This window comes from Caloenas nicobarica, chromosome 1 (assembly GCF_036013445.1).
Source record: "Caloenas nicobarica isolate bCalNic1 chromosome 1, bCalNic1.hap1, whole genome shotgun sequence".
Classification (NCBI taxonomy): domain Eukaryota; kingdom Metazoa; phylum Chordata; class Aves; order Columbiformes; family Columbidae; genus Caloenas; species Caloenas nicobarica.
Window position 1 is genome coordinate 197252398 of NC_088245.1, and position 144179 is coordinate 197396576.

At 44.7% G+C, this 144179-nt stretch overlaps 1 protein-coding gene across 1 annotated transcript; it reads right to left on the reverse strand.

Moving 5' to 3' along the window:
• Window positions 1–20356: 20356 nt before the first annotated feature.
• On the reverse strand, window positions 20357–80406 carry LOC135994485 (E3 ubiquitin-protein ligase rnf213-alpha-like). Its single transcript, XM_065645078.1, has 64 exons — window positions 80286–80406; window positions 78685–78724; window positions 78292–78360; window positions 78012–78209; window positions 77177–77391; window positions 74926–75197; window positions 70256–70461; window positions 69209–69382; window positions 68386–68584; window positions 67439–67503; window positions 66881–67076; window positions 66398–66517; window positions 66208–66306; window positions 65882–66010; window positions 65485–65683; window positions 64536–64715; window positions 62826–62957; window positions 61386–61963; window positions 60219–60384; window positions 59812–60029; window positions 59092–59229; window positions 58373–58552; window positions 55968–57438; window positions 54975–55168; window positions 54150–54305; window positions 49636–53205; window positions 48528–48661; window positions 48296–48391; window positions 46828–46943; window positions 45152–45280; window positions 44393–44457; window positions 43811–43955; window positions 42450–42591; window positions 42055–42228; window positions 41278–41411; window positions 40909–41066; window positions 40426–40629; window positions 39036–39226; window positions 38428–38548; window positions 37909–38009; window positions 37186–37359; window positions 36484–36659; window positions 36309–36405; window positions 36107–36221; window positions 35296–35479; window positions 33824–34035; window positions 33133–33234; window positions 32721–32936; window positions 31833–31914; window positions 31392–31426; window positions 31201–31295; window positions 30686–30836; window positions 30369–30534; window positions 30111–30202; window positions 28505–28759; window positions 28158–28293; window positions 27103–27186; window positions 26679–26847; window positions 26350–26545; window positions 23535–23612; window positions 22793–22993; window positions 22502–22591; window positions 21939–22099; window positions 20357–20543 (listed from the first exon to the last, which is right to left on the reverse strand). Exons 1-64 carry the CDS (start codon window positions 80404–80406, stop codon window positions 20357–20359), a joined length of 14649 nt encoding a protein of 4882 aa, XP_065501150.1.
• Between the last annotated feature and the right edge of the window lie 63773 nt (window positions 80407–144179).

Genomic DNA, 144179 nt, shown 5'->3' on the forward strand with positions numbered 1-144179 from the left:
TTGCTGTGAATCACAGCACCAGAGGATACCTCAGGCTGGAAGGGACCCTCAGGAGGCCTCTGGTCCAAGCTCCTCCTCGCAGCATGGTCAGTCATGAGGTCAGGCCAGGCTGCTCAGAACTTCATCCAGTTGCAGTTTGAATACCTCTGAGGATGAAGTATTGGTTCCTGCCCCAAAATACTGGTGACTTTCCATGAACAGGAGAGACAAAAAAGCAGAAGAGGAGCCAAGTCATAGGAGGGTATTAGGGCCATGCAGAGAGCTGATTTTATGTAGTTTCCAGTTTCTCCAGAAGCAACACAGCTATGCAGCCCTTCACTGTAGGCAGACCTCTCTCTGTCACCGGGGCACGTGGTCATGCGACAGTCAAGACCATCTCATAGCTTTGGTGCCAAGACATTTAGCTTGTGCTGGTGTTGGGGGAAGCTGAATTCATTACAGCAGATGTGGTTGTGAATTAATCTTCCTACCTGGATGTGCTGGATGGAGTGGCTTATGGCTGTTAGCGCATGATGGTGGAGCGATGCCCCAGGAGAGGAAAGATAAGAGGTGCTGCTGCTTGATGATAATACCATTCAGCAACGAACTGCAAGTGGTTTGAGGTGAGTATGTGAATTATTTAAAATAAAGAGACATGCAGAATTGGCCTTGTTCTCAGTACATCTGTGCTATAATCATGCTGTGCTGATGACATTCGGCTTAAGCTAACACGTTAGCTGCGCTCAGAGCCCACTCATGGCAGCTTAGAGCTAATGCGTGTCTCGTCCTGCAGTCTCACTTACTAATGAGACCATTTGTTTCTTGGCTGGAGAAGATTAAAGCATACACAGTGATTTAGAGACTAGCATAATGTTGTAGGGACAGCTTAACTTTGTCTAAACCTAGTTTAGCTTAAATCAAATGGGTAGTTGTTTGAATTCATACACACAATGCTTTTATTGTTTTCATTAGGTCTGTTTGGCAATCACTCTAAGCTAAATCAGGGCATCCCCTGGAGTGATATAATGAGGTGTCTCCTCAGATGAGTTACACTGATATAAAAAAGCTATACAGGAATGGTCAATGGAGCATAAAGCTGTCTGTAAACAAGCCTTAAGGCACAGTAGATTAAGATGGCCTGCTCGGGGATTTGCGCTAGTTTAATTAATTTGGTTTGTTAACTGAATTCCATTAAATTACAGAAAGTTTTGATTTTAGACAAAGCCTCAGGCCCTGATCTTCCATTCGGACCTGTCAGTAGTGCTGGCTGAACTGCTTTTGGTGAATGCTTCATTTCCAACAGCACAGTGCTGGTCATCGCCAGACTATTAGTGAGTATGACCAGATTTGCCAAATGCTTTCCCTGAAAAGCAATTTTGAGGGCTGATGGTGAGGTGGTGTCCTATTTACGATCTCTGAGCTCACTAGCTATGGCACAACTCAGGGTCTGTAAGACCCAGGTTCACTTTGAATCCTCTGTCTGAAGGGATGTGAACCGATAGCACCTTGTCTGAGCAAAAAGGTTTTCTTCCTCCTCCACCGCGAGAGCCGTGTGCTGTGTCTCACTGCCCTAATGCCACTTCTTGTAGGTTTGGTTCACGCAGCAGCTTGGAGTATCTTTGTTGTGGCTGCTCTGAGATGGAGGAAAATTAGAGGGAAAGAGTGGGAAACAAGAGGAACATATCGGCTGAAGTCAGGAAACACAGCTCTGTCGGTGTCCTTTCTGGAGACTGTGTTATGTGGGTGGCTGTTCCTTGCCTGAGCAAAAGCTGTGGGCTGTGCTGGCTCCTCCTTAAACATGGGGTGAGGCAGTAATGTGAACTGGAAGATTCATAAAGTGGGGGGGTTTCTCTAGAAACTAGTGTGATGGTCTGGTATGGAGAAAAACACTCACGTTCTAACTCATTGGACCACTGTGTTTCCACCACTGTTTGCTTGTGCCATGTTAAAATACAAACAAGCAAACAAACAAAAACATAGGAGTTTTGAACAACAGGATAAGTCACTGAAACTGAGATCAATGTGTGGTACACACAGCAGTTATTTATAAAAATGCAAGAAAGGACCTTTACATAAAAGCATATAAATTTAATGTAACTTGGTTAAGCTTTGTATGAGTGGTATGTATTTTCTTAGAGTGCCAAATACGAGCAAAACCAAATAACCCAATGAGTAAACGGCAGTATTTCCAAGGAAATTTCCAAGGAAATTTTTCCAAGGAAAATTTCTAAGGACATGCTGCTCTGTGCTAGCTCCCCAATTCCTGCTCTGAGAGGTTTCTCTGGCAGTGAAGACAGCACATCTTCTGAGGGTTGAGAAGTACAGCTGAACAATCATAGATTTGCTTTGTTTTGTTTTGTTATTTCATCCCTCCCTCCCCACCCTGAACATTTCTGTTCCAAAATATTTCCTGAGGCACGTCAACCTGTGCCTCATGGGAGCAGCAATTTGGGTGACTAACCCTTCCATTTTCCTTCTCAGATGGTGCTCTCTGGCTAAGTGGTGCTTTCCCAGGGCAGCACATCTCCTGGGACACCTGGCGGTGGTGGCGTGGCTGCTTGCCATCGAGAAAGAGGTGTGATACATCCTGGGAAACACAGCTCCTCCGAACAGCCCAGCTCAGGGAGAAAGGGGCAGAGGGCCTTCGTCTGGGGCAAGGTTGTGTTACATCTTGGCATGTGTGTTTGGTGCAAAGCGGGGAATATCTGGTGTGGAGCAGCTGATAAGGATGTTTCATGTACTTGCAGCTCTGAGATGCTGCCAGGAGGAGGTGAGACCCTTTCCCTGCACTGGAGTCAAACCCTTCGTGAGGAGGAAGGACCCTTCATTTCCCCGGTTGAAGGAGAGATGGGATAAGATACCAGGAGGTGTGTAGCGGATGGGACAGTTTGGTTGTCTCCTCACACTTCTGGTTCTGGCTGGCTTCCCCTGTGTCAAGGGCTGGGCTGCACACAGGGCTGAGCTCTGCACCCTCCAAGAGGTTTGTGCTCTGCTGGCTTTGGCATGGGATGTGCTTGCAGCCGCAGTATGCAGGTGCAGCCAGGTGAGAAAGCACATCGGCACTGCTTTCGAAATCTTGCAGTTTACTCATCAGGTTATTGTTTTTTGGCTTGTCGTTGGCACTCTGTAAAAAAGCACGGAGCCAGCTGCACCCAGATGCTGTTCCACAGGACCAGCATTGCTGCTGGGGCACCTTGGGACCCCTGGGCCTGCGGTGGTGGGAGCAGGGGCATTTCTGCAGCACGGCAGGTCTCACAGGTGGATGCTTGGGTGGCATCTCTGGGGATCTGTGGCCAAAGGGGTGTCAAGGTGGGTCCTCCTCCAGCCCCGGGCGTTGCTCCCGCTCCTCAGCAGCAGATCTCCTGTGCACATGCAGGGCATCTCACAGAAAAATCAGATTTGACGTTTAGCAGTTTTGTTTTGTGGGGTTTTTGTTTGTTTGTTTGTTGTTTTTTGTTGGTTTTTTTAATTATTATTTGGGGGGTGGTGGTGGTTTTTTTTTTTTTTGGTTTTGGTTTTTTTTAGCTTTTAGGACGGCACCGTCTAGCGGGCAGTGTTAGTATTACTGACTGCCGTAGGAGCTCCCGTCCCAGAGCATCCTAGCTCACAGCCGGTGGTGGGGGACAGGCAGCGCCGCAGTGTCGCCAGCACCCGCCGCCGGCCTCGGGATGCTGCGGTCCAGCCCCAGGATCCTGTGGTCCGGTCCCAGGGATGCTGCAGTCTGGTCCCAGGGGCTTCATGGCCTCGAACCCAGCTAGTGGCCTCAGCAGAAGAGCTACTCCTCAGCCTACTGCAGGGCTTGCTGCTCCCTGTATCCCATATCCTCAGGGAAAGGATTTTAATCCATCATTTTTTAATTCATCATTCCAACTGGCATGAGGCAATATTAATAATTCTCCCCAGTCTTTTTTTTTTTGTGTGTGTGTGTGTGTCCTGGTGAGAAGGAGAGGGAAAAGGAGAGGGAAACAGAGAGGAGAAGCTGAAATATTTGGGATGTGCCAATGCAGATGCTGCCGATGATGGGAGAGTGTTGAAGTCCAGAGGCCTGTGCAGTGCTCCTGTGCCTGCAGAGGTGTTAGGTGAGATGTGGAATAGTAATTTCAGGGTCAGAGAACTGAAGAGACAAAAATTACTCACTGAAAAAAGCAAACTCTGAAAGCCCTGAGCTGCCTAATGTCTTTTTGGAGTTGTTTCTGCTTTGAGTGCACACTGGACTGTGTGATCAGTTGCAGTATAAATTATTCTGTGATTCTATGGTTTTGCTCTATGTCTGCATTTCAAAACAAAAAAATTATTTGGTGATGTGTGGTCTTTGGGGAGTCATACTGCTGGCATTAGCCTCATAAAACTGACCAGTTACTTGTTTAAAGTACTGACACGTGTCTGCAACATGGGCACATTGCAAATGTTACTGGGGTCATCTTCCTTCTTTGGAATTACAGGATGTTTTCTGACAGCTTTGGAAAAGAAAGACTGCACTGCAGGGCCTGGCTGTGAAATTAGGGCTTTGTGCATTGACTTCATTCTTGAAATTATGTTTTAAGAAGTAGAGAAACCTATTTGCTGATCACAAAAGTGACCACATGCAGGGCAGAAAGGAAACATTTTAGATTTGAGGGAGAAGGACACAGTGCATGTTTCCTGGCTCAGCAGAGTTCATAGCTGCAGCAGTGTTATTCCACACAAGCAGGAAGATCTGCAGATTTCCAGAAGAAGCGCAAGTACATGTTCCAGGAACAATTACATTGAGTAACAGTTGAATTTCTGAAGAAAAACTGAAGGTTAGTTTGTGCCTTCTGTTAGCACGAGTAGCATGTAGAGGAAAGTCTTAGTTAGCTTCTGAAATCAGTTGGAGTTAAGAGCACAAACTGGGGGTGACACTGTTTGTTTCCCCTCCCTATTGGAGAAGTGATCCTACTGGTGATTTTGTCCCCTGGCAGGGGTTTAGGGTTACACGTGCTTTTTTTGAAGGTGCAGTGACCGCACAGCTGTCAGTGCAAACAGATGAGATCAGATGGCAACAGAGCTGGGCCGTGTTGCACAGGTCAGGATGCCCTGCTCATTCCCACTCTCCTCCTCCGTGCCTGCAGCAGGTATGGGGATTACTGCTTAGCCCCCATTTCACAGGTATGATTAGCAGTAGCTGCGTATGCTTGGCTTTATAGATACATCGGGAAAAGGCATTGTTCTGCTTATTCTGCATAAGTGAGATAAACAGGGAGCGGAGAAGGTAAAGAAATCCCTAGAGAAAGACCACATCTGTAGCTGCCTGCAGCATTACACAGCCGTGGCACTTCCTGCTTACTCCAAGCACATTTGCCCTTCGGTAGTTTCTGCATTATAAATGGAAGGAAGGAAAGGATGAGCTTTGCAGAGATACATGTGATTTGGGGCACAGCAGGTGCCCAGAGGTGAGACCACACTAAGTATCAAGGCAGGACCACACTGGACCCCTCAGACCCGCTGGGTCTGTCCCATCTCCAGCAGCCAGCTTTTCCTTGGGGTGACATGCCCCCCCCAGCATTCCCCTGTGTGCCCCCCAGGGCAGAGCAGCCCCCTGAGAAGAGAGTTGGGGAAGGGGCTGGAGTGAGAAGGCGGCTGGTACCTGGTTCCCAGCACCAGCGGTGCTGCTGGACCCACTGCCGCACTCGCCATGGTCCCACATTCTCTGCGCCACTGAACTGAAAGCTTGAGAAGAAACAAGATTACTGAATTTAAAAAAATAAGTCCTCTCCGAAAAAAGATAAAGAGCGGCACTTCCCCGTGCCTTCTGATATAACCATGAAGAGGAGCAATTTCACATATTTATACTCTTATTCTCCAGGCACCTGCTGACTGTTTATTACTGTAATGTCTCTTGTGCCTTTCTGTCTGTTCATAAACAGCTCAATACCAGTGATTTGAGCATTCATTCCTTTAAACTGAAGCCAATGGTTACTGAAAGTGCTTATTCCACACAAGTTTCCTGCATTTTTCACAGAAAAGGTGATTAAGGGACAGCTGTAACTCAGGGGCTCTAGAATATGATAATGATGCCCTGCCTTTGGGAATGAGCCACAATTAATTACCTGCCTTGGAGTGATTTGATTGTTTCAGACAAGCCAGCTCCGAGGTACAAACCTCCTTTTCATTGTAAGAGGGGAAGCATTTGTGTAGTCAAACACAGCATTTCACAGCAGGGGGTCCTGGAGCTCTGCTGGTCTGTAAAGCATCAGCAAGTGCTCTGCAAGTTAAGAAGAAGGACTTTACATGTTTGTATATAGGCAAGGAAAGAAAGTGAGAACTACACAAAATTGTCAATTTATTTTTTTCCCCCAAAAAAATCTCAGTTAACCTTAACGGAAAAATAACTTTAGGATCACTCCTTTGCTTGGGCTTCACAGTTTTGTGAACGTACATCATTAGATCCTTCTTGGTCAGATCCGTGGGATGGGGGATGCTGATGAAGACATCCAGACTGTGGAGTTTGTACTTGGAGCTGAAACTGAGCTGGTTACCTGCCTTAGGTTCCCACTGATTCCTGGGGAGGCAGCACCTGAATTGTGGAGCTGAGCTGGACATGGAAGCACCTCCTGATCTGGTTTCTGCCAGCACAGCTCCCATGTGTTGCTCATCCTGATCACTCCTTCAGAGCTATGACCTGCATTAAATTGGGGTCTGTAGTCAGAAAAGTTCTTCTCCATCCACCCTGGCAGACTTTCTGTCTTCTCAGAATGCATTGGGTTTTTCTTTTGGGGTTGTTTGACTGGGTTTGCTTTTGTTTTATTTTCACATGGGATGGTGGGAAAATTGGTGTTGGAGACAAGTCCAGTGGATTTGCACTGGGACTATGAATCACTGTTTCTTGGCTTAATTTCCTCAGGAAGTGAGGCTTATTGGATCGTGCCATTGCTCTTTCCCTCTGTTCTTCTCCCCCCAGTAACTTTTGGATCCAGTTGGAACCAAGATGGACAGAAGAGTAGATGTATCAAATAATATGAAATGTTAGTATGTGTTGGGTGAAAATAACTGGAGAAGTTTGGTTGCTTATGCAGGAAAAAACAAAGGTGTCCTGCCTCATCAGACACCCAGAGAACATATCACAGTGGCTGGGATTGAGAGGGAGATGCTGGATACTGGGACACACTGGTTCTGCTGCTCACACAGGCATTGAGCCCGGTCAGCAGTGGGGAGAACCAGCCCAGACCACCTCCAGTTGTCCCTTGCCAGCAGGCCACTGAGACCTGGTCTCTGCTGCGGCTCGTGAATGGGTACTTTGGGCAGCAGGGATTTAGAGGAAGGTCTAGTCCCACTGCTTGAACAGGGATGGCTGATGCCTAGGCCAGGAGTGCCTCCAGCACCTTGTGGGAGAGACTGCTGGACCCTCACAAGGTGGCTGGATGATGCCCTGTCACCCCACCGCAGATGTGGTCTGTGGTGGTGACATGGTGCATAGGTGGGTTGTACCCATTTTTATCAGAAAGGGGTTGAAGGAAAGTGGTGGGAGAGTGTCTTTCTGTGCTCCAGAGGGGATTGTCCTGTGGGATGCAGTGTGTGCTACAGCAGTAACAGAAATAGTGCATCAAGCTCTTACTACTACCACCGTGTTCAGAAAAACAGGATGAGGTTTAAATATGGTGTTCATCTTCTTTTTCATCAAGCTGGGTGCGGTACTGAGCCAGATGGGCGCAGCCTGTATTGACAAGGGCACTCGCTTTCTAAGAAGGAGTTTTATTCATCTATCCATCTGCTTCATATCCATGCAACAGTGAAATGGAGCAGCTTTTGAATATTTATACCCTTGTTCAGCCTGCAGCACTTTCAGAACCAAATGACACGATCACAGGGAAGTTTGCCCACTTAGAAACACTCTAGCAACCATAGCAGAATAAATATGAAATGAATGTTATCATTTAATTATTTTTAATCAATAGTAGACCTTGGCAAATTTTGCAAAGAAGTATTCATCAGTGTTAGCTCAAACAAAAACTGTGCTTTTGCTTTGGGATTCACTCTCCTTTTTAATGGTGTTCTGAGAATGTGCATATAAATGACTTGTGCTTAGCTGAATGCAAGCGCGGTGCAGAAAGGCCATTCTTCAGAAGGGAGGGTGATCTTGTAATTAAAGTATCATGTCTCTGGAGCTTGTGGACAGATACTTAATGCTGTTGCAAACTTTCTTTATGATCTCAAGCAAGTCACTGGGGGGAAGCATTTCAGAGCATGTACTGGATCAGGCACTTGTCCATCAGTTAGAATTTGGGTGCTGGATCCTACCTTGTCCCTTTGATAAATTTTGCCTTGTATGTATCTAAATAGCTTCAATGCCCCTTGTGCAAAATCATATTTCCTTCTTGTCATCTGCAATTTGTCTTGTCTACTTACACCATAAACTGCTGCAGGCAGGGGCTATCTCTATTTGTGCACTTCTGGGGCTCACAGAACAACTCTGTGACCTCTGGAGCCACCGTTGCTGAAATCAATTCACACAGGGTGAAGAACTTTACCAAAGTTCCTGAAATAGCCATCTTCAAACTGCTTTGGTTTCTTTCTAGCTGTATGTCATTCTGGGCAGGGAGCAGAGAGCACAGGAACGTGCTCTGCCAGGTCCACGTCAGCTTCTCCTGGGCTGCAAGGTCTCAGGCACCATCTCCAGGAGATCCAGGCAGACAGGACAGCCTTTGGCGGGGTGAGAGTGGCTGTGAACGGCTCACCGACAGCGCAGGAATGCCAGGGAAAGTCTTGGGGATTTTGAACCGTTCCCATTAAGTGACAGATTAAAATTACTCCTGTGAATAGTTCCCCAACACAGGAAGGGGCTGTCATGACCTGCTAAAATACTGGTTACTGGCCACTATGGTGTAAATGAACACCATGGCTAATGGATAGTGTCTTTTCTTCATGCTGCAGTGGGATACATGTAACACACCTTCATATATGCTCAAGATATATGCCCATATACATGTTCAAAAGAAGTTGTGTTGGACAGAGGTAAAGTGAACACGGTGTGTAGAGGCAAAAATGTCACATTTTTTTTAAACGTCTATATTCTCAAAAAGAATTCCAGAATTATCTCCCAATTCAAACATAATCTGTAACCTCTCCTTTTCTCTGCAGGTTCCAAGGCCAGTGCAAGTCAAGGCTGAATTGAGGTGTAAGGGCTTCCCCTAGGAACACACTCTCAAGACCAGATCTACTGTGCTGTGAAGGACAGGGGACCTGAGCTTCAATGACAGCGACTTCAGCCCAGCTGCCACTGCTGCTGGTGGCTGTCACTATCCCTCCAGCTCACCCTGTTCGGGCAGCGTTTGGCACACGGTTAGAGCGGCTACGAGCAGCACATACGCAGCTCCGTACCCTTCTGTACTGGGGGTTTCCCCCTAACTTTTGAGCTGGTAGCGATGCCATCTCAACCACTCTATCTCCGCCTATGGTGCCACCTTGGTGTCTGTCGTGGTTTGATTGCGGGGTGACAACAAAACCGTGGCAGATGTATCGTTAACCTCCCTCCCCCAGCTTCCCCCTTCAGCCCCTCCCTCTCCCCGCTTCCCACTAAGGACAGGTGATTGGGAGGGAAAGAAGGACAGAGAGAAGGGAGTTGGAAAAATTAAAAATGTTTTACTAATGCTACCAATAAAAATAGAGAGAATAATACAAAATATACAAAACCAATCTTGGAAGTCCCGGCAGCTGCTCCCGCAGATGTGGGGCCGGCACCCGAAGTCCTGGACTGGACTCTGCAGCCAACCGGAGCTGGATTCAGCCTGTCACGAGGCCTCAGTTCGCAGGGACAACTTGCAAGGTTGTCTCCCAATGTCGGCCATAAGGAAAAGGGACGAGATCCTCGTGATCCCCCACTTTTATATGAAGTATGACGTGAACGGGATGGAATACTTTAGTTGGTCAGTTTTTTGGTCACCTGTTTCAGTTCACTGCTCTGGCAGGATGCGCATCCATCCTTATCAATGACCTCGCATTCCATTGCTATGTCTACCAAAACATGTATCTAGCTTTCAGGAAAACTGCAGTTATTTAGAAGGCTTTAGCTGACAGGGAAATTCTCTAAAAGAGAAACTTGTTGTTAACCAAACCAGGACAGTGTCCCTGCCAGGCTCTGCACCGTGGGTGTCTCACGGTTTCTCCTGATGACTGTGCCACAGCTGCGGCAGCCTGAGCTGCGGCTGCGCAACCACAAGGGCTGTGCCAGAGCTGGGCTGTGGCGGCTCAGGTGCCAGCGGCTGGCCCTGGCCAGGGATGGGGAGGTGACAGCCGGAGTTGCAGACAAAGGTTGCAGGTCCCATCATCGATGGCCTGATAGCATTTGGTCCCAGATGCCATCACCAGCTGATAGCGTTTGATCATGGATACCATCTCCACATGCAGCGTTAGGCTTGGTACCAGGCTAATTCTCCACTTGCACGTCTGCCTAACAGGCCGCAGCCCCTGGCCGGGTGAGGGTCTCTGCAGGAGCTTGCTGTGCCCTGCTCGCTCCTCCCCGTGGGCGATGCTGCTCTGCTCCAGGCCCAAGCTGTGCTGTGATGTCTTGCTCTCCAGCCTGCGGCACGAGTGGCTGCTGTGGCGTTCGGGGAACTGTGGCATGGTGGATGATGGTGCTGAAAGCTGCGTTAGCTGTTCGGGGGGTGTTTACAAAACCTGACAGTGTTTCTTTACCTGTCAGTGCAGCCTCAGTGCTAACAATGTGAAGGCATCAGCTGTGAATCTTTCTCTCCAGCTTGAACACAGACAAATCAAAGTATGCATATTCCAAAGCATTATACAGCATAACAATTTCAGACACATAAAAGTGGGTTTCACTGACATTTAATACTTGCTCTTCAGTGACGGCAATGTTCACATTTGTGTATTTTCTAGTTGATAAATAAAATATATTATCTCACCTTGTTATAATCTAGGCAAATGTCAGTATCTATATAAACTCCAGTAGCTTGTAATGGCAGGGGATGGCACCAGAACTGATCATCCATAGAGTGAATATTCTATTTTAAGTTAATTCATGCAGCAAAGCAAATATATTTTTCTAGTTTATTAGCTAATACTCCAGCCAACAGGGCATTGTTTATCTATGATCTTACAACTGCTTTTTTCTTTATTTGCTTGATATCCATTAGTTCCATCTTTTTCCACTAGTAAACAAATTTTCTTTATATTGGGCATAAATAAGCAAGCAGTAACACCATGGTGACATTTCAGTGCAGCAGAATGACAGATACTGAAATTCTTGTGTTTTCTGGGCATAGTCAGTCTTACTGCAGAGATCTTTTAACATTTCTGCTTTATGCTTTCTTGCAGCTTGGATGGAAAATGAGACATTTAATTGCTAGAGTGTTCAATACTATTAAAAATTGGTGCCTTTACCTTTCTTTCTTCCCTCTGATTAAATTTATCGGTTACCAATTCAGTTTTTCACTTAATCGTCTGCATTTGAACCATTATGTAAATTGCCTTGGTTAAGCCCCAGTTACCAGACAGGTATAAATTTCCTCTAATAGCTATCTGTACCATCTGAGATTGTTACTTCTGTCCCAATTCAATAATAGTATTTTATTATTTATTACTCACCTGTCCTAGATTCTGTCTATACTTAAACACTTGTTTGACAGGACTTACTGCAGTCAAGAGTAATGTCCATAAGTTGAGCTGCTTCCCTTTAAGTTCTCGTGCCGTGGCTGACCACCCTGTAACACAACCCAACAAAACCCATCACCATGGTTATTATATTTTTGAGTGTATTTTCCCAAAGCTTGAACTAAGATGGATGAAATCTCATTTTCCAAGATGGGTTTGCTCATTTTTTTTTTGTATTTCTGTGTGCTACTCTGTAGGGCTGACAATTTTCACAGGTACAACTGGATTTTGCCCTTTTCTGGAAAGCCCCTGTGGGGTTTCACAGAAGCACTGGCACACAGCCTGCCCTTCTGTATTGCACTCTTTGTAGTTTTGGGGCTTTCCAAGTCCCGTGCCTTTTTTTTTTCCCAGGTTGCAGTCTATCTGGATAGCTATTTTTTTTCTTTTTATAATTTGTCTTATTTGAATATGTAGGTATTAAATACTTAATATTTTTAGCTGATATTCATCTGGTACTCCATTGTCAAGTCACTATTACTGAGGTGTCTTATTTCCCAGACGGTCATTGCCATGTGAGAGGAGAATCCATGTATGACAGGGACAGATCATAAACCATTACAGTGACTGGAAGTTTTTCATCCCAGTCTTTTCCTGTGCTGCTAGCCTTTCCCAAGGCTTCTTCTAATGTTCAGGTCACACTGCCCACTGAGTTGGAGCTTTGGGTATGTCCTTTTATGTGAAATTATTGCTCGACTCCTAAAACATCATTCCCTTTTGGAGCAGATGCTCTATCTCTGTGTCTCTGCATACTCCACGCCTCTTAGGGCTGCAACTTTTGCTAGTATATCCACTTTGTTACCTCAGTCCTCTCTTTTCATCTGATTTTTGGCAGGCTTTCATGTGAATTACTTGTTTATCTTTATTTCTTATGGTTTGGGCCACATGTTCCCAGGGAGCAACACATAGTATTAGTTTGCCATCTCCTGAACATGACCCTTTGTTTTTCCATGTTGGCAGCCAGACAGCGATAGCTTGGAAAATCTATGAAAATAAAAAGTAGATTTTCCCAGTCCTCATTTTACAGTATTTCTTTAGCAGCCCAAGTTTCAGCTGCTTGAGCTGAAAGGAGGAGTACTTTCATTTTTGTGTATGTTTTTGTGCTTATGCAGACAATTGCAAATCCTCTTTCATGTTCCCCATATTTACAGTAACTAGGATTCATCAGTAAACAGTATTGGCCATTTTTCTTTCTTACTTTCTTTTTTTTTTTTTTTTAAAAAGGCTGAGTCTGGATTCAATAGCAAAACTTGCTCCCTGATATTTTCATGTTCAGATCCCCATATCTGGTAGAGGTGCAAAATCCTTTCCTCTTCCCAGTGTTTTTCCCTGACTCATTTGGGCAGGCTTCTGCAGCACTGGCTGTGGTTTCCTACCCACCGTTTTGAGCTTTCCCAGTGCTGTGCATTTGCTTGGTCTGTGCTGGTGGTGACTTCCCTGTGTCCCCTGGCCCATGTCCCAGTGCTTGCTCCTCTGTGTGGTGCAAGAGCTGACTGCAGGGCTCTCAGGGATTTTGCCCCACACGTGTTTTTTCTTTTTGCGTCAAGACCACCTCCACTTTGTCGGTGATGGGTCACTGAATACGCAACACATCCTCTGTGCTGGGGCATGCCAGTGCAGGAGTCTGAGCAAAATCTTCCTTCAGCCATCTTGGTGCCCCTACATAGTCCCCATGGCCACCATCTCTTCTCCTTGAGTGATATGGTCTGTGTCTGGCTTTTGCCTGTTAACATGGGAATAAAACCTCTGCAAAGTTAAATATTCCTTGCAAGGCCCATAATCCTGATATGATTTGGCATGTGTGTTCGTGTGTTTCAATGAGCTGTACCTGTTGTTTATCAGCAGCTTGTCCTTTTGACCTAAAATCATGCTCAACTCTTTAAGTTACCGTTGTACTAGTTGGGACCTGGGTCACCCAAACCGAAACTCAGTTTCCTCTGTTAATTGCAGCACTATCTATTTGCTCTCATGGCCACCCAAGAGAGTCCATGGGTCAAAAGACAATCTACAGAAGGTGTAACTGAAGCTTTTCTGTTTTCCAATAAATATTCCGCATTTTCATAACATGCACAGGGCAGGTTGCTGCAGCATTGGGATCCGGAAGGCACTGGCTGCCCCATCTGAATATGAAACAGTCCTAAAGTCTGTGTTTCTTTTTTGTGTCCTGTATAGGTCACAGCTGCCTTGCTTGGTGGCTGTCTGGGCTCCCCAGGCTCCCCAAGGGGCTCTTGCCTTGATCCAGCTGAGGCTCCTGCACCTGTTAGCATTTTGGGGTTCACTTTGTTGTGATCAGTGCTCTAGTTGCTGCTTACCCTATGAAGTCTGGATGGGTCTGGGCAGGAGCAGATGCGGGTTTTGAGGAGGTGGGCATCCCTACTGTGCAGAATCAGATCTGTCTGGGTCAAGTGTTACTGCTTGTTCCTTGTCCAGCTCTTGTGATTTGTTTAATTAGAGCTGTTGTTCCAAAAAGTCACTAAAGGATTTTCTCCTTCAGTCCTCAGCTCTGTGACCTGCTGAAATGCCCTCTGCATCTCCAGTACTCCAGCAAAATCACAGGCCTTTGCCTCAACTTTGAAATACTGGCTTTTCTCTGTTAACCTGGTTTTCCATCGAGCAAACAATCAGTGGCAAATGTTACTATTTGGACTGTTTCACAGACCCTCTTCTTTCTCTTTACATTTTCTGCCTGAGCCCTGTCAAATTGTTCTGCTCGAATGACTTTCCCCTTAAACTAGAGCTGAGTCAAATGCTGTTGATTTACAGTTTCAGTAATTGCCCTAGCAGCTGGTACCATCATTGCAGGCTTAATTTTGAACCTCAGCATTAGGTTGCTGTCTTGGTCCCTCCTGCATGAAATCTGATCCCATATTCTGCACCTGCTTTCTTGAATAAAAAACCCCCTCTGGGGCTTTCTCTTCTTCTGAACTGAGCAACCACGTCATGGTTAGGGAGAGCAGCAGAACCTCTGCAGTCCTCTGCAGTGGGCCCTGATGTTCCCCCCAGCTTCTTCCCCTGGTGCTGCTGACACTGGAACAAAGTTGGACAGCACTTTGGTGGGGTTATGATCACTCAGAGCTGTTCCTGGAGCTCCTGCGAGTCCCACCACCCCGGTACAGCAGTACCCACGCAGGGTCCTAGCAGCTGTCATACAGCTCCGGCTTGTTCCAGGCTCTCACTCAGGTCTGGCTCAAACCTGCTGCTGCGTCCTTTCACCGGCAGCTGTGAGCCAGCGGTGACCAGGGACACGAGGAGAGTCGGGGGTCCAGCACTTTGCGGAGGAGTGGTCAGAGAGAGGGGCAGGTGTTGACTGAGTAACCTGGTGACTCCCTGTGAGCCAGCCCAGGGTCAGACTAACCAGCACCCCCCCAGCCCAGTGTCAGTATCTCCTCCCAAGAACCCCTCCTGGAGGGCTGCAGCCAGAGCCTGCTGCTGCATGGCTCTTCCAAAGACTCAGTCCTCCTCTGGCAAACCTAAGCAGCACATCCATGACCCTGAGTCTCTTTTGCCACTGTCTTCACAGATACTCATTGTCAATCTGGATCCTGATCTCCAGTTTATGATACATTATCTCTTGTAAGCCGTCCATCGCATCCTGCCTGGGCTCGCTCTGCCACTGGTGTGCATGGCAAGCTCTCTGCTGCAGAGGCACATGCGTTTCTGCCTCAGCGCCTACATCAATTCAGTCTCTTGTTTTAAATCCACCCTTCCTTTTTCTAGACATGAAATTTTCTCTCCAAGCCTTCCTTTTATCAATTTAGTAGACTAGTCAACATAGCTGTAACTTTCCACAAAGTCCATAGACAGCAACCTTAATAAGCCTCAACTTTAGTGCTCTGCTGGCAGACTGTAAATGCTTTCCTTGCCTTCTCAGTGCACTTTCCCCCCTGCATTTCACCAGCTGCCATGGCTGGGCCCATATCACACAACCCAGATCCTAAACTGTGCTGTGCATGGGACAGTCCATCTTTCCCCCTGCGAGCAGTCTTGTTTGTCTCAAGGTTGTGGTGGTCAGTACAGGAGCCCCAGGGAGACCTGAGCCTCCCCCTGGGGTTGCTGTGTTTGGGCACCCTTCAGCACATGTCAGGAGGTGCTGCAAGCAGGACACACACTGCTCCACAGAATAGAGCAATATTTGCTGGTTAACACACCCGGGATCGCTGGGGCTTAACAAGCTACCCAGCTGAGCACAGGGCGCTCACCACCAAGGTGACTCTCAGTGCCTTTGCTGTCTGCACAGGCACCACCTCAAAGAGGAAGAGCTGGTCTCTGCAGCCCCAGGTCCTATCCTCGATGGTGCTGAGTCTCCCTGTTTCACCTCCCCGGTTTCCTTCTTTAGGGTTTTATACCTTCCCGTGATGGGGTTTTTCTCATGAATTCTTGAGCTGGTAGTGATGTCATCTCAACCACCCTACATCTGCCTATGGTGTCACCTTGTGCCCTTTCCTGGCTCTGCTCTACAGATGTCTCATGGCTCCTCCTGACAATGATGCAACTCCTGCAGGAGCCTAAGCCATGGCCAGGCAGCCGTGAGGGTTGTATCAGAGCTGGACTTTGGGGGCTCAGGTGCAGACCATTGGCCCCTGCGGGTTAAAGAGGTGATGACTGGGATTGCAGAGATTTGCATCCGCAGCTGCTGCTGGAGACAGTGCAGCAGCTGCAGGTCAGGGAACTGTGGTGATTCTCTGCTCAGCTCAGGCAAACAAATGGGTGCTGTTGGTACCAGGTCTCCAGGACCGACACGTCTCCTTCCAGCAACATCATTTTTAGGATGGGTGCTGTGGTCCACCAGGCAAGCTGTAACACACCAGGCAGAGACCTATACTGGTGAACACTAGGAATGTCATTAAGATTTTTCACTCCTGCACAGAACAAGAAGGTGTCTTCAGAGCAAAAGAACAAGCAGTAACTGGGTGTATCTGCTGGATTACGGGAGGGGGGTAAATAACAGGGCTGAGTTGCACTACTGTTGAGAGAACTCTAAATTCTATGCTGTGTGTGTGTGTACACAGGCTGGCACATGGCTTTTGTAGCCACAAATCAAGCCTATCTCTATGATTTACTTACTCCTCCTTTATTAAGTTAAATCAATCATCCCAGTTCTCTGTGATATATGGCTTTATGTTTTGCTGGGAATGTGTCACAAAATGAAAAACTGAAGTTTTGATGTATTAGTAAAACGAAAGTTGTCTATCTAGGGTGAGACTGGAAGAATTTAGTTTCCTCTTGGGTGAATTCCGACAGATTATATAAATTTCCATCCTTCCTTCTTCTTCCTCCTCTTCCTCAACCCACACGAGGCTGCAAAGAAAGGCCTTGAAATAGACGGTGGCCAAGGCTGAGCCATCTCCCAACCTGTTGGCCTGTCCTGGCACACCTTGGTCTGCACCCTGCAACACCTGTGGCACTTTAGGGCTCTGTGGCAGCTCTGCATGAAGACATGGATGGATGGATGGATGGATGGATGGATGGATGGATGGATGAAGCTGAAGAACTCAGCCCCATCCTAGGATGCCTGGATAGCCTCCAATAGCTGAGTGTGGCTGGCATCAGCCACGGCCAAGTGAGGGTTCATGACTCCAAGACTGGAGGTGCCATCAGCTAGCTGTCTGGGCAACATTACATGACATGGTCAGTCCTTGTCTTCACCAACGTTCAGCCATGGAGAATCTGACCAATGTGAGAGACCTTGTTCTGGGAGGGGATGGAAAAGGAGTTTCTTATCCAAGTGAAGGGAGAAATGGCTGATCAAATACCAAGGCCACGGTCTGGGGGACGCTGCAGTCCGAACATGCTGGCTTACCACCCCATGAGCTCTCCACTCCAAACATGGACACAGAGTTTCATTCTGTGTTAGAGTAAAAGGCAGAGAGGCAGGTATGGCCCTACCACAGAAACAGAGACATTGTCTCTGCCCATCACATTCATTTAACTGTGCTGAGCAGCTCCTATCACCACTGCTCTTTCTGCCGTGCCACGGGGTATGTATGGCCACAGGCCCTTAGAAGCCCTGTGTGAAGGGTTTACACCTCCCTAGATTTATTAAAAACCACTTTTCCCTGAGAGAAGTTCTGCTTTGTATCTAAATTGCTTCTCTTTGTCTCGTGTTCTTCCCAAGGGTGGAAAGCAGCTACTACGCAAGTCCAACTATTCTCCTTTTGACTGGAGGCTTGAGAAGCAGCAGACTGAGAAGGCAATGATGTTTATCAATTAAGAAAAACACACCTCTAAAAAGCTTGTAACACCTTAACTGCCTTATAAAAACACCACTTTTTAGTAGCATAATTCATAATTATGTCACTGCAAGTAACATGGAGTGACGATTCTATTGCTTATTACTAGTACTAGTACTGATATATAATGGTATAATATTACTACAAAGAAATCTTAAAAATCAAGCACTTATTAAGCTGCAATTCTATTGCCTTTCTTCCTGCACCTAGGATTATGGTACCAAGTCTATCCTTCCTTATCAGTTTATGCATCTTTACTGCACCCTCCCACACCAAGTCTTGTGGACAAGCCTGGTGGAGAGACAAACGTGTTCTCCAAGGGAGGTTCCCTCCTGCATCCCCAGTGGTGTTTGGTCCACAGCTCAGCTTTGGCATCTGCGCTCCTTCTGTCAGAAGCTTCTCACCCTTCTTTGTCCTCCACCTGATCTCATACCTCATTTCCCATTTTTTCCTTTTTCTGAATTCACATTTTTGTCTCCCTTGCAACTCTTTTTTGCCCTTCAGACTCCTCCCAAGTAAACAATCATTACTCATTGGTCTCAACTCTGTTACATTTCATACCCAAAATCAGTGTTTCTGACACTGTTACTTGGGCATTTTAGGCCTATTATGGTATTAAAGATATAATTCTTTAGATGAAGGATGTCTTACATTGTAAGATGCCCTCCTGACTGTATGGTCCACACTGATAGAGTCTGATTTACTTTTTATGCTTTTTGGGGAAGAATTATCTTACTTTAGCCTTACTCCCCTACCCAATTTCAATTAAGGAAAAGCGGTTTCTTATCTCAGGCGCAGAGCTTGCATACCACAGCAACAATTTTTGTGCATGTTGTGCTCACATCCTGTCTCCATACTGGACCAGTTTTCAGCACGGTCCCCATTCCCGTCAGAGGCCTGTGTCAGTTTTGGAGCCTGGTGTCCCAGCCCATCCCCTGGCTCTCAACCTCCAGCCCTGTGGCAGACCCCACATCCAAACATCCACAGAGCTGCTCCAAGAAGACATCACTGTGGGTGAGCTGAGCTTGTTTATTCCTGCAGAGACCTGGCTCACCTCCCTGTGTTGTCCTCCACTGGCTCTTTGGAAGGACATGAGCCAGCTGTTCTACTTCCTGCTGCTCAACTGCAAGTTATGGTGGGGAGATGGAGGAGCCCAGGTTTCACTTTGCACCAGGGCCAGGAGGATCCATGTCTTCCTTCTTTTGTCCGTGAGCTTAATAGCACCTAAACTTGTCTGAGCTTTGGTGCTATCCAACTGTGTGTTCTACCATTACAATAGTTTGTGTGTGTGCAGGTGTGTATGTATATTATATAGGTGCATGTATGTGTATATATTAAAAAAAAAATATATAATATATGTATGCATATATACATAAGCCTGTATATAATTATATACACATACACGCATACATATAGTGACCAACACTAGTAACAGGTAGTTACTATATGCAGAATAAAGTATGCATGACCCTAGAATAAAAATGTGAAGAGGAGTTTAGGCATGGGGCGAGAGAAAAGGCCTTCAAAATAGAAGTGTAACATGATATTGGAAGCTCCAGGGCTGTACCACTCACCAATCATCAATCACTCGTCACCAGAGGAATTCAATCTTTGGAACAGGGATCAATTTTGGGGATACCAAAGAAAACAAAGTTGAGACCAATAAGGGAGCACAGCATGTACTCCTAGGTCAGGATGACCAAAACCGAAGGCCTGATCTGGTCCAGCTGAAGTGGTGACTTATCATCTCTCTCAAGGTGCAAAGTCCCCAAGTATGGCTATAAAATGGGTCTTCACTGCAGTTGTGAAGCAAATCTTTATTGTGGAAGTGCCACTGCTGATCCAAGGTGCAGTGTTGCAGCTGCTGTAAGTTTCTTGCTTATGCTTTTATTTCTAGGTGCATTTTTGCTTACATTGCTTTTGCTGCCTTGATATCCTAGCACAGCTATTAGGAAAAAGCACAAAACCAGTACTAAGCATTAAAACGAGTTTCCCTTTCTCCTCCCCTTTCTAGTTGATTATTTTTGGTAACCTGCTCTGAAACTTAGATGCAATAAATTGGCAACAAACTGAATGGTTGGTGGGGAAATTTTTGTCAGGGAGCAGCAGGCGTGTGGCTGTTCTACACAGGAAAATGAGCTCCAAGCAGAAGGTCACTCCAGCAGAGGCAAGACAGTGTCCCCACTGACCGGGGACAGTCCCACAGCACCTGGGCAGAGCCAGATTCTATTGACTGCCTGGTGATCATCAATCAAGGTGAGGTGATGAGGCAGGTCCAAGGCCAATGCTGGAAGACTAGTGAGTAAATGGGGATTTTCAGGGCACAGGGCTGGGCACCAATACAACTGCAGCATAGCTCAAGCAGGGACAGAAGGCCCAGGGCTGAGCTTAAGTGGAGCTCCTGGACCAGTGGACAATTAGTGCATGGGGGGAAATACTGGGTGAGGTTGGTCAGGAGCATTAAGGCACTCAGGGCACTGACAACTGGGTTGGAGAAGCTGCAGGTGGATTAATTTCTGGGGGACTTAGCTAAAGTTACATTGTCTCTCATGTATATAAGTAGGGCTATGAAGTTTGCTAGCCCTCACAGCTGTCTTCCAGATGGAAACAACATTCTTCAGTAGTAGGTCTGGACTCAAAGAGCCTGTCAGGTTTGCAATGGAGGCATGATCTTGCCTGTCTTCCAGGAAGGATCTGAAAGTCTCTTGCAGCCTGTGGGTGAGACAGATCACAATTTTAAATGTCTGGATAACTGCTGGGTTTCCAAATGCCCTGACTTCTGGCAGGCAATGCTGACAGTCAGTGACACTCCGCTCTGGCACCCCTGAGATGACCTTGCAGCTGGAAGCCAGGCAGCATTCTCTGAGGTGTCTCTGGTGGTAGCAGACAACAATGTGGATAACTATTGGTCAACATTGTCAACAGCACCCAAGCAGAGGTTGTGGCCTCCTCAAAGCTGAGCTCTCTCAGCTTCACTGACTGCCTCTCCCTTCTCAGGTATAACACAACATGCTGACCTATCTCTACTGAACTCAACTCAATATACCCCATGCTCCCTTCTTCATGGGGTCTGTCATGCTGTCACTATGGCATTAGGAGACTTTTCTGGTGCATGGAACAGGGAAAGGGAGGTGGTGTCGCCAAATTCTCACATTGGGGATTCTTATTGGTCCTATATAGGGGGCACCTTTTTTGTTCCCTTACATGATTCCCTCCCTTTTTTTCTTTCCCCAAGACCAGATGCGTACTGAACTGTTTCAACAAGATTGTAGCCATCTGGTTCTGGAAAGTGATTTTTCTCCTCTGTTGGCGCTTATGATATCGCACCTGGAGGATTGTGGCTGATTTTGTGCTTCCAGTACAAGAAAAACATTGACCTTTTGGAGTGAGTTCAGAGGAGTGCAACAAGTATGATTAGAGATCTGGACACAGGACATATGAAGAGAAGGTAGAGAACTGGGTTATTCAGCCTTCAGCAGAGAAGTTGAAGGGGAATTCTAAGTGCATCTTTAACTACATAGTAGAAGGTGTCAAGAAGATGAAACTAGCCTCTTCTTGGAGTGCCCAGTGAAAACACAAGAATTAACAAGAACAAGATGCAGCAGTGGAAATCCTGACTGAACACAAAGAAATAAATCTTCTCCACATGTGTGGTTCAGCCCTGGGGCAATGTAGAGTGGTGGTGGCATTATCCTTGGAGGCAATCGGAACACAACTGGACAAGACCTTGAACAGTCTGCTGTAGCTTTGAAGTGAGACCTGCCTGAACCAAGGGGTGGACTAGAGACCTCCAGAGGACTCTCCCAGCCTAAGTTTCCATGATGGTATGATTTTTAGTCGTTTTCTTGCTTCCCTGTGACATGCCAGGTGAACTGAAGGCGCCGCGGTTTCTGCTGTATTTTACTCCCACTTCTCTTTGCCTGGGCATCACAAAAAGACTCAATGATGTTCATCACAGCTGCAGTAACTCCCACTTTTGGAAGGCATGGCCATTCTCTCCAGCAAGCTTGAAAAGCCCACCTTAAAAGGGACTTCAAGACCCCTTCCTGCCGGGTCTAAAGAGTTGGTACCTACCACTGGAACAAACCTGGAAAAATCTGCTCTTACCGCCACTGTGGATCAAAGCTATCCAGAGGCACAATGATCATCTCATGGAGCTCAATGAGGAACAAGTCCAGGTTAACTGTGGAGAGTGCAGTAGTCAGAGTCTCCTCCTCCTCTGCATTCAATTCCTCGTGGTACTGCTCAGAAACCAGGCAGAAGGGATTCTGTAATGACAAACATCAGCAAGAGGACAGCCTGGGACTCCCTGAAAAGACCCTTTGGGGGCTACATTGGATGGAAGAGGTAGGACTGGGATCCTCTTTGTTCCTGTCTCTTCTGCCAGGGCCACCAGAGACCACAGCACCAGCTGCTGACGTGACCCATGCCAGAAAGCACCACTGCCTCTAGTACAAAATCTTGTGGATCATCCTTTTCCAAGGGTCTTACATGACTAGAGTAGACGAATATTACTTGGTTCTTGCTGAATTGTAAGATATTAAAATCACAAATTTTTCCTATTTTTTTCCTAAAAATTTCTGAAGTCTTCCACAGAAAATCAACTTTGTCAAAAAGTTTCTCTCCCCACATTTTGTAGACAGTTTTCTGAACTGGGCTGTCTCCCTCACCTGATTCATCTGCACCAGCAGCACAGATCTCTTTGCTGACAGTGTCTGCCACAGAGACAGGATGTGCTTCAGCCTAGTGCTTGGTACCACCTGGAGGAGGAGAAAACAGACAGGCAATCAGTCAGCCAGTTCCTGCTCTTCAGAAGGGCCACGGCTGGGTTAACCATGCTCTGGGTTAGCTCACAAAATTGTGTGGCTTAAAACGTCATGTCTTAATCCTTAGGGAAGGGTATGAGGGATGGAAATGTTCAGCAAATTTCTCATTCAGCACAAGCAAAGTGCCTTGCTTACCGGCATGTCTCTGAACTGTTCTGCACTTGCATCCATCTTCAGGTCATTTTTTACATACTCAGACAACTGGCGCTCTGGGTCCCCACCAGTCACGGCCAGGAACTCAGAAGCCACTTTCAAGGTGGCAAGTGTTTGGGAAATGGCATTCACTGATCGCGCTTCTTCCATGATCTGTTTCAGCTGTTTCACACTTAGGGATTCCTATCAATAGGAGAAATATAGCCAGAATGTGACTCTGACATGAGGTCTGCATCCTGCAAGTGTGTCTGTACAGCAAAGTGACTGTATGACCTTTGGCATTAGTTCTGCCCTCTTAACAGAGGAAGAGTTAGAGATAACTAGGTGATGTCCAGGGTTTACATGGGAAAGATGCAGACTCTACAAGGATGGGTTCCCCAGTCTAGTTGCAAGCAGGAACAATAACCCTGCAGTTGCCACCTGTGCTGATCCACCATGCCAGTGTCTGGCATGCTGTGGTCACCATATCCCCTTGGTTTAGACACTTGTACAGATGAGCCCATCTGAGGTGCTTAGATTCCCTTTAGAGCCAGCAAAGGAAGTTGGCTCCTTGTGAGGCTCCAGCCATCTACATGATTTGGACTTGGACCTTTTTACACATCCTGCAGATGCTGTATTCTCTGTTGAGCTCTCTGTCCTCTGGAGTGGCTTACCAATAAGCACTACTAAGCAGAAGAAAACCTGGATGGAAAAAAAAATTAAAGATGGTAAACTCTTTTCATACCTGTTGCAGCTGTTCTCTCACTTTTGTTTTTGTGTAGTACAGGGTCTTCATGCTGTTTGGTGCAAAGGATGGAGCTGTCTGGAAAGCAAACGAGTGGCTATGAAGACACAAAGTATGACCTGGCACAGGACAAATGGGAAACCCATGGCCATGCAGTAGGACACAGCTACCCATCTTGGCTGCAGGGCTGGTGGCAAGGATGGCCTAGTGTAGGAGGTATAAGGTTGGCAGAAACAGGGAGGGGCCACCCAAGTGGAATACAGAGACATTGCTTGGGCATGCAAGGATGGAGTTAGGAAGGATAAAACTCATCTGGAGCTGAAACTTCTGAGAGATGTGAAGGCCAGCAAGAAGGTCTCCTCCATCAGTACCTCAGCAGCAAAAGGAAGACCAGATGAAAACTAGGCGCACTGCTCAAAAGGGAAGGGGACCTACTGACAAAGGACATGGAAAAGCTACTCATCAAGATGCTCACTGCTTTCTTTGCTTCACTTTTTATTATAAAGATCTGCTTTCAGTCCTCGGTGTTTACTGGCAAAGTTTAAAGACATATCACAAAACAAGGACAAAATTAGGGACTGAGATAAGTTGCTGTTGTGGCAGCTAAGCATCACAGCACTGCTCATTCACTTCCTTCCACTCCTTTCCCCCCAGTGGGATGGCAAAAGAGGAAAAGAAGAATTAAAGTGAGGAAAAACCCCAAGTGATACGAAGGTAACCACTCACTACCTCTCATGGGTAGACCAATTCCCAGCCACTTCATGAGCAAAAGATGACTAACATCCCTAAAAACCCCCTCTTGCCCATTTTATTGCTGAGCATGACGTTATATGGCATGGAATACCTCTTTGGTTTGTTTGGATCACCTACCTGGCTGTGTCCCCTCCCAAACTCTTGCACATCCCCGATCTATTCACTGGGGAGGAGCAGAATGAGAAATGGAGAAGGCCTTTGATGCTGTGCAAACACTGACAACAGCTGAAACATTAGTTTGTTACATGCACTGTTTTGGTCACAAATCTAAATCACAGCACCATACAAGCTGCTGTGATGAAAATTAACCCCATCGCAGCCAGACCCAGTACAGCTGGATATGCACAGGTCCATGAGACCAGATGGAATGCATCCGATGGTGCTGAGGCAGCTGGCTGATGTTGGTAAGATACTTCAGCAACAACTGACATAGCATCTTAGCAAGTTTGTGTATGATATTGAATTGGGGGAAAGAGCTGATTTGCTGAAGGGCATGGCTGACATTCAGAGGGGTCTCAACAGGCTGGAGAAACAAGCCAACAGGAACCTCATGAAGTTCAGCAAAGAGAAATGCAAAATTCTGCATCTGGGATGGAACAATCATATCCAACAGCAAAGGCTGAGAGCAGACCAGCTCTGGAGCACCTTTGTAAAAAAAGACCTGTGTGTCCTGATGGACAGGTTGAACAGGAGTCAGAGGTGTGCTCATATGGTGAAAAAGGTCGTTTGCACACCAGGATATATAAGCAGGAGTGCAGGCAGCAGGATGAGGGAAGTGATTCTTTCCATCTATTCTGTGTTTATGAGATGACATTTGAGTACTGTGTCCAATTTGGGGTTCCTCAGTACAAGAGACATTGATAAATTGAAGTCAGTCCAGCAGAGGCCAACAAGATGATTGAGGGGCTGCAGGGGATTGTTCACCCTGTAAAAGAGAGCTCTGTGGGGAGAATCTAATTGCTCTTCTACTACTAAATGGGGGATCACAGTGAAGGCAGTAAGGACAAGGAGGAACCAGGGATCTTAAGTAAAGCATGCAGAAAACATTTTCATAGTGAGAATGCTAAAACATCAAAACAGGGGCAGGGTGGTAGTGAATCTCTGTCCTTGGAGATTTCCAAAATTCAACTATACGACACCTCAAGCTGTCTGCTCTTGCTTTGAAATTAGCCTTACTTGGAGAAACCAGTTGGACCAGAAACATCCAGAGGTCCTTCCAGCCAAACTCGTTCAGTTTCTCTGTGACTGTGTGTCAGTTTCTCTGCTTATTCTGCACTACTACTGGACCCGCTTGTGGACACGAATGACTATGTGACAGCCATGTTATAATGCCCTTGAACCCCTTTTCCCCCACTCTCACATGGCCAGATTTTCACATTTCACAAATCCAAACACCCAGTAGGCCCCTCCTCTGGCGTAGGAAATATCTGGGACAACAACCAGGCAGAGTTTACATAACCACCTGAGGGTTATGGGAAGTTGTAAAGGGGCTGAAGGGACTTAGGTACCGAAATTCATTGTTGTCCCAGAAGGCTTAATTTTTGAGGTATGTACCTCTGGCCTGCCTTTCTGGATGGGAATAACCATTTGCAAATCTGATCCCCTGAGAGCTGCTGGAGGAAAGTCAAAGGCTAATATGGGTAAGTGAAGATGAATATCACAGCAGAAGATCAGCTTCTCCAACATGGTTCAGAGACCCACATTAGACTCCAACCCCATACTATGACCAGGAATTCAACCCTCTTGAGTCTTTTTAGATGGTGTCTGACTCCTGCATTATAAGAAAACCCAGGCCAACCTCCTCTTCAGGTTTTGAATAGAAAGGCTCACATTGCCTTTCACAACACGAAGGTTTGCTGAGCACAGTGTGGTTTTTGACCACACAATGGTTGCAATCCAAAGAATGCAGATAGATGCAGTGGCGGGCGGTCAAACCTACAAGTGTATTTGCTCCAGCTCTAGAGAGGTGAGTACAAGGTGCTGGAACTAACGTCCTACACCCTCTGTTGGCCTGAAGCACTGCAACTTGGCTTGTGCTGAAAGTGTGTCGTGCTAAGCTCACCTGAGCTTTGATGATAGGTTTCCCACTGATAAAACGTTGAATCACTTGCCGCTGCAGTGTCTGGAAGTCAAAGTCTGTTGTCTTGGTGTCGTCTTCCTCTATCACATACTGGGAGTTGGCCAGTGTCGCAGTGATCAGATCATTCTCAGTTATTGTCAGCACCGAAGATGGTTTCACCTCTTCTGCAGAGATGATCCTGGGAGAGAAGAAGTTACCCTTTGCTGTTAAAGATAGCAGCTTACTTCTTACCTCATTGCACTTTGCAATCAATGACATGTGCAGCTCTCGACACCTGCTGATTTTCTCTAGAGGTATGGTTCGAAATGTACCATTGCTTTTCCTTTGTGATCTGTGTAGCTGTCTCCACACAACTGTTCTGGAGCCGTATGAGAAGACTCGTCACAAGGTAACTGATAGAAGTTGGAGTTGGAAGGAGTTTCAGGACAGCAGTGTTGGCATTGATGTCCTTTGGCAGCAGGTCTTGGGGGACACTGACATCTGTAACAAAATGGAGAGTTTCTCTTCTGCCTCATGCGATGTTAGGAAGAATCCTCCCAAGGGCGAAACTCAGGCTAGCTTTTGTTAAAATATTTTTGGAGGGTTTTTTATATAAGGTTTTCTGGTTTTGGAAGGGTTTTTATTTTGTTTTCAGCTAGAGGGTCAAACCAAAGCAAGATCGGCAACTGGCATGTGTTCTAGCCTTCATCAATGGCTTAGGAAAAGGAAGTCAAACTACCTGGGAAGTCAAAATACCTGAGCACAGTGGCTTCATTCTGATATTGCTCCAGACTTTCTGGATGATCCTTATAGCTCGGCAGAAAGCTGAACGCTGGTCCTCTTCAGGAGCAAAGAGGGGAGAAAAACAGCAATGTCAATGCATGCTCTGAAGAGAAAGCAATTGAAAAATATTTATTTTTGTCTCCTTGAAAGATAAAGCTTATGGTGTGCAACTGATGAATAAACTGTGTTAGGCTGGGCCTTGGTTGCCTTCCACAGCTGTGGCTCCAAGCTTAGCCAGAACTAATTTTTTTCTAGTCCATATTATAACATATTTGGCATTAAGGCGTGCTGAATCCCAGCTCACGTGCACCATGCTAATGCACCTGCTTAGAGTCTTAAAAACCTGTCTCGTATATGTTGCCCATCCATGGGTGAAACAGCAGGAAAAGTCTGTACAAGTTTCTCAAGTCCTGCTGGCTATACCTACTGTGAGGGTGGGAGACAATCTGCCCAAGACCCATTCCAGTGTTTCAGAGATCATTCCAATGTCTCAGGGATCTCTACCCTCTTCTCCAGACCCCAAAGATGACCATGAAGATGGAAATGAGTGCGAGTCACCACTGTGAGCTTGTGTCAGGGCCCTGAGGGCACCAACAGGCCTGATCAGCCTGACCTGGGGACTCCACTTCACCCCTTCCCCATGAGCCCACGAAACACATGTAAGCTCAGGCCAGTGCTTGAGGTGTAAGCAGACCTGTCTCCTGCTCTCGTAATTTATTGACTGGGCTTCCTAGACTTATTGCCTCGCCTTGTGTTATGATCACTAAGCTGTTGACAGAACCTGGCTCTGTCACTACCCTGGCCTTGTCTCGATAATGTGGGACTGCATCCTGGTTGCTGCCTTGTCTGCTCTGTGGTCACCCTTATCTCCCGGCTCATCTTCCCTCATGGAGCAGCCTTGTGTTTGCTGTTCCCTCACAGCTTGCAACAGAAGTCACAAGTCTTGCTATAACATCAGGGTGGAGCATGTAGGTATTGACGAGTAGTAGAGGCCAGTTTTCTGGGATCGGAATAGGCCCACGTCATACCTGAAAGTTCACGTTGGTCTAAGAACTGTTGTACTGAGTATAATTCCCCTTTATGGTTGTTCTGGAAGAAGTGGATCAGGGCTTTCTGCAGACTGAAAATGTCAGGCAGGTATTGGACATGCTGGATGTTTTGGATCTGGAAGGCAAAATTCAGCATGACTTTGCTATCCACATGCTTATCTGAGAAACCAGGATTGTATCTGGCATTATGTGGTATTCCAGAGAAGGGCACTTTACTGGGAAACACAGGAAATGTGCCAATTTGGTGCCCCACTGACACCAACAATGGTGAATCCACATGCTGCCTGTCTCTGCTTTGAAGGAGGAGGAATGTTTCTATAGCAAACCTTAGACATGATCTCCAGAAGAACAGGGTAACGGTTTCCTTCGCCTTCTCTGTGTTCTTGCTGAAGGAGATGGATCAGGGTCTGGATGGACATTTTCTGTTCAAATTGCCACATGTCGGACAGGCCAATCAGTCCCAGGTTTGGCTCATCTTCAAAAGGAGTTGTCTCACCATAAGCTATTTGTAGGAGCAGGTTGGAGCCCTGAAGATCTCTCATCCTCTGCTGCTTGACGGAAGAAAGGTTCTTCTCCAAGGCCTGTGGAATTTGAAGGGTTGTTAGGATGTGCTTTTTGTTACAAAAGGCTTTGGGAGGACTTACAAGTCTTCTCATGAGGGAAGACAGTGACGGCTCTGAAGAAAGGGAAGAGACAATAAAACCTCCTGTTTAAGAACAAAGCTGGGACGAGAATAAAATTGTCCATGAAGAAACCAACAGGGAATTTTCTTGCCATCCAAGGCATAGAGCCATCTTTTTCTAAAGTGGTTTTGAATCAGCATATAAAAAGCATCTTAAAAAAGAGGTGATAAACCTGTTTATCACATGCGAGAATGTCCCAGCTTATTGGATGTGTCTGGGTATTCACAGAATCATAGAACTCTTTTGGTTGGAAAAGACTCTCAAGATTATCGAGTCCAACCATTAACCTAACATCCTCACTAAATCATGTCCCTTAGAACCTCATCTATGTGTCTTTCAAACACCTCTAGGGATGGTGACTCAACCACTTCTTTGGTCAGCCTGTTCCAATGCACAAAACCCTTTCAGTGAAGAGATTTTTCCTAGTATCCAATCTAAACCTTCCCTGGTGCAATTTGAGGCCATTTCCTCTTGTCCTATCTCTCACTACCTGGAAAGAAAGACAGACACCCACCTTACTACAACCTCCTTTCAGGTAGCTGTAGGGAGCGAGAAGGTTTCCCCTCAGCCTCCTTTTCTCCAGGCTAAACAGCTCCAGATCCCTCAGTTGCTTCTCATCAGACTTGTGCTCCAGACCCCTCACCAGCTTCGTTGCCCTATTCTGAACTCTCTCCAGCACCTCAATGTCTTTCTTGTAGTGAGGGCCCAAAACTGAACACAGGATTCGAGGTGTGGCCTCACCAGTGCTGAGTACAGGGGGACAATCACTACCCTGGCCCTGCTGGCCACACTATTCCTGTTGCAAGCCAGGATGCTGTTGACCTTTTTGGCCTTCTTGGGCACACTGCTGAATCATATTCAGCTAGCTGTCGACCAACAGCCCCAGGTCCTTTTCCACCAGGCAGCTTTTCAGCCACTCTTCCCTGAGCCTGTAGCACTACCTGGGGTTGTTGTGACCCAAGTGCAGGACCTGGCTCTTGGCCTTGTTGAACCTCATACAATTGGCCTCAGCCTGTTGATCCAGCTGGCCCAGATCCCTCTGTATGGCCCTCCTACCCTCCAGCAGATCAACACTCCCACCCAAGTCGATGTTGTCTGCAAACTCACTGAGGGTGCCCTGGATCCTCTTGCCCAGATCATTGCTAAAGATATTAAAGAGAAGCCCATATGTGCTCTGAACTCAATCCCTAGCAAAGTGATAGTCTGTATATGGGACACCCAGAACACCAGTGACCAGTCCCTTGCATACCTGGAAGAATGGCTGAGTCAGGGTTTTAAAGGAGGATTCCCACTGCCTTCGATCTTCTTGCCTAGGCAAAGTGTCGAAGTTCATGTTTTTTCCTGTAGGAAACGCAAAGCAAGGTTAGGATCCTCTCCCAGTAGACACTGGCATCAGTACAGTACAGCTGCAGCCATGGGATGAGAGCCACCTGTTCCACTGGCTGTGTGAAAACCAACCTGATGCAAACCTGCTCGTACCCTTCCTATGTGTGGAATGTACTTTTACCTGCTGTAGCATTGCTCAAGTGCTGGAGAAACAGATGGACAGTCACTGTGGCATCCTCTTTGTTTCTGCTAAGTGCCTCTGCCAGTAATTCAATATCTTTTTCAAGGTGATCCCAGAAGAATTCTGCCACATCCTTTGGCTTCTCTGTCATCAGACTCAGAATTGCCTGGAAGACATGGTATTTTCTTAATCTAGCTCTCAAGAAAGCTTCCTCCCAGAGTAGGGCAGTAGCTATTCATCATGTGGAAGCTGCAGTTTAAGTGAGGTGGACAGACAGACAGGAGGTAGGGAGAGGAAAGAAGCAGGGGTTGTCTCACCTCTTTATCTGTATAGGTCCCCAGCAGCATGGATGAATGCAGCAGAGCTCTTGCAAGACAGACAGAGGCAGGTGACAGGTCCCTCTCTAACTCAATTACCCGTATTGAAGGGCTCCCAAGGATATATCCTTTTTCTGTTTTATCCTCTGTGCTGTGATAAGGAAATATAATTCAGTTTACACTTTCAATGACTGGGCTCATCTCATGTAAGCTGACACGGACAGAGGCTTGGTCATCACTGGGTCATAAAATGTATGAACTCGGAGTGAGATGAGAGACCTGGAAGTGAATAAATGCCCTTTCTAGCTGTTTCATGCCATTCATGCTTTCTCTCCTCTCTGTTCCCTCCAGTAGGTATTTCCAATATTTCCTCCTGTGATTGGACCCTGGGGTAACCAAGACCTTGCTTTGCACAGGTGCAGTGTTTCCCCTGTGCCCAGAGAATGGAAAGAGGGTCAAGTGGCCACACCCCTGTTAATTTCTCTTGACCTGTAGGGCAGGGAGCATCAACTTACATTTTCTTCCTCTCAAAATCTCTCAAAGGCTCGTGCCTAGTTCCTCCAACTTTAGCACCACATAGGCATTGTTTGACTTCCCAGGGACGCCCGCACTGTAGGTAAAGAAATGACAGCAGTGTAAGACATAGGGCAGAAAACCTAACAGCAGACAGAAGACACTCAGCATCACAAAAAACCAAGACACTTACATCTGTGATGATCCAGTATAATCCACACCGACAAGCTGTGTATGAAAGGGAATTAGATTAATCAGTCAGTTGTCTCCCAGTTACAAAATCCTCCATGATGTAAATGCAGCAAGAAATTGACTGGGGGAGGCAACAGCCTAGGCCCTTCCCAAGTAAGACCTTCTTCCCATCTACCGGGATCTGGTCTCGCAAGATGGTTCTCCCAGAATTTGCCTTAAATGGACCTGGAGTTGCTGCAGCCAAAAGGAGATTGGTAAAGTTCCCAACAGAAGCACAGAGGTATCTTTAAAGAAAGCCATCCTTCCCTCCATCCACTGGTTCCTCTTTTCCATCCATCCCCTGGCCAGACTACCTCAGGGCACGTTTCTGGCAAGATTCCTATGTCTGCCATCCATATAGGAGCAGCTGGGCTGGGATGAAGTAAAATTTCCTTGTACTTACTCCAGACAGTATCATTTTCACCAGTTTTCCAGTTCTTCTGATCAAAAAGCAGGTCTTCAGGCATGGTGGGAAGGTAGGACCACTTAGAAAGAAAATACAGGTATAAAGAAGGATTGGAGGAATCATGTAACCATTTTACTAGTTTGCTTCTCATCTACTGGAGAAATAACAGTTCTGAAGATAAACACATGTTCAAATGGGTACGTGAGAAAGCTTGACTAAGTCCAAGGGATGTGGCATTGTATCATCTGGGCATGCATTTGGGATGGCTGGGCTTAACAAGAACAGTGAGGCCCAAGTTTGCATCTTGATCACTTCTTTGGTGTCTGCCTACCAAATTGAGGACTTGGAGGGAAGGAGCAGGATCTGGACACTGTTATTGTCTTCACAGCCAAGACATGGGCAATGCACATCTCCTTTTCTTTCTGCACTCCTCAAATAACAGGAATAATTTATGCATCTTTAGATGCACAGGGGTGCCTGGTCTAGTAGAAAGCTTATCCCTGCCTGACAACTGGCTTATTTGGGGTCAAAATGAAGAAATCTGGGCTACGATTTGGTCACATAAGCTCAGTCAACAACTAATATTTGGCAGCCCCCCAGGCTCCCTTAGACTCACTGGAGAAAGATCGGCATCTCCAGCAGGCTGTGTCCCCCACTTTCAATACAGATAGTCATTGACAGTGTCAGTTTGTTCTCAGTGGACTGTCCAGAAGAGAGAGGAAGGACTAGAAAGCTCCATATGGTGTTTACAACAACCCAGAAATCAGCAAACTGACCCAAACCAAATCTGTCTGTAAGCTGACAGAGCTTGTTGTGCAAAAGCAGATCCCACCCCGACAGCATTATCATGAAGGGAAGTTTCTCTATTCATACATCTTGACTTACCTTTACCACATCAGGCTTAAAGCAGATATTTCTGAGAAGTTGAGTGAGGGGACTTGGGGACAGAGCCAGAGTAAATGCAGTGTGAAATACCACCTCCATCATGACATTGTTTTTGTGTGTGCACAAAGCATCCACAATCTTCTTCATTTTGTTTTCCAGAGGCTCTTCTGGGAGCAACGGTGTTTGGAGGATATTTTCCATTTGTTCTATGACAGGCTAGAAAAGAAATTGAACAAACCAGATAGAATCTAAAGAAACCCATAAGGCACCTAAGGTGTCTACTGGTAGTCTTCAAAAGTGGTGTTTTACATGAATGTGATGATCCTTTTGTCTCCAACTCAGGAGGAAATTCCTATAGCTTTCTACAACCATCCCAATGAAATCTTCTGTGGGGGACACAATGGATACTCACCACCAATCTCCGGACTTCCCGGGGATCTTTGGCTTTTATTTGATTTTCTGCTCTGTCCATCACCGAAAACATCAGTGTTATATTTGACCAGGCATCCATAGGCTGTGAAACACAGATGTAAGTTACGTTATCATAATGAAGATACCACCAGCATGTAGAAGGCTATGTCAAGCCCACTGAAGCATTCAGATAGATCCCTTGCAAATTATCATGTCATTTTTGTGTTGTTAATATTACAAGCCGTTTTTACATCTCTTAAAATTTGTGTTTGTATCATGGGGGCAAGCTTGGGGTTCTGTAGAGATATGGGGTCTGAAATATCTTCTGCTTGAATTTTACTGTACAATTGTTTCACTTCTGCAGTCTTCCAAATACATGAATAGGTCCCTCCAGGGGAACAGTCATGTGCCAAGCAGGTATGAAGGAGGGATGAATTGTTCTCTAGAGGAGCTTATATCTCTCCCCAGACCAGAAGAAAGCCCCCAAGAAGCAATTTTTCATTACTTAAGTTGGGTGATTCCTGTCCCACTGGCTATACAGGCTACAATATAAGATGTATTTCACCAGGCAGGGCTCAAGTTAGCCACCCGTACACCCTCAGAGCTGGCTGCAAAGAAAAGCTTGTGTGCATCTGTATGCTTGGGTGGCACAACTTCAGTGACCTGCAGATAGGCTTTTGGAAGATATTCACCTGTGAAACTTCAACTCCTCTGGGTAAAATCCATTCTTCTGCTTGAAGGATCTTCTGCAGTGCTATGAACCCATAGTTGTTATAGAGATTTCTGATGAGGAATGTTTGAGGCCATGGTGTCTGTGCATTTGCCACCAGCTTCTTCATTGCATTCACCAAGTCTTGCTCTTCTTGCTTGTTCCCACCAGGAGATGGTATGTTTGGATCGGCAGCTACCAGTGAGATTTCTCATTAGGCTCACTCCCATGCAGTCAGATATCATAGATCCTTTTTGCAAGCACAACACCTTCTTAGCTTACAACAACAGTTTTTTCCCCAAGGATAGAAATATGGCTTACAACAATACTACCTTGGGCTTCTTAATACCTACGGCATGCAGGGATGTCGAATGCAAGGCAGTGAATATGGGGACTAAGTGGTGCAATGTTTTCCCATTTTTGGCCCTTATATGATCTTGCTTGGTTAATCTTCGCTAGAATCTATATTAGGTCAGAGAGAAGGGCTCTCAAAGGCTGTCCAGAAGACAGAGAGCAATCTCATGGCTCCATTCTAGGTAGCTGAGAGAAAAGGGAATCCTCTGGCCTATTTAACATCTTGGCCTTATAAAGGGTCTCCTGTATCTCCATTGACTAGAAGAGGTGAGGTAAGATTGTGTTGGTCTCTTTACTCAGACTTTACTTGGGCACGCTTCAAAGCTGACAAAGATATAAGAAAGTGAGTGAACAGAGTTTAAGGTGCAATACATCCTCTTCTAAACCAAGAGACTTGCATGTGTTTAGCGTGAACTCCATTGACTCTGCCTGTCATTCTTAACAGACTAACAGAAGAACAGAGTCTCAGCACATGCACCTACCTGTAGACACCTAAATGATTATTGTGATACACGGCTGCACACCACTCCTTAAGTCTGGAGAACTATTTATTCAGGGGAAACGTCATTATTCAAATAAGTTGGTTTTGACTTTGAACAAAAATTAGATGCTTCATACTGATAAAATAATCCAGAAAAATGAAAATGTTTTCACAGCAAGTTCTAGGTAATGTAGACATTTTGGTTGCAACATACACATCTTTGGATGCAACCTGTTTATATACAAAATTTAGCAACTTCAACTCCATTCAATTTCAATGTTGCCAAAAAATAGTTTTATAGTATCAGAACAAGAGGGTTAAAAAATTATCTAAATTTAAAAGAAATAAATTAGGCCTTCTGATCCTGCATCACCTCTTGAAAATTTGTCCATTAAACCCATTAAATTTAGAGAAAACTTTGTCTTTTTTTAACTTTCTTTTGTTTTTGTTGTTGTTGGGTTTTTTTGTTGTTTTTGTTTTTGTTGGTTTTTTTGGTTGGTTGGTTGGTTTTTTTTACCCTCATAAGAAACCTCTTATACTGGCAAATATTTGGCTTGTTTTAAACCTGCTTATGAGAAAACACAAATCCCATGCTCTCTGCTGCTAGCAGAAGGACTCACCACAGAGCACCTGCCTGCCAAGCACAGCGGCCACATGGCTGATGGAGAACCGGAGACGGGCTATGAACTGGAGGGTGTCAATTTTTGAGGCCTTGCATGAGCAGAAAGCAGAAAGGTCTGCAGCAGAGAGGCAGCTTTCAGCAAGCTGGTTGACATCATCTTGGGAAGAAGGATACATGAAATCCTGTTCAACAGAAAGACAGAGAGAGGGAAAGTTAAAGAGTTCAAAGCTGCCGTAGGTTCTGGGTAGTACCTAAGCCTTTTCATGAGGTGCAGAGCTTCTTTTGCTGTCATGTTGCATCCTGGGAATCTCAAGTTCCCAGCAATGATCTGCTTTGCAGATGGACTATTTTTGTCATCTTTGAGGGTAGCCCCAACCTGACAGGAGAGGATGGCCTCCCTTCTTGATTCACTTGGTGGAGAATCACATTTTGAACAGATGTGCTTGTGCATTTCTGTAGTGTACCAGTTCAGAGTGGAGCAGAGATCAGGAACAGTTCTGCTTTGGGTAACAGCTGTGCTCAAGGGAAGCTCTCATGGTTTACAAATCAGGCCAGTGGCACTCTTGAACTTCAGGAGCCCCAGGTCTGAAATTCAGACTACACATTGTACCTTATTAACTCAGGCCTGGTTTCTTTCAGACAATGCTTAGGTACATTACTAAGAGAGATCAGCAGGCTGTTCCAGACAGCCTCAGGAGCCAGTGGGGGGAAAGAGAGAGGAAGAGTGTGATCTGCAAAGGGCAGGACAGGAAATGATAGTTAGTTTGAGTATGGATTCCAGAAACATCTTCAAAGATGTTTGATCTTACCTCCAGACAACGCACCACCATGAAGTAGAAATGGTTCCAGTTCCTTTTGTTGAAGGTTATCTTTTCCTCCATCTCAGAAAGGTATTTTTCCAGGTGAACCTTTATGTTGTTGAACCTATGACAAAAAAAAAAGATATAGGATGTGAACATCCATGTAGCCCATGTGGCCCAGTGATCAGGCTGGGAGCTAGCTCATGCTAACCCATGTCGCAGGAGCAGTTTCAAGAGAGAGGACTTGATTGTTGTACTGGTGTCCATGCACTCTTCAAAGGGTGACAGCTCACTTTTTGACTTGCACACTAAAAACGAAGGATGACATTCATTATTTTTCTTCGGTACAAGATCAGGTCAGGGTCCCAGTGAAGTCAGGCCCTTACCCCTTTTAACTGCCTGGTGGTCAGGGTGGGATGGCTTGCAGGCCACAAACTGGATCAGTTGAGTGATGACTTCTGGGGATGGTGTGCTTCTGTCTCCCAAGACAGTGGTGGTGACAAACTCCACAAAGAAGGCGTTACATTTCCTCCTGAATTTGTTGTGACATGCAACAGCTTCCCTGTAGGGAGGAAAGAAATAAAAATCTGCTATCAAAATGCAACAAAACAAAGAAAAAACTATTTTTCTGCTTCTCTGAATGCGACCAGGAGACCGGGTACACGTAGACTGTGGAGAAGAAATACACTTTTAAAACAGACAGGGTAATTAACTGCCAGAAAACCCACTACAGCATTTTTTCTTGAATACTGAGGACGAACTTTCTTCTTCCCTTGTACTCTCCTTCTCTGTTGTCTCCACTGAAGATAGCTAGAGAACGAAGGAAAATGGATTCTCATATAGTATATATGCCTGGATAGACTGCCTTTAGAGAAGGAGATAAAGGGGCTGGAACTGACCCCAGATCACTTCGTGTGAATTCTTTCACCAACGATGGTTTGCTACATGTGGTAAATATGGACATTTCCATGAAGATCATGTGTTAATGACATTTGTGTAGCCTCTGCTCTGATAACTATTCCAGCATTTTATGCAAAGTGATAGAGACTGAAACAACAAAACTAATTGTTTTACTAGTTACAAGATACCTTGTGACCGCTCTAGCTGTGGGTGTGTAATCCTCTGGGAAGGTTTCCTTGCAGATCTTACACTGTTTGCTTCTCCACTCACGGATGCACTGTGAGCAGAAAATGTGGCCACAGGGCAGCTCTGCTGGGTCAGTGATCTCCAGTAGACAGTTCTTGCAGTCCTTCACACCTTTTCTGAAAGATGTCACCAAAGGAAGACACAACTCAGGGCTGATTTTACACTGGTGCAAAGGATTCTCAGGCCCAGCATTTGCCATGGGTGTTGACACTGGATGGTCATTTTCAACTAGCCTTACTGGTGCACAGAGAGTAAGGGCAACGTCTGCTAGTCTAATGAGGGGGTGGCTCCACTGGAGATCATGCCACCTAAGGGATGTGGCCTGTCATGCTAGGAGTGGCTGGGTGAGGGGGATGGGCTGTATTCGCAGTCTCACTAGGCCTGTGGGTTCCTACATCAATTACACCACATTCAGTTCCAGGGTTGTCTCTGTCACCAGCCAAGCACAATGCTGCCTGGGAAAGGCTTTGCTCCAAGGCCTTCTGAGGTTGAGGATTACATGCCCTGGCATGTCTCCAGGAGGAATCACTTGGCCTGAGGAGATTCATCCGCATTGATTAGTGTCGATCTTACCCCACCCTCCCTTACAAAAAATCTTGATGTAAAATGTCCCCAGAACAGCTTTTTTTTTGCTTTTTTTTTCCTTTTTCTTGGTCTGGACTTACACAAGGTACACGGTGTCAGCATTTTGGTTGCATTTCTTGAGCACTCTTGTCACCAACGTAAAAGTTTCTGCTGGCTCAACATTTTGTGTTTCACTCAGGCGCTGTAGGAAAGAAAGGATGGTGAAAGCTCAATGGAAATATCTTCTTGGCATATGAATGAAGAACAATGTGGGATATCAGCACCACAAAATTATGTAATAAAACAGCAAAATCAAACAGACCCACCAAGTGTCTTTCCTCATGTAATGCCAGGGATAATTGGCCTGAAATAGTTCTTAAGCTTTCCAGGAAACCTTCCTTTAAATAAAATTCTGATTTTGGAGGGCTTTCATGATGATTCTAAAATCTCAGTGTTTTTTGCACTGGATGGTGTTTCCATCCTCTTCTCACCCTCTTCCCATTTCTGTGCCCCCCCTCAAACTGGGATCAGAGGAACCCCTGGAAGGCAAGGTTCCTTCCAAACTTTGCTGGTCTCCAAGGCTATAAATTGTCCAGGCAAGCACTGCAGTGAGCACATACTTTCCAGATATAAATGAACTGCCTCACAAGAAGTCTCAGAAGCTTCTCATCTATTTGTGTCTCATTATGCAGCAGATGATCAAAGAACATGTAGACAATGTTGGTGCAGGTCCACTGGTGTCTGGAAAACACACACACATGCATGTTGAACAAAGCTTCAAGACTGGCCAGAGACAGCCACAGGTGACCTACTCTACGTTGACAATGGTGCAATTTTAAGCTGGAGGCTGGCCTACAGACCTCTGAGGTCCCTTCCAACCAAGTTTTCTATAACAGGTCTCAGGCATTGTGAGATGATTTCAGGACGTGAGACCTCCTGGGCTAGCTTTGGATGACTAGACTAAACAAGGAGAGGAAAATAGGGCATGTTCCTGTCTACCTCACTTGTTGGAGTATCCCCAGACCAAACTGTGTTATTGAATCATTACTGGGTTTTGTCTATGGAGATACCTACTCTATTAAAGCAAGTATCCTGGGCATGATCAAGCATGCAGTCAGGTGTTCAGGAAAACAGGTCTTATTGTCAAGGAATGAAGGGTGGGTGACAGTGATCAAAATGTGTAGTTCTTAACACAGCTTTTTGGAGTGATTTTGCCAATTGGACTTACAACACAGTCTTCAGGAGTTCCCTTTTCTTCTGGTAAAGATGTATCTGGTAATTGTCCATACTGATCCTCTCCATCCAGGGCTTAATGGACTTGACCCTTCTAAGCCATTCTGTACAGGCCTCGAATGACAGAAGATTGTCTGTGGGCTGCACCTTCTTCAGGAGAACGTTCAAGGTGTCAAGAGTGACAAACTGAAGTTATAGTTAAAAAGAGAAAAGAAAAAAAAATAGCTTTTATAGCTGACCCAGACCCGTTGCACCTTGGTGGAAAAACAAGCTTTGGAGGTTGTGATGGGAAATTATCTTAAAACCTTAGCTTGATGCACACAGCAACAAATACCATAGTAGGAATTTATTAGGTAGGGAAGTGAGAACAATACAGAAACCATAATTGTACCACAGTGTAACTCTGTGTTGTGTCTTGAATACTATTTGAATACTTGAACCAGAGCACTGGTTTCCCTCTACAGGGAAACTTTCACCTCTAAGCTTCTAAGCTTGTTGCCTTCAGTGCCCTTGATGTTCAGGAGAGAGAACTGGGTATCTCTAAAGAACAGTTGTTCCGTTTCACAGAGAGATGTTTAAGATTGTTGAATGAATTGTTCTTTGGAAAGACTTAGATGTTTAGGTGGGATCCAGTTGCCCTATTGCAGATCTGTGCTGTCAGCTGAAATGCCTCTGGATGTCTGAGATATCTATATGGAGCTGACAGGTAGGGCATAGGACCTACAGGAGACTCATGCCCTACCGCAGCAGTAGCTGGAGGCCAAAACAGCATCTGAAATGTCAGTAAATGCCTACTTCTGGGCAACCGACCTGTACTTCTCCCTTCAGTCATGAGTCACTCTTCGCTATTTCTGTTGCCCATGTTTTCACTAGCAGTCACAGGAGATCAGACAGCCATTGCAAATGTAGACACAATCCTGTAGACAAGTAAGCTACAGTGTCTGAATCCAGACTTGGACCCCACCCCAGAAGTTAAATACTATGACCATCACCTGTAAAGTCTGGGTATCTAAGAAGGCATGAATGTCATAGCGAGAATAACACGTGCAAAAGGATGTGTAATATTTTTCTACACAGTACAGATTAAATTATAGAAGTTTTGAAGACCAAAAGTATAAATGGACCAAAAAGACCAAAAAGTATAAATGGAATTAAAAAGTGGTTAGAGGAAGATGAAGGACAGGTTCTTTGGTGGAGAATGAGCTGGATATGACCAGAAACTCCCTAAGACTTACTGGAAGCTGGAAAATACTTCCAAGGAAAGATCTCCTGAAATCTTGACTCTTTTCTTACACACTTTCACTGACTATTTGCTAGTAACCATGTTAGAAACTGGCTGTGCCACTTTGCTCTGCGAAACACCAGCTGTTCACCATTTCACTCACCATTTCTGGCGGGTCCTCCTCGTACATTTTTTGCAGCTCGCTTGTTACAGTCTCATTGCTTTTTACCAAGTCGACAAAGAATTGATACTCCTCTCGTAGGTAGAAGTATTCCATATGAAGCCAAATGGGCGAAAAGCTTATCTCCTCCTGACCCACAGAGGACCAGAGCTGTTTTGTGTTGACTAGGAGGGCTTTTGACAGAATCTGCAGGTAAAATAAAAAGTGTTATTTCTGTTAAAAAAAACAGCAGGGGACTGAGGATGATATTCAGCATTTCTGAAGCAGTCCAGCCAAACTCTCCACTAAAAAAACCCCAACTTTTCTTAAGGTGGAATTAAGACTGATCACCAATAGTTGTTGGGAAGTGTGCAGAACATTATAAGCTACTTTTTTTTTCCTCAGTTCTTGGAGCCACAGATATCTGTAGGCCTGTGACTCAAGCCAGTGCCATTTAAATCTTGTATTCCACCAAACCCCATTTACCTCATAGACAGAAAGATCTTGCCCAGGAAAAGTCATCCTTAGAAAATCATTGGTGTAACACTGCATCACCTCTGGATTACTGCCATCTGGCATCAACACATTCTTGATCAGCTCTTGGAACAATTTGGCTGTTTCCTTCATAGGCACTTTTGGACAACCTAGAGGAAAGTACAGAGATGTCAAGTAACCAGAAAACAGAAGCTGTCAGGAAAACAGAAGTGCACAACAGATGTTCTAGGTCATTTTGGTTGTATGGGGAACAGAACTGATCTGGTTGCTCCTACCACGACCTTTGGCTATTGTGGTTCACTTTGGAGATCAGCTTCCCTGGGTTAAAGAACAATACCTGCTTGCAAAATCTGATGTTACCTTTCATATTATGGACTCTCTCCCAAAGTTCCTCCAGGTAGGCCTTCAAAACCCAGCTGAATGGGAACTGGCAAAATACAGATGTGTTGGGGTCTTCTGTCATTGACAACACGGAAATCTTAGCATCTTGTTTCCTGAAACAGCACAGAATGAAACAATCGCATCATATGCTCTATATGTACTGAACTGAAGCATCACAGAGAAATTTCTGACTGCCACTGGTATATGTTCTGCTTAAAAGGTTAAAAAGCACAGAAGGATATTTTGTAAAAAACTCAGCAACTCAGCAACAGTGAAAAAGTTCCTGCCACTGGGAGATGAAGGCTAAAAAGGATTGCAGCAGGGGAAAGACAACTGAGTCAGACATCACCTGTCTTGTCTCTGACCACACCTGCTGTTCAGAGTAAGATGACTGATCAATTAAAATGTGATAGCTAGACACTAAATGCATTTTGTTGTAAGGAGGAGATTTGTCTGCTCTGACCTCAGGGAACTCATATTCACGTTTCTAAATTCTGGACTTATTGTTAATCACTATTCCAAAGAAGTGGAGTTCTTTGCTAATGTTCCTGAGTTGATGAAGGTTTAAGAGAACAGGAAGGTTCTGATTCCAATATCATGACAAAAAGGACTTATCGTGGGTAATTACGAGCTGTGTCAGCTTATCTTAACTTCAGACTTGTTGTTTTACCATTTTTTTTCTGCAGAGGGTTGCATTATGAAAGCAGTTTTTTATTCTCCTAAGGTAAATACTGTATTTTCCACTATGTCTCTTACTTGCTGGTATATTTAATTCTCAAGAATGATTCTTCTTTGAACATCTGAAGCCACAGTTCTGAGAGTGGAGATGGAGGAGAGAGATGATCCAGGTTGTTGTTCGCATCCACCACTGCGAGAATTTGAGCAAACACATTGGCCACGATGTCTTCTAAATGCATCCAAAGTGCATGCCTAGAAGGAATAACATGGCCTGTCAAGTGTCTTCCTTGTACCTGACCAATCTGCTGTTCATCAGAAACCCACATGTACTTCTGTATACCAGATAGCAATACCCCTCCTGGTTGTCATATCTGAGCCTCATTAAACATTGTGCTTCACGCACCACAGCTCTTTTAACACTCTGAGAAAGACACCTATTAGAAATTTGGAAAGGGCTGCACAGATGAATGTACCTGAATGAAGTGTCTTCAAGGATGAACTCACTGGAGACAGCTCTACGGAAAACCCACTCCCTTGGCTCAAGGCTTATTTTCTCACGTTCTTGTAGGAGGTGGCAAATTCTCCTTTTCAGCACATTCATAAAACGACTAGAAACTGATTATAAAACAATGTTTATTAACACAGTTGAATGGAGTTTCCATGCAAACTTTTCATTCAAAGTAAAGACAGTCATAGAAAGTCACCTCTATGTCTTGGTTTTCTTCCACAATAAAATCCAGAGGCTTTATGTTCTACCCTAGTCTCTTCACTTTCCTCTTTACTTCTAGTGACTTGATTTTGGGGGCAGCATTTAGTAAAGACATGCCATTTTTGATGGAGGAATGAAAAAACACTTCTCTTTGTCTCAGTCTTTTAAAAACAATTATGTTCTTTGGTACCTAAATACCCTGATATTCATATTTATACGGAAAAAAGTTGAGTAGTATATGTCACAAGAATAGTCACAGTGTTGCAGAAGGATTGAGATCCTATTCTTATCTATATGACACTGATGTCAACATAAAATAAAATCAATCAGATTGTTTTCATTTCAGTACTGATATAACCGCAAGCAAAATTCATCCTGCAGTGTGCTGAGGACTGAAGGTGTCACTATTCAATCACAAGAAAACCTCTTTTCCTGAGGGACTTTTTCTTATAGTCAAAATTTAGCACAGAATAAATTCTGTTTTTGCCATATGACCACAAGGGCTTACCCACCACATCTTTGAAGTGGCCTCTTTTCTTTATCAGTCATTAACAAACATCCTTGGCACCTGACAGGAACCTACTGCTCAAAGAAGAGCAAGTCATGCACCACAGTGACTAAGTTTTTCCATATGCAGGAAAGAATATTTTCCAAATGCACCTACAAAGATTTTGACGTTTGGTTTCTGATGAAATCAGACCCTTTCCATTTTGGTGAAGCCAGTTTTCTATCAAGATACCACATCACCTGCATGAACAAATTGTATCAATTCTATGTAGAAATCTGCTGGGTGGCTTTGGACTCCAAAATAATCACGAGGGTATAAAGTGACCTCTGCCTCAGATTTTTGTACCAAGGTCTCTACCCAAGGTCATGCAAAAAGCTGGATGTTTCAGTACAGACTCTGAGAACACACAACATGGGGTGCATGGAGAGCAGAAGAGGCTCTGAGCAAACCTAGTCCTCTCTCCTTTGGAACCTCCCCTCAAACTGGCCTAGACAGGAACCAGGACAGATCATTAAACCACTCATTCCATTCCCCAGTTCTATGGTTTGCAATATGCAAGGTGCAGCCATGCATAAATAAAAACCCCCAACCCGCTCTGGGCCTTCGTTTGTACTCACATGTGGTTCTACTATGATCCTGGAAAAGCAAGCTGTAAATGATCATAATTCTCTCGGTGGCACGCTGACTGTTGTCTGTCTTGTCTTCCAGCTGGATCACAGCTTTCTGGATGCTCTGTTTGATCATAGAGTCCATGCTGAAGACCTGTGAATAGAAAAGGTCAGTATATTGCCTAACACTCCATTGCATTTGCTATGCCAATTCCTGCTTAACTCCTGGGCTCCCAGATATCTACTTCACCATTCCATCCCTAGTAAATCAATCCCAACATTGCAGAGAAGAGCTAAAAGCCCTGGTGCGGGATGGAGAAATGGAGAAAGAAATGTCGTGCTTCATCAAAGTTCACAAAGGGGTTAAATGTGCCTATTCTGGCCTTGTGCTTGTCTGTTATAGGGTGGGGATCACTTCGCCCTCACTCTATGACTCACAAGGACCTGCAGCTACTTCTGGTGGCAGATGTACTATTCGAACCAGGAACCAGTATAACTGGATTCTTAAATGCCTGTAAAATATACTGTTTCCTAAACCAGTTCCTGTGTAATGTCAGGCAGCTGAAATAAGAAAAAAGAAATAAATCATACATTTCTTTCTGGAAAAAGACTGGACTTGTCTGGATCTTCAAGAGCAGCAGTTTCCTCTGGAGAACCTGAAATCACAATCAGTCATAAGACTCCTTTGTAGAAACCGTAGAAACTTGAAAAATAGATACCTCTATCTAAAGGAAGCATCTGGGGTCTCTCAACAATCAATGAAGGGCTGCAAAGCTGTCAGTCTAAGAAATTTCAGCCTGGGCTTTGTTCCCTTTGGGGGGAGTTGTCCAGTAACCAGGTCTTAGTTCTAGTTGGCACCCCATAGGAAATGCAGGTGTCAGGACAGGAAGTGGAGAACATCCCCAACTGCTCCTGCCTCCCTTTGTCCATACATCCTGAAAACAAAGGCAGGATGTATTGGGTTGGCTTTGAACTCGTCAGATCAGGAATATTTAGTGGTTTTATTTGGGCAAGGTGGGCAGAAAGACTTGCTGGGAATCAGTGTGAATAACTGTGTGTCTACTGTGTGCTGGATGCCACAGCAGTACAGCCAATTTGCTATTGTAACTGAAGAACGAGCTTAGGTACTCTGCTACCCTACGGTCACAGCTTACAGAGCAGGAGGAAAAAAATGCAGTGCTGTGAAGACTTCAGAAGCAGCAAGTACAGTGAGTCCTGCTGAGACCCAGAGCCAGTGTCTCCACGGACTGCTTGATCTAGCTGTACTTAAACCTGTGGATGGAGCAAATGAGACACAGAGGAAGGGGCAGAGCTGTGCAGGTACTAGGTGAAAAGCAAGTGGCTGCCTACCTGTTGGGACATGCTCCTGGAAGGTGGTCATGAAAATCTCAGCAATAGTCATTTTGGTGAGCTGGCCTAGATTGGCTGTAAAGTTGTTTGGAGGCATCAGATCATCCAAGTGGATCGACATCCATTCACCTGGGGAGGCAGTAAGCATGATAGAAATAGTGGCACCAGACATAACTGCTGTGAACAGTTGACTTGCTCTCCTTGGTGCACCACACCCACCCAGAAAAATTAATAAACTTTGGCTGCCCTGACCTGCCAGCAGCTTGGATAATAAGATATTGAGAGATGGAAGATTTACAACTTCCTGTTTCTTTTTGCTCTGAGGGATGATGCACTTCTCTTATACCATTCTGTTTCCCCCTCTTCATCTTCCCAGTACTGATGGGCACAAACACCCTGTCATTCTTATCCATTAATGGGAAAGAAAATGATGCTATAACCCAAAACGTGTTTGACCACCTTCAACATACAGAAGGTTTTTCTTATATTTGAATGAAATTTCTTTTATTTCAGTTTGTGCCTATTGCCTTCTTGTCCTGTCATGGGACACCACTTAAGCATCTGGCTCCATCTTCTTTATGCCCTCTCATCATGTATATATACAAGATGATAAGATCCTATGAGCCTTCTCTTCTCCAGGCTGAACTGACTCAGCCTTTCCTCATATGACAGGTGCTCCAGTCCATTAATCATCCTTGTTACCCTTCACTGGGCTTGCTCATGTATATTCATGTCTCTTGTATACTGGGAAGCACAGAAATGGACACAATATTCCAGGTGTGGCCTCAGAAGTGCTGAGTAGAGAAGCACCACCTTCTTCAACCTGCTGGCAGCGCTCTGCCTAATGAAGGCTGTGTTGGCCTTCTTTGCCACAAGGACACATTGGTAGCTCATGTTAAACTTGATGTCCACCAGGACCACTAGGTCACTCTCTACAAAGCTGTTTTCCAGCTGGTCAGCACCCAACCTATACTGGTGCCTGGGGTTATTCCTCAATGAATGGAGGACTTTGCACTTCCCTTTGTTGAACTTCATAAGGTTCGTGTAGGCCCATTTGTCCAGCATGTCCAGGTCCCTTTGGATGGCAGGATGACCCTCTCCTGTATCAGCCAGTCTTCCCAGTTTTGTATCATCAGTAAACTTACCGAGGGTACACTCTGTCTCATCATCTGGGTCACCAATGAAAATGTTAAACAGTACTGACCCCAGTATTGATCCTTGAGGTAACACCACTAGCGACTGGCCTCTAGCTAGACTTCATTCTGTTAAACAAAGCTTCCTAAGTGCAGCAGTTCAGCTACTTGTCAGTCCAACTCACTGTCCATTATTCTAGTCCATACTTCATTACTTTGTTATGAGAGACATTGTCAAAAGCCTCACTAAAGTCAAGATAAAAACCATCCACCGTTCTCTCCTCATCTACCAAGCCAGTCATCTCATGATAGAAAGCTATCAGGTTGGTCAAACTTGATTTCTCATTCATAAATCCATTTTGAATTACTGCTTTTCATGTTTTTTGGAAAAGGTTTCCAGAATTATTTGCTGCATCATCTTTCCAGGGATCAATGTGAGGCTATCTGGTCTGTAGTTCCCTGGATCCTTCCCCTTGCTCTTGCACAACCTTTCATTTCCCCCCTACTCTCTCCTTGATCCAAAAAAACCAGTTTCAACCTTACCACTGTCAAATGCCAGGTAGCTGCAGCCTCCCAGAACTCGCGGGACTTGAGTGGCCAGCACAACATGTGATGGGCCTGTGCCTGTTGATTTCCTTCTCTCATCTATGATACAGTACCTGGAATCAAGACAGAGAGGCTAAAAAGTCCATTCTCCCTGTCATCTAGAGATGACAGAGTCATCTGTCTCCCAAAGTCATCCCAGAGAGCCTCCCGAAGTCATGCCCTGCCTTTCCAGAGCTCAGGCAGAGTCTTGGGAAAGACCAACAGCTCAAGACATGGCCGCGCTGCAGTGGTGAAAAGGGAACAGAGAAGCTCAGCTCAGCTCAGCCCAGCCCTGGTCTGGCAAGGCTAACAGCCAAGCTGGTGTTGGTGCTTCAGGACTCAGGCCAAATATATCTCCCCTACACTCTCCCCAAGCAATGACTCAGTCACGTGTCTCAGCAAGCTCTTTCCTGACAAATTTGCCTCCCTGCTGAACACTGAATCTTCATTTTAATTGGAATTTGTATTGTTTTATGTAAGAATCTCTGCCCAGTCATATTATGGCAATGATAGCATTATCATTATTAATATCTGCCACAAACATACAGACAAATTAGACAACAAAAGCCACAACATGAACCAATCCAGAACTTGTGGGGAAACAGGCCAAAGCCCCTCACAGCTTTCCTAGAAATAGTACCAGAAAAGTTCAAATCCCTCTCTGGAAAAGCAGAAATCCACCCAGAACAAAGCATTTCAGGAGACAACATGCACATTAGCTGATATGATGAAAAAAGGATATGAACAGGAAATGTAGAAGAGTGAGAAAGGGGGTAAGACAGATCATATTGAGAGAGGATGTGTCTGGCTGGGGGAGGATGTCACTAATGTACTTTGAGGGATTGAGATCAACCTCATATAATGCTACTGTTAATAACTTAAGCCCTCACTGGTGCCCAGAAGGGCTTAAGTCTCCTGAATGCCCTGTGTCCTATCAGCCAGCCCTGAGAGGTGTCTTGGATCTCTGGGATGTCTCAAATGGCACCAGGTGTCAATTTAAGTCCTTTGGTTTGATGACTACAGGGAAAAAAAATCATCTGGTGTTTGGCCCTGTTTGAAGTAGTTTGTATTGTGTGAGTCAACCATGCAGGGGAAAGGTGGTTTTAATGTGGGAAGGATGTATAAAGCATACTCCCACAATGAAGAAGATGATCTTTTAGACAAATAAAAGCTGAGTTGTTTGGGATGTTTTCTCTTAATATCTTAACAAACACAGGCTTGGAAATCTAAGCTACAGAACAGAGGCATGAGCACGCGCACACAGATATACAGATAAAGATATATGAGAAATCTGCAATGACTCCACTGAACAAGTCACCAAAACCAACACTATATCCCATGGCTATTTGGCCACTGCATCTTCCCTTACCTTTGCGCCTGACTAAATACATACAGAAGGAAAGAAGAAAGAAGGAAGGATATTTACTTGGTACAAGCTAGAAGCCTTTTGCTGCTCTGTGGTTCATCAAAGTGAAACTGGATGAGGAGCAATTTCTCTCCCGATGATTGTGCAAAAAAGTTCCTGCAGAGAATGAAATAGTCTGTTATTGCTCTATTCATAAAACCACCTCTGTTCTCCACTCTCCCTGCTCCTCCTCGCCCCCTTTCCCCAAAATCCCAATAAAGTTAACAAAGGTGAGAAGGAAATCTCCCCTCACCTGAGTTCCTGGCGGAAAGCATATTCAGTGTCAAACTGGCTTAGGAAGAGGCAGTGGATTTTATTTTGAAGGTTAAGTGTCTTCCTTATCTCTTCTAAATCTCTCTCATTTAAAAGTCTTGCATGTGTAGAAACCTGCAGTGAAAGGGAAATAAATTCTAGGAAAATATTATGTAGTTCTTGTGTTACTATCCCTAATGGGTGGGGAAATAGAAGTGATCCCATTATGGACCTTTTCAAGTTCTTCCAAAAGGCAAGACTCATAAATGTGCCCTGCTCACAGGGAAAAAGGGTGGGAGCATTGTTAACAACCAGAAAAACCCCAGTTCCTCATACTACAAGAGACTTAGATGGGAGCTGCATCCTTAGGAATGACTCAGATACTGTGAGGCAGTGACACCAAAGGAATCCTTCTGGGAGGTGTACTTTGAACCTTGCAGGCTGGAAGAGCCTTTCCACACAATGTTACGGGCCTAGCATGATGGTCACATGTGACTCTTGCTGAGTTGACTCTCTCCCAAGGCCATGGGCTCCTAGTACTGTGGGATCTGCTTCGGGATCCAGCTGCTACACTTTTAGGTGTCTCTATGCAACAGAGAGTCCTGAGCTCCTGTGACAGTCACTGGAGAGCTGATCAGGATGCTTTCTTTGGCATGGATAGCAAATCCTGAAAACAGATGTCAGAGGGAAGTGGGCATGATCTGGGACCTGCATAATTGCCAGAACCACCTGAAGTCCTGCTGGAGACTTGGTGAGACCCCCACAGCTTGTCACTTGTCTGCAGGCAATGAACGATGCTCTGGGTACCTCAACCTTGAACCTCCAGAGCCTTCAGAGTTAGGAGCTGGCACCCACTGCCTGTCTGTTAGCAGATCCACCATATCTGGGTGAAGAGTAGAAGCAGAGCCCACCCTGACTGCAGAGGACCACGAGGCAGGGCCAGATATATATGAGATACAACTGATAGGGCAGGAGTCAAAGAGGACAGGTAGCAGCCCATCACTGTTCAACAGTGGAACTTACCAGGGGTTTAATGGAGGTTGTGTGGCAACCTCCCTTATCAGGAAAAAAAAGACCACTCTCACGGCTTGACAGTGAAGCACACGCACCTGCAGGCAGATCCCAGTGGTCCTCTCCTTCCTTGTTTGCCGGTTAACTGTCTCTCCCAAAACACTAACAAGGCTGTTGTGCTTCTGCTTGTGGAAGTACAAGTCTTGGATCTGTTCTGCATCATCCAGAAAGGAGTATTTAAGGCGCAGGATGGAGTCAGGGGTTGCACACTGAACAAGTTTCCTTTTGGCAAGAGAGAGGACTGTCTCTTCATAGGGCTCAAGGTCTCCCACGGATCTGCTCTGTGTGCTCTCCAAAGCAACAGCTGCACATGTGTCATTGCTGAAACCGATGAAGACATCCTGTTCCTTGGGGCTGAGCTTGGTGGACCAAACATTGGAGAAATTGCTGCTGTCAATGGAGACAAACCGCCTGGCCCAGGTCTGCAGGTCCTTCTTCAGCTGTTGCTGCTGCCAGTTCAGAACTGTGTTCATGTCCAAGCAGTGCTTCTCCAACCGGTTCAGCAATGGGGTGGGGAACTGGCTGTAGACTATGTTCTTCTCCTCTATCACAATGAGTCTGAACTCGTCCTTTACACGGCTTTTCACTCTGTGAGTGCCAAGACCCAGGTCCACATAGTAATTTCCCCCCAACCTAACGAAGCACTGGTTGAGTGCATCGTAAAGGCTCTCATAAAGGTTGTGTATATTTAAAAGAACAACTGGTCTGCCTGTCTCCATGCAGATCTTCACTCTGCTGACAGACCGACATACCTGGGAATAATCTTGGTCTTGTGGAAAACCAGAGCCAAATATGATTTCAGAGTTCTCAGCATCTATAAGCTGTGCCATCTGGATGATGTGGAAAGCTGCATGGTTGGTTGTCAGTAGCAGGAGGTATCGAGACATGAGTTCTGCCTGCTGTTTGCCCATATTTTCCTTCAGCAAAGAAAGTGTGTGGCTGATTTCCAAGTCAGGGGGAAGAGGCCTCTCTTTGATGCAGTTTTGGAAGAGCTGTACAGGATTGATGTCACTGGAGCCTCCAAAGTTTCTCTGAATGGCCTTTATAATGATCTCCTCGTGAGAGATGCACTTCTTGTCCCGGGTATAAGACAGCATCATTTTGATTGAGCTATAGAAATCACGGAGCCCAAAGAACTCATTTTTTTGCGTTTTTAGCACCTCACAGTAGAATTTTGCTAGCAAAGAGAACAAACCCTCAATACTTTCAAGGTGAGGCTGTGCAGCAGCGATGCCCTTTGCAGTCTTAACTAGCTCTTCTTCGCTAGGGTCAGTCCGAAATACAAGAAGACCCCTGTTCATTTTGGCAGGGTCTAGGGCCCAGTTTGAAATGCCCACAAAGCCAACTTTTTGGTAAGATTCTGGGTTTTCATCATCAACACATCCATCTTCAAGAAGAGGGTGCAGTGTCTTCAGTGGCATCTCTGCTGAGTCTTCTGCAAGGCCGATCTCATCCAGGAGGACCACGGATGCAAACTCATCCAGATTCTTCTCCTTCTGGAACTGTGCACATTGTCGGAAAGTGGAGATGATCCCTTCTGGCTTTGAATGGGGACTGCACTGAAAAGACACCAGCTGGATCTCCTTGCATCTTCTGAACAACTGGTTTTTGGACCACCTGCCCTCCATGGCATCCACAGCAATAGTTTTAGACAGGGATTTTGAGCTTCCTGGTTTCCCAACCAGAAAGAGTGGAACTCGTAGGTCCATGCATACAATCATCATGAAGATGTTTTCCCTCAGAGCATCATTTCGGGCAATTGCATCAGGAACAGAGAGGTTATCAAGGAATACCTCTTGGCAAAGCTGAATTTCTTCCTGCAGTACAGATGCAGGGACGGGAAAACATTTTGCGACCTCCTCCAGGTAATCTTGGCGGCTCTCCAGAGATACATAATAGCAAGCTCCCACTGAAAGGATCAAGGCCCTTTGCGCATCATTTAAGATTGACTCCTGTTCCTTTTTATCTTTCTTCTCATCAATCTGAGGAAACAGCAGATCTCTTAATTTATAAAACCAGAGTGCAATATTCATGCAGCGCTCTATGTCTCGAAGACTGGCAACTCTGCATTCATCTTTCTTCTTGCTGAGAAACTTCTGGGAGGCTGAAATGACACTGGTAAAGATGTTCAAATTTCCAATGTCGATCTTGTTCTTCATGGTGGACTTTACAATCTCTCTGATGTAGAGGGTCTGTGTCTTTTCATTCAGCTCTCCAAAATCCCAGACAAGAGGCAATAAGCTAGGCGGAAGGGGCTTGACCCGATACACCAGCTGCCGCAAAGGAATGTAGCCCAGTTTTTCCAGTGTGTCTTCACTCCGGACCCGGTACCCCAAGCCAGCTTTTTCAAGTTTCTCTATGGTTTCCTTGGTGTGCCTTTTGTAAGGGTTGCAAGCAGTTACAACTTTTAAACGGTCAGTGGGAATCTTCTCTCCATTTACACTGCGGTCACACAGCACCTCTTTGATTGCAAAGATAGCTTCTGATGTGTTTCCTTCATCAAAAAAGAGTACAGTGTCCACTTTATGCCTTTCTTCATTGATGTGTGCCAGCTCAATTGCCTGCCTAACTTTCTTGTGGATGATCTTGGAGGTAGTGCCACCATGGACACGTACCACCACCATGTTCTGAATGTCCCTGCCTGCCCTTTGCAGGCTGCACATGAATTGCACAAGCTTTGTCTTCCCACAACCTGTTTCACCCATGATGATTACAGGGATCCCACACTGGAACCGCAGGTGAATGGCAAGCATCTTCATGGTGTTGTCCAGAGTAAGCTGATATGATTCATCTGGATCTTGGGCGTAGCTCACACCAAAAACTCTGCAAAGGGCCTCCAGCTGCAATCTTCTGGGCAAGTCTTCAAACTTCTTATTGAAAGGAACATGCTGGGCTTTCAACGTGCGGTATAATTTATCTGTGATAACATGCCTTTCCAAAACAGCTTGAGAATGGGCATCAATAGCATCCAAGTTATTGTTGATGTGGAAACCTAAGAACTCCATGGAGTGATTGTCTGCATGGAAGACGATATAGGGGTGGGACTCTTGTTCCCATTTTCGTCTTAGCTGGTACTGTCTCATAATGCTGTTTTTCTCATAATCATCTTCTTCACTTGGCACACTTTCATCAGATATGTCAAGAGAGGGCACAGCAAAGTCCTTGGACATGGTGACCATGAACTTTACCACAAATGTTTTAAACCCCTGGAAATCCCTTCCAACTACTTGGCTACAAAAAATCGATTTCTCACACTTACTTAGCTGGAAGTTTAGAAAATGAGTGAAGTTGCTAAGCTCAGTCCAGGAAGGGTTATGTCTCCCACAGAACTCCAGTAAGAGCTTCAGGCACTCTTTCTCTGTCCCTTCAATTGTCTCAGGGTTGAAAAGGAAACGGTCAAGGTCTTCTCCCCTCTTATATTTCCTGAGGTACTGGTAAGACCTCTGGAAAGCTTCACTCTTCAATTTGTTTCGATCAAACTGCTCCTCTTTCATTTCAGAAAGGCAACCAGAGCTGGGGTGTTCCAGCAGCTCAAGTACTCGCTTTGGTGACACACATTTCACTGCAGGAAAAAGATCCAGGAACTTTTCTTCTGTTTCACTGGACATCTAAAAGAAAGTTAATAAGGAGTGCACAGATTACCATAAGAACTGCTGCTCAACCTTCTGCATTTGCCTACAGTTCAAGAGCTTTATTTTCTGCACAGAAATGGATCAGGAAGCTGGGAAAATCATATGTAGATCAAATTTGTCCAAGCCTGCACACATGCTCCTAGATGGATACGTGCTGACATGTCATAACCTGTAAGGTCCTGGTGCTGAGTGGATGTCTATTGAAAAACTAGAATAGAGAAAACATTATTATTTCCACCCACTAAATGATCTGCCAAAGAGACAGGTTTCAGCACAGAGTACTCTCCGTCTTCATCTGCTTTCTCTAGTTAGTAAGCCACAATGGCTTTCCCCTCTAAATACTTGGTCAGACTTACCTTGCACCTGTGTCAACCTGTTAAAGGAGGCACACACAGCCCCCTTTGGCAAGGACCCTCACAGGTTTATGACCCATACCATGAATAATCTTCCCCTTTTCATTTGTTCTAAGCTGATCTTGTTAACATTGTTTGATGCTCCTGGTTCTTGTGTTGGAAGAGATGATGGATGCTTGGTCCCAATTCACCCTCTCCAGACCACTCAGGAAGTTCTAACTGTCCATCAGATCCCTTATTTCCTCTTTTAGAATATTGTCCCTCATTTCTTATATGGGAGAATTCTATTATTTTTTGAACATATGGGATGACTATGTCACACCAGGAATGGACTGGAAAAGAACTCCAAACCCCACACAGCACCTTATATTTCCTTTCCCGAGTAGACATAGTCCCAAGGGACTGCTCGTTCCTATGTAGATGAGCCATCACTCCACGGGAGAGACAGACCCTAAATTACACATAGCTTTAAAAGAGACTTTGGATTTTAGCAGATTTACTGTGGGTTATGTTGGCATCCTCCCTTGCTGTTCCTCTGACCTGAGCACACCATTCCCAAAGCAATACCTCTTGTCTTCTTGTTCTGCTAACACCTTTCCCGTTTTCCAGGTACTCAATCAAGTAAAGATGAGAGGATTTGCACTTCCAGACCAAGCCGTTGGGACTCTGGATGTGTCTTAGGATGCATAGCTCAATCAGCAGCCGGTAGAGACCTGCTGACACCTAACAGGGAAGAAACATTTGAAAATTGGTGAAAAAAATGTCTATCAAAACACACTTAGTCCACTACCCATGGCAGGTAGTGGCACCTGCAGCCAGACTACAGCTTTGCTCCCATTCTTGTGCAGAATTGCTGTTCTAGCACACACTGAGACAGCTGTAACTGTCAATATGTTCAGATGCTTGGTACTCTACAGTCTTCTGAGGTAGGACTAGGTCATCTGGATTCACCCTCTGCCCTAAGCCCACTACCTTTTGTTTTAATAAAACCCCTTTCAGAGGGGTACCAGGCTGGATGTGAGATGGACAATCCACTCCTTCTTCTCCCTGTATATGGGGCCTTCTGTGTCTGATCACTTGGTTTTAATTCAGCCATCCTCCAGTGTCCTACACTCTGATTGATGCCACTGTAGGAGGAAAGATTGCTTTTACGAAATGGGACTCATTTCATACAGCTTCCTTACCTGTGGGCATGGAACAAGGCAAATGCAGGCAGCTGAGCTTCCAAAGTGTACCCAGAACTCTTGTTGTTCACTTTAAATTTTAAGCACCTGCTGCTACTACTGTAGAAGAGAATAAGCCAGCACAAGAGGCTGTGCAAATCCCCTCCTCTAAAAAATCCTATGAGGCCTTCAAAACACAACGTTCAACCACCAAGACAAAGACTCTTACCACTGGTGACACATCAATATGGAAGACGGTGGGGTGGTTTTCAGTCGGGAATTCCTCAACAGAGAGTAGCTCCTCCAGAAGGAACTGGAAATCAATCTCTGACTCCATCAGCCTAATGGTTTTATGAACCACTGGTAAATCACTCAGCTGGGTGCGGATCTTTTGGAGGATGTTGTCCACGAAGAGAGACTTCCCTAAGGAACAGAAGAGACAGCCAAGATTCACTCTCAGAGGCAGTCTGCCCTTTCCCCTGCATGGGACAGTTTTTCTCCAGACATCTGAACTCCCTCCAAACTGAGTGGCCATCTCTGAACAGCCTCTTTAGGACAATACCTGGGAGCAGATCCCAGTCACATGAGGGACATCCTCCAAGTCTGTTCTCACAATTTTGGCAGTATTGCCCATCACAAGACAGAACTCATGCCCCTACTCCAGCCTCATTAAGGTTACCAATACAGACATAGCTGGAAGGCCTGGATCCTGACCAACTTGCCTCAGATGTGCCCTACAAAATGTCAGAAAACTTATTGTCTAGAGACATGTCTTGAAAGGTTTCAGAAATAGTAGGAAGCCTGAGACATCCTGCTGAGGCTTGCAAAGGACCTACAGAAAACTTGTTCCTTTCTGAAATGGCAGGAGGAAGCCAGTTGGGCTAGCCTGTGGTCTTTCAGAGGACATCTGGGCTTATTGACTCTCATCCCTACGATCTAGCTTATCCCATGGAGAGAGTCTTGTTTCTTGCTGTTTCCCAGAGTCTCACACCATTATTTGTTTCTCTTTAGACTGGACAACTGTAGCTTCCTCAAAGCTCATGTTTTCTAGATCACATTATTTCCCTTTGGACTCTTTCCAGATGGCCTAGAATCCTGCTTGAAATTCACCACCCAAAACTAAAGGCATGTGAAGAGAATGGAGAGCTGTCCATTGCATAACATGTTCCTCTCAAGGCTTCCTGGTTTGAGAAAAACCTTCAGTAGGACTACTAACACTTACCCATTCCTGCTCGATTTGATAATATGAACTTCACATTGTGCTGATAGGGTTCTTCGAAGGCCTGAGCAACAGGGGCTGTCCCACAAGGCACTTTGAGATGTGTGCTCAGGTATGCCTGGATTTCTGTCTTAGAGCAGCATGGGATAGTAGCTTTGTAGGTGTCAAAGGCTGTGATGACATAAGAATTGTGAGCTTTGGTACTGCAAAAGATAAGGAACCTGAAGTCATGGACTGTAGAAGACTGCAACAAGCGGAAGAAGTGGGATTCCAGTTGTTTGGAAACTTTGTATACTAATTTCTCAGCACCCAACAAGCAGTATATTTTCTGGTTTTGAGAATCAGATGAAAGAGCTCTCCTAACAATCAGCTCCACTTCTTCCTCCTCTGTGTTGGGTGTGCACACCAGAACCTCATCATATGTTGGGAGCCGTGCTGTCTTGGTGTGTCTGTAAATGGAGAGCATGTAGAGTAACATTTCCTCTTCTTTACACATGATGAGAGAAGGTTTCCTGGCTTCAAGGCCTACTGGTAAGCTTCTCTTGATACATGTGGTTTCAAGGGCAGCTAATTGCTTCAGTGTTTCACCAAAGACATCCAGGCTGATGTATTTGTCTGACACAAGACCAGTTAATTTCTTACAGAAAGCATCCCAGAGCAGATTCACCTTGTCACAGATGGATGGCAAACTCTCAAAGGAGGTAGCCAGTTCATCTTTTGCAAGGTTACTAAAAGTTGCCTGATTAGCTTCTCTGTTCTTGTTTTTAAACTTCCTTGTCTTCTGCAGAAAGGCTTCTCGCTGCTCATCATATAATTTGCTCAGTTTTTCAACCTCTTCCTTGTCATCACCTCGTTCAAAGGCAAAATCCATGAGCTCCTGCTCTGTAATATCAGATTTTGGAAGGCAGCTCTGCAGAGCTGCCTTTGCCACTGATATATCATAGCCAGATTCAGCTAGGGTTCTGATGAGCTGAGGAAAACGAATGACATAGTCATGCCAGGTAACAGACATCTTGGCCCCTGCTGATGTGTTGACAGAGTCGTGTGGAGTCATGAGGGCTTGCTCCAGGGCTTTTTTAATATCTTCTTCTTTAATGTCATGCTTTATGACAGAAAGCATATTAAGAATCTGTGGCTCTATTGCACTATTGTGGGCTTTGGCCAGTTTGCTACATAAATAGAAGAGCTGGTGTGCAGTGAACAGGTTGAGATGGTAGTAGGTGTCCCTTTGAGTTTCCAGATACTTCTTCCACTCTAGCAAGCAGTGCTCCATTGCTTTGAAAAGGCCATCCAGCTCCTCTAGGACGGGTCTAGTGCTCTGAACAAGGACGCCGCCAATTCCAAATTCTGTGTAAACTTTTACTCTGTGTTGGGGGTTGCAGTAGATGTCAGCTTTCCAGTCTATGAAGAGGATATTGCCAACACTAAGAAGCTGCAGGTACAACTTTCCAACCATTTGAACTTTTTCCAGGATCTGCAACATGCCACAGACAAAATAGGGAAGTGGATTATCATTTGTTTTCAACAACTACTGAATACTTCTTATGTTACATTTTCTTCCAAAGATCTATTAAAACCTGGTAAACAAACAAACACAAAAATTTGATTTGGCTCAATTTTTGTGTACAGCTTCTTCTCAGGATACATTCCTGAACAAGGACATGCTTTAGAAGTGCATGTTCCCTGAAAGACTTCTACTATTCTTCAAAAATAGTGGTTCCATGGAAAACAGCCCATATCTATTGGGGGAAGGAGGACCATCAAGGAAGGACAACTCCATTGTATCAGGTAACAAGCAAATACCACCCCTAAATATTATGATGAGCTGTATCCCACCCTCAGAATGACCACCTTTGAGATATCTGGTCCTTGTGAGGTTTCTTCATCTTTGACTGAAGCACTGCACTGCTTACAGTTGATCAGACAGCAAGCGGTTCAGGTGGTTTCTCAGATATGTAGGAGAACACCTCACTTCAAAGAGCTTCTGAATAAACAGCTTGCATATGAAATAAGGAAAAGGCATTTTCAGTATGTGAAGTATCTGGTTTGTGGTGGGTGCCCACACTGGGGTGACCTCCATCATATCCCTGGAATCACCTATTTCTCTTCATTCACTACAGCTGGAGTTTAGATGGCTTGCTTGGGTGGAGATATCCACGTAATTAACATGCAGGTGAGGCCAAGACATCAGAGAGTAGGACTTATAAACACTCCACCATCACCTTGCAAGGGAATGGCTGTACTTATAATTTGTCTTACACTTGATATCTGGGAGTCTGCTGCCTCTGTTCCTGAAGAGTCAGAGCTGAAGGTCAAGGATGAGTCTCCATGAAAGAATTCTAGCCAAAACCCTCAAGTCTTATAGACAGTGTTTTCTAAGCACATACTGGTATTGCACTGTGGCTTACCTCTAGGAAGCGGTTTGCCTCCTCTCTGCCTTGCTCAGCTTTTGTGGTGATCAACATGAGCTTGTTCTGGAGTTCTGTGAGCTGGGCCAGGCTGTATTCTTTAGCCTTCTGATCTGTCTGAGATGCTTTCTCTGGGGTGTCCCTTGGCAGCTGCGCTGAAATACAGTCCTCAAGGACAGCCTGGAAAGCAAGTAAGAGGATCAGCCCTGCTCTGCCTTTTCCCTGTTTAATTCCCCATTCTTGTGCAATGGGCCTTCAAGAATAGTAGTAGTATATCCCTGCATATCACAGCCAAACATCAAGTTTTCCCATGTCTTAAGATGTGGATCATTCCTGTTGTACAGGGTTCACTCTTTTGCTGTGTGCTGCAAGCACTACTCTCCTTGAACAATGGAGTGGCAGTTCTGATTTTAAATCTTCCCCCCCCCCCCCTTTTTTTTTTTTCCCTTTCTCAGTGATCAAGTTGGTTGTTTTTTGTATTAAAATATTGCTGCTTCTCCTCCCTGTGAACAACTCCCTCCCACCTCCCCTGGTTCTGCCTTGAAAATGACCAAGGTTTAATGGAAAATGTGACATGAGGTTGTGCTTCTTTCAAACCTGACTAAAGATGTATTGACTACCTGACATACTCCTTGAAAATGGATTTCAATAATGTTAATTTCTTTTTGGACAGAAACAACCCCCCAGAAAGCACTCTTCAAAGCATGGAGAACCATTACCTTGACTTTTTTAGGTGCTGAGATGATGAAAATCCCTCTGCTGTTGATGTCTCTGGCTTGAGAGATTGAGGAATGCTCTATGGAGCCATGAGAGTCATGAACCATCCGTATCCACTCTCTGTTATCACAAGAAGCTTTCTGTTAAAGAAAAAACCCAACACAACAGAATGATACCTAATAACCAGTTGGCAGCTCAGTAAAGATGTTTTTGGTCAGAGTGGGTTTTCTTGTGCCTGCTGCAGCTGAAGGGACAAAGCACAGCTGTTGCACTCAAATCTGCATCTATCTTATAAGCTTTCTGAAAGCCAAAGCCAGTGAATAAGTATTTTGTGAAGCTCCTGTTCTCTGCCAGTCTTTGGTAATTTGGAGGAAGAGTGTCAGTTAAATGGTAGCCTGAGTAGAATGTTATCGTTTCTGTGGAGAGGATTATGCAAGACAGTGCTAGACTAAACTTTCCGAAAACAAGGAGCATTGGATTCACTTTCTTCTGCATGTGACACCTAATGGGTCTCCTCCATTTACCCTCACATATGCATGTGAGGTCTTTTAAGGTGTCTCAACTGAAGTCCCAAACAGCATGGATTTCTCATAGATCTCATGTCGTATCTGCTATGCCCACTTGGCTGTTTTGAGCCCCCTAGGCCATGACACCAGACTTTGGCAATTCATTCTTCTAGTATGAGTCCAAGTAATTTTGGAACACGGGATTTGTAGACTCACCAACTTCTTGGGCAGATTATTGTCTTTCGAAATGGTTTCATTGATGAACAACAGGGCTGCAGAGAACTCTTCAAATCCAGATGTGGATCTCAGGTCAAATATAACGGGTGCTGAAGCAGCCATGGAATCACGGAAGAACAGCAATTTGTCAATATCTATGTCATTTTCACCTGCAGAAATTGATGCCAGCTCCACAAATACAGGGATTTCTGTTTTGTCTGGAAAAAAAGTAACAAATTAAAAAATACAAATACGAAACACATAGTTGAGGAGTATCGTAGTTGACTGAGTAGCTCACATAGTTGATTCATACAATGTCTCTGTCTGTTGTGACAAGTAAGGACTAACTGATCCCTTTCTATTGCCTCGCTTTTCTGATGGGCCTGTTACATCCCAGTACAACTCACCTTTTATTATGGTTTTGATCCAGGAGACAAAGCCTTTCTTTGTGCATTCAAGAAGTTCCCTCAAAAAGTCCAGTGTCTCTTCTTGAAGGTTGCTCAAACTATTTTTCACCTTCATTAAGTCCTGGGTCATATAATCAAGCGTCTTTTTCCTAAATTCCAGCTCTTCCTGCAAAAAAAATTCCAACATTCCAATGTGTGTTGCTTGGGAAGGGAAGGGGGAGGGTAAGCTCTGCCTCTGCCTCACACATCAAAGTTTCATCAGCCACTCAGGGTCTTTTCCAAAGGGCCAGCTCCCCAGGGACCTCTATTCCTCTCATCCCATCTGTTTCATAAACTCAGTCTGGTTATTTTGATACAAGTCCCTGCAGCACAGGCACAGAATCATGATATAAAACTTGTCTGACATCTGCATTGAAGTTCTAACCACTAAAAAGACCTTTCCACAAAATTTACAAGGTCTCCTCCAACTTAAAATTTCTGGGGAAACCTGTCCAAAACATGGAAAGCTACTCAAAGTACAAAAAGTTACAGAACATCCAGCTGCTGCTTGGAGTTACCCATGCAGTGGCCCATCATTGCTACCCTAATAGAAAGGTTATGACAATAAAACATTTGAGCTTTCACAGGAGGCTTCAAATTCTGAAAAAAAATAACATGTGGAAACCAAATGAAGAATTGCTGGAGTTGGTAGAGAATATTAGGTTGGGATCTGTTATTTAACTCCCGGAGTTCTTTACTCCTGGTTCTACCAGAAACTTCCCAGAGGTTGGGAAAAAGATTATTTCCCTGTCTATTCCAAGTCACTTGATGTGGAATTTGGTTGCTGACACACACAGACAATCCATTGTCCTCGTACAGTTGCCTCAGATGCCCTTGGGCATCTCTAATGTCACTGGGAGCTCATTTGTGGACAACCAGTAGTCCAATTAAGGGTGAGCTGAATCACGTTCCTGACTCCACTTACTCCACTGTAAAGATGCCAAGCTAAAAAAGAGACGGCTACAACAGTAAAATTTATATTCCAGAAGAAAAATTCCATCTACTGTGTCCAGTATGATTTAGTTAAAAGTTGACACACAAAAGCAGAGGTTCCCTGTTCAGATCTCTCAACACAGAAGACACAAGAGCACTCAGTATAAGCCAGATATCCATGTGTGTCCTACATACGTATTTTGTTAGGTCGTTGAGAATCTGAAAATTTCCATTAAGATCAAGTGCGTTCCGCAGTTCATCAATCATCTTGGCAGTGTTCACCACAGTAGACAGGGTGACGTAGTTTTTAATCTTCTCCAATGCAGCATCTACCCAGGCGGCTTTTTCATTCCCTTCCCCTTCACTCATCTCCATAATTTTAAACTCCTTTTTGAGCTGACTCTCATCTGCTAACTCTTTATCAAAATGGCTCTGCACCCTCCCAAGGGTGATGGAAAAGTCTTTGAGGGTCAGATAGGTACTCTGAAAGTCAGCAATGGCTGGCTTATAAATGTTTTCTTGCACAGTTCCTATCGAGAGAATTTCGTCTTCAGGGATTTTGGCCTTGATTTGCTCTGCTTTTTGCTTCCACAGTCTCAAAAAATAATTGCTTTCCCTTAATGTATGAATTTTTTTCATCATGTCACTGTATTTAGGAAGGTGTTGCAATGCAGGAAGTTTCTTCTCGCCATTCTCAGAAAATGTGCATATAGACATCTGATCCTTAAAATGTCTTGTTTCACTGAAGATTTCCATCACAACACTTGTATCCACTAAATAAGGCAGAAACAAAAAACCAATAAATTAGTGCGTTTCTCCATCTAGAAAGGTGTTTACCCTCTAAGCACAGAAATATTCTGAACCTGACTGCAACACCAAAGAGGATGGGGTGTGTGTGTATGTATTTGTTTGTAGCAAAGTTCTTGAGGAAAAACTGAATCCAAGAACAACACCAAAACAAATGGTGGGCAAAACCAATTGCTCCATGATGAGGAAGGGAGCCTTCAAACCATGGCCTTGAAACTGTGGTAGTGTCTGTACTGTTAGAGAACAACTTAACTTTGAAGTACAGGTTGAGAATTACCTCGCCATTTGACTCACACCAGCTGGAGAATCGCTTCTGTCGATTCTTGCACCCAATCTGAGAACTTCAACACTGAGACATGTACATTCCCCTGCTCTGTAGGAAGAGCTCACTAGGTGAGACTTTCCAGCCAGTATACCTTTCTGATACTTTTTGCTAGTTCTGTCCTTCTCTTTTCAGATCCCAGATCTTGTCTGAAATTGTCCTATCTGAAATGCACTTTCCCCCTACAAACATTTGTCTAAGTAGGTAATCCAACCTTCTATGTCGCTTAAAAAATGAAGTACCTGGCACTGTTTAATCTTTCCCCGTGAGACAGGTTTTCCCACTATTCTGACTCCTTCCATATATAAACTCCTATCAGACTTTCCCCATTCCTTTTTTCCTTAAAGAGCTCCCCGCTTACTCTCTCTGAGCCACTGCTTGCCACTAGGCAGTCATGCAGCACCATTTTCTGGAGGATTTACTACCAGCTTTTTATTTTAGGAGGCAGCTCCCCATTCAAGAACCACATAGGCAACCCCATCCTCTCAAATTGAATGGGATGGTACCGTTTATCATACCCTTTATGCTGCTGCATAGATGCAGAAATGAGCGTGTCTGCTTCTTTTGCTCTTCCAATTGCTCATATTCCTCCTTTCTGTCTTTCAGCACTGTCGCTATGCAGCTGGAGGCAGAGGAATCTGGGGAAAGAAATAAACAAAAAACCCTCATGCTTAGATCTCAGATATAGAGGATTTTTGAGCAAGTCACCTGGAGAGAGAGAGGAGCTACTGGAAACATAACCTCTGCCAGTGAATTTGCACAGAGGCTGTGTCACCTGATGTAAAAGCAGCACTATCAACCCAGAGCCATTCTGATGTGATCCTTGCCAAAGTCTAAAACACTCTGAGACACGCGGATGAAGTTTATTATTGCAGAAGAATTTGAAATACATTTCTTCCAGATTTTTGTTAAACATAGGTGGATTTTGAAACTGGACTGTGATCTTGAAGTTCATTCTGTAACCGGCATAAATAGCAACAGGAAAAAAAAAAGTAAAACACTAAACTAGGCTGAGTGGTGCAGCTGACACACCTGAGGGACAGGATGTAATTCAGAGGGATCTGGACAAGTTCCACAAGTGGACCCATGTGAACAAGGGCAAGCGCAAGGTCCTGCACCTGGGTCGGGGCAACCTCAGATATCAATACGGGCTGGGGGATGGAGGGATTGATAGCAGCCCTGTGGAGAAAGACTTGGGGGTACTGGTGGATGAAAGATTGGACATGAGCCGGCAATGTGCACTTGCAGCCCAGAAGGCCAATCGTATCTTGGGCTGCCTCAAAAGCAGTGTGGCCAGCAGGTCGATAGAGGTGATTCTGCCCCCCTGCTCCACTCTGGTGAGACCCCACCTGGAGTCCTGTGTCCAGCTCTGGAGCCCTCAGTACAGGACAGACATGGGCCTGTTGGAGAGGGGCCAGAAGAGGCCACCAAAATGATCAGAGGGCTGGAACAGCTCTCCTGTGAAGACAGGCTGAGTCAGTTTGGGTTGTTCAGTCCCAGCTTCTCTGGGAAGATCTGGTTGTGACCTTTCAGTACTTAAAGAGGGTTTATAAGAAAGATGAGGACAGACTTTTCTGCAGGACCCGTATGGCAGTTGCACATTCCCCTGAGATCTGAAGCCTTCAACGGGGCAGTTGATGGCTCTTTTAGCACCTTTTGTGCCCCACTATGCCTGTCCCCACATACACACCTAGGGTGGTACCAAGGTGTTGATAGTCACATCTTCCCCTACCCTGGGGCAGGGTGACTTCACCTCCACCAGCTGGTGGGGCAGGAGGGGTACAACCCTCGGTCAGTTGACAGGGTCCTTAATGGGACGCTGAGCTAAATGACAGGGTCGTTAGCAGAGGAGGTGCCCAGAGTAGCTGCAAAGCTTCTGGACCATGTTGTAAAGCCCACAGCCAGATCTGACCAGATAATAAAACGGGGCTCCCACCGAAGGCCCCCCTTGGAGGGTCTGTGAATTGGAGCCCTCTCCTTAGACTGGGATGCCATCTAAGGAGACTTCCCGGGATTGAGAGGACCTCACCTCCTCATTTGGGTGAGTGGTTATTTACTGGATATATCCTTGAATGAGTCCTTGCCTAACCCAGGCGAGTGATTATTTCTTGTGGGCACCCTGAAGTCAGAGGGCTGTCCTACCTGTCCCACACATATGAAAACACATCACATGAAACTACTGTTTTGGGAAATGAATGTGGAAACTGTGAACTCACCACAGATGCACAGTATATTCTGAAATAGCTTTTGATGTTGCAAGATAATGGACAGTATGTTGCAGGGGATGTGTCCTGAGAAAACTTGATGCCTCAAACAGCAGAAGAAATTGGAAAACTGGGAAAGCAGGATTTTTGCTTTTTCATTGATCTTATTTTGAAGTTTGTGCTCCGATTTTTCTGTAAAATAGATGAAATTAGTGATAGAGCAGTGCTTTCAGAAGAAGCAGTTTCCCCACTGGATTTCTTTTTAATGTACATCCTCAGGAAGAGCTAGGAGCTTCACAGCACCCCACCCCAAGCCATGAATAGCAAGAGGATCTGTTACAGCCATCTTTGTGGACTGCGCAGATTTCATTGTTTTCCAATTAATTGGCCAACACCAACATATAGGAAAAACATTGCAATTTACATTGACTGCGAACAAAGCATTTTTCAATTCTTTTGGGTACATGAAAACCAAAATGTATCTTTAGAAGACCCTGGCCTATCTTTGGTTATAACCCGCCTTCACGCAGGAGACAAACCTCTGAGGTGCTTCACAATTAGCATTTCTGATATTTTTTTCATCTTCAGAGAACATTTTTTTTTAATATCCTCCATTTAATAAATGAAACATCTCCCAGGAATGAGCAATGAAATTGAGATGCTTCTTAGTTTCTAAAATGAAACACCATTTTTTGAGACTCTGTGAATATTTTGTCTCTTCCACTTGCTGTTGGCAACAAACCTAGCAGATCTTTGAACAGAGCTGGTGAAACCTCACATACCCTTCTAGCAAGAGAAAGGACTTGATCACAAACTTCATTCACCCAGCTTCATGGCTGAACTTTTGTTTGGTGTGAGATTTTAGTGATATGTGCATCAGATGTTGCTTGGCTTTCAGAGCCCATCAAAACTCAGTTTCAAACCAAGAATTTTAAAAGGAGAAAATCTGTGGGAAACTCACTGTAAGTGGAGATGAGATCATACATCACACAAGAGCTGAGCATCTCTGCAAGAGCTGGGCCCATGCTGTCAAATTTATCTTTTTCCAATGTGCTCATCTTTTCTGAGAATATTTTTTCAACAACAGCAGAAAGCACTTTCCCAACACTTGACCTGTCTGTCTTGAGGACTTTGGAAACCAATTTTCCTAACATGGGCTCCTGTAAAGACAAGAAATTTCTCCTCTTAGTTGTGAATAGGCTTTGCAGAACCTATGCCTTTACAGAAAATTCCTCTCCCGCTCCATTAACCCACCACAGGCCAAACAAGCACAACCAGTAAAGTAGGTCAGCTCAGTGTGGCAGGAGGTAGAAACTCCATTGTGCAAGAATGGAGTGTGGATTTTAGAAAGTCTGTACCTCACTTTTTTCAAAGCATTTAATACTTTGAATGACACAGTCTGTAAAGCAGCTTTCCAGATTTGTATTCCAATGCTTGTCCTTCTTCATGAATTCCAAGTAGAAGTCCAGAAGTTTTCTGACATCTACCTGAAGGAAGGAAATGCTTAAGCTGTGGTTGCTTTCTAGGGCCTTACCCAACATAATTGGGTTCTCACAGTGCAGGAGGAGTTATGCCCCTCTGTACCTCAGCTCTCATCTTCCAAACACTGATTGGGACAAAACAGAGCATCCTGGGGTCAGGAGAAGTCTGACCATCACCCCCTGCTTGGAGTTAAGCAACTTACTTTCTTCAGCCACCTTTCAGCCATGGAGTATATCAGGCTTTGCCATTTCTGCATCCAGTCCACACAGAGGATCTCAAACGAGAACAGCTTTTGCCACACCTGTGGCAGAAAAGTAAAGCTGGTCAACTGGGCCTCAAGGTACAGACAGACCTTCCAGAGTGGGTGGTTGTCCCTTGTTCATTCTACTCACATCAATGTTTTCCAGGAACCATCTAGTTTCCATGGGTGGCCTGGGAAAGGATTTTTCTAGCCACTCCTCGATGCAACCTGCAAACTCATTGAACCTTTCAGAGGTGAACTGCTGAAATTCCTTAGGAAATGAAAAAAATGAGAGAATTGGCAAGGAGAGTTGGATTTTTCATTCTGACATTTGATCCTTAACTGCTGTGAAAATGAAGTCCTTCCCACAACTATCAAGGGCCTTCAAGAAGAGAAACGGCTGGCACATCAGCTACTAGCTTTGTTTGCACCTCTGTCTACATAAACCCTCCTCATCTGCCCCAGCACAAATTCTGACAAGGTTAGAACTAGTAACTGAGAAGGGTAGCCACATGCTCTGCTGTCACTCCTTTAGTTGGCCATATTTGGATGAAGCAAACCTGAACTCCTGGTGCTTCTCAGCAAAAAAGACATGGGTATATGTCTTCATGAAAGCTATGGGTGTTGTTTTTACCTGATTTTCTTGCAACACATCTGATTTTGCAGCAAACGTGTGAAGTATCCGTAGCAGTGACGTTACCAAGCTAAACGGCACCGTATGCCAATGCTTTAAGGAAAATGAAAGGAACGCATATGTTGAATTCACACACGGCAAGGCATCCTCCTTATTTGTCGGCTTCGTCAGCGGATCCATACCGCTTGGCAGGTGCCTGTGGACACAGAAGAGCACTATACTCCTCTTGTGCTAATTCTAACGATAGCATTTAAAGAACAATCAACACAACCTTGAGCTTAACTGTCCTTCATTTGCTGGACAACACTATGCAATCTCAGCCAATTTATGTGTCCAGATTTGGAGCCAAATCCCACAACATGAGATGGAGGCAGACTGTCTGACAGGACCACATGATAGTCCTCAGCCCCAGAGGGGTTTAAAGGATTATGATGTACAACTAACAAAGAAAATTACTACAACTTCCCTTGTTCTGCTCAACCACAAATCCAGCCATTCATTCCCACCTTCTCCACAGACCTGTCCCAGTATTTGTCCTCTCAGAAGGTTAGCACTTACAAGTCCTTGAACCAGAATTCCATCCTTTCAGCAATGTTGTTCAAAACTCCATTCAAATCCTCTTCCTGAATAGAGGGAAAAGCATACACTGAAAACAACTGTGAAAACATATCCATTCCTAGAGCTGAGGTGGTCTCCTATGAAAACTGATGAGTGTGAAACTTCAGAGATGATTTTTTTTCTGCTAATGTTTGACTGAAAAAAACCCAGCAGCTCTTCCACATGGAAAGGCAGATCTAGCTCCTATTAAAACAATCTCTTCAAATCCCACAGAAGCCAGTTCTCTCCAAGATCTTTGGAGTTCAAAGGATGATGTGGGAGGGCTCACCTCAGATTTTTTCAAGTACAAATCAGAGTGTGTTGCGGGTAAACCCTACAATAAACACCAAGAAGTTGATTTTAAGTGGAATTCCTCTCCAGGGCCTCAGAGAATATTACAACCATCTAGTTAAAACATAAGTGAGAATGACAGGAAGTAGGCTCCCTCATGCAGGTCCAATTTTGATTTAAAAATAATCACTCCTCTAAAAAACGCAAGTTAGATCTTTAACTTCCCTCTTTCAACTTTTCCAACTTTAAAGAAAGTTCCAATGGGTTCATCACCATAATGTTAATTTTGCTTACCGTTTCTGGGGACAGGATGCCGAAACTGCTAAAAGACTGTGATTAAAATTCACTCAATACAGCACTTGCTAGTAATTTTCCAACCAGGCCAAAAAACAGTGACATCCCCCTGCCTCTTCTCTTTTGCCACTTCTCTCAAGACATAGGTAGTGAGCTCTTGCTCCAGGTTACTATGATTTGTTACTATGATTTGGATTTGTTGAAAATTTCTTCAGGAGACTTTCTGGCTCACCTGCACAAAATTGCACAACTTTCCATAACCTAGCAAAGAAACACCAACAAGAAGTTGATCTATTACCGTGTGTATTGTCTGATTGCCTTACATGCACTTGGGATGGTTTACAGACGACGTCAACAGTGCGTTGGTACACAGTATTCAGGAGGAGGTAAGGTGGAAGCTTGACTTGGAGCAGGGAGCTTTTGGTGAAATTCTTCAGTGCCAACATCTCCAAGACTGTCTTTGCTAGGGGACGGCAGCTTTCAATGAATGACTTCTGAATCTCTATCATCGCCAGGACTTTCCTATGGAAATGAACTATCAACAGCAGATACTCTTTGGAGCATCAGGAGGTACTTTGTGCCATCATATGTGCTTCTGTGGCTGGTAAATGTGGCACTGGACTTAAAAAAGAGGTTGCTGGACACTAAGTAGGATATCTGGGAATTCTTAGCAAGTGAATTTACACAGTAAGCCTTTTTTTTTTTTTTTCCTAGGCTATTAAGAAATTCAGTCCAAGGGACACCACCTTGTCTGAGTGCACATACATGCCTTTTCTCCCTGTTCACTTCACCTGGAGACAAGATATTTTGGAGTGAGTCCACATTTCTCCATGTGAAACAATGACCAAAGGAAGATCTAGGGGTGGTCCTTTCCCTAAGACCACTCCCAACAGGATGTCTAAATGAGATTGCACAGTTCTCAGCTCAGTCTTCCCCTTCCTCCAATTTGCCTTCAAACATTCTCCTCCCAGTTAGAGCTCAGGAAGGAGTAGGATGCATCAGAAAGGCAATGGCTTGCATCCCATGGAAGAAACAAAGTTTCTGGTGGTTAGAAGTTCACAAGTAAAAGCAAAGAAAAATTATTTTAACAGTACAACAGCTTTGTACTGTGACCCAGCCTTGATGATCTCTCCCTTTCAAACATACCTCTGCTTCTCTTCATCATTTCTCAGCTCCAACAAGTGTTGTAAGGGTATGATTTCTGGAAAAAAGGGGTCATCTGTCTTCTCTGTGATTGCATACAGCAATGGAATCAGCCAAATCAACAAGATGTTGCCATTGTTTCTTAAGCACATTTTCTTCACAGCTGAAATGTAACTGCTGAAAAGAAAGAGAACACCCCAAAATCTCCACCAATGGTCAGAGCTCACAAAACCACCTCCTAGGATGGTGTGGGAGCTGTGTACTTTCCCCTCAACCCAATAGCATTCATCTTGCCAACATATGGATGCATGAAGTTGCGTGAGAGGGAGAGCTTGGATCTAATGATCTTATCAGCAAACATCCATGTACAACAAATAAGTCCCACCCCAGCTTTGCCAAACCAGTCTCCCTTCATAAGTTTTATGTAGCAAAGGAAAATCAAAAGAAAAATAACTCAAATGCTATAGATTATACTAAAACAGCAAGACAGAACACAGTAATGTTTTGTGACCTAATATACCTATTTTTGTAAGGCTCAATTCAGCTGCCTATGCAAAAATGCCAAATTCTCTTTGAGATGTCTGGGACATCCAAGACAGACCTGCAGGGCTTTCAGATATGAACCAGAAGTTCTGGTAGACATTAATCCTTTCAAAGTTTCAGCAGGAGACTTGATGAGATAGCACATAGCATCTAAAATGACACTGATGCCCAGCCAAGTCTTGGATCTCCAAAGATTATAACAGAACCCCAGACACCTACAGAGGTGCATAATTGTAAGGGTCTGAATCTTAAATCAATTTCTGCCAAAAATAGGACCTGTATCTCTCCTTCCATCGGAGACCTGGCAGAGGAGATACGTTGTACTGGTTGTGGCAGCCAGAGGCAGAAATACAGCTAGGAAGCATTGAAGTGAAGGGAAAAGAGTGTTGGGGGACCACACTCCACTTACGTCTTCACACAATTGCTCCAAAGTGAACAGGTCCCTATGAACTGAATGACTACGAAAGGATTTGTAACTCAAGAAAGTGAGATGACAATTTTAATTACCTCTTTCCTCTCAGGTTCTTGAATTTGCCTTGAAATGGGCCAATATCCTGGAAGAGTTTTTCAGCCTTGATGATTACATCTTTGCTTAGTGGGATGTTATAACAAAATGAGGTGTGTAAGGCAAAAAGCAGGCCATCATCTTTATGCTCCTCTGTCTCCAGGCATCCAAAGATCTTGTCCATGAACTTTATCATGTTATCGTGCAACTGGACAATGAGAACAAGGAAGAGGTGTTTCACCAAGACAGATAGGGCAACTTTACTTGAGGAGCTGGGAAGGGTTCAGGAAGGGGAATGGAAGATGGAAGTTGCTAAGAATCATTATTTGGAGGCAAAAGCCTTTCAGTTTATTGACTTACTTAAAGACAGGTTCCTGTCTTTGCAACAGCTAACAAATTTCTTAGCTTCCATTGTGTCTCACTGCCCTGGCACTACCCCAGGGAAAAGATTTCCTGGCTATCATAAGTTTGCCAAGCAGTTCTTATGTGCTGAATTCACACCAGCACCAGGAGCCTACTAGCTGTACATTCTAGGATGCTGAAGCCCCACCACAGATGAAAACAAGATCAGATTACAAGATGTAAACAGAGCTGAGCTGGGAAATTAAAGAGAATCCAAAGGAATAGTGGAGATTCTCTCAGAGGCCTAGCTTGGTATAGGAGTATGATTCCATGGCTGAGAAACCCAAAAGGCAGATAAACAACTTTCACCTAGACAGAGATGCAGCATGTATCACTCAACTCCTCTCCTTGGGATTTCACTACAGACGAAATACCTTGTGAGGCATTGCTCTGCATCCTACGGAGCCTGGGTGTATTTCAGGCCTTCCACTATGTATGACCTCTCAGGATACATCCACAATGTAAGATAACATCCTCACCTAGCTGTTTGTAACCTAGGTACTCAGTCCTCTTCTGGACACACCCTGCTGACTCCCTCTGAGGCAACCCCAAACCATACCAGGTGGACATGGCACCTCAGCTCAAGCCAGGCTTCCATTAAACAGAACTGGTGTGTTGAGCTTGGCCAACAGCCAAACCCCCTACCAGGCTTCACACTTAGTTTCCTCCCCTGTGGGCCAGGGTGAAAACACAAGGGAGGTCAGAAGACTCATAAACTGAGATAACAACAGTTACATAGCGAAAGCAAAAGCTGTACATGTCAGCAAACAATAATTCATACACTATTTCTCACTGGCAGGCAGATGTTCAGGCACTTCCTGGTTGGCAGTGCCTCAGCAAACATAACAGTTGCTTGGGAAGACGAATGTCATGACTGCAAACATCCCTCCCTCCTCCTCATTTCTCTGAGCTACTACTACTGAGGACAACAACATATGGTATGGAATATCCCCTCGGTCAATTTGGGTCAGCTGTCTTGGCTACGTCCCCTCCTAACCTCTTGTCCACCACCAGCATACTCACTGTGAGAAGCTGAGGGAGACAAAAAGCCTTGATGCTGTACAAGCCCTGTTAAGCAACAGCCAAAACATTCATTTGTTATCAACACTGTTTTAGCCACAAATGCAAGACACAGTGCAATATGCTATGAAGAAAGTTAACTCCGTCCCAGCCAGACCTAGTATCATCTCAGACAGATGCCAGCCTGGGATGGCAGTGGACACCAGTGGTCTCCTTTAGCCATGGAGTTTTTGATTGGCCAATGGCATCCTGGGGTGTATTAGATGGGCCACAAAGATGATGAAGGGAGTGGAGCATCTCCCTTATGAGGAAAGGCTGAGGGAGCTGGGTCTCTTTAGCTTGGAGAAGAGGAGACTGAGGGGTGACCTCATCAATGTTTATAAATATATAAAGGGTGGGTGTCACGAGGATGGAGCCAGGCTCTTCTTGGTGACAACCAACAGTAAGACAAGGGGTAATGGGTTCAGGCTGGAACACAAGAGGTTCCACTTAAACTTGAGAAGAAACTTCTTCACAGTGAGGGTGCCAGAGCACTGGAACAGGCTGCCCAGGGAGGCTGTGGACTCTCCTTCTCTGGAGACATTCAAAACCCGCCTGGACGCCTTCCTGTGTAACCTCATCTGGGTGTTCCTGCTCTGGCAGGGGGCTTGGACTAGATGATCTTTTGAGGTCCCTTCCAATCCCTGACATTCTGTGATTCTCTGATTCTGTGATTTTTATTGCATTTGCAGGATAGGGATTAAATTCCACAAACAATGAGAATATTTGCTTCAATCTTTCTTCCAGAATTTCTGTGCAGTCCATGACAAGAGATAGAATCACTGAATCATAGAAGCATAGAATCAGAATCATTTTGGTTGAAAAAGACCCTTAAGATCATCGAGTCCAACCATTAACCTAACACTGACACTAAATCATGTCCCTAAGAACCTCATCTATACATCTTTTAAACACCTCCAGGGATTGTGACTCAACCACTTCCCTGGGCAGCCTGTTCCAGTGCCTGACAATCCCTTCCATGAAGAATTTCTTCCCAATATCCAATCTAAATCTCCCCTGGTGCAACTTGAGGCCATTTTCTTTTGTCCTATCACTTGCTGCTTGGAGAAGAGACCAACACCCACCTCGCTACAACCTCCTTTCAGGTAGTTGTAGACAGTGAGTCGGTGTCCCCTCAGCCTCCTTTTCCCCAGGCTGAACAACACTAGAACCCTCAGCTGCTCCTCATTGGATTTGTTCTCCAGATCCTTCACCAGCTTCATTGCCTTTCCTTCTTGTAGTGAAGAGCCCCAAACTGAACCCAGGATTCGAGGTGGAGCCTCACCAGCACCAAGTAGAGGGGAACAATCACTTCTCTAGTCCTGCTGGCCACACTATTCCTGATACAAACCCGGATGCTGTTGGCCTTCACATTGCTGGCTCATGTCCAGCCGCTGTCAGTCAACACTCCCAGGTCCTTTTCCACCAAGCAGCTTTCCAGCCACTCTTCCTCAAGCCTGCAGCGCTGCCACCTGGAGTGGTCGTGACCAAGTGCAGGACCCAGCACGTGGCCTTTTTGAACCTCATACAATTAGCTTCAGCCCATTGATCCAGCCTTTCCAGATCCTTCTGTAGAGCCTTCCTATCCTTGAGCAGATCAACACTCCCACCAACTTGATGTTGTCTGCAAACTTACTAAGGGTACACTTGATCCCCTCATTCAGATAATTGATAAAGATATTAAACAGAACTGGCCTGAATACTGAGCCCTGGGGAACACCACTCGTGACCGGCCACCAACTAGATTTGACTCCATTCACCACAACTCTTTGGGCCTGGCCATCCAGCCAGTTCTTTACCCAGTCAAGAGTACACCTGTCCAAGTCATGAGCAGCCAGTTTCTCCAGGAGAATGCTGTGGGAAACAGTGTAAAAGGTTTTACTGAAGTCTAAGTACACAATATTCACAGCCTTTCCCTCATCCACTAAGCAGATCGCCTTGTCATAGAAGAAGATCAGGTTGGTCAAGCAGGATCTGCCTTTCATAAGCCCATGCCTGACTGGGCCTGATTGCTTGGTTGTCCTGTATGTGCTGCATGATGGCACTCAGGATGGCATGCTCCAAAACTTTCCCTGGCACTAAGGTCAGACTGACAGGCCTGTAATTCCTTGGATCCTCCTTCCTGCCTTTCTTGTAGATGAGCGTCACATTTGCTAATCTCCAGTCAACTGGGACCTCCCTGGTTAGCCAGGACTGCTGATAAATAATTGGAAATGGCTTGATGAGCACCTCTGCCAGCTCCCTCAGTACCTTTGGATGGATCCCATCTGGTCCCATAGACTTGTGTATGTCTAAATGGTGTAGCAGGTCACTAATCAGTTCCCCTTGAATTACTGAGGCTTCATTCTTCTTCCCATCCTTGTCTTCCAGCTCAGGGGGCTGGTTACCTGTAGCAGAACTGGTCTTACAATTAAAGACTGAGGCAAAGAAGGCATTTAGTACCTCAGCCTTTCCCTCAGTCTCTGTCACTACATTCCCCTCTGCATCCACCAGAGGGTGGAGATTCTCCTTAGCCCTCCTTTTGTTGCTGGTGTATTTATAGAAACATTTTTTGTTGCCTTTAACTGCAGTAGCTAGATTCAGCTCTAGTTGGGGTGTGGCCCTCCTAATTTTCTCCCTGCATAACTTCACAGCATCTTTGTAGTCCTCCTGAGTTGCCTGCCCCTTCTTTCAAAGGTCATAAATTCTCCTTTAATTCCCGAGTTCCAGCCAAAGCTCTCTGTTGAGCCAGGCCAGTCTTATGGCTCGCCCTCCGGCATGTGGGGACAGCCCGCTCCAGTGTCTCTCAGATTTCCTTCTTGAAGACAGATCAGCCTTCCTGGGCTCATTTGTCCTTCAGGGCTGCCTCCCAAGGGACTCTGCCAACCAGCCTCCTACACAGATCAAAGTCTGCCCTTCCGAAGTCCAAGGTAGCAGTTCTGCTGACTGCCCTCCTTACTTCTCCAAGAATAGAAAACTCGATCATTTCATGATCACTATGCCCAAGGTGACCTCCAACAGACACAGTACCCATGAGTCCTTCTCTGTTCACAAACAACAGGTCCAGGGGGCTGCCTTCCCTAGTAGGCTTGCTGACCAGCTGTGTCAGCGTTTTGGTGTTTTCTGGCTGTGGTTCAGAATCCTATGTGGAATTAGAGCCAGCTGCAGAAATTCTCTTCAGAGGTCTTTCTGCTTGGGAGCTGCTTGCTGCTTTGGCTTTGTGTATACTTACCACTCGCTCAGTAAGATCAGTTGGAGAATGGGGTCTGCCTTTTGCAGCATCCCCAAGATAGATTTTGAAGCTCTTCGTGTAGATCTTCAGTTTCCTTTCTATGTTCTTAAAGCCCTTCTGGAGCGTGACGTGGTGGAGAAATTCATCTGCAAGGTGTTTTATGATACCGCAGTTGACAGACTTTTGAGGCATTGTTGTTGAAGACAACTTAAAGTAATTTTTCTTTTTCCCATTAAAATAGCACTTCATGTTTTCAAAAATGGTCCATGTTCCTGGGGAAGAATCAGGATTTGTAAATGAACCTTCAAACCTATAAAGCATGAGTCTTAAACTGGCCCCGAGCTAATGATACAAATTGTTTTACATGAATGCCAAGCCTAGCTGAGCCATTGTGGAATAATTACTGAGGAGGCAAAATATTGAAACTAATCATTGAAGATACAATTATTGAGAATAAAGTTATGTCCACATCCTTGGCACATAAGGCAGCTGCTTGGTATGCAAGGAATCTACTTTGCCATGGTTCCCATTCCTGCCCCCGCTCCCCCCGCCACCTGGCCTACGTTCTTGGATGTTCACATATGGAGGGAACAACAGGGAGAATGGAGAGTGGAGTGTTGTGGAGATATCATGGGCAGGCTCCATGTACAAGGCGGGTACAGGAACTAAATGGTACTGTGCACATAGTTGCTGTCAAGTAAGAGGTAATATTCCATTCCATCCAAAATGCTATTTGCTGAGCTAGTAGTTGTGGTGAAATTTGCCCTGTGGATGAACTTTGGCCATTATAATCTCATTACAATACCAAAACACACCTCCATACCAAAAGCTACATGCCTCCATCATGCCTTCATTCTCTTGTGAACATGTTCCCTGAATTCTTTTAAGTCTATACCTTTAAAATCGAAGCGAGAGAATTTTACACCAACCAATAACAAAGGTATTACTAGAGTCACTCAAGCTCCACCTAAACATGGAAAATAGTATAAAATACCCTAACAATAGGGGAAAGCTAGGGAAAATGTCATCACGGAGAAGTCAAAGAGACAGCATTGCAGACTTTTGGAATCAGTTGACAGGCTGAACCTGTCTTTGCCCCCGAAGGGACGCCTTTCGGTAAGATTTGCACACTTGGTTATCCCAAGTCTTTCCCTGAGAAACTGAGACTTCAAGCTTGTATTTGTAATCATATTAGTAGTGCTATATAGTCATCTTAGAATATATATATATGTATATTTGGTACCAAAGTGTATTTTTGCAACTAAAGTGTATTTTTTGCACACTGTACTATATCAATGGCAATATAAAAGAACTTGTACCTGTTGCTTTAATAAAACTCATTATCTGTGGATCTAGTTGTGAGAATCTCTCATTGGATGAGCTCAGACTTATAGTATATATTATACTATTCGTGAATCTGTGCAAGCACATGAATTCAATGATCATGACCATACACTGCACTACTGGTGAATCTCTAATCATGTGAATTTAACATAATGCCAGATTGGCTGTTGAACACAATGGGACCTATAATGCTGATTTGAGGTCATTTTGGTTTAATTGGGCATCACTCAGAAGCTAAGCTCAGCTGTCCCCAGCCCCCAGCAATATACTGAGGACAAGCTGGAACACAAGGGGGTTTAGTTTCTGCCAAATTAATCTTTTTAGCACAACAGCGATAACTGAGGCACTAAAGCACAACACTCACCATGCATATTTAAATTCACCCCTAGAGTTCTCACCTGTGCTTTAGATGGGTCTGGTGTGCATAGCCCATAGCTGATTCAAATGCCCCAACAATAGGTGTCTACTACTTTTTAAGTCATCCTGGCATATTTGAAGCATCTGCACAGGGTGGCAGATCTGAAGCTGGGCCTCCGGCTCACCTGCACCCTTCTGGAATTGCAACTGAAGCCTGATGGCAGATGCAAAGGTGATTCAAGGCTTTATTACACACTCTTCCTTGTCCAACAATGAAAAGTCTGATTTTATTCTGGGAAAAAGCAAAGTAACTTAAACACTCTTTCCAGAATAGTTTGTGTGTGCTTTACATAAAGAGTTTGTGTTAAATAAGTAGCCCATAAGCCTATGTGTCAAAAATCCCCACAATGACAATGCTTCTGTTGTAGGAAGCAGGTACTGACCCACTTCAAGGCAAAACAAGAGGGAGTTTATATTTGTTTGCTGCATGCAAGGATTTATTGGTCCTACTTCATTCCAGTCTTACTTTTGAAGAAAGTACAACACTTACCATCTGCTTTGATCTCTTCCTTGGGAATGTTTATCACTCGATGTAATTGACTTTCTGTATTCTTGGAGTCCATTCCATAGATATGCTCTAAATCCCACAATCTACTTTCACGGTCAGCTGAGAGTGCATTTTTAAGGATAGCATATTTATAAAAGATTGGTCCTTTCTGTAGGTCAGAAATGGGGATCGTTGCACGGCCGATGATCACTTCTCCTCTAGAATGGAATAAAGAGGATGAATTATTTACTACACCATAAGGAGCTTCCATCAGGTTCAACCCCAAATGTACTTTAGTTGTACAGATCAGTTCATGCAGCAAGAACAGGCAACCAACATTCACATTAAAAAATGCAAAGTTCCACAAAATATCTCTGGCCTTTATAATGGCAGAAAAAATCTTGACAGTCTGACCTGAGCTTGAAGGTTTATCAGGCAGGAAAGAAATAAAAATAACTGGTAAGAAGTCTTGATGTGAACAACCCTGATCCTAGCCAAAGCTGAAGCTCCTTTGTAGGAAAAATGGGAAATACATCTAGAGTTATTCTTGCTGAGTGCTGCAACTGTACCAGAACTGAGTTGACTCTATTCACTCCATCTTCTCTCATGCAAGCTGTCTGCTGACATTTCAGAAGCTCCATAATGTTTCAGACCTCCGTGCAGATCTGGCAGATCTGACACAGGACATACAGAAGTTAGACTTAACACTATAACTCACTTCCATAGACAACCAAATTTACGTGTCTTTGTCTGGAGCCCACACTGGGACCCTGAAGTTGGGGTGAACCATATGCTTTCAGAAATGTGACATCAACATACATTTAGGTATGATTTTTACCTTTTTCTCATAACAGCAAATTTCTGGTATTGTCTAGGGTTCTTGTAAAAAGCAACACAGATTGTGGACGACTCTTCAGAAAAAATGGATTTTTTTGATATTACAGCAACAAATTCTATGATCATTATTTCTTCTGTTCGAAGTCTTTCACTGGACAGATATGGATTCTCCAGGAAGCTATTAGAAGGGAGAGAAATACTGCAAAGTCAACATCAAGCCCCCTTCCACCACTCTGTCACCATATTCACCTGATCCACTAGGGCAGCATTCAGACACTCACATGCATTTCTCCAAGCCTGTGGCTGCGGCTCCTGGAAGAGGAGTATCTTCTGCATCATTTTTTCCAGTCCTGTACAAATATCCTGATTAGCATAAAGCATTTACAGCATTTCCAGCTGCCTACATGGAAGTATCAAGCTACTGTGTGAATAACTCAGATACAGGCAGCATGCTGTACACCAAGAGGCATCGCAAAGAGACCAACTCCAGTCCTGGAGGGCCTCTACCTGTCTCCATCTCCATCTGCTGGTGGAGAAAGGAGTTTAAGGGTGGAGTAGCTTTACAGTACTAAAGCTACATCTCCTCCCAAAGACAGGCCTTTTCCCAGCAATCTCACAGAGCTCCCTGAGCTCTGATGGGAAATCCCACAGCATAGATCTCCACATCAACGAACCTGCTATTGAATCCTAGGTTTTCTTCACTTTCACAGTCACCTGCAAGTGAGGACAACACTTGTGTTAATGTCAGCAGAACATGCACAAAGCCAAGAAAAAACAGAAGACAGTTGCATACTGTGAATGGGACAGAAGCTCTCAAAGTTAAAATCTGTGATTACTGCTGCTGAAATTCTGCCACATGCTGCCCCTTCCAAGGAAAACCACCCAGAAACAAACTTCCCTGTGTCGAATTTGTGTGGCAAGAGCAGATTGTGCCTGCAACGTGATGCTCAGCCAGCCATCCAGCCTGCTGACAGTGCCATAAAAACACGCACGTCAGCACTGCTCCTCCCCATTGCTTGGGACTAGCATACAAACGTGAAGGCAAAGTATGTGTCCCTGCTGAGGCCAAAGGTTATTACAGGGCCTTCAGCACAAGTTGTAGCATCCTCTTCATCTAGTTCTGCAGACTCCCAGATTAAATCCTTGGTGTAGGAGGTAAGAGACTGACTGTCACACAAGTGTGACATGCTGCTTCTTGCAGACAGCCTTTCTTTGCGCCTAGGGAGAATTCACCATCTTTTCCTTTTTTTTTTTTTTTCCTTTTCTTTTGTTTCTGGTAGGACTGGTGGGAAACTGGCTTTATATACATTTGTATACATTTCCTTATAAATAACATTGGGGTATTTTAAACACAGGTGTCACCATTTATTGCAGGGCAACAATAAAATGTGGCAGATGCTCTCTAGTAACCCTCATCCTCCCCACCAAGGAAAGGGAATAGGAGGAAAGGCAAGAGAGACTTACAAGTTGGAAAGCTAAAAATGCTTTACTAATAATGAGATAAAATTATGCAAAATATCCAAACCCAATGTTGAATTTCCCAGCCTAGCACAACCCTGGCCTGCAGGGGGGGGCTGGCATCGTGCCAGAGGCTGCAGGGCAGGCACCCCAAAGTCCTGAACTGGACTCAGCAGTAGACAGGAGCTGGATTCAGGGATGCATGGACTTGAACAAGGATCAGACTGCAGGCAAGAGAACAGGCAGGGTTCTCTTTGGACACCATCCATGGATGAGGAGAGCGAGACCCTTGTGATCTCCCAGTTTTATACTGTGTATGACATGAATGGCATGGAATATCTAGTTGGTTGATTTTGGTCACCTGTTCTGTCCTGCCCTCCCTGTAAGTATGCCCTTCTCACTTAGGGAACATAAAAAATGTATCAGTGACTTTGGCTGCCACAGCAATAAATGACAAACCTGGGCCTTTCTGCATACCATTCCTACCATTAGCTCACTAACACTGTAAATATTGGCTCTTATCAGGTCCGGAGTGAACACCAACCGAAAAAACATGCAGCCAACTTCAGAAAAATGCAGTTACTTAGAAGAACTTAGCTGAAAGGAAAATTCACTAAAAGAGAATTGATCTTGTTTTAAACAAAACCTGGAGAATAGGATAAAGTTCATTCTCCATTACAGGAGCTGAAAGTCTTCAACAGGCAAGTGCCCTTTTCTGCTTAGTTTTACTGGACTTTCCCTTACTGTATAGAGGAGGAAGTTGCTAGGTTAGAGACACCAGGATGGTTTGGTGGCTGTTTACATCGCCTCCACCTACAACATGCCCTCTTACCTCCTTTCTCACGTAGCAGGTTGCTGCCACCTTCCTGGACAGATGGACACATGGTATTCGGTTCCTCTCTGCTTTCATCCTCTCTGTTGCTCTCTGCACTCTCCATTGCAGCAGCTCAAACCTGGGCAGCCAAGGAGAAAACTTCAGCAATGAGACTTGCAGCTTCAAAGCTAAAGATCTAAAGCAAAGGTTAAAAGATCACAAAGATAAGCCTGAGAAGCCCAGGTCTGGTCATTTTACCTCCTCCCCACTGCCTCATGCAATGAGGAGCAGAACCTCATTTAGTGGTTACAACCCCACTGGTTCCAAACTCCTCTTCAAGCATTGTAGAGGTTTGCAAACACCTCTGAGAATGGAAAAAACAGGCGTTTTTTATACTCTCTCCTGGAAATGTGACTTCATGGGTGCGTTTTGAGGGTTTTCTATGAACTGGGACTTTCCAGAGAAATACAGTTCAGCTTAGTCCAGCTATGCTTTGTGAAAGCAAAAGAAAAAGCTGAAATGTCTGTCCTGGACTCTCTCCATGCACTGTTTCACCCTTTTTCTGGTATCCACCCCTTCCTCCTTCCTGATACTGCTCTCAGCTGTATTGCGTATTGCTCACCTCCCTCTCTCTCTGCAGCTTGGTCTCTAAAAGCTTAAAACTTGCCCAGTCCCTTTCCCATATTTGCAGTTATGTTTTTTGCTCTGAAACAGCAAAACTAGAAGGCAGTTCAAAAGACAATTATTTTTTCCCCTTTGCCGACAAGTATTTTTTCCTGTGATGCAGGAAGGAGCGAGAGCAGCACATTTCGAACAGCTTTGTAAACACTCCTGCCTCTGCGTCAGGTGCATGGGGGGACCAGACACCCTGTTCTGGCCCAGTCATTAATTGAGTTGGAGGAAATGATGGCCCGAACTGTCTGCTCTTGCCGTCGCCCAGAGGGAGAGGCTCCGAGGCTCCCTCAGCCCCGCTGGGTGCCTGGGCAACCTGCAGACAGGAGGCTGGAGGAAGCAGTTTGGAAGCAGCTGAGGCTCTGCATGAGGAGCCCAGGGGCCAAGCTGGGTGAGAGAGAGCAGGTGAAGTCCTGGCAGAGATGCAGGGCTCCCTGGAGACCCTGTGGAGGAAAGCACCCACAGAAATATCCTCCCAAAGCCTCCCGCTTCCCGTGGGTTTAAAGCCTGCAAAGGTCTGAGCAAAACCCCAGGACAGGACCCTGCCGAGCTCCTACCTTGTGCTGTGGCTGCCTCAGCTGCATCTCCCCGCTGGGCTGGGCTGCCACCGCCTCTTATATCCGCCCGGGGACCACAGGCTGCCGTTTCTGGGAAATCAGTGGAAGTGAAAGAAATGGCCAAGACGCTGTGGAGCATTGTTTGTCCTCCATCAAAGGGCAAAGGATGAAATTTCTCAACAAGAACAAAAGCCAGAGACACCGGGGTGTGTGTCCACCTTGCCAGACTGTGGTGCAGCCCTTGGCTTCCCTGGCAAAGATGTCGTATGGGGCTGCCTCAGCCCCATGGGTTTCCCCCTCTCTCAGGGATCCTGGGGTGCATCTGTCCCATGGATCTCACCCCCTCCCTTAATCCCTTGGGTTCCCCAGTGATCTCACTGGTGTCTCTGCCCCACAGATCTTCCTGTGCCCCAAGGGGTCCTTAGTCCACCCCACACACGTATCCCTCTGTGCCCCAGGGATCCTCACAGTGTCCGAGCCCTACAAATACCCTTGTGTCCCCAGGGACCTGGGGACTTTTGTCACAGAGGCAGCCCAAATGACTCCAAATTAATAATAAGCTTAAACCAACTTTAATTTGGAACTGAAAACAAATGACAGAATGAAACCGAATGACAGAAACCAATGCAAGTGGGGGTGGGGTAATCCAAAATCAGTCAGCACTCCAGCAACATTTAATAAACTGCAGGTTCGATATACCAGTTGAGGACATTATTACTATATGACCATACAAGAATGATGATCCACAGCATGCACGTACTCACTCAAAAGAGAGGACTCTAAGTCAATCCTCTATGACACATCACTGTACCTAATTTTAAGAATAGGGAAACAATCCAAGTTATCATGTTAAAATCCATATTACTATTCCAAGTAGTGTGTATGGTAGTATAAGATACAGAGGGGTGTGTAGGGTATTGCAGAGACCAGTTCTGCAGGTACCTCAATTAAATTATTCACTTTTTCCTTATCTTTTCTCACACACACTCGTCAGGCACCTCTCGTCATTTCCTCTGGGGACTCACCCCACCACTCTTCAACCCTCTGCAATTTCTTGTCTATATCCGACCAGGATCCGGCAACAAAATGGACCTCTGGCAATGCGCCAACCACATACAATTCATTCCCTGTTACTTTCCCTCTTCACCACATTCATCCACATTCTTGTTCAATTAATTTCTTTTTAGTATTTATTAGATATAGACATATCTGACATACTGATACATCATCCCTACCTAAAGGTCACCACTGATGTCCCTCAACTGCTCAGTATTTTGGCCATGTGAAATGTCTCCTGAACAGCCTTGGGAACCAAATTGATCATCCAGGGTACCAGCAGCCATAGAAAGGAACTGACCACCAAAAATTTTTCAGTGGGCCTGCCACCAGCTTGCTTCACTATCCGCCGTCCCTGAATGGTGGAATGCTCCTGGATGAGCTCCCTGTTGTACAGAAAACTCTCTGCACTAGAGGTTAGTATTCACAAAGGAGACAGGAATAAAAGATGTTACTTTATTTGAATAAAGGAAGAGTTCAGTAGGGGCATCAGTGAGCCCACACGATGGATCCCTGTGGGGTCTCTTGACCCATAGGAGGATCAAAACCCCTTAAATACTAGTTTCCTGGCTGCAAGATTGCTTCTCCTTTCCCCGTTGGCCAAGGTACTAAGAGGTTACAACTTTCCAACACACTTACTGCACAGAATGTGCAACATGGGTTTATATACATTGTATGTTCATTATATCTTACTCTAGGCATCTCAGGGCAGAGAAGTTAATATGTATAAGGCAATTAAGCATGCACATTAGGGTCAAAGGTCACTACAGTTCAAACCACAGTTTATGCAAAATCGGGCTCTCCCTCCTGATACTTCTAGTTAGCTGACTGGTGCGTATGTGTCAAGGGCCAGGTAGGAAGAGCTCTTCTACTGGGATTTTCAGGTAGCAAAGGCATTTAGTCATGGTGATGGGCTAAAGTAAATACTTTTTAAAAGTCTGAGCTCCTTGAGATGAAAGAAATTATGTATTTTGATATCTTATATCCTGTTCTCGTTAGGAGCTGCCACTTTGTCTTACCAGAAAAAACAATACCATTGGGAATGGCTTGTGTGGACATGGACACAGATTAGCTGACTGAAATAGCAGAGTCTCTTGCAATGGGGTCTTGGTACATGTCAGTCCTTAAGAGGTTTTCAGCTCTGCAGAAGTACAAGGAGAAGAAACTAGGTGTTTGAGAGGCCCATATCATTCAATATAAGTGAATGAATTGTGGATAAGATGATCTATGCGACAGTTAGTCCTTTATCAATAAAAGATTAAAGTGATTGTGCTCGTTCAGAAAAAAAAAAAAATCCCTCGTGAAGACATACATTCCTGTAAAGTTAAAGTGCTTGGACTTACTTAGGAGGGTTGGTTTTGGGCAGGAACCAAGTGCAAGCTTTAAGCTGTAAAGTAATACAGCTATAATGTCAAAAAGTGCTGAGCCTGGCATGACGTATGTGAGACAGTGGCAGTTGCACTTTCCCCCGCCACGCCCTGAGAACTGGTGTGGCAGTTGCACATCCTCCTCTCAGAACTGGGGCCTTCAATGGGCAGTTAACGGCTCTTTGTGAGACCCAGAGTCGCTGGGCGGGGTCGTCAGCAGAGGAGGGGCCCAGAGCGCCCACAGCCCGGAGAAGCCGAGAAGCTTCTCGAAGGCCCACAGTCGGGGGAGGGGTGCAGAGAAGCCGAGAAGCTTCTGGAATGCCCACAGTCAGATCTGAGCAGACTATAAATGGGGTTCCCGCCGGAGACTGCCCTTTGTGTGGTCTCCTTGGAGCTGCGGGTCTGCCGTGCTGCCGGAGTCCCTCCCGTTAGACGGAGAAGCTGTCTGAGGTAACCTCCCGGGATGGGGAGCGCCTCACCTCCGTGTGTGGGTGAGTGATAAATCACTGAATATATGCTTTAATAAGTCCTCGCCTGGGAGGCGAGTGTAAATTCCTCATCTGGGACAGATGAGTGTAAAATCCTGGCCACAGCAGGCGAGTGTTTATCTCTTACAGGCAAAACGGCGCAGAGAGGGCTCTGGTCTGTTTTCTTGTGAGTGCATGTATGCACTTTGTGGATTCTCATTATTCTTATTTCGCTGCACCCCAAATAATCTCCTAACCTAATATCCAAACTTGTATCTTATGTTATCGGAGTGCTAACTAATTGTATAAACCCCGTTTCTAATTGGTTTATCGGCGGTACTTTTCCAGCCAGAATAAAGTTTGTTTTGGACCTTGTTGTCGGCCTAAACTTATAATTGGGGTGCCTCTGTAACAGAGACACATGGTTAACCTGTAAAATTTATATACAGTACTGCATAAGGAAAAACTAGATCAGGAAAGGCTTGAAAAAATGGATGTGTAGAAGAGAAAATGTAGATATAGACCATACACTTAAGTTTTGATATGTTTCTATATTTTTCCCTTAGCTTGGTAATGCACTTAGCATCTCATTTTGCCATGCCATGTTAGAAAGCTAAAGAGTGCTAGAATGCCATGAGAAGTCATGAGCTGAATTTATCACTTGATGAAGAACAACCGCTCTGACTTAATAATCAAGATGTATTAACTCATGTCTATGCTCAGTTTCTTCTGTGTGGATATAGGACCTCCCTAAAGAAAATTTGAGAGAGTTCAACAGGACAGAAACAACACAATATACCTTGTAAAGACTTCCTGTGAAGTTTACCCTCTGCTCTCTTGAATAGTGCAGCTCTTTACCAGTGCACCACAGACATCTTAAATATTGCCTGTCCTCACCGGTCTGGAATAGGGTCTAGAAAACACAATTTTCAGGCTCTCTTACTCCCACCAGTCTTTGAAAGGGCTGAGGGGTCACCGTAGCCAAGTGTTTGTCTTTCTTCCCTTTCCTCTTCACTGTTGGTGATTTCAGTCAGAGTTTCATACTCACATATCATTGAGGATCTGGTCCCAAATCCCCAGATGCCTCTTGAGAATGAGCTTTGGAAAGCGATGTTCAAGGCATTGAAATGTACAGCAGCATAATTCTTCATTTTCCTCAAAAATTAAAATCCTTTTTGATTCAGTATCAGTGTAGACTTCAAAATTGTGTTTTAAATAATGAATTTGCACTGTTGGAAAATCTGATTTTTTTTTTTTTTTTTTCTTCCTGAGGTAGTTGAGTTTGGTGTCTTGTGTCCCATCCCATTGTGTTCCACCTCCCACCCCACTCCACTTCCGGCTTTTCTCATTTTGCTTTATCTCCTCTTATTTCCGAGAGCCTTAGTCCTGTTGCATTTTCTGGGGAGTGAATGTTCTGGCACAGTAATGCTGCCTAATGTCCGTACGAAAGCTTAAGCAAACGCAAATATTTGGATCTGAGATGTATGAGGCTCCTGATCTAGAGACTATTTTAATCATGGTGCTGCTTTCACAATCTTTTTAGTAAACCATTAAGAGAGAGAATGAATCATTAGGAATGACTAATCGCACTCTCAGGACCCTGCAAAAAAACTCACCCTAAAGCATCTAGCAAGGCACAACATTTGTTTTAAATAAAAGGAAATCCTGCCATGGCAATACTGTGATGAAAATGCCATGAAAAGGCTTTAATAATCATCAGAGACATCATAGGTATCTCTTGCTTTAACGGACATTGATTAATTATCATATGGAGCTTATGCTGAATGTTATTTGGACAAATTAGAAATCCTGCCTCAGGCTGTCAGACACTGTGCTCCTGGTACTACACAAAACGAATGTGTGCTAAACATTGGCAGGATCTGACTCAAAATGCTGAAAGCAAGCCAAAGAAACTGCAGTTGCTTTTCCTGTAAATCATCCCAGAGGCTCCATCTGCAGGAGGTAATTACAGTTTTGCAATTGCCCCACAGAACAGCTGTATCAATAGGTTGTGTGAGAGTTATGGGGTAAGTGACGCATTTTAATTCTAGAGTCCCTTGCCTCCTTTGGGTAAGGTTAGAAGATGGAGCTAAACATTCCTGCAGTTGGTTTATGGCACCTTACTTTTGAGAGACTGGCAGTGCTGCATACAGTCGTGTGCACTGAGGCACCTCTCAAGCAGCACCAGAGTTCAAGCAGATAGACGCAGGTTTCTGAAAGATCTTGTGTAGGCCTTGCTATGCAATTTTCATAGCTTGTTCTGAAGCTTATTTAATGGTCAGTATATTCTCTCCCAATTCTTCACTGATGTCGGGCTTCACAACACTACCTAAAGTTTTGCAAAATATTCAGAATTAAATCAGAAAAAATCATATGTCCAATTTAGGGATTATTCTAATAAATTTTGGGTACAGCTTATTCATTTGCACATACAGAGACCCAAGAGCTATGCCTGGTCTCTAGCCATGCAGTTTTTTACTCACTCCCATAAAACTTACAGAAGTCTCAAGCTCTAATTCTGCAAACCTTTTTTTCATCCTGTGAATATCAATTCAGTTAAAAGGAACAATAATCTTGTTTTCAATGGGCAGAGTTCAAACTGTAGTTCTGTTCTCCCAAGTATTTTAGCAAAGTTTATTATCTTAGTGCGGCATGCTCCCTCAGCTGCATCTCATCAGTAATCTTTATGAAGGAAGAGAAATAAGCTCTTAATTCCTTCATGTAACTAAAGTGTCTGTTAAATCATTTTGGCGTAGTAAGAATAGATCAGGAGAACACTGAAACTCTTTTCTCCCTTTATTATAATCTGAATTATTCTACATCTGCACTTACTATTGACTAATGTGCCTTTTCCTTCCCTTAGGGAATTTTCAGTATAGTCTCTGATGATCTTTTACTGATGGCAAAAAGCAATACCTTTTCAAAGAGCAGGTCACTCTAAGGGCACAAGGGCTGTATTTATGTTATTATAGCTGGTCACATTTTCCTTTTGTCATTGAGGTTTTGCAGTTAATATTTCTCTATGTTAAATCTTGACTGCACAAATCTACCCTCCTGGCACCAGTTTTTGCTGTAGAAGAGAGCGAATGGTTACTGCTGGTACTGCCCAGCTCAGGTCCTTCCAAATGGTGTAAATGAGAGCTACACAGGTAGCTCAGGACCTACTCACCTTATTTCTAGTCATGCTCACATGCAAATAACAGATCCCGCTGTTGCCTGATGTTGCACTGTCTATATGTGTCCTGGTTTTGTCTGGGATTGTATTAATTTTCTTCCTAGTAGCTGGCATAGTGTTGTGGTTTGGATTTAGTTTGAGTAGAAAGTTGATAATACACTGACGTTTTGATTATTGTCAAGCAATGTTTATACCAAATCCAGTACTTCTCAGCCAGGAGGCTGCAGGTGCACAAGAAGCTGGGAGGAGACACAGCCAGGACATCTGAGCCATATGGTATTCCATACCATATGATGTCATGCTCAGTATATATTTTGGGGGGAAGAAAAAGGAAGCAGTGGATGTTCGGAGTGATGGTGTTTGTCTTCCCAAGTCACCGTTGTGATGGAGCCCTGCTGTCCTGGAGATGGCTGAACACTTGCCTGCCCATGGGAAGTAGTGAGTGAATTCCTTGTTTTGCTTTGCTTGTGTGCGCAGCTTTTGCTTTACTTATTAAACTGCCTTTATCTCAACCCCTGAGTTTTCTCCTCTTACCATTCTGATTCTCTCCCCCATCCCACCATAACAAAGTGAGCAAGTAGCTGTGTAGTGCTGAGCAGCCTACTGGGGTTAAACCACAACACCTGGACACTTAGCTCAGATAGCATGGTTCCCCTTTTCCCTCAGGTTTTCATCAAGGCGTCACTCTGTCAGAGGAATTGTTTGTTGCTGAGGTTGGCGGAGAGAGAGGAAGCAGCCATGATAATTGTTTTATTCCATGTACTCAGAGATACCAATCTGCTCGTGGCTCAGCATACTGCATGGGTAGGGCTTCTGGTCTCTGCACTTCATGGACATCAAGAAAGTGGAATCCCTGTCTATAGCTGTCAACAAACCTCTGTGTCTAATGTACAATCACTTAAGCTTTTAGCAGCACAGATGGACGTAGAGCTGGTGGCTACTGCCAAACACCCAAGCAGAATTGCAGACTCTGCTGGAAGTTGCTTTGAAGATGTAAATAATCATATAGCAGCATCTGCTGCCATGTGGCAGACCCTTGTGTGGCCCATCCAGAGCCACAGTGACATGGAACTTTCCATAAAGCTGTAGATTTTCTGGACTGTGGTTGTGCTGTAACACACAGCAGGGAAGTAAATGTTTTGTGCTCTGGATTGGCATGGAGCAGCAGATGACAACTGTGCCAGGCAGTAGCTTAAGATCAACAATGGATGTTTCACAGCTGAAGCCTGTACCTTTTCAACCAACACAGCCTGGCAAGTAGTAGCTTCCTTAGCATTATTATTAATGGTAGCCTTCCCAAGTGCATCCACCAGGGTGTGTGACTGTCCAGCATCACCATCTCTGGGCAGGAGATAAGTGTTCAGCCAAACTTTTATTAAGCACTAGTCAGGAGGTTGACTTCAGTAGTACTTGATTCCTGAGGGATTTGCTCCAGTGAAGGTGACTTTGGTGCCTTCAAAATCTGTCATGAAATGGCTTAAAACCAGCTCTTGACCTATGTAAAAATATGCTAGTCTGGGCAATATCTTTAGGGCTCTAAATGTGTTCAGATTTTTTTTTTGTTAAATCTAAATAACTCCCCAGAATGTCAAAATATATGTAAAGCTATAACTTTACAAGTGCATCCATCAGGTTAGCTCAGCAACTGTGTTCTTCCAAAACTCCTCTTCCATGTGTCAAAAGGGAATAGAGACCTCTATAGCTGTCAGAAACCAAGACAAAAAAAAAAGATCGATGCTTCGAATATCCTACTTTTCTACAACATTTCTGTAGTTTGTAGTGTTTATGCTTTAATATTTGTTCACTGCCACTTTGTAATCTTGAGTTTATTCTGTTAAAGGCCATGCCCTTCTCTTCTTAGAGGGAGCTACTGGTGTTCAGTTGTTTTTTGTTGAGATTTATTCAGGTAGTCAGTGAACTTTCCTGTACCCTCTTATTGATTGTCTGGAATGGCTAGCCTGAATATCTACAGCGTTTTGTCGTTTCTACTTCTTATTTATTTACCCTGTTATACAATGCAGTTATAGACTAGCTGGCTGATTGATTTATTGCTGCTTTGTACTGCTGCCAGCATCCTTCTGGGCAACAAAACTGGAAAGGAACTTTCTGCAGCTGAGAGTTTATGCCAGCATTCATGCATTAACAAGCTGGTTGAAAGGCATTTCAGTCAAAACCATCTCTTTTAACCCATGGTTGTCTATTTGCCCAGGTTTTGTGATTGCATATCTTGGCTTATACATGCTGTCAGACTGCCAGCTGGCAGTGCAGAGAGTTACTGCTGAGACAGACTTTTGTCAAAAGCAGTATAAATGAAACAGGGAAAACGTATTGTAGAACACAGTAAAAGAGCCACTCTGACTTCCGTCACCACTATGTAACAACCTCTAAAAGAGCAAAGTGGAGACAGGACAAAACCATGTCTTCCTCCACAAATGCTTGCTCCTGGGATTACTCTGTGAAGGCCTAGGAAAGAGACCTTGGCTGACTGGACAGAGGGCGAACCTATGGCCAAAGTGCAACTGCAAAGCTTGAATGAATGAATGAATGAAGGAGATCTTATGTTGCCCTGGCAATCCAAGGATAAACCAGTTACCATGCTCCAGAAGCCACATGTTTTTCTCCTCTGCAGCTAACTTGGGACAGCTGATCCATATGAGCAGCATGAGTCCTTTAACAAGAAGCAAGTGAAGGTGAGGTCTGGCCTGCCACAGGGCAAGAGGCCAGTTAAATGCTGTTGTACACCATGGTCTGCCACAGTCCCTGGTGTTCAGGAGCAGATGATGGCCACTGGGAGAGCAGAGACCCATATGGAACAAAGGAAGAAAAAGGGGGGGAATAGTTAGATTTGGGATCTGGGGAGTGGGCAGTACTAAGCTTAGAGATGTTCATCCTCCTTTCATAGGTCAGATGTCTTTTCTCATACTTTTAGACAAGAAGTTATCAACTGATTGCTGAAGAAAAAATAAACTTTCTTCTAGTGACTCAGTCACCATGATACTCTGAAACGGATGTGCATGCACCAACCCACTTCTTACCTGTCTCACGTCAATAAACACTAACAATGCAAAGCTCTGGATGGTGTGCATGGAGGTACTGTGTTACTCCTTGGCTGAAACTGCATATGAGGGTAATTAAATCTCAGTGGGGTAACACTGCATCTGGGATGACCGATCCACAAAATAATTCTTCAAGAGTTAGATGATACCATACCCTTAATGGTTGGGACCAGGAGCCTTGAAACACTCAAGGGAAAAATTTCCTCTGTCTTTCGCACTAATCAGGGAAAGAGGAAAACATCTCAGGGGAAGAACTATCTCCAACTGGAGGTGCATGGTTCTGTCAGAGAAAGTCAAAGTCATGGTATCCGTGGAAGGAGGATTCTAACGTGGCTTAGGATCACAATTCAACCACTGAAATCCAAGCAAGGACAATATAAGTACAGGACTGTCAAAAAATGGAGAAGAACCTTATGGAGAAGAAACCTACTGGGATCATTTTGTGGGTCACAGGGAAAGTTTTGGCTTCTTGATCAAAAGGTCTGTATGTAGGAAGAGGCCTAAGGTGGAGCTAAGGGTGCAAACTATTTAGCAAAGTTAGTGACAAGCGGACAATCTGTATCCAGAAGACCTGGAAGTCAGCAGAATGTTCAGGTGGAGAAGAAGGAGCTGCTATCTGGACAGGTGAACACAGTGGATGACTCCCTCTGTCAGAACTGAGGAAGTAATGTGAAATAACTAAGATAAAGGGGATGAGGAGGTCTTCAGAAGGTGGGAATGATAGGTCTTAATATTGGAACCACCCTAATTCAGAGCTGCAGTTCCACTGAGTTTCAGAAGAATCACCACCTTTGCTACTGCTTAGGTATTTTCACATGCTCTCTAGATACACCCCTTCTTAACATGGAGGTATAACACATTTTCTCTGTGGCCCTGTTTCCAGTGGCTTTGGTTTCCACTACAGGTGACAGTGCACTTGGCTCCTTTCTCTGATGGATGAAATGCAAAGCAGTTGTGTCAAAATCAGGCAAAGTACCACTGGGAAAGGACAAAGTCTTTCAGTGCTCTCTTTGACACTTCTTTCCGAAGACATCTGTGTACTCATCCCTGTAGGAGTGGCTTTACAGCTGTCATTCAAGGTCAAAACAACACTGTGGCAGGAAATACCTGACTTTCTTGCTGGATATAAATCTGAAGCCCAACTAACTTCCCAGGCTCAATACAGTCTGAGGTGCTGTCTCATGGGGGCAGCTCGGTTCGATTCAGAAAGAAGTGAATTGGCATAGCAACCTGCACAGTGCAGCCAACATCAGAAAGCAGACAAACCCCTCAGGTGTTTACCAAAAATAGATACATTCCATCTAAGACAGCAATATGTGTTGTGCTGCAACAAGTCCACGCCTAGGGGAGACTGGTCTGTTTTGAACCATTGTTGGCATCATTCATACCTGATTCAGTGGCAAGTTGCAGGCTCTCCCTAGGCCATCTTTCTCCTCCTTTTCTTGTGGAGATGTTCTTTTTTTTTCATAGCCTGGCTTAGATTCTACCCAGTAACAGTTTTTGTACAAAGAGGTCATTACACACTTTTTGCACCAATCTTTTTGCAACTTGTATTTATACTATTAAACTTCATATCCTCACCTGCATACTCCCCCTGTTCAGTGAACTGAAGCTCCCACAAAAGTTAAATATGCTGCGTGCACTTCTGGAAGAATGTAGCTAGGACTCTCACTCTGCATCACCGAGGTGATGCTCTCTATTTTCCTTCAACCTGAATCTGTAACAGTGCAGGCACTGCAGGTGATAGAAGTGTATGCAGAGTTAGGCCCAGCTGGATTTAAGGATAAGTCATCAAAATGAGCATGACTTACGTAACAGAAGTCCTGACCATATTTCCTGGGGACTTCTGAACTTTTAGTCTCTCCTGTCAATATGGGTGCTTAAATCCATTCGACACACATGGAAACATAGAATGATAAAATCATAGAATCATTTTGGTTGGAAAAGACCTTTAAGATTGTCGACTGGCGTGCCCCACAGTCACTCTGATCACACCTAGGAAAGCATCAGGGAGAGGTTGAGCCTTTTGATGAAAAGATGTGGATGGAAGTAGGTTGGAAAAGACTCTCGTGTAAAGAACACCCCTGGCTGATACATGGGAAAGGTGATCACTAAAGAGTGTGTAGAAAGACACCATGTCCTTTTAAAAGAGTTTAACCGATCTGAAAGGCACATCAGTTATTGGGAATGGAACCTAACCATTAATTTTTTGGTGATGTATGGACTCTTAATACCTTATAAGCTCTGTCCGATATGCTCAGTTTCTCCCTTCCTCACCACGTTGCCTACATCTCTCATACTGGCAGCATGACAGGACGGCTTCTTCCTCATTGCTGGGCACAGTAGGTCATAGTATGATAAGCCCATTACCTACATGGAAATGGGAAGACCTAGGGAGAGAAGCCACAGTGCTCGGTCAAGGACTGTGCCTGGTGGTGGGGACCTGCACACACAGGCCTGCTATGATGAGGCACCCTCGACATGGAGGCCTTCACCTAAGGCATGGAACCAGGCACATGTGTGAACTCATCACATGTCACTACATTTGTGTGTGTGCTGGCTATGTTCCAGCCAAGCAACCCAATGCGTAGAATTTCATACTGACAGGAGAATAACTTGTGAGATCTCCAGTTACTGTAGACAGTAAATACATAGATGTCCACTCATATGTGTTTTCATGCCAATTAACCTCAGTGAGCATCTGAAATTCAGTAAAACACTCATCTCCTGGTTCTTTCCTGCACTTTGGCCTTCAGACAGTGCGGTCATGGCTGCACAACGTGTGCCAGAGGAATCTGTCACCTATGACTTCTCAAGCGTGTGCCTTTGTAGTGCCACTTCCAGTCTTTCAGCACTGGGTGGCACCAACAATACAAAGAATCAGCGCCACATCTCCAGCTTTTTCTTGTTCAAAGGGAGTTGTGATCCTGGGAGAGGTCAGGTGCTACCAGTTTGTTTACAGTCTCAACGCAGTGAATGTAAGAAAAACATTATTCTAGCAAGACACCTCAGGTAATGGTAGGATTAGGAACAGGTGAGGATATAAGATAGGAAGAACTGTCTGTAAAGTTTGATTACTTCCACTGTGGAACTACTTCAGCTAAAAAAACCCCACCTGTGATTAAAGCTTTTTTAATCTTGTTGTCATGAATAAACCTCTCCTCAGGCACGGGGAAAAAAAAAAAAAGACAGAAAAACAGTGGAGAGGTAGGGCCAGTCCCAGGCTCTATGCCTGTATTGTTCACATCTCAAAGACTGACAGAGCCAGGGGCGGCCCCTGCAGCTCCCCAGCTCCCTCCATCTTCAGCCGCGTCGCCCTGCGCATCACCCGGCAGAGCAGGGCCCCAGGCAGAGGCAGAGCAAGCTGCTCTTTCTCACACTTCATCTAACGTGGAGATGTTAATGGCATCCCTTTAGCACACAGGGCCGAGTTCTTGAGAAAAACTACTCTGCATGCAATTTTTTTTTTGTGGAGCTTAGAGATAGAAGTTTCTAGATGCCGAACTGGAGGAATGCCATGTGCTTATTATTGATTTCTCCTTGCTGGCTATGATAAATTCCAAGAGTGTAGCAACACAGAGCAGAAAGTCATGGAGGAGCTGACATCTTGTGTGCCTTCCTTAACATCTGTCATTTATGACCAATGCCACTGAATGCAGTTATCCCATAAGATGCCAAACCGTCAGCATTTCATTAAAATATGCTGCACGGAGTAGTTCAGTAAACTACTTAGCATGCCAAATGCATAGTATATGCCAACATATTTGTCGTGTAATGTTCTTAAGAGCTGCTAGCCTCTGTTCATTGGGAGTAATCAATTCTATTTTCATATGCAGTGGACCTTGAACCCGGCTCTGCACTCACATTGTAACAATTCAGTTTTTTCCAGGGATGATCAGAATAAGTAGACACAGTGCCTCTACCAGGAGATTTGGCAATAAGCTTTATTGATATTCCGGGATAAAAAAGCCCCAGAAATCTCTGTATACTGTGGGAAGGATCTAAAAATACATAATAAAAGCATGATTAATATAACATGCAATGAGATGAGGCGTACATGCTGCTGAACAGAAATAAAATCTTGACAATGTAAAAGCAACAAAGCCAAATAAAGTAATTCAGCAACAAGGGTATTAAGCTCAGCTTTATTACAATCTGAAATAAAGGACAGTAATGTTTTTAGTGGAGCTGAAAGAATTTATGCCAGTGACTGGTAATTAATAGTTCAAGGAGACTTTCAGTCCTCTGTTCAACCTTTGGATTTCCTCATTAGACATCGTCAGTCTCAGGGACTCGCAAATCCCTTGTGTCAAAGAGCACTGGTTTTCATATGCTCAGTGACCTTTCTCATTTCTTATATCCCTTCTTTCCTTTCTGTCTGATTACCCCAAAGTGCTTACAGAAACTCTGTTCCCAGGTAATTGTTTGCTGGGCAGCTCTCCCACAGCTGAAACAGGTTATCTCCTCTGGTATCGAAAGCTAGGCAACACTTTGTTAAGCCAGGACTCATGTATGTGTTCAGCAGCTCTCTGCAACCTCTCACCATGGGAAGCCTGGCTCCTCAGCCTTGGGGTTTTCATCTTTACTTGGTACAAGGTGCTGCCAAATAGTTGTAGTCAAACCCTGAGGGTAGCAAAGGAGCATCACCATGTTCCTGGGCCTTGTGCCCCAACCCTCCTCATCCCCGACAATGGTGCCCTGTTGCCCACATCTCTTGCTAGGGCAGACAGAAAATATCTGTGATATCACGTGTTTCTTTAAATCCTAAAATGCTGCTCTGGCTCTATAGCAACACTAACAGGCATCACCTGTTTTTTTTGGTTTGGTTTGGTTTTTTGTTGTTGTTTTGTTTGTTTGATTGATTTTTTTTGTTGTTTTGTTGGTTTTGGTTGGTTTTGTGTGTGTGTGGGTGGTTTGGTTGGTTTGGTTTGGGGTTTTTTTTTGTTTTTTTTTTCTTTGGTTTTTTTTGTTTGGTTGGTTGGTTTTTGGTTTGGTTTTTTTTAATAGCTGGGAGGCTCACAGAGGCCCTACTGCAGTGTTTTGCAGCTACAGTTAAACAATTCAAACCTAGAGATAAGTCTGAGGTAAAATCTCATCTGTTACACCTCTGCTCCCAGACCACGCTCCTGGGGGCTTTATTTCAGATCTTAGTAAGATCTATAGAGAGCTTTACAACCTTGAAATTCAGACTGCATATCCAGATCCCAAAAGAAAATGTGGAAACTCAGCTCTAAGCTTCAAAAATCAATAAAGTAGGACATGTAGAACACACTGACACACCAAGACTTGCAGAGACTGTATATACATACAAACATTCTCATAAAATCAGTGGAGTTTTTCCCCAGAATGGGTGTCAGCTCAGGATGAGCTTGCTGAAGGGGAAGGTGTGGGAGGAGTGGAAGGAAAGAAGGCAGGAAGCACAGGAATAAATACAATTTAAGTGTGCACAGAAGGAGCAAATAAACCCGTAAACATATCCAGGGTGATAAAAGGTAACTGAAGCAAAGAGCTTTTAAAGATGTGAAACTCACCTGCTCTGTCAAGCAGAGCTGAAGACGAATAAAGACTTATGGTCTGAGTGAGACATTTTGCTGTGTACTTTTCCCTCCCGGCACTGCTGCCTGTTCCCCTGAGGCAAATGGCCTTGTTTGCTGCTGTAGAAAAGACAGTGGCCTGGAGTGCTACCTGGAAAGCAGCTCCTGTGCTGCTGTGTAGCCCTGATATATATGGAATAAAGGGCACTCTTTAATTATACACAGGGCTCAGAATGGCCAGACCAGGCCAGGTGCTCACAGGGTTTACTGCTTTGCCCATGTTTACAACATCCAAGCCCAAATCGCAGGTATTTATTGTGGCCTTTCTCCCTCTCCTGACCCTACGTTTCGGATGCGCTGGCCTGGCCCTGCAGCCAGAGGACCCGTGACAGCGGTACCTTGCAGGGCAGCAGGCACCAGGGCCCCTTCCCGAGCTGGGCGCACAGGCTCAGACCTTCACAGTTCTGGGGAGAATATTTGAGCGGTCAGCTCATGTTGCAGTGTTAATCACAGCAGAAATGTAATGAAGAAATTTTTCTCCTTCTGCATTATGTAAATCATTTTCTGGGCTGTGTCAGCTCTTCTGCAAGTAAGAGCTTGTTTTAATCACTTGAGAGAAGATCCGACTGAAACAGAGGCAGATCTGCTGAATATAGGAGTGTGTAATCCACTAGAGTTGCTTTTCAGAGCAAAGTTTTCAGGCTTTTTCTTTTATTCTCACCTGTTATTTTCATACTTCCAATACAATAGACATTACAAAGAGTCAATGCCTGGAGAAGGAAAGACTGCATCAGACTAAGAATACATTCAAAGGGCTGTGTTTATTTCACACATATTACAGGATCACAGTGAGACACTGATCATACACTTCCTGGGCAGTTCCTAACAGGGGAATTGATGCTAGGCAGCTACCTTTAACTGGTAAATTTTTGCTGCTAATCGTAGAGCCTGTTAGGGCGATAGGTTGCTTATAATTGTGCTGCATACTGGTGTATCAATGACATTGTATAACACACAGTCCCTATGTCTTTAGTACAGTAATACATCCCTCTCCTCTCCTCTCCTCTCCTCTCCTCTCCTCTCCTCTCCTCTCCTCTCCTCTCCTCTCCTCTCCTCTCCTCTCCTCTCCTCTCCTCTCCTCTCCTCTCCCCTTGCTCCCCCTCCACCTCTCCTCCATCCCTTCCTTCCCCCCTCCCGCCCTTTCTCATTCCCTCTCTCCCTCTGCCCTTGTGCTGATGCAGGTACCAGTTGCTGGAGGCCCACGATGAGCTGACCCAGTTGTCAGTTTGCCTTCATTTTATGTGTTGCTACTGGAATGGCATCCAAATACCGTCGATGCACTCTCCTCACTTTTTAAACCACTTTCCCTATTAGCAACGGCTATGGTCACCAACAGGCTACAGTGCAGTCAGAGGGGGAAGAACAATCTTGGTGCAGCTGGCAAAGTCTCCATTTCTTGCTTCACACTTGCAGAAACATTGGTCCTAGAAGACAGGGTCTAGCAACTTATTTGAGTTTGTCACCTACAGCTTCTGACGGGCAGGACTTGAAAATGTATATAAATTTTGGCACAAAAAGAGAAGAAAGAGGACATACTTTTGCAGTGAGATTTTGTGGCACACCCCTTTTCCCGATGCTTTTTTAGCTAGTTTTGCTTCTGCCCAGCAAGGAGGTTAATGAGAGTCTCTTTCTTTCTGTTTGGTTTTCTGTTTTTTGTTGTTGTTGTTGTTTTTAAATTTTATTTTTGTTTTTTGTTTGTTTGGTGTTGGTTGGTTGGTTGGTTTTTGTTGTGGGTTGTTTTTTCTTTTTTTGGTCTCTTTTTTTTTTTTCCTTCTCAGATTGTGCCTATTGTCAGTGCAGGAAAAAAAAATTGCTATGCTTTTTTCTTTTTTTAAAATTATTTTCCTTTTTCTTTTTTAAAATTTTTTAAAATTATTTTTCTTTTTCTGTATCTCTTACCAGTTTCACAGGCTCTGAGGTTTTTTTCCAGTGGGTGTGGGGTCCCAGTCCAATTTCAGACTCAGGAAGGTTCAGAAATGATTCCAAGAGTGAGATTAAGACACAAATGAGGTCAGATGCCGCTAAACAATCTTATTTTATTTTTATGCCTAAAGACAGAGTAAAGACAATCTATATCATTTTCACACCTACGGCTAGAGTGACAAAGAAAAAGGGCAGGAGAAATTAGAAGGAAAGATGAGCAAGCATGCAAGAAGATAAGCAAGAGATAGTCACTGCCAGGGATCCAAAGGTCGTCTCCTGTCGGGCAGCTCTCAGGTCTCAGGTCCTGGTAGCATTGGTAGTTTGCAGGTCTTGGGTCGTGCCGGTATCAGAGTCCAGGTTCGGGTAGCAGAGTCCAGGTCTCAGCAGGTGTTGGCAGTGCTCGGGTCTCAGGTCTGCCGGTCCCAGGTGACAGGTTTTGGTCCTGGTGGTGGATGGCCACACTTGCAAGTCATAACCTGGTCATTTTATGGCAGTTGCTAGCGGGTGTTGCCTGAGCACACTGCAGGCCTGGTCGCAGATGTTGGTGGCGAATGTCACTGGAGCTTCACTTGAGCTTATGTAAGCTTAAAGCATACTTTGAGTTTTAGCAATTCACAGCGATCATGCATTTTGCACTTTAACTCACTGTATTCAGGCCTTTACAGCAGGCCCAATTAAGCAAGCAGCGTGAACAAGCATTTTTCTGTAACAAGCAGGCCTTAAGCACATTATTTTAGCAAGCAAGCTTTGAGACAAATAATTCACAATATCTCAGCCTTCCACACTTATGCCGTGTGTTAAGGACCACCATCTTTCACACACACTCAAACCGTATGCTAAGAGCCGCTGTCTCTTACAGTGGGTCAGCTACACTTTTCAGTGCCTGGAAGGAGAGACATGAGAGAAGAACACAACCGGCCCCAGTGGGGCTGGTAGTAGCATGTAGTGAGGGAGAGTCTCTGAAACTCTGTGGCTTCTCTGGTCCAGCCAGCCAGCCCTGCATGACTTTTGTTCACCACCTAGCAATGTTTCAATAGCTTGCACTGAATTTATTTACTGGCATGTGTCCCAGGGAGTCAGACGTGTTATTTATCAGGTGCCAGTTAGCAAATCTGCTACCTTTGCCAGTAAACTGAAGAGGTACTGCCGTACTAGGAAAAAGATATTTTATACAGAGCACCTATTAGTAGTCTTATCCTTGTCTACAATCCATGGATGTAAAATGCTCAGGCTTCTACCCAAACTGCAAATTCAAAATGCTGTTCGGGTTGAGCAGACGACAGGGTAGAAAACCCGTTTTGTGCAAGCTCCTAATGCAATGTAACTCTGCAACTATCCACACTGAAGCTGCAGGTGATAAGGATTGCTCCTGAACACATCCATCAGTCTCTGCGCTGCCTGGCATTGCTGTCCTTGTCCCAGCAATGGCCATTCCCTTTTCATTGGTTTTCTCCCCTGTACCACAGGATGGAGGGTATGGCTGTTCCCCAGGAGGTGGGTTTTGCCCTCCTACTGACAGATGCTGCCTGTGCCCTTCTCTGACCCAAACCACCTTCCTACCTGCTTTGTATTCCTGTTCAATCACCAGTGTTAGTGGCACTAAATGCTGTCTAGCCATCCATCATAAGACATTCAGGGCATCCATTATCATATGATTCATTTGAGCAATCTATGTTCATTATTAATCTTCCCTTACTGCAGGCTAAAGCTTCGCTGGCTTGTAAGGTCTCTGTTATTTTCAAAGCTGGCTTTACTGTCATTGCATTTTCAGCTGTATCTGCTTGCTTGCTTGCTTCTTAGTGCTCTGTTGTCCCTCTTCATATCTTCTGAACTGTGCAATTCATCTTGGAAAATGTTTATTGGGGATTAATGTGCAGTCAATCACTGTTGTGCTCTCAGCTTCTGAAAGTCTGCTTTGGAATATAGCTCATCCCTTCACCAGGCTGAAGGGGTTAAATACATAAATTTTGCTCTTCTTTTCTAAGTTCTGGCTCTCCTGCCATCATAAAAGGGGATTTGGATCCTTAACAAACAGGGATAGGCTCTGTTTTTTCCAACCTTGTGCTTTTTAGTGTAAAGCTAAACAAATTCCACCTGGTTTCCCCACTGATCGTCCAGACACTGTCAGGTACACAACACTCTTGAATGTGTTTGTGTACCCTTGCAGGTTATCCATTCTTCAAAGTTGGCTCTCTTTTTCCCCTCAGATACAGCAGGAGAGCTTGTGAGATCAAACCACATCTATGCCCTGCTCACTGGGGAGGGACGAGGTACAGGAAGCCTCTATTTCCAGCCCAGATATTGTTACTAAGGGGGGGACAACAAAAATGGGGAATGGCACTCCAAGAATGTGACAAGGAGATGTGTTGACCCTAGGCTGCACATGGGACACCTTTGAGTCAGGGACACCAAATCCTGGCCATTGACTGGGATTCTCAGTTGTACCTTAGGAGTATCAGAGAATTAATATGCCACAAAGCTGTCTTGGATCTGCTACCAAGCCCTACTTGCTTCCTCCACAGCAAGGGAGGCACATTTGGCCAACACCTCTCAGACCTGCCAAAGTGAAATGGCTGTGGGAGACCCTGCTTAAACTGCATTCCCCCTTCCAGTACACAACAGCTCCAATTCATGCTCCTAAGCAGTTATAGCAAGGGACAATCAAACCCACATAATCTCTGATTTGTTAGGAAAAACCTTTGGGAAATTTTTTTTTCTTAAAGCAGGGCAGAATAGCCAAGGGCCAATACATTCTGTTGTATTCAGGGTTAAATAATTCCAACAATGATTTCATTTAGCTATGGCAACTGACTTGTAAGTGTGGCCAAATGTCAATAAGCAGTAATTTTGAATGGGGAATTTCTATTCTGTATGGGGACAATTTGACAAAAAAAAAAAAAAAGGTCTTGATAACCAGGGATCCCAAATATTTGAATAGCTCTGTGGTTTGTTCTGGTTATCGAGAGCTAGGTTGTCTCCTTCCTGCAATGCAGAATCAGTGCTGTGCATTTTCGTCCACCCAGGAGCAGAAGGAACATTAGCCTCCCTTGCCTCCATCACACTGAAAGCAACTGCTTTTTATGTTTTAGAGAAGAGGTGCAAGCTGCAACAGCAGAAATGAAAGTGAAGAAGCTGGGAATAAAAGACAAGTACCTCTCAGGAGAAAAGGCAGAGGCAATACGCAAAAAACTTCTGCTTGACTGCTCTGCTGCTCCTCTCCCCAGCAGTGCCCTTTCTAATCACAGCACACCATGCATGTTCACACTGCTTTCCTCACCGACAATTTCATTCAGGCCATCAAATTAGCCAGAAGGGGCAGTGTGGGTAAATGGACAGCAACCAGACTGCTTGGGAAGCCTTGGCTCTGCCACAAACTCTCTGCTCATCTCCTATCTGTTTCCTCTCCCATCTTTGTCATCTTTGGTTTTGGGATACTGCCTAGGGTCTGGATGGTTGTTTAGGCATTCATAATTCATGTCTTTAAGATTGCCACCACCAAGTACAGATTTTCATACAACATGCCATGTGTCTGCCATTCAGGTCAGCACTGTCCCCAGCCACCACTCTTGCTCACCAAATCTTCACAAGGAACTTGGAAGGTCATCTGGTCCATCCTCCCACTCCAGCCAAATTGTTCTTCAACATCTTGGACTATGTATGTACAACGTGCAATGCAGGGGAGAGCTGGTCTGGGTTGGACCCAATGGATGCTGCCCCCTGGGAGTGGTAAACAATAATAATGAGAGTACAGCCCACAATCCAGGGTTAAATAGGAGAGAATACTTGGTTTCTGCTACTGTTGTAGCAGCTACCCCTTTTCAGCTACCACAACTTCAATCTCTTAAAAAGGGAAAAAAAAAAAAAGAAAAAAAGAGGAAAATTGTAGCTTAAATATGACACAGCATTTAGCACTTTTTCTTTCCCTTTTCAGTTGATTAAGTGGCCTCCTCTATTAAAAACCTCTTGATAAGACAGTGAGAGCTATTACCAACTCAGGAGAATCTGTGGTTGGTAAATAGAATTACAACTCTGAGAAGAAATACTGCAGATATCATACAGCGAGTAAGTGGTATGGCAGTAGAAGTAGGTTAGAACACTGTGTTATTTTAGCAGGTGAATTCCTAGAAGACAATTGGGGAAGCTGTCACAGCCTGATTGAGCTCATCACTAAGTGATACCCACAGAAAGACAGCATTATATCACCCATAGAGCTGTAAAATCTGTAAGCAACTTTCTTGCATTTAATATGCCCTGACCTGAGCTCCAGCAATGCCCTGCTTAAGGTAGGCAGAGTGTGTCCTCTGTGTGTGACCAGAGTCCTGGCTTGGAAAGGTTCCCCTTGTCTTCCATGGATGACAACCTTCATTCAAAAGGCACTAAGCTCACATTTATCTCCCCTTATTCCAGTACCTGCTCCTTTGCATACTAAAATCCTCTTCTGGCTGGTTCAGCTGGTGATAAGAGCACATCTTTCTGATGACAGTATCTGTAGCACACACACAGGCTCCTCTGCCTCCAGAATGCTAAAATCGACCCAAGTGCCAGAACCGATCCTTAAAATATTAAATACACAAATATTTTACAAATAGTATTTTAGCTGTGAATAATAACCTGATAGTGCCTGGGAGAGGCAGACAATTTACATCCTCCCTTTCCATATGAACAGCTTTACTGTGACTTCCAGATGCTAAATTAATTATTAATCAATTCTGAAAAATATGCTGGAGCCTCCCTTTCTGAGAGGAAGGGTGGTGCTAATCACCAGATGGATTTGGCATTTAAATAACATTGCCACTAAATAACTGATTAACATCTTTCACCACTGTTTTATCATGTTCAGCATTTACCTAACTCGGATATGTTTCAGGTGTGAACTAATTCTTCCTTTTCAGTGCCACCACTGGTGATGTACATTTGCCCCAGTGTGGACATAGTGACATATGTGGACACAGTCTACAGGGCAGATTGCAGACCTGCACAGCATGCTGGTTGGGCATTAGAAAGCACAGGAGAAAAATCCTGTGGATCTTCGTGTTCGGGGCTGGTTTGTTGTTGTTTGTTTGCTTGCTTGTTTGGTTTTCCTTGGGTTTTTTGTTGTTGTTGTCGTTTGTTTGGTTGGATGGCTTGGTTTATTTTTGTCCACTTGAGCTTTGATCAACGGCTGCATCGGACATCACAAACCGAAGGGTGCAGTTTGTAAGCACTTCTGCATTGGTTTCAGGACAAGGTGGTAGAGAAAAGGAGAAATTTCTGGAATTTTCATTACTTTCCCAGCTTACTTTTGCAGCATCACAGACAACTGATAAATGTATTTCTTTCTTAGCACAGGTCAGACAACACAGAATAGGAGACCACACAGAATAGACACATTTGTTGGAATGTTAATGTATGCTCTGAGTTAGCTGAGGGCTCTTGGTTTCAAAAGAAGTGTACTCCAAGAACAACACCATATGAGCAAATCCACCAGGAAAGGCTGAAGACAGTGGTCAACGACTAGTCAACCAAGTGATATTGTAAAAGTCTCTCCTAACACAACAACAATTTGCATGCCTTGCTTTCCAGTCAGAGGCTAATACAGAAAACAACACTATTGTTTTATGGGCCATATCTTGTGCCCTAACATTTCCATTCAAAACCTGATGGTGCCATAGCTGTGGAGTAGGGTTCTCATGTCTCCATGATCCTGGTCTCTACCCAGAAAGCCCAGGCTTTTAAAGCACATCTGAGATAACTAATGCTAAACACAAACTTTGGTGGTCTCCAGAAACAAGACCCTGGAGTTGCTCTGCTGCTAGTCCAGCATCAAAGGGAGCAAAGGCTACGACAGCTGTGCACAGGTCACTCTTCTGTTGTACAGAGAGGGAGTGAGGAAGAAACCAAGTGCTTTCCCTGCTGATTCTGCTGCTGCTTTGTTTTAAAACACATTTAGGTCAATCTTTTAAGTGTCTGGCTCTACCCTGAGTATTTTATATCAATGGAAATACATTACTGCAACCAGAATGCACACCAGACAACCCACAAATAAATTTGCACGCAAGATATCTTGAGATGCATAATACTATTTCTTCACTCTTCCATATGTCCCCAGCTCCCAGTATGTCAGAACCACCTCTTGGCACCTTGCTTAGTCGCAATAAATCAGGCTCAGCTGCTATGATCCAGAGCCAGTGAGCATCCTTGGTACATACCTTGCTGCCAACGCATCCTCTATTAATCCAAGGGTTCACATGTGTGTGCATATTCATAGAGCCTCATTTCCTAATGAAGTGAGCCATTAGGAATTCAGACAGATTAAATCCCAGCAAACCAGTACCAATTAATTTTCCTGTGTCTTTTTTCAATCAGAGCATGGTATGGAGCATCTTTCTTCAGTGTGACCACCACCTTGTTGTATTACGTACTGCATAAAAGCAAGTATGAAAAGTCTCTGTCTCAAACAAATAACAACCTATGTAAAAATTAAGAGGCAAAACTTGACAGAGCAAAATGGCAATATCAGGCTGTCGGGAAATTTCACAGATCATGGAAGGAGGGGCTGGCCGCTTGGGAAGAATATAAGGCTGTTGTCAGAGGATGTGGGGAAGCAATTAGGAAAGCTAAGGCCTCCTTAGAATTAAACACGGAGAGAGGGGTCAAGTACAACAGAAAGAGCTTTTTCAAATACATGGCAGATAAAACTAACACCAGAGGCAATGTAGGCCCACCGATGAATGGGGTGAGTGCCCTGGTGACAGAAGATACAGAGAAGGCAGAGTTACTGAATGCCTTCTTTGTCTCTGTCTACTCTGCCGGAGGCTGTCCTGAGGAGCCCCATACCCCTGAGGCCCCAGAGGAAGGCAGGACAATGGAGGAGTTTGCCTTGGTTGACGAGGACTGGGTCAGGGAGCAATTAAGCAATCTGGACATCCATAAATCCATGGGTCCAGATGGGATGCACCCACGGGTGCTGAGGGAGCTGGCTGAAGTCATTGCTGGACCACTCTCCATCATCTTTGCTAAGTCGTGGGGAACAGGAGAGGTGTCTGAGGACTGGAGGAAAGCAAATGTCACTCCAGTCTTCAAAAACAGCAAGAAGGAGGACCCGGGTAACTATAGACCGGTCAGCCTCACCTCCATCGCTGGGAAAGCAATGGAACAAATTATCCTTGGTGCCATCTCAAGGCATATCAAGGATAAGAGGGTCATTAGGGGCAGCCAACATGGGTTAACCAAGGGGAAGTCATGCTTGACCAACCTCATAGCCTTTTATGAGGACATAACAAGATGGATAGATGATGGCAGAGCAGTGGATGTGGTCTACCTTGACTTCAGCAAAGTATTTGACACAGTCTCCCACAGCATCCTTGCGGCAAAACTGAGGAAGTGTGGACTGGATGATCGGGTAGTGAGGTGGACTGTGAACTGGCTGAAGGAAAGAAGCCAGAGAGTTGTGGTCAATGGGGCAGAGTCTGGTTGGAGGCCTGTATCTAGTGGCGTGCCTCAAGGGTCAGTTCTGGGACCAGTACTATTGAATATATTCGTCAACGACTTGGATGAGGGAATTGAGTGTACTATCAGCAAGTTTGCTGATGACACCAAACTGGGAGGGGTGGCTGACACGTCAGAAGGCTGTGCTGCCATCAAGCGAGACCTGGACAGGCTGGAGAGTTGGGCAGGGAAAAATTTAATGAAATATAACAAGGGCAAGTGTAGAGTCTTGCATCTGGGCAGGAACAACCCCAGGTTCCAGTATAAGTTGGGAAATGACCTATTAGAGAGCAGTGTAGGGGAAAGGGACCTGGGGGTCCTGGTGGACAGCAGGATGACCATGAGCCAGCACTGTGCCCGTGTGGCCGGGAAGGCCAATGGCATCCTGGGGTGTATTAGAAGGGGGGTGGTTAGTAGGTCGAGAGAGGTTCTCCTTCCCCTCTACTCTGCCCTGGTGAGACCTCATCTGGAATATTGTGTCCAGTTCTGGGCCCCTCAGTTCAAGAAGGACAGGGAACTGCTGGAGAGAGTCCAGCGCAGGGCAGCAAAGATGATGAAGGGAGTGGAGCATCTCCCTTATGAGGAAAGGCTGAGGGAACTGGGTCTCTTTAGTTTGGAGAAGAGGAGACTGAGGGGTGACCCCATTAATGTTTATAAATATGTAAAGGGTGAGTGTCACAAGGATGGAGCCAGGCTCTTCTCGGTGACAACCAATGATAAGCAAGGGGTAATGGGCACAAACTGGAACACAAGAGGTTCCACTTAAATTTGAGAAGAAACTTCTTCATGGTGAGGGTGACGGAACACTGGAACAGGCTGCCCAGGGAGGTTGTGGATTCTCCTTCTCTGGAGACATTCAAAACCGGCCTGGACGCCTTCCTGTGTAACCTCATCTGGGTGTTCCTGCCCTGGCAGGGGGATTGGACTAGGTGATCTTTTGAGGTCCCTTCCAACCCCTGACATTCTGTGATTCTGTGATTCTGTGAAAGGGTCTTGGTGCACGGCTGCCTGCTTATTGTTAAGATTTCTGTGATGTAACAGCAGAAGAGACATTTGTACAATTTATTGTTTACAGCATAAATATAAATAGTTGGTGATGATGAAAAGAACCCCCAAGACCTTGTAAACTAAATCACTCTGTAAAAGATGCTCTATGAAGACCATAAGCTGGCAAAAGCTTATGCCATGTATTCTGATTCCTTTCTTTAAACAGAATATCATCCTAATTAATGACTGATGGTATTAATATAATGAAAGACTTTTCTATCTTCAAACTCACTTCTGCCCAGAAGGCTTTGATACATAGTACATACTCGGACCAACATACACCTTTACAGTGAGTGAAGATATGAAATCTCTCTCTTGTACAAGAGTGTCTGCTAGTTTGGTCATTACTCCCAGGAAATAGCCAAGCAGTTAGAGCTAGTTCCTAGCAGTGGAAGAAATATTAGAACAAGGCAACATATATCACTAGAAGACAAATGAAAATGGAAAGTTTGGGTTTTCCCTTTTTCTTTCTCCTCTTTTTTTTCCTTTCACATGCTTTATTACATGGAAGTGAGAAAGAGAAGATTTAATCAGTCAAACAGAAGACACCTCTGGTGCTTGCAAAGATCCTGGGTGTCATGGCAGCTGGTGGGCTGTCCGCTTCAGGATGTGCAAAGGGAGTTGAACACAGGGAAGGCTCCTCATCCTGTATTCATGTCTGCTGCACACCATGTTTGCTATGGGCATATTTTAGTGTCCTGTATAATCCTCGATGATCTTTCAAGAGATACTGCACTTTATCATAGAAGACATAAAGGACATCCATTTTTAATGTGATCAGAAGTACAAAAATGGCATTCAAAATGGATCATGAGACAGCTATTTGTGAAATTAATGCTAGCAGATAATTTAAAGTTTTGTTTTGTTTAGGTGACTAATTTGCATGTTACCTACTATACAGGTATGATAAACAATGGGTTCTCTCTCTTGCAATGTTATTTTCTGATCATAATATTTTTGAGGAAGTCTATCGATTGGCACATGTGACATCTCATTGTGCTTCCAGAGATAGACAGAAGGAGAAACTTCCTGAATAGAAAGTTATTTGCCATTCCTGTTTCATGGAATATAATGCTGCAAAAAGCTGATCCTTGAACCTGATTGAGAATGCTAAGAAAAAAAAAAAAAGATAAATTCAAGTTTTTAAGCATCTCAAAGGCCATGCAAGTGACTCTCAAGAGCAGGACTTGATGTAAGTTTGAAGAGGCTCTGGTTATGTGCTGACCTTGCTGACAAACAAACAAGATAAATGTTACCAGGTGCAAGATTGGCATTTTGTTATGATGGCTTTTATTTGGTGTGGTATAAAACAATTCTGGGAAATATTCTGATAAATAGCAACATAATAGTGAGCAAATACTTCCTATAACTCCTCACACAAAGAAAGGCTAGCAGTCTCATAGAGGCTGCAAAGAAAATACACAGCAGCATCTTTAAGAACAGCTGTCTTTGGAAGAATTTAACTACAAATGCAGGGATTAATTTAACTGGGTGACTTAGGGGGTCTTAAACCTCGCCTCCTGCCTTCCTCCCCCCTCTCTCCACCAGTGCTGCTGGCCCGTGCAAACTTACTCTGGAGCAGGGCACAGGGGCAGCCTCCTCTCTTCAGGTGCTCTCCAGTGCACATGGTAAATGGGCTTTGGCCCATTGAAGCAAATGGAAGAACTCTCATTTCAAGGTGATTTGGTCTGAGTTCTGACTATCTTTGCAACAGAGATATCCCTGAAGAGGCTCACAAGGAAATGGTAACTGTCATTACCTCTCTGCTCTTATCTGCCTGTTGAACCAAATTCAAATAATGCATAGACATGCACCCTTGGAAGCCTCCATTAGCAAGTTTGACAAGGAAATACAGTCCTGTGTGCTCCACAGACTTGCCTACTTGCCTACAGGTTTTGAGTAGAATTGATTCGGATCTAAACTGAAGGCTCTCCCTGTGCCTATTAATCACATTTCCTCATGCAGTGTTTTTGCAGCTGCCACCACATGCACTCCTTGGGCACCGATCCACTGTTCCGCAACTCCCAAAGTCATGCCGTAATCACTAGCACTCATTTTTTATCCTAGATAGTAGGACAGATCTTCCAAGGCAACTATAAATTATAACTAACTTACATAATTATCCTGATGCTTCACTGAACTCTCAGTCAGTTGACTGCTGATTTAGATGAAATTATACTTTAGTAATATTCAGATCAATCAACTTTCTGCCCAAGATATTATTTATATCTTTTTGTAGACAAAAAAAAATCAGAAGGAGTGACTGTAATCATGTATTCTGACCCCTGCAGAAGGCTCTGGGTGAAAACCAGAGCCCCAAAAGAGACTTTGTACAAAACCATCTGGTGTTTGCAGGGACGGATAACTTAACTGCAAGCCTTGGGAAGCTGCTCCAATGCTGTTCAGGAGACTGGCTAAGATCAGATGGTTTTGTGTGAAAAAAAACTTTTGAATTTGTAATTACTATGTAATTTGAAACATCTGTAAAAAGAAAGATAAAAGAGAAACATTCACATGCATGGAGAGTAGCATATAAAGAATGCAGGTTTCCTTTTATATCCCTATTACTGTGCTTGATCCTCTCCAGCTTCTATAATTGGCCTCCATGCGATTATCATCTGCACAATACGTTTTTTAAGTTAGTACAGACTAAAATTGTATTATAATTCAATGGCTGCTTTGTCTCCCATAGATCTTTAGTAAATCTGTGGTCAGCAGCAGCGCTATTTGGTAAATAATATAAACCCATAACGGGTTTGCTCAAAGCAAGAAAAGCCTCAGGGTGACTGAGGTGTAAGAAACATCTCTGAATGAGCAATTCAAATGGAGGAGGCATTTAAATAATTAACTTGCTTTTGATAGGATTTTCCTGCTGTGGTGGGAGAAAGGATAAACAATTAACAACTGAAACACTCTCTCTTGCCTGAGCTGTCCCTGACTGTATGAAAAATGGGCTTTACTCCAGGAGGGGAGCAGCACTCAGACTATCCTTAGAGCTGAAAAAGACCTTCCTTTGTAAAGGAGGAGAAACGGGAGGTAAAGGGGCCATAGGTTCTGTGCACAGGAGGGTGTGGGGTGAGTTGAGCTGTTTTCCTGCAGTTTACTATTTCTCCCAGTTGCTGAGGCTGAAGGGGCAGTGTGAGGTGTTGTGCCCAGCAGGACCAGTGTGGGCAGAGGGAACCCATGCAGGGAGGTACCGCCATCGAGGATGGGGTGACACCATGGCACCTTCACCACCTGCGAGCTGACACCTGCCTGTGCCAGCCGTGGTGCTCAGCCTCTGCTGCCTGGCTTCCAGACCATCCCAGGGCAATAGATGTCTTCCAGAAGCTGGGCTGGGGTGAGGGCCAGAGGTCTTTCTGGCAGAACAGTAGAACAGATGGAAATGAAAAGGTGGGGAGAGGTAGGTGCATGGTTCAGCTGCAGCGTGAACATGCTTCACAAAGCTTACCTGGTGCAACCGATGATCTTAGGTGACAGCAGCAGCCTCCAGTGCCATGTGCCCACCCAGCCAGTGGCGATGCACGTGGGAGTTAGTCACACGGCTGCTGCAGGAAGCCACACTCGTTAGACACTGTTCGCTTACGCAAACAGGAGATATCCATCCCCTTTAAAAAAAATTGTGTGAAACTGTACGATGTCATCCAAAAATAGGATAAGCCCAAAAACTGTCTTTTGAATTGTCTTCTGCTTGATTTGAAACTGGAGGAGGAGCAGTAGGCTGTGCAGCAAATGCCTTCTGCTGCAGAGACCTACAGAAAAACCATTACATGACCCATTTATACAAATCAAGCCACATGGCAATACCCAGCATTTTCTCCTAACACTGTTAATTAAGAAGCTGTTCTGAGAATTCACTGGGTACCACTTCAAAAAATAATCCTCATCTCTTATAAATGCCAAGCTGAGGACTATTAAAATCTTCAGTTTACTGTTGCTACCTCACTCAGTTTCATCCTTATCATTTGCTTTTGGGATGTGCTTTAAAAAATCAGGAAAAGAACGAAGTATATTAAGGCACATGGTTTGGAATAAGGCTCAGAAAACGTAATAAAAAGTACTGATGATAAATGCAGACCACACGTTTGCAGTCTAATGCCCAGTAGTATATAACTGAATTATAGTCCTGGTTTGTTTAATGCTGTATTTACAGCAGTCGTTACAGAAAAGCACGCACACGCACATGTGCACAAACATACACAGCACACACACATACATACACGCTACAAAATCACCCTCTGAACATCAGCCCAGTCTGAAGGAACTGGAGCTAATGGGAGTGGGGCAGTCCAAAGAAGGCAAACCACGGGAAATGGCTGAGCTTGCCAAATTTCGATGGTGCTTTTCCAGCTGTAAGTCTCTGGCTTCTGTCTGACTATGACAGAATACTTTTTCAACAATTTTCAACTTCTTCCACAACTTCAAACAGGGTGTCCTGGGCAAAAATGGACAGAACTCTACCTTGTTTTCTGTGAAATCTGGAAAACCGTAGATCTGGAAGAGGAAAGTATTTTTGGACATCTTCCAGGAAAGGAACATACTTAGCCCCACCCAAGAGACCTTTGTATGACTGTTACTGAATCCTTCCCCGAAAAGGAAAAGACGAAGCAGATCCAGGGTCTAAAGACCCAGAAGGGATGGCATATGCAGCCATGAGCAAGGAAGGGATGATGAGTGACTCAAGTCTGGGGAGGAGGAAGAAGGCAGGGAGACATGGTAGGTCTGCAGGCCAGGGAGGAGAGATGGAGGAAAGGAAGCAGAAAGAGGTGTCAGGTGGGACCTCAGGAGGTCAGACAGCCCCTTTTGCACAGCAAAGAAGAGAGTAGAGGTCAGCAGTCAGTGAACAGGCAAAACACAGTTTTGTGGCACAGGGACTAGTAGCCCAATGGACAGGCAGTTAGACTAGATGATCATTGTAGGTCCCTTCCAATTAGATAGTCTGTTCCAGTGTAGAGACAGCATGGAGTGCTGCAGTGGAGAGGCACACCTGGAGTGCCTGTGTGTGAGACCGGAGGGACCTTTGTCACTGGTGTGTGCGTGGGGAATACCCACATCTCACAGGAGGGGTGCGAGAGCAGGGGAGTCCGCATTTCTGGGAGAGGGGTGAGTGCTGGTGGCCCATGTGGCCTCTGAGGAGGTGGTGTGCACATAACTGTGAACACTATGGGATTAGAGCTTTGGGGGATTAGGTATGAAGGCTATTTTGAAATTTGTAGCTGTTTATTAACATTTCATAAACATCTAGTACTGTGGTTTTGCTGTTGTATTACTGATATTAATCCTGCATGTACAGTTCACTGATTACCAGTTAATTATTTGCCATTAAAAAAATCTAAAAACTGCTTTGATCTTCATTTGATTTACACCACTTGAGCTGAGCAGTTTTTTCCATGTGACAGCGGACAGATTAAAAAAAGGAGTACCAGCTGCCCCAGTGCCACCCCAGCTCTCAGGCAGGACTCGTCAGGGGCACCAAAGCTGAGCTCCTTGAGCCACAGGTGATCCACCAGCAGCGTGAGGACAGATCCCAGGCTGCGGGGATGTTGCATGACTTGGGGTGAGGCTGCAAGATGGAGAGAACCATCACGGCTTGCTGGGGCTGCATGGGAACAGCCATATGCCTGCAACTCCCTCCCATGAACCACTCTGAGAGTCCCCTTGGAGGAATATGGTGTGGACCTCACAGCTCTTGCACACATGCAGAAACTTGTTTCTTAAACCCACAGCTTGCAACACACTCTCACTCTGTACCACAGCAGGACAGACAGCCATGCTGGCAGAAATGCTTCTCTCATGTGCCCCATGCTGTGCTCTACTGAAGACAAATATTGACCATTGCAGCTCCGCTGGTCTAGGTGGGCTCTGCTCCTCATCCTGTAATGGGAACATGTAGACGAGAAGACGCTTGCTTTGCATTCACACCCACGATCCAGATGATGGTCTATTCAGGTCAGCCAGTGGATTTTGTCTCCTCCTTAGGTTCTCTAGTCCAGATTGGAACCCTAGTAAGGCTTATTCCCTTTTTCTGGAGGAAGAGGCTCCTGTAAGGTAACTCAGACTAGCTTCATGGTAGGTTTTAGTTAGAGCATGAAAGAAGCTTGTGGGCATGCACTGAAGCATGCAGAGTTTCAATGAGATAAAAAGATGGGTACCGTTCCAGGGGTTGTGCTTACAGCCCACTTTGCGGACATTCATCACTGGGCATTGCTAGACAAGTTGTCTCCTTTCTTTGGGTGAAATGAATGAACATGATGAGTGATTCTGCCCACGCTGTGCCTGAGAGAAGCATTTCAGTAAACTACCCTGTGCTGACAGGACACGAGTGAAGAACCCACTGGGTGAGCTGGCACTGCTCATCCTGTGCATCTTCTGCAAGCAGCTGCAGGGATTGCTATGAAGTGAGCAGTCATTTGAAAAGGAGGTAAGAATCAGGCTTCTCCCTGGTTTCTGAAGGTTCTCTGAGTCCTGGGGCCAGGAGCACTGTGCAGCTGGCAGACAAGGTACCGCTGGCCGCAGGGTCCCCATGTGCTGCTCCGAGAGCAAGGGCATGGACAGTGAAATGGCAGAGCAACACCAGCAGCTCTTCGAAAACTGGCAGTGTCTGGAAGGGAAAACTCAAAGGAGTTTGTCTCAGTTAAGTGTCTTCTGCCCTTTTCATTTTAGTCTATCACAGCTTGAAAGGCAAAGTCTGTGCTTTGGCTGGGAACTCGAGAAGGACTGGCTTCACTTATTCCTTGGGACAGATCTCCTGTCAGGCCAAAACAGCTAGGCTATATCACATTACATGGGACCTGGGTTGCTGCACCATCTCCACAGCCTCATAACTCACACTTCACCTTGCTTTTGTCCCACAGCTTTATTTCTGCAAAGCATTTAAATGCAGATTAGAAGCTGACATTTATAAGACTACGAGTCAAACACATGCCTATGCAGCTTTGAATGCAAACACAGCTTCCCTCCACCACCGACCTGAAACAGTGCTCGGCATTAGAAATGACGGGAGTTTCCAAGGCATCCCACACAAACCAGGAGCTGAGGAAGGGAGAGGGGAGACAGACAAAAGCCTAAGAGCAGCCACGTGCAGAAGGACATGATGGAAATGCTTGTGACAGCTGGATAATGAGTAACTAAGCCTTTGGAAAGAAACATTTTTCAAGTTGGATGGTGAAAATTTCCTCTCAGATAAATCACTCAGTGCCATGGGGTGAGTAGCAGCTATTCTCACTTCTCACCACATCAAGGGATATGGCATAAGGAGGATGCCCGGCTCTGTGGGCCAGGGGCAGGGGAGCAGACCAGGCTACAGAGAGCTGAGGCAAGGTGAACATCACTTCTTATAAACAGCCTTTCAAAAGTAAACTGTAAATCATCAGAGGGAGCAATAAAGGCAACAAGTATTCCTGAAGGTTGGTGCTCTTGCCCACAAATGTGGCTTAGCTTCTGCAAGCCTGATGCCTTCAGTGTTGAATAGACACTTGTACCTAGTGATGATTACATGGAGATAGAGAAGGTTTTTGGACAGCTGTCATCTATCACGCACTTCAGACAGAGCAAGGGAGCAATAAGGACATTTTCTGCTAAGACAGTTCCATCTCACTGGTAATGACTGTAGCAAATATGTAAAAAGGTTCATTTGCAAACAGCAAAGCCTGCAACATAGACCGCCAGTAGGCCTGACTAAATGGAATTAGTCGCTGAAGAGAAATGCTATGGGCTCTCCTGTAGCTCCCCAGTCTCCTGTGGTGGGAGGGTACTACCATGGACACACAAGGCTCAGTGTGGTGTCAGGACCACTGAGGCCATAAGCCCAGGGGTTTTATGGGATCAACAGCTGATATCCATAAAGCAGAAATGGGTGTCTGTGTCTGATCTGATCTCCATATAGCCAATAGAGAGAAACAAGAGCCACAGGAATGAAATTTGTCCTGTCCGTACCTTTCAGAAAGGGTAAAACAAGGTCCCATGCTCTCCAATTTATCTTGTTGGTTAAGAACACCACTAAACTTCAAACAGAGCCTGGGTTGAAGTTGCCTGACCTGTAGACAGGCCTTTTGAGCTGAGAGAGGGAGCAGGACTCAGTGCAACTGTCAGTATGTCACCTGCATCTACAAGCATCTACCCAAAGCTCCTGATACCTAGACAGGCAAGACAAAGAATAGGAACAGTGCTGAGAACTACCCGCAGAGCTGGTCTGTGGTGTGCTGGCACTAGGAGTTTCAGCTCAATGCTCTCTTGAACAGATCCTGTACTCTACCCCATAAGGTACACATGGCTCTCAGGACTTTTCGCACATGTCAGCGGATATGCACAGGGTATGCGATGTTGCCAGTACCTTCCTGGTTGCAAATGTGAAGCCCGTAACTTCCACCTGGGACTGCAGGGTGCAGCCCTGTCCTAAAGCTTCCTTCTTTAGAAGGGATGCAGGTTTCAGCTTTAATACCAATAAGTGCAAATAGTCTAAAAAGAAACCCTGAGCTTATAAAGTTATCTAAATAAATACCATTTATTTGAGAGCGCAAGCTTCCAGTGCTACCACAACAGATTTGGAAGAGCACTGCCTCTGTTCTGCCTGATGCCTTCCCAGAAAAAACAAAAGCACAGATCAACTGCAGACACAAGGCAGAAGCTGCTGCTGCCCGGTCCCTCTCTTGGGAGTGACAGGCAGGGCCACCTCAGATGCAATCTGCCTCTGAAGAAACTATATATTTAAATATTATTCAGGATGTGATTCAGTTGTCTATGCCTAGGCATCTGATGTCATTTTGGGCTTTTGTGCAGAAACATCTTTTGGGGTCCCATGCATAAAATAAAATAGAGGAGCCACACATATTGTCCATTGCATGTCCATGTCCATCCACCTGGCTCATACAAGACAGCTGCAGCATCTGCACCTTGGGTCAGCACCTGCATCTGTGCCTGTTCCTCCTTACGGGAACTTCTCTAACAGTGTCATCTGAAAATCCCTGGGGACAGAGAGGAGGAGTGAGGAGGAAGAGGGAGATAATAATAGTTGCATAAATTATTCAATGAGATTCATGGACTCTGGGGACTAGTGCATTCTATGAATAATATTTTCATTATTTTCCCAACTGCAGCACTAACAGAAGATATGAATAGTGATTGAAGCAAACAGTTGAATTATATGACAATGTTACTGAACTTTGGAAGCATATATTACATGAAGCAAAGGGACTCTAGTTCTACCCGTTGAAAGTTTGATGTAGATGTTCTCAAAAATGCTGAAATACGTATTTGACACTTTGGCCTTTCCTCACAGAGAGTTTGCACTCAGATTACCTGACAATAAGAATCAATCAATAACTCGCATGCTGTTTCTCTCCCAGAAAATTGCTAACAACTGCTTTCTTTCAGCACTTCAGAAATTACATCTCCAGAGTTGGCAGATCTCTCATCCTTAGAGTCTCCTCTCGCTGTGGGCTGGCATGTCTTTGTGTCCTGAGGGGAAACTCATTTCCTAGGGGCGCTGTGACCTGCTGCTGCCCCACAGCAGCATGTGGGGACGCCCTCGACGTGCCGGCATGTCTCTCTGCAGCAGTTGCAGATGGATCGTTGGGGGATATCTCGTCCTTCTCAACATCTCCTCACCATTGGAGGAGGTGCCTGTTCAGTGTGGTCTCTAGACACAAGGGCAAAAGGATAATTAGCTGGTCTTTGTGAAGTTTGGCCATGAAATCCAAGCTGCAGTCAGATGGGCTTCTACAGGGCTTCTGCTGCTGTTTCCCCATCCTTGGAGGTCAGAGCCACAGCATGTGGTAGCTGAGGGTCTGTTTCCAGCCTGCGTGCACAAGTACTTCCTAATAAAATTAGAACAATCAAAGACTTCATTGCCTGGGTAGATTTTTGCCCTAAATTAATCATAATATGCTCTCATCTTTAGTTTAACAGGGGAGCTGGAGAGTCAATGGATGTTTCCCATCCAGCCTAAGAAGTTGTGGTTGAACATGACTGTAATATTAGCAGCTAGAGCAGATTTAATGGGTCCAAACAACATGGGACCTACTGCACCTCCTGCTATACCGTGAGAAAGGCTAATTTCTGAAACTAAAAGATAACACATGAGTTCTTGGTGTCAGTTCACTGACATAAGATGAACAACACTGTTTGACATCAGTGGTGAAAGATCATGCTAAAGAAAAGGAAAAACAGAAAATATTTTCTATCTTCCAAACTTCATAATCTAACTGATAACTGAGCTTGCTGCAAGGGACTGACTGTCATTCATCAGCTAAATGTTGAATTCATCAGTTCCTGGAGGGCCTCAGTCAGAAATGAACATGGCTCATACACATATTTAATTCTAACTTTGAAAGTAGAGAGGAATTTATCAGAACATTAGACAGTGATGAATAAATTACAATGGCATTAATGAGGCTGATGCTTATGTCTGAAGGGAAAAGTCCCAGAGGGTTCAGGGAGTTCCAAAATTACTAATAAGTTATTAATTTTGGAGTTTATAGCAGATAACAAATTAAACATACTAAATATAAGTGTGCACTGTGATTTCTGCTGCAGAAGACAAAGTGTTTTGGCATATTATACTACGGGGTATCATTTATGAGGCCAGAGAAGTAGTTACTACTTTCGATATGTCTGTAGTAAAGATTGCATTTGGATAGTTGTATGTACTTCTAGGCACTTGACTACAAGAGGATACTGATAAACCAGAAGAAATTTGAGAGATTCCAACTATGAGCAAAGGAAATTATAAACAAGCTCTGATAAAAAGAGTATGTGAAAAATCCTCTTCAGAAAGATGGAAAGAACTAGATATGAACAGAAAAGAAAGCTAGTAGGAAATAATATGATAGAAGAAAAATAAAATTGCAGCAAAGAAGTCAAATAAAAGTCACAGGAAAAAAGATTTCTTTACCAAATAAATATGCAAAATTGCCATAACTTCTTACATGAAGTACAAAACACAAGGTGATGAATAGGAACAAAGTTCCCAAAGAGCCAGGATATTTGCAGGAACTGTATGTCTTACATTGCCTAAATTGTGCCCTGAGGCTTCCTGCCTTTACTTCTTGACTCAAGACCGTAACTGGCAAATATTTACACAAGCAGATATCTTTGTGTCTGTGAGGTTTTCAATTTAGTTCAGCAGATTTTGCGGACATGAATGACCCAATTGTTCTTCTCAGGGGTGACACAACCACTTTGCACTTCCCTGCCAACATGCTGGCAAAGTCAGCCCTGTTTCAGCATCGCTCTGGAACAACCATCCCAATGTCAACGTGATCACACAGAGCTGCAGAATGGGATAAATTCACACATACCGCATATTTTCTGAGAGGTTGTTTCTGCAGAAAGACATACATGTATGAAAGAGAGAATAGTGAAGGAAAAGGAGCATGGATGGTCACCAACCTCCTGCCTAACTGAAATAAGAGGTAGTAACTAATCTTAGAGGAAGCAGAGACCAGGCTAGGCAGCACACTGTGAACTGCCTTGCACAGCACACCATCGCGATAGGTAGTTAAAAAAATAAAAAAAAAAAAGCCGTAATCTGCCTTTATCCTTCTAAGCCCCTGAGTGTGCTGTAGGCCTTTTGACTTTAGTGAGGATTTGAGGCATCATAATAAAAAAAGGTCCTTGGAAGTACAGTATGTGATATTTCAAATTCACAAAAAGAATGAAAACATTAAATAACAGCTGAATAACAGGAATTGCTCCTTACAGAGCTCTCAAAGTGGTACTGGGGACTTCGTCCTCAACTCCGTCCTCAACTGGTGGAGGTGATGTGATCTTTTTCAGCTAATACCTAATGAATGTACAGGAAAAAAAGGAAAGCTCCATAGTAACTAAATGAGTGGATTTCTGGGGAAATCTCTAACACTTGCCTTAAGTGAGGATTTTCTGTCACCTGAATGTGACAGTATAACTTAAAAGGAAGTATTGGGGAGGATTGTGAAAGATTCATAGTGACCTGGGTCTAAACCATGTTGTCAGGAACATTTCCCATGAAAACCCAGCTCCCAGGTGGGGACAGTTGGAACCCAGCTTTACGGAACCAGCCCAACACAGATAGCACATGCGCAGGACACATTTGCCTGGCCACAGGGGACAGGTGTCCTCTTGCCACCCCAGCCTGTTCCCAGCTGCTCACCTGAGTGACTTTGGGGTTGTTCATTTTCCCCAATGTCCCTTCTGCCTTTTGTCTGACAATGTTTCTGTTTGGGCTTTGGCCGTATGTAGCATGAAAAAAGTGGACCACAGAAAAGAAACAGTCAAAGGTTATCCACACTCCAAGATCATGGCCATGGCAATGGCAGGGTGGTCTGCCTGAAAACACTGATAGACCAGTTCAGGGGCTACACTGGCCAATTCTTTGTCTCAAAAGAAGACCAGGACCACAGGATAGCTCAGACTGGAAAGGACCTCAGAAGATCTCTGCTCTAGTCTCCTGCTCACTGCAGGCTCAGCACCGAGGTCAGACCTGGCTGCTCAAGGTTTCATCCAGTGGGGGCTTGAAAACCTCCAAAGATTGCACAACCTGCATTTCTGTCTGACTGTCCTCACAAGGAAAAACTTTCTCCTTATATCCAGGCTGAACCTCTCCCGTTTCAGCTTCTCATTTTTATTTCTCACCCTGCCCCCTTGCACGACTGTGGAAAGTAAATCTCCATAGGAGACTGCTCCATAGGCACTGGGGGATGCGATTAGGTGCCTCCAAAGCTGTCTCTGCTCCAGACTGAACAAGCCCAGGTTCCCCGTCATCTTGCGGGCCTCACCTGAACTCACTCATACATCAGTGTCTTCATTCTATTGTGGGGGTACAAAACTGGATGCAGTATCTAGATGTGGTCTGATGAGTGCTGAATAGAGGGTCGTAATGACTTCTTTTGATCTCAGTTTCTGTCCTTGTTCATACAGCGCAGGCTGCTGTTGGCCATCATTTTTGCTGGGACTTGCTGTTGGCCCATGTCCCGCTTGCTGCCCACCTGTACCTCCAGAGCCTTTCCCACACTGTTGCTCCTTGGGCAGTCTTGAGCCTCTGTTGTTGCAAAGGGTCCTTCCATTCAGGTGAAGGACTTCACATTTGTCACGGCTGAAGTTCATGGTGTCCCTGCCAGCTCATTCCTCCAGGTCCCTTGGGATGGCAGCTCCGCCCTTAAATATATCAAGTGGTGGCTCAATTTTATGCCATTGCAAACGTGATAACCAAGTACTCTGTTGCCTCCTCCCACCCATTGGTAAAGATTTTAAACAGGGCCCTGGGACAGACCTCTGTGGTGTTTCCCTTGTTGCCAGTCTCCAGGTAAAGATGACTAATATTGGCCCTTACCCTCTAAACCCAAACAGACATCCAGATTATAAACCACCTGGCTTTTTCTCATCCCTGTCATAGCATACCATCTTGGATACAAGAATATGATGGGAAAGAACCTTGAATACCTTGCTAAACTCAATGAAAATGGCATCTACTGCTGCCCCTCATCTTGAAACAGAGTCATTTTATCATAGGAGGCAATCAGGTTGGCTAGGCACGAAGGACCCTTTGTAGATCCATGCTGACTGCTACCAGTCACTTTCTTCTCCTTCCTGCGCCCAGAAATGTGCTCTGACAGGACTCACTTCATGACCTTTCCAGGGACCAAAGAGAATTTGACTGGATTGTCGTTTCCTGGCTTGTCCTCTGGCCTTTTCTGAAGGTGTTGTTTTAAAATTGTTTCAGAAGAAGATAATAAGGAAGACCTTATTTAGAGTTCTAAAGCTAGACTTAGGGTTACAAATAATTTTCCCAAATTATCATTAGTCATAATTACACCCAGGTATGTCCGATACGCATTCAACAGTGCTTAAGAGTTTGCTCAGTTTTGCCACAACATTATGATACAGCAATTAATTCCAGATTATGTGAAAAAGCATTGTCTCATCCGTTCTGTGAGAGAAGATGAGGGTGTTTGTATTACCACCGTGTAGAGCTCCCTGTGTAAAATCTGATAGTCTGGGAAATTATAGCAAAGCAATGTTTGTCTGCTTGATGCAAGCCCATATTTTTAGAGAGATTATTAGATTGTTTTTAAGAAGCTGTTGCAGCTTCAGCTTTTTAACATCTTTGTGGGTAGATTTATTGTAGTCTTTTAATCACAGACAGAGAACATCAAAAGGTTTTCAGAAGTTCATGAGTCTCCATGCCCAAACTGCAAGGCATATGGGACTAATTTACAACTTCACGCTGAAAAAACAAATGCAAATGTCAAGTGCAGCTCCTCATACACTTACAGGAAGAAAAAAACCTCACATAAAATAATACGATTTCTCCTGGAACAAATTATGTTGGAATTCCTGGAGAACATATTGAAATATATGTGGCTCCATGCATATACCCTCACAAACCCAAATGACAGAAATTTGATTGACATTACAAGACTGGTCAGGATACTATAAACACATCAATTGAAATACCATCCCTTTCACAGATCAATCAGCCATGTAATGGAACATCTCTACGTCCTGCGAAAGCCAAGAAGAGATGAAGGCCTTCGCCATACCTCAAGGTGCAGACTTTGTACAACAGCCAGCAGCTGCACACTAATGAACGCTTTACAAAATAGCTATTTTTAGATGTAAAATGCATGTTGCTCAATTGAGACCCACAGGTAGGTGTGGATAAAAGATTGGAAGGAGGATGATTAAACTGAGAAAAGGTGCTATATTTATGTCACCATAAAAATTACAACAGCAGTTAACTTATCTCAAGTTAATAGTAACTTATTAGCCTCCTGAACAAATCTAAGCTAGAGGTTAATACGACAGTATATTTCTTGTAAAAATTTTTAATTAATTAGTTCCAGCCTGCAAATTGCTTGGAAAAAATGACTATTGATTTAATCTGTTTGCTGTCATCTAACTGAACATGAGTTCAGATAGTTGATTTTATAGTCTATTTCAATTTAGGTAAGATCTGAGCAATAAAATAAGGCTATACCTACATCTTTGCCAAACAGCAACAAGATTTTGTAGCCAAAAGCCTGTGTGATTAATTTAAGAAATAGCTTTTTGGAAATGATCAAATATTGCTTCTAGTCATGCTATAAGCCATTCTATGGCTCTACTATGCTGTTACATTCATGTTTATCTCAGTTATATCCCATACTTTTATATGTATTACTTTTCAGTGAAATGCATGAAAATCAGTTTGATTTTTTTTTTTTAAATATTAATAAATAGTTCTGGGTTAAAATTGAAAAGGCGTTATCCCCATCCAGTCAGTTTTCTCCAGTTCTGAGGGAACCAAAAATAGGCTCATGTAAAACGAAAAAAAATAATCTACTGAAGAATTAGTTCGTCCTATAAAAATGAAATGAGCCCTCTACACTGTTATTATTTTGTCTTGTGTAGCAGGCTGTTATTTTCTGAAATAGTATTAATTTGTGAGACAGGAGGGAATTCCTCTGACTTGCTTTCATCCTCAAAATGCTATCTGCCTAGACTAAATCACATAGCATTTCCAGAAGAAGCTTTTGCTCCAAACCTCAGAATGGTTTGCCATTTAGACAGGCTTCTCTGTCTTCTCTGGCTGCTGGAAACCCTGGTCAATGCACTTGAACTGGATGCTTTACTTTTTGACAGCCTGAATTGCGTTTGTGAAGATGTAAGAAATTCTACTTATACCCAGGAAGCTTAGTTCATAAGAAGAGTAAAGTGCCATTAATAAAATGTGAAAATGACACAGCAGCGATTCATCTACAGCTGAGATGTCACGAATGCATCTGAAGGTGTATGACTTAACCCCTGGGAACAGTCCTACTCATGTCAGGGGAACTAATTCTGTGAACAGAGGTATAAGTGTAAGTGTATGCAGGGCCATAGGGGGTATACATAGTAAACAGCAGGGAATTTTCTTTGCATTTGCCTCTTCCATCAGAAGAGACCTTGGTATGAGGAAACTGTTTGAAAGTCTAAAACTTAATTTTATTCTATCAAGACCAGGCAATTCAAGTTGGGAAACAAAAAAGAGATGAACTGGAGGTTGTGCTTTATACAGAGGTTTTCTCTTCCAGTTAACCAAATGAAAAACAGTGTGTCACCATATGATTAATAGCTAAACATAATATGGTGCTGCATAAATAACTACTGTAAATATAGCTACCTTCACAGCAGGGGAAGCTTTAGCACAAATAACAGCAGGCTAGCTGACAGCCAGAGAGATTACAGCATTCCATTTTCAGACACAAGTCTCAGTCAGAGTGGCTGTGGTCAGCAAGAAACTGCTTCTAATATGTTTGGCTGGACCTTGAATTTAATCTGTTGACTGCTGCCAGATTTACGGGGCAGGCTTTAATGGTCCATCAGTTTTAATGGACTCCTAACGAACATAGCAGATTCAGAAGGCCACCAGGAACAGAGAACCAGGTCAGTATAGGTAACAATGGTTTATGTAGGCAGCAATGATGGGAAACGGGTATCTCAGTTATATGTAAAATATTACTATTCTCTTTCCATATCATCTGAGCATACAGCAAGAATAAAACCAAAATATCTCTTTACAGCTGCCTGCAGTGGCAATATTTAGCCCCCCTGCCTGTGCCAGAAATAAAACTTCCTCTGTAGTTTTAGGTTGGCCAGGAAAATGCATACTGAAAGAATGAGTGACATGCCACTGGCTTGAAAACATAATGTCATGGAGGCACCCCAGAAGTCAATTTTAAGTGGACAACAAGTTCCAAAACTGACTAGAAACAGTGTTTATACAATTATTTAGCACTCTGGCAACACAGAATACAGGCTCGGATATCAGTTGAGGAGATTATTGGGGTACGACAACATAAGAATAATGAGGATTCACAATGTGTGCACATTCACTTACAAGAAACAAAACTAGAGGCCTCTCACTCCAGGGTACCCACAAGAAACAATCACTCGCCTGAGTTAGGCGAGGAGTCACACTTGGCTTGGTTAGGCGAGGGCTCACACTTGCCTGGGTTAGGCTCTCAGTCTCAGGAAGTTTCCTTAGATGGCGTCCCAGTCTAAGGAGAGTGCACCAGTTCACAGACCCGCTGCTCCTAGAAGACCACTCCAAGGGGGTCTTTTTATAGCCTGGTCAGATCTGGCTGTGGGCATTACAACACGGTCCAGAAGCTTCTCAGCTTCTCTGGGCACCTCCTTTGTTGAGGACCCTGTCAATTGACTGAGGGTCCTACCCCTCCTGCCCCCCAGCTGGGGGGACATGAAGTCACCCTGCCCCAAGTGTGAGGAGGACGTTACTGTCAGCACCATCCTAGGTGTGTATGTGGGCACAGGCACAGTGGGATACAAAAGGTGCTAAAGAGCCATCAACTGCCCTATTGAAGGCTCCCCATCTCAGGGGGATGTGCAACTGCCACACATAAAGGCAAACCACAGAAAAGAGAAAATTCAAGCTTGTCTGCTAAGACTGCTCTGTTTCGCATCCCTGCAGGTGGAATACATCTAGCCAGCTCCTCCAAAGTTAAACCTATCATTTACACCAGTCTCCAGGCTTTGTCCTGAGCCAATTCCTTCCTCAGAAGAAATCATACTACCTGTCTTCAACACCCTCCTCCAGATAAACATATTTTTCCCCAAGGGCCCAGTAGGTAAGACCTCCAGATGCTTGAACCCTGTTGGCTCTTGAAGAGGATTTAGAAAACCTGGATGTGTGAACCTGTTGCACAGCCTCTCTAGAGCAGACTCTGACAGCAAAGAAATAAACGTAAAAGCAGGTGTGTGGCAGTTTTCTACTCCTCACCATGTACACAACTGTGGCATTGTAACAGATGCTATTCATGTTCAAGAAGACACCTTCATAGTGCTAAAATATTGTCCAGAGGGGCAATATAGTATAGCTACAAATGACAAATAGTTACAGCATTGTAAAAGCCATATCTCCCTTGGATTGTCACTGTTGGATGGGGTAGAAACAGACAAACATGCTATTGCTATAGTCTTTTGGCACTTCATTTTCTGACAGTGACCCGAACTCAAACACCTGGATAAAACTGGAAAATATTTTGAAAACAGGGGAAATGTTCTTGTTTGCAAAACAAAGAAGATACCTATTTTCTCTGAAAGGCTTTACTCCTTCCTAATGCAATCCTCTCTTCCATAGGAATTCCAAGGAAGTCTGCAAGCTCGGATGAATGCATCACTAATCAGGATAAAATGTTGAGAATGTACAGTAGCTCCACAGGCACGAGGTTTACCCATGTCGGTGTGTCCCGTGGCAGGTGTGTGCAGACATCCATGCTGCCTGGTGCGACCCTGGGAGGGGATTGACACAACACACCTGAGGGCAGCTCCAATAAACACCCAGCCCTTGGGGCTGCTCTCACAGCTGGATCAAACCCTGATGCTTCTAAAGCTCTCAGTTTACAAAACCAACTTGCATAAATGTCTAATTCCTCCAAAACCACAGTGGTTTATGGCAGCTGCTTAACAAACCTGAGGGATGCTGTAGCAGCACTTTCTGCAGCTCTGCAGCCTGGCGCTCGCTGGCCAGCAGCCATTCTCCCATTGCATGTAAGTGGAAGTGACAGTCTGTCATGACCTACAGGACAGCCACCCGCTCCTGCCAGTCACAGACATGAAGAGCGTCCTTCTTGAGTATGAGTGCTTCAGATATGAGAAAGCCCTTGAGACTCAGGGTGTCATTTATAAGACACCAGTGAATCAGAGGCCCAGAGGCTTCAGCTGGAGCTGGGAACTGGGGGTGAGATGGGGACGCTGATCCTCTCCAAATGGCCGCTCGCTAGCCTGAGAGTGGCCCAAGGACTGGGCTCAGTATGGGACTGGGACTTTCCACGCTGTTTCAGAACAGGGTTAGGGTGACCAGCTGCTACAACCAGAGGATGTCTTTAAGCTCTCTGCAGGGCAGATGTAGTCCTGTTTGGCTGGGTCCTGCTCTCCGTGCTTTGCCTAATTCCTTCCAGGTGTCCGAGTCCCTTTGCAGCTGCACCATGAGGCTAGCTTGGGCTAATGATGCAGCCTGGGTTCCTTCCAAGAGAGTCCCAATGACAGATGATTTTTCATGGAGCCACAGGTTTGGCACATACTGAAATTCAGGACACTCCTGTTCAGCAGGTAGAGTATAAACATGGTGTGTTTGCATATACGTAACCTCTGCTTACTTTCTCTCTCTTACCTGTATCTTTTTACTCTCTCAGATGTTATTGCCTCCATGGTTTGCAGGACCTCCTGCAATGCTCATAGACACCTTGTCATAGTCCCAAGGGCAGCACCTGCCCAATAACAGAAATACAAAATGTAGCTGTGGTAGAAGCTGTGAAAGCTTCAGGACATTTGACCTTCTTTGTAACTGTCCAAGAAGGACCAGGATGCTTCCCATGGGTCCTGACAAGTGGTTTTGGTGCATCCGAACAGTAACATTGTTTCTTCTCCTGTTAGTGCATTACATCCACACTTAAATTAACTCATGCCCAATCTTATCTCTGATGTGGATTAAACCAGCAGGTTGCTCCTGGACCCTTCGCCACTCTTTGCATTGCCTCAAAAGCAGTCGAGGACAGAGCAGCTGGTGAGAGCACAGGTCTGGTCTGACACAAAGCCTAGCTCTGGGGCAGGGCTCTACGCAGGTCTGCAGGTCGGGTGAAGGCAGAGAAGGCACAGCTGTGCTGTGGGACATCTGTCTGCACTTGTTAGAGCTTTCTTTTCCCATAGGCTGAACCGGAAGCTGTTACAGATCTGTAGAAATCACTGGGAATGAGCCCAGACTGGGGGAGACTTACCAGTGTCTCTTGTTGCATCCTGCTCATGTCTCTCCTCCAGGGAACCAACCCAGGCACCCATGTACAGGGTGCAAAGTTTGGCTCAGGATACAGCTGTGCAGGAGGCTGGGTGTGAGCAGGACTTGGGAAAGCACCGATGTCTGGGGAGTAAGTCAATTTATCACCAAGGGAGAAAGAGATCTTGGTCATGGAAGGGTATCAGAGAAGTTCTTGAAGGAAGGAAGCTCTGCTCATAGCTAACCCTTCGTGTGCATATAGTTGGCTATTAAAACGTAGAATGGTGACTTCTAAGAAGAGAATATAGAATGAGTGGCTTCCAAGTCTTCTCATTAATCCAGAACCCAAAGCGTGGCACCACTGATGAAAGGGCTGTGCTGCCCCTGGGGGTCCCTGGTCCATAGGTTGCAGATGTTCATGCCATATGGTCCAGGCAAGCAGAGGGGAGATGGCCTAGTATGGAGCAAGCCAGCCACTCCAGCCAACCTCTTTCAGCTCCAGTTTTGGATGTTGGACTGATGATCTTCCAAAGGCTCCCAGCATCTTTATCTGCTGTCCTACCTTCCAAACCATTCAACGGAGATATTTTTCATTTCTCCTCTTTCCTGTTTCGCCTTTCTTGTTTCTGCCCCTCATGACCCAAAATCACCCCTCTGTGCTGTCACGGGAAGAGCAGATCCAGATGTGAGGTGTCCCTGTGGCTCAGTTAACATATGACACCAAGGAAATCCTTAATCCCAGGTCCAACACCGCCAAAAACCCCTTTAAAACCTTTTCTTAAAAGTGCACAGAATGCCATGCCAAGATCACCTAAATCAATCAAGCAAAAGTACCAAGGCTGGGTACAAAGTGGAAAACGGCTTCAGGAACAGGTTGTTTAACTGGGGGAAGGCCAGGGTCCAAGAAGGGAGGTACAAGCAGCGAAAGGAGGGCTAAGAACCAGGAAAGGGATGACAAGATGTGCACATCCCATGATGGATCCTGTCTGGGGAACGTGCTGGGTAGCCTCATGTTTGCTGATGGCAGCTGGAGCAGGACAGCCACCCGAACCCACTCTCCTGACCGTGCCGTGAGAGTCGGGCTGCATCCACAGCTGGGGGACCAGGTGGGAAGAGGCAGGTACTTTCGTTGACCAACAAGGCAAATATGGACAGACAGATCGAGCATCCTGGTATCACCATGTCAGTGCACATTTCAGTCCTGACAGCATTGGCAGCTACCCACAGCTTCGTAAGAAAACCTACTATGTGGTTAAAAGAAATATCTTTTATTAGACAGACCAATATAATTTTTCCAAGCCTAGTAGCTCATTTAATAAAAGGATACAATCTCTAGCCTCAAGTCTTATAATACTTCTGATGGCATTTACAGGCATTTGATGCAGTATACAGGTTGAATTGCTTTGTGTTTTTTTTTAACCTTGGACAACTTAGAATATGGGCTTACCCACAATATTCCTCCACTGCAGATGGTCTTAAAAAACTGAACAAAGTTTTTAAAAAAATTATTTTTTCTCCACAAGATAATAAAGTACACATATAAAAAGGACATTATAACAATATAAATAGTGAAAACTGTGACTAGGTGTAAAGGATGACGAACACAAATAACTGACTGCATATTTTGGAACATCAGTTGAATTACGTATGTCTTGTACATAATGGGCCCATCTTTAAAATGCGAAATAACAACGGTTTAAAGATCACTGGTAGCTTAATTCCCTAGAATCATAACACAATCTTAAGCAAGGTTCAATTTTCACTTTAAATTCAACAGGAGGTATCTGCTACAGAAATCCCTGCATTTATTCAGGGCCTATTCCCCACTGATAAGAAACTTGGATAACTTTTCCTGTAAAGTGCAGCTCTCTTAAGAAACATGAGAGAGATGTAGCTGAAGCTTTGATTCTTGTCTGTAACTCTGCATGACATTTATCTGAAAGAACAGCTCTAATCAGGTACTGTATTCGTTTGGGGTCTCTAGGTGTTGAGTCTTGGAAGAGACCAGAAAGAAATAGATTTTTCAGTTTGTTTACTTTGAGTATTCGGTGGCATATTTTTTAATGACTGTCACTGTTCCACAGTAGTTTGTTTTCCTTTTGCAGCTTTTGTACGTGAGGAAGAAAAAACATTTTAAAAATAGCAGTACATAACTCCAAAGTCATAATTGGCAGAAGGGGAAGAGCAACAGCTTTTAATTTATTTTTTTAAAAAGCCTGGATTTTCAGTTGACAGCATCTCTTTAAACTAATGAGACCAAATAAGAGGCAGAAAACATGCAAATGCACTAGGAGAAACTTAGGATGGCACTGATGACAATTAACTGACAATTATTAATTCCCCTGATACACATTGTAATAATGATAATTATGATTAACTCATTTTGTTTCATTGTGGAGGCTGTTAACATTTGATTTCCTGGGCTTTTCCTTGCAATTTACATTAATTACTGTCCACCTCCTGTCTAGTTTTCCTACTGAAACTTTACAAAAATTAACAGTCTTTCATGTGCTCAACGAGTTTTTTCCAGTTGACATTCAACTTAATTGGCATTGAGGTATTTTCACTGCCTGTCTGCCCCATCATCACATCTCTCAAAATAAAGAGTTTTGTTGAAAGAAGCTTATTCCTCTCTTTTCTTACCTTGACTTGCAGACGTGCTTTTTTCATTTGTTAACTCCAGTAACTGACATATTTTCCAGTCCAGATCCTTACCACTGGACATGGGTCCAGTCAGTTTCATACTTCATGGTGCCCAGCGTCCAAGCTACTGATTCCTATTGGTTTCCTAGTCCTTTCTGCTGAGCATCGTTTGCTGCCGCCCGGTACACGCCATCTGCTAGGTCCCCCAGCCCCTTACACAAGTAACCTTCCTCATCAAGTCTTCCTCAAAAAGTCAATGAGGACTGCTCAGTTGGAGATCTAGACCATTGCTGCAAATTATGGATAATCTGCATAATCAAGTTACAGGAAGAAGAAGTCTAAACTTGACATTATTAACTTCATACAACAGGCAAACCAGTTTTCTTTATAAAGTCTAGCAATGGCTGCCTCTTCTGAAGCTCATACCCACCCCAACCTACACTTGTTCTAGGTAATTAATACCATGCGAGAATTTCCAGATGTAGATATGTTACAGAAGAAATCATCTCAGATTCCTCATATTGCTAATGCTGACAGAGCCTGGGAAACCTTTAGTGACCCCTGTTACACCGACTTGAGACTTTCAAAGTGTGTTAAATCCATTTCAGGGATTTCTTAAACCATAGGTTGAAAAAAACATCCACATCTTCCAGAACCTGAAGAAAACCATGATTCATACTGCTGTCCCACTGGATCTGTAATTTTTGCCAAAATCTAGCTCAGATTTTGGAAGAATATCAACAGCTCTCATTCTCAGTGAATGCTGCATATATGCTGTACTCAACCCAGCTATTCTGCACATTCTGAAACCTGTGTTCATACCCTTAACCAATATAACTACCTCTTCTGTATGCTGTACACCTGCATGGTTGAATACTCCTGGGAAATTCTCTTCCTAATTCGCATAACACTGTAGTGTCCCTAACATGGCAGGCTGTGTGCATGCACTGCCGGGAGCACAGGAGCAGCTGTTTATAAAGCTGCCAGATGTTTTCCATTATAAGAATTGTTTTTCAGTTGCTCATAAAATTTACACTTGGCTGTATGTTCGCACAGAGCCATGAGGAGAAGACCTCTATCTCTCAGAAGCACAAACAGCACTGTTAGCCAAAGCTGCTTACGCAGGGAGCTCAAATGCTTTGGATGAAGCCTTTATCCTCCTCGTCCAGCAAGTGCTGGATTGAGTTGTCTCAGCCTTTGGGCTGTCATCTGGCCAATGCAAGGGCTCCACTGCAGCTCAGCTCTGCATGAGCCTTGGCAACTGCAATGTTGCACCCCTGGGAGATGAAGGCAAATTACTCTGTGAAATTCCTCTTAGGAAGGCTGGTTTGATCTGATGGCCTCCCCATCAGTGCAGCCATGGCTTAAGAGCCTGTCTCACATGGCGAAGTAGCAGAGCAGACAGTAGCTGAGCTGCAAACTGCATTGAGTCTGCCAGCTTTGGGAGCTGTAGGACCTCAGGTTTGCAGAGTAGAGGAGACCGGAGCTGTGGGCCAAGTACCACATAGCCATTTGGCTCCACTGCTGGGCAGTCAAGCAGTCAGCCTAGGAGCTGCCAGAGGGATCTGCAGAGCCAGTGTGCCAACAGAGCTCTTTTGCAGACAAAATGCATTTATTTTACTTACTTAATCAGATTTTCCTTGTTCTCTACCAACAGATCAACTGCCCATGTCTTCAGTGTCCTTCTACAAACAGGCCTCCAGGACTAAACCTAGTAAGCCTGTGATAATACCAGTACAGCACATAAATACATTTGCATACCATGTCGTGATTTTATCAGAAAACAAGTTTTTCCAGGCATCATGTAGATGAAAAGGGTAATTTTTGGTGCAATAATAGCGTAGCAGTATTTGCAGAAGCTTTAGCATTCCACTGCTACTTCAACATTGGACACAGACCATGGTTCATACCTATTGGCAATCATAGAGTCCCTTTCATCTGCTTGTACCTAAAAGAAAAAACAAACAACCAACACAAACCAAATCAATAAAACCAACCAAACAAAATAAACCGAACAAAAAAGAACACAACTTTTTTTTTTTTTTTCCAGTATCATATCTCTGAGGCTTCAGATTTCTTCCATCACAGAGTCCCTGAAATGCTTTGAGATGCTGTAGTGTTCCTGAACTTTCAGAAGGGAAGCAAAGGTCCAAGCAAGCCATTTCCAGGCTTTCAGCTCATCCTCTTTGGCTTGACATAATACTGTGCTTGTATTGAGGGATCCTTTCATTCAGGGTTCCCAAAGCACTCTGCAAATACTAGGAAATTCTCAGGGAGCACTGCCTTCCCTTGGCTGCAGCAGATGGAGAGGCAGAGACACAGCAGAGAGAGGCAGGAATATGAGACGTATTCATGGATGTCCATTTGGCTGCTTTAACCATTCAAACCACACTCTCCAAATGTAGATGTAGAGCAGCTCTGTTGGAGAGGGGCTTAGAAGCTGGAATAGCTGAGAACAAGGTGGAGCCCAACAAGGTTGTAGCAAGTATGTCCCTGTTCTGTTACAGGATGAGACGTCATGGAAATGCAGGTCTGATATAAACATGTACATTTCTTCAGTGCCGCCTTCTAGATTTTCCCTGACATAGTTCCAGTTCCATGAAATCTGTACATTCAGAAAACACAGCTTGTAGAGTAACTTCAGCACGACTGAGGATAAATCCTCATCTCCAGAAAGGGTGGTGTCATCAGGACAAACATCCCCTTTTTTGAAGGCTTTCAGTGCACTCAGACCCTCACCTGGGATACTGAAGACAAATCTAGGTACTGACTTTATCTTCGAGACTCAAGAAGGCAACAAGTAGGTCAGATGTCCATTTTCCAGAGCTGTTGGACCTCTGGTTTGCTACACAGAGAAGTGAGAGAAACACTGAGATGCTGCTGAAGGAGTTGGTGCTGGGAGGCAGCCTGATCTTTCTTGAAATAATGAAAAGAGCCTGTGAGAAATGTTCCTCTCAGATATGGGAGTAATAATTGCCTCATGGGATGCCAAGAAGAGACTGAAAACATAGGTCAGATGGGGTGTTGCAGGATAGGAGTCATGGCAAGGGGGAGTATTCTCAGGTTGGTTGGAAGGAGAGAAATGGAGATTATTCATCAAACATTGAGAACTTTAGGGAACACAAGAGGAGACAGCTAAGTTATGTTTTCTGGAGAAATTCAGAAAAGAAGGGGAAAAGGGGAGGTGAAATATAAATACAAGATGGGTGTGCAGAAGGGTCTTTCTCCTGGGGGAATGGGAGCAAAGAATTTTGTTAATGCCTTCCTGTGCAGTTCATCGGTTTTTCTTGTTATTCTCCCTGATAATAAAAATGTTCCAAATGGATGTGGCTGACCAAATCCCTTGAGGAGAAAGGTTTTCATTTCCTTCCTTTGCTTCTTTTCACCTTTATCACCACTGAGGAAGGGATGGGACCAAACAAAATTTGCAGAGCCATTCATCATCAGCTCAGGGGAAGTCAAATCCCTGTGCAAAGATTTTTACTGGCAGGAGGACAAATATGTGCTATATACTAATGGGAGGAATCACCTGGACTTCCTGCATATTAATGCCCCTGCCTGCTATTTTATGTTGCATATGTGGCAATAGGTATGGTGCCATCCCCATGGTGCAATATGGTATCAACATGTCATAAAGAGCAGCGAGGCAATTCCTGAAGGTGGCAAGAGACTATGCGATATCAGTGCATATAAGAAGAGCTCAAATAGGCTAGTTCTGCTCCTGCAGATATGAATAGGGGTTCATCTATTTAAATTCCCAGGAAAGACCATCTGAATTTACTTCTGAATGGAGTAGAACAAACCCATGCATGCAGAATTATAGCTGCCTTTGATGGTACAATTTAGTTCACTCCTAAAGGAGCAGTGGATCAAAAGCTCTCCTTGAAGAGAGGTTGTCAACTGCATTTAACAAGGATCTTCATTTCCTGCTCCTGGAGGTGGCTAGGCAGAAGGTGGCCTGTCCTATCCCACGCTTGTTGTTTCCTCGTCCCTGGGTGAAATGACAGATCTCGGGTTTGGACAATTTTGCTGGCGTGCTGTGCTTCTCGTAGGGCAGCTTGAGTTGCACAAAGAATACGTCTTGGGGAAACTCAAATGTGTTCCCTGTCAGTCATATGTCCAGGACTTGCTGGAACGTGGGCAAGGACAGGATGCTGCCAACTCAGGTGTCTGGAAGCAGAAATGGGTTCCCTGGTTCAGACATTTAGTGTTGAACAGCTTTTGTGGGGCTGTTCTGCCTGTCCCTGTCCAGGCTGAAAAGTCCCAAGCACATGGCAAAGCTGGAAGGAGAGACATCAGTGTGAAATGTGAAGATTTCTCAGATTTTTGTAGTGATTTTTATGAATACAAATGTAATTGGTTAGCTGGCTAGACAATTGAGGCACTGATATTTGTTGTGGTATTCATTCATACTGCATTAAATTTAGCACTTATTTATTTTTTGTAAGTAGGTGTTTTTTTTGTGGGAAATTATGACAGCCACTGAACCAATCTGACCTTTACCAGTGGGAGTATGTTCCTGCAGCTCTTCTTACTGGGAGGATCTCCAACAATGTCATTGATTTTACTCTCTCTGAAACAGCACTTCATTTACTCTCTTAGACCAAGCACCTGCCCTACTAATATGAAATCACTTGTGTCTCAGCTGCTTCATTAATCACATGGATGTTCTGATATTTTGCGTTTCTAATCAAACTGCTACCTGCCATATCAATACCCAATGGATTTATCATGTTTACAGACTCAAAGACTGCTTTGCAATGTACTGATAAACTTTACACTTAAAAAGTAAAATTACATCATCTCTATCTAATGAAAAGATAAAATCTGGAGCCTCAGCACTAGAAATAGCCAGAACACTGACCACTTAATTTCACCCAGTTATCTCTGTGCTGAGTCTGATCACTTGTGTTTGACTTAGGCAAACTTCAGAAAGGCATTTGGACACATCAGGTAATGCAGAACCAACCATTTTCTTCAGTAGTTTGCTTCAATAGTTTCTAACCTCCCTAAAACATATTTACGCCTTATTTCTCATTTAAATTGTCTAGCCCTGCTTTGAACCATCACTTCTTGTTATGCCTTTGCCCATAATTATGAACACTTCCATTGCCAGTTCAGTTTTCTCTTGAGGTCACCTTGAACTTTTCTTTGCTAAGCTAAGGTGATGGTCCTCCTTACATCTCGCAAGGAATTCTGTTTCTTCAAATCTCCACATTTTTAGGATATTTTGCAGTCTCAGCAACTTTCCATGATTCTTTTAATATAAGTATGTAAGAACTGCACATTACCCTAGGCTTAGTCTAGCAAATTTTGTACATAAACGTAAAAGCCACCTTTTCACCATTAATGATTACTTCCCTCTTTACAATGCCAAGAATTTCATTTACCCTTCCTATCACAAAATGCTGAGCAGATCATGCATTCTGACTTCCCTGAATGCTTTCTAGAATAACTTTCCAGGACCTCCGACCCCCATCTGAGTGTTAAAAGCAATATTCTTTTGGCCAAAGCAAATATTGCAGATTATGCACAGGCACACATGTCACTCATACCACCTGCATGCATATCAGGTCTTTGAATTCTTCCAGCTAAACATAAAAATAGTCATGGTAGTCCACAACCAACATAGGAACAAGCATATAAGGGCAATGCAATGACTCTTTTTGTTCATTCAGAGGTAACAGAGGAAACTTCTTGGTTTCAAAAAAGCCTAAGGAACTTGTATGGACTCCACCATCTGGAAACAGAGTCCCTTGTAAGTTTTATTGTATTTATGCAGGAAACATAACCTGGATACATGCAGGTTTTCACACAGGTGTCTAAGGAACAAACAACAGTCACTGATGCATAAAAAAGGCTTATGTGGAAGCCTCTGCAGCCTTCCCCATCCTTAGCATGGAGAGAGCCTGAGCTGCCATGGTACGGGCTAGCTGGGGGGAAGATAAACTTATTCTGTGCTTCAGAGAGGAACAAGGGATTTGCTATTACAAAATCTAATGGTTTAGCCTAGGGCTTGGCACTTGTTTGTACAGGGAGAAACCTGATGTCCAGTCCCTGCTCTGAGGACAATACTCAGACTGGAAGGGCTTTGTTAAAATGCTGTACTGCTTCTTGGAGCAGAACCAGGAATCCTAACATGAAGCAAAGAGCTTACCCCAAACTGATCCCTGGACTGTGCTTAGATTAATTTATGACAACAAAGTTTCTGCTCTGTTCAGTAATCACTTCAATTTAAATGAGCAACAATAAAAAATTAATGAAATGTAGCTTTATCTGGGGTGGAATTATTTACCGTAAACTTTGATCAAATTTTCATAAGGTCCTAATTGATTTTGGCACATACATTTCATTGTCTGTCTACTGGACTTTGTCTAGTAAGCTGTTATATGAGCTCTGGAAGATTTTTTCTCGTTATATTTCAGTTACACACCTTTTTTCCACTGTAGTGTTACTTTTGCCAAACAAATTGTTTATCTCCAGTCTAGGACCAGCCTCACAAACCTTTTTGTCTGTGAGCTGGGTGGTAGTTATTTGTGACCTCTAATAAGAACCTGCTGAATTATACCAATGAAGAAATACATTGGCTGGGGCTTTCCACTGATGCAGCCAAATTGGTGTACTGAATATATACACTCAAAAAACCCCACAGGCCTCCTAACTGCTCTCTGCTAGTGATTAGACAAGATTAACATTTCACTGGAGCTGTGTCAGCACAAATGTGAATGTGGAAAAATTGAGAACAGCGATGGTACTTCGTGGTGAACAAGTTTTCAATCAATGATTCAAAATTATAGCACTTTATCTTCCCTCAGCTAAAATTGCAGAGGGCTGCAGATAATGTGTTGACTTTATTTTCCATATTTGACTGGGGATTATCTATTTTTCTGTACTGAAAGCTCAGAATTATCAGTAAAGAATAATCGTATTCACATAGCTTTCCTATCACACACTGAAAAGTATAAAAAAAAAAATTTCTGAATAATTTTTTTTTTAATCTCCAGCAATGGGCAAGGGACTTGGTTTGCCTTGTTACCCACTGCTGCTTTTCCTGGGTGGTGAGAAGGATGAGCAGTGAAGAGCAGAGTGGTTGTGGTTATCAGTGGGCAACACACCTGCCTGTGCTTGGTTGTGGAAGAGATGAGTTCAGAGTCAGGTCCCCAGCCTTTGCCTCCATAAACCAATCCTGTCCACACCTCTTCCCTCAGAGCCTGGTCTCAATGCCATCATGACCCTGAATTGTCCTGGCTCCTTGCGATCCTTTCTCCAAACAACAAAACTCTCAGCTGCTTTGAGGCAGAGGGCACCAGACAGAAGAGGCTGCCCCATCCACAGAGAAGAGGATACAGGGGCAGCGATGGGACCCTTGCAACCCTGCCCTGTGTCCAGGGCATCCCTGCCAGGCAACAGGGTGAAGACGTGGGCCATGGAAAACAGGGGCACTTAGAATAATTATTTTCTAAGATGAAATAAAAATGCTCTTGTCTCCAGCTGACTGTCAATGAGGGGGTACCAACCACCCATTCAACAAGTGCTAGTGACGTAAATAGCTGCCAGGCCCAGTGCACGCTGAAGTGAAACAGCTCGAAAATGAAGCAATTTTTGCAGAAAAATGCATGGGAAGAGGTTAGAAACTCTGCTGAGGGTAGAGTACACACGTTCAGCAGCAGTGGTGACACACCACAAGGTGTGGTCCCAAATACCAACTGGAGCAGCACATCAGGACCCTTGTCTCAGGTCAAGCTCAGGAGCACTACACAGGTCTGTCCTGGGACTAGTCCTGTCTAATACCTTTACCAATGTTCTGGAGGTGGTGACAGAAGGCTTGCTCATCAGCTTTCCAGATTACACCAAACTGGGGAGACCAGTTGCTATGCTCAAGGACAGGACTGCCATTTAAGTGGACCTAGACTGCCCGGAAGAATGGGTCAACAGGAACCTCATGAAATTTGACATGGAAATATGTCAAATCCTGTGCCTGGGATGGAAGGACCCTTTGCAACAACATAGGCAGTCCTGGCGGGCAGTAGGTGGGACATGGGCCAACAGTGAGTTCTGATAGCAAAGACGTCCAATGGCTGAATGAACAGGGACAAAGATAGAGATCAAGGGGAGCTGTTATCTCCCTCTACTTGGCACTCGTTAGACCATAGCTAGGTACTGCAAATAGTTTTGTCCCATCCCAGTAGAAAAAAGACATTGATAAACTGGAGTGAGTTTAGGGGAGGCGGTTGAGCTGGAGCACCTGCCCCACGAGGAGAGGCTGGAGGAGCTGGGCTTGTTAATGCTGGAGTAAAGATGCCTTCAGGGGGCCTCGCAACAGTCCCCAGTGCCTGTGGGAAGGTCATTGAGGAGACCAAGATAGACTCTCCAAAGTGGGGCCAGGCAGGAACCCACAAAGGACATAAGCTGAAATATTTCAACCTGGATATAAGGAGACACTTTTCCTCCATGAGGAGAGTCAGACAGAGGTGAAGGTGTCCCAGAGAAGTTGGGTAGTCTCTGACTTTGGAGGTTTTCAAGACTAGACTGGATGAAGCTCTATGCAGCCTGGTCTGACCTCAGAGCTGACCTGCTGTGAGCAGGAGGTTGGAGCAGAGGCCCTTGAGGTCCCTCCCAGTCTGAGTTATTCTGTGATTCTCTTAGCAGCCTATCCTGTCCACATCTTCGCATCACACTGGCCTACTCTTGCTAGCTATGACCAGCAGTGATGACAGTTTAACTAATCCAGCTTAAAAGCAGTGTCACGTAGATACAAGAAAATAAGAAGAGAGGTGAATGAAATGAGACTCCCAGGTAAAGGCAATAATTCATTGTCACCTTGAACCTGTAGTTGTGAAAGGAAGGAGGCAACAAAAAGCCCCATGTATAATACATACCGAGTTGTTGCAGCGTAACACCATAACTCTGGATGGATATCAGGGGGAAAAATTCTCAGGCAGGCTGGCCAAACACCGGACTGGGTTTCCCAGAAAAGTTATAGAGTCTCCACCATTGAAGATACTCACAACCTGACTGTATATGCTCTGATCTAATTTGAAGGTGCAACTAATTTCAAAGCTGGCCTTGGTCTTATGTGTTATTAGACCAGATGGCCTCCCAAAACTCTGGACAAGACAAAACACAAGAACAGAAGCCTTGCAAGAGAGCTGAGAGTGCCAGGAGAGCACTGAAGAGATCCAGCTGAAGGCCGATAAGTATGGAAAGTTTTTACCAGTCCCCTGATAGTCTCTTGCCCCTGGGTTCTTCTCCCCAAGAGGGAGCAGTGCTTCACCTTGCCAAGACAAGAGGTGGAGCCCAGGGCTGAGCATGTTAACCCCTCTTCACCCACTAGTGCAGCATGTGAAAGTGAAGTCTTAGTATGAAAAAATTAGGTCTTTGGACATATCATCCACGGTAAAAACATGGAGTTTCTTCCTCAGTAACTGTCCTTTCTGGAGACATTTAATATGATTCATTTTCCCTCCAGTGGCAAAGCATTAGCTGCATCAGCTGAAGACATGATTTTTATGGCACATAACAGACAGGAGAGCCTCATCTAGCTGAGGTGTGGCTCAACTTTCCCAGCCGATGTGGCTGAATGCAACACACAGGAGTTCAACAGCCAACCATCTTCCATCTGCCCACAAAAAAAGCCTGATAACTATGGGCTGTCCCTGCTTTCTGCTGCTGGAAACACTTTGCTCAAATGATTTTAGAGCACTGCAAGAGAATGCAGCTGAAAAATGCTTGCTGCACATTTTGTGTGGATACAGAGATGACTGAAATATCATCAAGAGTAGCAGAGGCTGCTCTTTCTGAAGGGAGAACTGATGGTAATCCAGGTCACCTAAGGGAAAAGATTGTGATGGAGGATATGAGGATGGAGGTGTCACACACTCCCAGCTCCTCCTTTGCAAGCAATGGTTACTGCAACTTGCAGCTGCAGCCTCTCTGCCTGCATCAGCTGCTGGAAAGGCTGGAAGGAGCTACAAAATGTTAAGGTCCTTTCATGATGGGACTTTATGGGAAACCCCCCCAGCACCCATCTCATCTAGCTGCAGCTGGCACCAAGCAAAGGGAGGCACCGCTCTCCAGCTCTGTGTGCAGGGAAAGGAAACTGCCGTCCTCAACCTCCTCTGCACCCACAGGTTTTTAAGCAGCAGCTTCAGGAAGCAGGTCATGACCATTATCCGGAGCCTTGCTGTGCCTCTGCTAATGTCATGAGGGGTTTTGATACAGCCATAAATTATAAATAAAACCAATAAATAAACACCCTGTGACAGAAATGAAGCATTTTAACTGATGTGTGGGGATCTAATTTTTGTTTCTTAAGATTATCTGCCTTTGAATATTTGCTACAGTTCCAATTTCCTTCCCAATTGGGCAGGAATATATACAAATATTGAAAAATATCTCATTTTCATGTTTGGAGTCTAGCCGTCAGAAGTTCAGATCAAACATCCCTGCTACAGGACACAGTGCCTTGTGTCGTTGTGGAGGACTGCTATGAAACAGCAAAGTGAAACAACCTCTGATAATGCAATACCTTTGGCCCGGAAGTTCGCAAGATTGTCATTAGAGATTGTCCTGGGTCGTTGAGGGGGGGACAACGAGAGGAGGTGGTCTGAGTCAGGTGACCACGAATTGACCAATGGGAGTATTCCATCCCATTCACGACTTCCTGGATTTAAAAGGTGGACCCGAGGGACTCTCTGTCTCTTCTGCTGGGTCTCCTGCTGCTTTGCTTCGTCTCTGCGTTTTTCTGCTGTCCCTGCAAGCTGAGGCCTCGTGACAAACTGAATCTAGTTCTGGTTGGCTGAAGGATCCTGCCGAAGCAGCTGCTGGGAATTGCAAGACTGGTTCTGTAACATTTGTTCTGCTTTATTTGTCTCTATGTTTATTTAGTAGCGTTAGTAAAACGTTTTCAAATTTTCCAGCTTTCTTCTCTCTGTTCTTCTTTTCCTTTCCTCTCAAAATTACCTGTCCTTGGTGAAAAAGGGGGAGGAGGGGGGGGGCAGAAAACGGGACAGGGGAAGAGGGTTAAGGAAAATACATCTGCTGCGGTTTTTGATTGTCTCCCCGCGATCAAACCACAACAGAGATAAATGTAGCTTTTGCCACATAAGAAGGGCTGCATTCTTGTCTCTGAGGTTTGGGGTGTTTCCTCCCTATAGACACAGACCCCATTTCTCTGTGACACTTGCACTGCAATATGCTGATGACAGTTACCTTCTTCAGGATTTATTGCAGCTCTAAGATGTCACAAGGGAAGCTAAATAATAATGACAGATCCATGCCCCCAGGGAGCTTCCAAAGTAAGAAAAGCACAGTAAAAGAGATGGCAAGACACAAAAGATGTAGGAAGAAGAATGAGATATCCAGAGAAGAAGATGCTTCTGTACAGCTTTACACTTGCTGTTTCTGCCCCTTGTCGCTGTCAGAATCGGAGACAGCAACTCTGATGACGAGTCGGTAAGAGCCAAAGTGACGTAGCCTTAAGCCAGAGGTTTGAGCTCCTGCTACCAGGGCACACAGCAACACGCAGACATGTCAGTGTTCCTGATGGAGGAGCAGGCGGAGCAGTGTCACAGATGGCCGAGTGTCTGTTGCAACAGCACTTTGGTATGGCAGATGAGCGATGGATCTAATTATATCCCTGGAAGAAGGGAGCCATCTTGAACTCTCCTGTGATCTATGCTACTCATTGCAGAGCTGCTGTGTACTACAAGGTGCAGCAGAGCATTAGCTGCTCTACAGCACTGCAATATATCATGCATGTACCTGTTCTGTGGCCACCCTAATATATGGCACTGGCTTTTCTTGCCAGTCCATCACTCGAAAAAGGGACAGGGGGTGCAAAAAACCTCAGTCGGATATCAGGTAACTGCATGGAGAGTATAAGTTTCACACAACTCATACAGAAAGCAACGAACTGAATCAAGGGCTTATATTCACTTTCCCCTGCCTGCTCAGCAGCTATTCATAAAAGAGCATGAAAGAACAATTCCAGCTGACTGCATGTCCTAATGCACTTACGTTCCTGTAATCATTCTGTTTCATCTCGATTATAACCAGAACACATGGTGCAATCAGAGAGGGAGAACGGTAGCAGGAGAAAAGAGGTGTAGCTATACAGCAGTTAACTACTGATCCATGTGCCTGATGCTATAATGTGTAAGTGCTTGAGCTGAAAGAATTACTGCAGATCGTGTCCCTGGTGCTGTGACAGGGCCCACACATGGTTGTCCATCTCCGAGAAGTATGCCGCACATTCCCTCTGCAGCACACCTGACCCCGCTCCTGCACGTACCATAGCTGCTCTGCACAATTATACAAATTGTCCATTTGTAGGCTTTTTGATGTAAAAGAGTGAGAAAAGAGGGCCCTTCTGAAACTTTAAGTGCTTATAAGAACTAAAGAGATAGAAAATAAGATAACAGTAGACAATACTCAAGTCCTACGTAAATCCTCTACTGCCACATTCACAACATCTCTCAGATCAGTCCATCATCCAAAGGCTGAACTAATACCATGGTCTAGCACATTAACATTTAAGGAGCTGCAATAGAATCTAGAACTTTAATTTTGTTTGTATAAATCTACGGGCAGCTGAGCGTGGCCTCACAGTCACAGGCTCTGGTTGTTATGGGGGATTTTAACTACCCTGATGTTTGCTGGAAGGACTACTCAGCCAGCCAGCCTCAGTCTAGGAGGTTCCTCCAGTGCATTGACGATAACTTTCTGATGCAAATGGTGGAGGAGCCGACTAGGAGAGGTGCGCTGCTGGATCTCGTCCTCGCTAACAAGGAGGGTCTGGTCGAAGCAGTAAAGGTGGGGGGCTGCCTTGGTTGCAGTGACCATGAGATGGTGGAGTTCAGAATCTCCTGTGGTGGGAGCAGAATACCAAGCAGAATTGCAACCCTGGACTTCAGCAGGGCCGACTTTGGCCTTTTCAAACAATTGCTGGAGGAAATCCCGTGGGCAAGGCTGCTTGAAGGTAAAGGGGCCCAAGATAGTTGGTTAACTTTCAGGGACTGCTTCTACCAAGCTCAAGATCAGTGCATCCCGACGCGCAGGAAGTCAAGGAAGGGAGCCAGGAGACCTGCGTGGTTAAACGGGGAACTGCTGGGCAAACTCAAGTGGAAGAGGAGGGTTTACAAATCATGGAAGGAGGGGCTGGCCACTTGGGAAGAATATAAGGCTGTTGTCAGAGGATGTAGGGAGGCAACTAGGAAAGCTAAGGCCTCCCTAGAGTTAAACCTGGCGAGAGGGGTCAAGGACAACAGGAAGAGGTTCTTCAAATACATGGCAGATAAAACTAACACCAGAGGCAATGTAGGCCCACTGATGAATGGGGTGGGTGCCCTGGTGACAGAAGATACAGAGAAGACAGAATTACTGAATGCCTTCTTTGTCTCTGTCTACTCTGCCGGAGGCTGTCCTGAGGAGCCCCATACCCCTGAGGCCCCAGAGGAAGGCAGGACAATGGAGGAGTTTGCCACAGTTGATGAGGACTGGGTTAGGGACCAGTTAAGCAATCTGGACATCCATAAATCCACGGGTCCAGATGGGATGCACCCACGGGTGCTGAGGGAGCTGGCTGAAGTCATTGCTGGACCGCTCTCCATCATCTTTGCCAAGTCTTGGGAAACGGGAGAGGTGTCTGAGGACTGGAGGAAAGCAAATGTCACTCCGGTCTTCAAAAAGGGCAAGAAGGAGGACCCGGGCAACTACAGACTGGTCAGCCTCACCTCCATCCCTGGGAAAGTGATGGAACACCTTATCCTTGGTGCCATCTTAAGACATATCAAGGATAAGAGGGTCATTAGGGGCAGTCAGCATGGCTTCACCAAGGGGAAGTCGTGTTTGACCAACCTCATAGCCTTTTACGAAGACGTAACAAGGTGGATTGACGATGGCAGAGCAGTGGATGTGGTCTACCTTGACTTCAGCAAAGCATTTGACACCGTCTCCCACAGCATCCTCACGGCAAAACTGAGGAAGTGTGGACTGGATGATCGGGTAGTGAGGTGGACTGCAAAATGGCTGAAGGAAAGAAGCCAGAGAGTTGTGATCAATGGGGCGGAGTCTGGTTGGAGGCCTGTATCTAGTGGAGTGCCTCAAGGGTGAGTTCTGGGACCAATACTGTTCAATATATTCATCAATGACTTGGATGAGGGAATTGAGTGTACTATCAGTAAGTTTGCTGATGACACCAAGCTGGGAGGAGTGGCTGACACGCCAGAGGGCTGTGCTGCCATCCAGCGAGATCTGGACAGGCTAGAGAGTTGGGCGGGAAAAAATTTAATGAAATATAACAAGGGCAAGTGTAGAGTCTTGCATCTGGGTAGGAACAACCCCAGGTTCCAGTATAAGTTGGGAAATGACCTATTAGAGAGCAGTGTAGGGGAAAGGGACCTGGGGGTCCTGGTGGACAGCAGGATGACCATGAGCCAGCACTGTGCCCGTGTGGCCGGGAAGGCCAATGGCATCCTGGGGTGTATTAGAAGGGGGGTGGTTAGTAGGTCCAGAGAGGTTCTCCTTCCCCTCTACTCTGCCCTGGTGAGACCTCATCTGGAATATTGTGTCCAGTTCTGGGCCCCTCAGTTCAAGAAGGACAGGGAACTGCTGGAGAGAGTCCAGCGCAGGGCCACAAAGATGATGAAGGGAGTGGAGCATCTCCCTTATGAGGAAAGGCTGAGGGAGCTGGGTCTCTTTAGCTTGGAGAAGAGGAGACTGAGGGGTGACCTCATTAATGTTTATAAATATATAAAGGGTGGGTGTCACGAGGATGGAGCCAGGCTCTTCTCGGTGACAACCAACAGTAAGACAAGGGGTAATGGGTTCAAGCTGGAACACAAGAGGTTCCACTTAAATGTGAGAAGAAACTTCTTCTCAGTGAGGGTGACGGAACACTGGAACAGGCTGCCCAGGGGGGTTGTGGATTCTCCTTCTCTGGAGACATTCAAAACCCGCCTGGACGCCTTCCTGTGTAACCTCACCTAGGTGTTCCTGCTCTGGCAGGGGGATTGGACTAGATGATCTTTCGAGGTCCCTTCCAATCCCTAACATTCTGTGATTCTGTGATTCTGTGAATCTGACACTGGCAATGCATAAAACACAATATACAGAGGAGTGATGGGCATGCAGAAGCATGTACTCTTC

Excerpts from the sequence above, each read along its gene's own strand:
- LOC135994485 (XM_065645078.1), bottom strand. The coding sequence starts at position 80,406 with ATGGAGAGTGCAGAGAGCAACAGAGAGGATGAAAGCAGAGAGGAACCG. Across the intron at positions 57,439-58,372 it reads AGGCAAACCGCTTCCTAGAG|ATCCTGGAAAAAGTTCAAAT; the intron begins GTAAGCCACAGT and ends GGCATGTTGCAG. Across the intron at positions 45,281-46,827 it reads CTACCTGGCATTTGACAGTG|GTGAATGGATGTCGATCCAC; the intron begins GTAAGGTTGAAA and ends CTGCCTCCCCAG.